Source organism: Adiantum capillus-veneris, chromosome 8, assembly GCF_014529385.1.
Source record: "Adiantum capillus-veneris isolate H3 chromosome 8, ASM1452938v2, whole genome shotgun sequence".
Taxonomy (NCBI): domain Eukaryota; kingdom Viridiplantae; phylum Streptophyta; class Polypodiopsida; order Polypodiales; family Pteridaceae; genus Adiantum; species Adiantum capillus-veneris.
In genome coordinates, this window is record NC_140938.1 from 37,026,478 (window position 1) to 37,163,046 (window position 136,569).

General features: G+C 42.8%; 1 protein-coding gene across 3 annotated transcripts; it reads right to left on the minus strand.

The window, feature by feature from the left end:
• Positions 1-31,409: 31,409 nt before the first annotated feature.
• Positions 31,410-121,298, minus strand: LOC147451971 (RNA-binding motif protein 25-like). 3 transcript variants are annotated; one of them, XM_086517818.1, is made up of 8 exons: positions 120,910-121,298; positions 120,558-120,794; positions 68,372-68,643; positions 68,126-68,278; positions 67,636-67,886; positions 66,980-67,464; positions 66,377-66,894; positions 31,410-32,286 (listed from the first exon to the last, which is right to left on the minus strand). In XM_086517818.1, exons 1-8 carry the CDS (start codon positions 120,953-120,955, stop codon positions 32,029-32,031), a joined length of 2,220 nt encoding a protein of 739 aa, XP_086373944.1. In that variant the 5' UTR covers positions 120,956-121,298; the 3' UTR covers positions 31,410-32,028. The 3 variants fall into 3 exon arrangements, with proteins under 3 accessions (XP_086373944.1, XP_086373946.1, XP_086373945.1); XM_086517820.1 differs by having other exon boundaries at positions 120,558-120,841; XM_086517819.1 differs by having other exon boundaries at positions 31,410-32,265; positions 120,910-121,296.
• Positions 121,299-136,569: the final 15,271 nt, after the last annotated feature.

Genomic DNA, 136,569 nt, shown 5'->3' on the forward strand with positions numbered 1-136,569 from the left:
GTATAGCATGTGGCCATGGTAAAGCTTGTTCTTTGCAAATGACACGTCCATCTACCAGCAAGAAACCCACCAGAGCAGCAATCCGCGAAGGCGTTTGATGTGACCTATGACCCCCAATTGGGAATCAAAAAGAAAAGCATTGTGCATAGACCATATGTGTGAAAGACCTTTCTCTCTCTTTCTCTCTCTCTCTCTCTCTCTCTCTCTCTCTCTCTCTCTCTCATGCTTTGAGCTCTTCACAAGCCCTCTTCTCTCTACTCTGATCATTGTCGCTCTAATTCTTTGTACATAACATTAATTTACACAAGCCTTAGTTTGCCGAATAGAGGGAGCTCACGAGGATGCAATAAGGAGAAAAGCCACTATCACCATAGCTCTCATACCAGGTGTGAGCGCGTGCAAAGCACGCACATGATAAGTGAAAAGGAGAAGAAACACAGTGTGTGGTGGAGCAGTGTGAAAAGGGGTAGACACATTGTGTGGTGGAGCACCGTATGAGAAGAATACTCATCCACTCCATTAATTGTTCTTTTAAACCAATAAATGAATTATATTAGTAATGAGTTAGTGGGTGTCCAACCAACATCAGCTCCATGTACTTCAAACAACCCAATGCGTGCGTAGGTCAAATGGACAATAGTGTTAGGTCATACAAAATAGTAAACAGCATTGGTTATGGTAATCAAGGCTTCACAACACTCAGCTTCTCTACCCTAGGCAAAGCTAGACAAAAAACATTCTAGTCATATAAGGAATGCAACAAAACGACGGACAACAAATTAAAAAACACATCTAACTGCCTCCCACCTCCATTAATGTGATGCACACATGGACCCAACAGGATGCAAGCACAACACGATCAAAATGTTTTTATAAAAAAAAAAAAGTAAAAATGCGTCAAATTTATCAAATTTTGTCTTTGAAACGGCACATAGAAGATTTGTGAACCCTCTTGTTGACCAATGACGCCTTGTCTCAAAGCTAGCATGCAAGGCTTCCCATGCCCAAATGCTTTGAACCCTATCCACGGTGCAGTACTTTCTTTGGGACACTCACTCTTCAATTACCAGTCAGAGGTTTGTTGCAGAGCTTTTTCTGCCAAAGTTCTCGGGTCCCATTCTTAACACATGAATCTTTGCTAACAAAGCTTGGGATCCCTGCTTACCCAAACAAAATTCTGAAGTGATATATTTACACATTTGTAACATACAAAAGGGTACCAATGATGGAGTAGATACACAGATTGCAATAGTAAATTGTGTGTTATATTGATGAAATAGTAGAATGTGTGTTATATCGATGAAAAATGTAGAGATTTGGGGTTTTTAAATTAGGCCTTGAACCCATGTAACATTGACGGTTTACATGTAGTGAACACCCTGAGAGAAAAACTTGTAGAAGAGAATAGTGGAAAGTGAGACATATATCTCCGCTCATTCCATGCTAGCAACCTGACTTCATCTTTCATGTGGGAAGTTGGTACATGAATGAGGCATATCAAGTACAAGTCTATAACATTGCAGAACTGGAACAAGATATAGCAACACAAAATACGAAAACATCGACTTGTTTTACATCCTTGCAAGACTACATGAATCAGAATGAGTTGTTTATAGATTGACGTCTTCCTTTTGCAAGACTTCACAATTGTTCACCATAACAAAAACCTTCTGCTGGAGCACGTGCATGCACACACAAATGCCTACTCACTACTGTATAGCAATACTCTATTGGATGCAACTGTCTAAAGAGTAAAAAGGTCCAGCCTTATATCTTGACACTCCCACACCAATAGGCACCCTGAACATATATATAAAACAAGCTTCTCCACTCAAAGCCATACTCTGGATTTGAAGCAAGGCATGCAACATGAGTGGCCCTCGTGAATTTTGACCTAGAAAGGATCCCTAATACATATTAGAACAAGGAAATAAAAATATTAATTTGCCTGCAGAAACCTCATCTCATAAGCGCTTTGCGCTCATATTTTCATCATCATCAATAAAGCATAAATAAGAGAAGTGCTTCCATCAAGCAAGTTTGCATGAACGTCGTGCAAAAACCTCATCTCAGAAGCAAGAAGACTAAGGAATTTAAAGGGGATGGACAATCAATAAAAGTTGAATCTTTTCTGGATTCCAAGATGCTCCGAGGGCTTTGGCCTTCAGTCAGTAGTTTGACATAGCCTTCTCTGGAGGGCATTACTTAGAGCACTCCAAGATCAGGAGGGCTGCATCTTTTCTAAACAAAAATGCTTGAACATGGTGGCCCACTCTTCTTCTGAGGAAAGAAGCTCCATTCAAGTGGTTGAAATTCAAATTGCTGGCTTTATTTCTTCTTGGCTGATCAGAGAGTATGAATGGGATGTAAGAATCTCTTGGAACCATCTTCGGATGACCAAGGGAGATTCTTTGGATGCTTATTGCGACAGGTTTTGGGACTCTTTTCTATCGACCTCTTCATTTAAGAAGGTCACCTTTAAGGAACAAATTGAGTGGTTTTGTTGTGGACTCCCTATAGGGATCCAAGATTATTGCCTTGAACAAAAGTCGAACTCTTTTCAAGAAATAATGGGTCATGCAAAATGGGGTTTCTTGATGCATTCATGGAATTTGACTTACCCCACTGATGAAATCTTAACTCAAAGGACCAGACAAACCTCCAACAATGAAAGTACAAAGAAAAAGAGTCCCCGGGAAAATAAAGATACACTACCCCGACTAACTCTTAGAGAAGGGGCTAACTATCTCAAAGAGGGGAAGTGTTTTGGTTGCGGGGAACAAGGGCACATCTCTGCAAAGTGCCCCAAAAAGGCACAATAAGAACAGAATGAAGATAGACCAGAGAGTTCTATAGCAGCAAAGGAAAGTGGCACAAAAGGCAAGATGAAAGCAGGGCTGGTACCGGATTGCATGGGAACCGGTGACTCAAGCCAGATAGATGAAAGTACAGAACTTTGTCGAGCTTGGTGCAAAGTGAAAGATTAGGAAGCCCTTATCTTTTTTGATGGAGGATCCAAGGCCAACGAGCCACCAGTAAAGGTAGTTCTAGCGGCGCCCGGACAGGATATAACCATTACGCCTCTCATTGGCAAACTTTGTTTGCATTGTCAAGGGTATTTAGGGCATGAGGACTTTTACATTGTGCCTTTGGAAGGGTCTGACATGCTCCTAGGAGTCCCTTCATACCATAACAACAACACTGGTACAGCTGAGTTATGTCGGTCCAGAATAATGGCTATAGCCTCGATATGGAATCATGCACATACAGGTCAATGCGGGGGAGTCGGTGCCAGATGCGGATAGCCGCAAGCTTGATCATGATGTGTATGCCAGATGTGGCAATTAGCAGGTCAAGTATCGATTTTTGGTCGCTAATGGTCCAAGCGCTTGCAGATGCATGAACATGGTCTTCAGCTCCTCTATGGTTCGACCATTGGCTTGTCACTTGAAGGTTTTTGCAGATCCATTTCACGATTAAATCTAGGACGAGTCCATCTACCATGATTACATTGAGGGTCGAGCTTCCTAGCAAGTTTGAAGCGGCACGGCCATGACGTTCACCATTTTTTGGCAGAAATATCCTCGGCCGAGAATCATTGCGGTGGTTGGCTTTTGCTAGGGACGGAATCATGACCATGCACGAGCCTGTGGTTTGGGCAAGGGAATGCCGAGCTTGACATGACATCAATTTCTTCGCATGGGAATGCTTGCCAAGTTGGAGAGTTTTTTTTTTTTAAGGAAAAAAAAAAAGCTTTTTCTCAAATTTTGGTGGGCATGCAGTAACGAGCAAGGGCAGGACTCAGGAGGAAAGTCACCAGGACTGCATGGGGTTGAGGTCGCTATCTGGAGTAGCCGAGGGAGAAAGTAACGCCATCTGGGTGCCATCAGCTTGCATGAACAAGGGGGAGCGGCCACTTGCAGAAAAGGGAGGAGCTCCTGAGGAGGAAAAGGGACGGGCTGCATGGCACGTAAAAGGAGGGCCGCCATTGCATGCATCGGGTGCAGATCCATGAGGCCATAAGGTTGAGAGGCCGTGACCAAGGGAGGCTAGGACCGGCTCGGGACCAAAAAAAAGGTCGCCTTCCAGAGGTGGCAGGCTGGCAGAAGCCGAGAGGCTGTGCAGGGAGAAGGAGGGGCAGCAGCCCATTGGAGGGCGCTGTTGCAGTCAAGCCAGGTCGTGATCAAGAGGGGCCGCCATCTGTGAAGGGCGGGGAAGCATCCAGTCGGAGGAGGAGGTATAGGACAGGAAGGGCCGCCAGGGGCTGGTCTTGGAAGGCGAAGAGGTGCCACAGCCAGAAGTGGCGCCACTCGAAAAGGCCGTCAATTGCAGGGCAAGGGTAGCCAGGAGGGTGAACGTGGAGAGTTGCAGAAGGAGGGGCCGAGGAGTGGCACCAATTGCATGGCAAGGTGGGTTCGGCCCTGAGCGAGAGGAAGGCAGCCAGGGGCTGAGGGAAACCGGATGCAGTTCATGAAGAAGGGGACACTATCTGCAGGGGGTGAGGAAAGGCCTGAGGGCGGCAGTCTTTGGAGAGCTTGAGGAAGGGCCGCCATTGCAGGAGAAGAGGGTCGGGGGCTGGTCATATGATGAGGATGGCCGAGGGATGCCAAGCACGTGTATGGATTGAAGGCTATGAGCAAAGGTTATCGTCGAGCATGGTGGATCGTGAACAGAGGTTGTGTGCGGTGCCTGAAAGAGGTAATTCACAAGTGAAGGCTTCAAGATATCATGCCTCAGCACTAGAGGATGTTCAACACCGTTCCATCATTGCATGTGTTCCTCTGAAGGATCTGAACATGACATGGTTTTTTTGTTTGCTCTGCTCAAAAATATGTATCTAGAGTCTCTTCGACTTGAGTGTCCAATGGTGTTTCATGAATGTGAATGGCAGATGTGCGACAACATTATGTGTGCAAGAGGATATCCACTAGCTTGTAGCCAAACGTATCATATGTGTCAATAATCTTAGGGTGCTCAAGGTTATTGAGATTGCTCTCCTTTCAATAAGGGTGCTCCCAAGAGGGTGATGTCATGTGGACATTCTTGGTGGTTGATTGAATGCGGGCTAGGTTGTCTGAGTCTGGGAGTATGCAGTAGTCGTTTGCAGATTGTGCGATTCTGTGTGGGTAGGGGTGCAGACTATTACTTTGGGCTATAGAGAGGCAGTGTATTGTGTGCAGGGTGTTGTTCCCTTTTCCCCCATCCCAACGCCATGGTCGACTATCAGGCCAAGAAAATGTCTTTGACAAATGAAAAGGGGGGGAAAATTGTACTAGATGTAAAATTGAAGGGCAAGTCCATCCCTATTGAATCGGCTTTTTCCATTTCAAAATTAATGAAATCCACTGTTTTTGTTTACTCAATCTATTTGAAAGAGTTGAATGACGAACACAACAAAGACATGTTTGAACTTGACAAAGAATACCAAGATTTTCTCCACACATGTTGATTGTTTCTCTAAAGGCCTTCCAAGCAAGTTATCCCCATCTCTTCTTGAGAATCATACTATTGATTTGATTCCTGGAAGCACACCACCGAAGCGGCCACCTTATCGTGTTAACTGAGCCCACAATGAAGAAATCATGAATCAAGTGAAAGACCTTCTTGAAAAGGGTCTTATCCAATAAATTATTTCACCCTACTGCTCTCCGGTTTTGTTGGTATTAAATAAATATGGATCTTGGAGAATGTGCATTAATGATTATAGATCTCTCAATAAAATCACTATCAAGAATAGATTTCCGATTCCAAGGATTGATGATATTCTTGACCGACTTCAGGGATCCTCTTGTTTCAACAGGATTGATTTGAAAAGCGGATATCATCACATTAGAATTTCTCTGGGAGGTGTTTACAAGACAACCTTTCAAACAAGCTTTGGTTCATAAGAATTTTTGGTGATGCCTTTTGGACTTATTAATGCTCTAACGAATTTCAACCGAATGATGGATATGATTTTTGGAGAGCATCGATCTTTTGTTGGTACTTTGTTTGATGATATTATAGTTTTCTCCAGGGATGAAGTAGAACATTGACAACATTTGCTACAGGTCTTTCAGGCATTGCGTGATCACATATTAGTTATCAATGCCAAAAAAAAGTGAATTTTTCTTGTCGGAAATACACTTTCTAGGACACATCGTCTCAGCAGCAGGAGTACAGATGGACCTGGCCAAGATTGAGACTATCCGCGATTGGTGAGATTTGGAAGTTTGCAGAGGTAGCTTCCCCTTTGCACATTTTGACTCAGAAAGGAGTCCCTTTCTCGTGGGGATCGACAAAGGTGACTGCCTTCAGACACTTAAGGAAAAACTGACTACTGGACCAGTGTTGGCTTTGCCAGACTTGCAAAAGCCATTCGAAGTTTATTGTGATTGAGTGCCATTGACCACCTTTTACGGGTCACCCCGGCATTGACACCACCTTGAAAGGTGTGGAGCGTTATTTATTTTGGTCAAAACTCAAGAAGGGTGTGGACGAGTTTGTTCGCAATTTTCTAGTATGTCAAAAGGTGAAGTTTGACAGGCATAAGCCACAGGGATTACTACAAGCCTTTACCCATTCCCACCCGCCCTGGGAAAGTATTGCAATGGATTTCATCTTTGATCTCTCGAAGACACATAGTGGGCACGATGGCATTGGGATTGTCATTAACAAATTTAAAAAGCACTAAGGACAAGATTTTTGAAGCAGTACACGAGGGACTTAAACATTGCTTTTGCCAAGGTTCGAGAGGCTTTAGCAAAATCTCAATAACGACATAAGAAGGTAGTAGATCCACATCGACGAGATTTGAAATTAAAGGAAGACGATTGGGTGCTCTTATGTTTTGAGAAATCACGCCTAAGAAAACAAAACGGAAAGGAGTGGCTTTTTCCAAAGCTCAACTTGAGGTATTATGGCCCTTTCAAGATTAAACAAAATATAAATGATGTCTCCTTTTGACTCAAGCTACCCGATACTTGGAAGTTTCACAATGCATACATGTGAGTCTCTTGAAGCCTTTTTAAGGTGATGTGCCAATTGATGGGGAGCCTAATGAGCAAATTGAAGTGGAGAGGAAAGCAAGAAGATACTCATTCTAGAGAAGATCTTGGCACACAAGGAAAGAAAGACGAAAGGTAAAGTGATTCGGTGGTTCTTGGTTAAATTCAAGAACTTGATGTGGCACCTGTACGGAACCCCGTGATTTGCATTGGCCTACTGACATGGCAGAATGTATGGAACTCCACCTTTTGTGTTGGTGCTGAGGTGGCATGGCTGTACAAATTTTTGCAATTGGCGTTGATTGCTAGTCCTGGCAGATTTTAGCCAAAGATGCTTTTGAGCCAAATTGCTTTAAGTTTAATGCTAGTCCTACTGACATGGCAGAATGTATGGAACTCCACCTTTTGTGTTGGTGCTGAGATGGCATGGCTGTACAAATTTTTGCAATTGGCGCTGATTGCTAGTCCTGGCAGATTTTAGTCAAAGATGCTTTTGAGCCAAACTGCTTTAAGTTTAATGCTAGTCCTACTGACATGGCAGAATGTATGGAACTTTGTGTTGGTGCTGAGGTGGCATGGTTGTACAAATTTTTGCAATTGGCGTTGATTGCTAGTCTTGGCAGATTTTAGCCAAAGATGCTTTTGAGCCAAACTGCTTTAAGTTTAATGCTTTTGGGGCTCTGCTTTTAGCATCCCTTGTAACCTTTAAATTAAACCCAAGGGGGCTCACTCTGCAGAGCATCTAGACGCAGAGTTTGAGAGCGAGCACCTACAGGCCGGTTGTACTTTGCTCAAAGATTAATATAAAAAGAAATGTCAAAAGGGGCACCAGTCTCTGGGGCCAATATCTCTTGACACGAACTATGACGGGCCGTGTCGACTCTCTCTTAAATTTGTGAAGTTTTTTGAAGCGAATCTCTGTTGTGTCGCGGTAGAATCCTCACTTGGGGTGTCCAAGTTTGTTACACTCAATGAGAAACAATTTCATATGAGACAGTCCCAGAAAGATTCGGAGCAATTTGGGAGATACGTGCCAATGAAAATGGCCAAAATTTTAGGACTAAAAAGGTTCTCTAATTTTTATTGGGAGATAATTTTTAGTACCTTTTTTGTGTTCATGTAAATAAGGTCTCTTTTCGGGTCTATTTTTTTCCACTTTGTTAAAGACAGAAGTTCGGTGATAAAAATAGCCTAATAAGGTCTCTTTTTGGGTCTTTTTTTTTTCACTTTGCTAAAGACAGAAGTTCGGTGATAAAAAAAGCCTATTTTCAGCTACCTATTCTAAGAGATGATCTCTATAATCGGAGAGGCTACATGATTGTGATTGTGATTGATATTGTGAGCATGATTGTGACTGAGAGTGTGATTATGATTGTGATTGTGATTGTGATTGTGATTGAAATTGCAAGAGTGATTGGATTGTGATTGAGAGTGCAATAGTTCAAGGATGGTCAAGAGGTTATGAGACGAGCTAATCATTATCTTACATTAATACAGACTCTCTATTTAGTCTGTGATTGTGATTGAGAGTGAGATAGCTCGAGAGTGGTCAAGAGGTTATGAAACGAGCTATGCTCTTTCTGTAATCATTATCTTACACCAATACAAATTCTCTATTTCATTTGTCTATTTTTCTTACTCCATATTTTCTATTTATCAATCTATTTCTCTCTCCCATGTTGTGTCATAATTTTATTTAGAACTGTCTTCATGGTCTTAATTATTTCTTTTAGTCCAACCATTACATTTAGAATAATAAGTTGTTCACTTGTGATGCTTTATGAAAATTATTTTTACCAAAATAAATAGTTTCATTGATGAAGTAACTTCCCTAATCTAGAACTATTTCAAGAGGACAACTATATAAACAAATGATATATTCATAAATGAACCAAGTTGTGGATTTTGTTGTGTTATTTGAAAGTTGTTTGGCTTCAATCCACCTGCTCATATATAGCATGTTGCCATTATTATGTACTTATTCTTATTGGGTATTATCTTCTTGAAGGGTCCATGAAGTCTAATCTCCACTTTATGAATACTTCAAAGGGTTGGATGGTAGTTAAGTGTGTCATATCTACTGCAAGAGGTCTACCCATCCTTCGAAAAATATCACACTGCTTGGACAATTTTTCAAGCTTTTTGTTCCAAGTCCCTTTCTTATTTTCTGTGAGTTGTCCTTCAACTCTAGAGCTCTTAGTTTCTTATGAATTAGAAGTTGATGGTGTTGCTTCTAAAGAACTTGTATTGAAATTGGAGCCAGATTTGGCTCTTTAGAGCTTTTCTTTCTTTGCATGTGGTTTTCAAAGATTTTTGAACCAAATCATTGAACTATTATTAACATATATATAGTAGTGATATGTGTCAACACACTTAGGACCGTCAAAGCATTTTTTCTCTCACTAGGAGGTTTTCTTACTCGTGCATTTTAAATACGTTTATCTTTCTAGTGCTAGCTTATCTTTCTATTGTGCACTAAAAAGCAATACATTCTCTGTTGTGTGCCTTGAGCTTCTTTATATTCTTCAAGCTATGTGTATTTCCTTGCAACCCTATTGCCAACAATTGGTATAAGAGCAAGTTGCATCCTCCTGGGCATAGTCATTAGTGTCACCAATACCCGTCTGCTCACTTTTTCTTATGTGAGATTCAGTGAGCATCAGCATGTCAATTTAATATTGTGAGAGAGCTATAAGAGCTTGGTTTTCTTAAAATTTTGATTCAAATTCATTTTACCCTTCATTTTCAGTACAATTTCATCCTTTTGTGAAAAATTTCTGTCAGTGCAATTTTTTTGCAGAACAGGTTTCTTACAGTCCTCTCATGTTTTTGCTATATAGCACATGTTAGTCCTATCATTCTATCTTGTTTCTAGGTTTGTGCAATCCCGTGCCTCATGTAGGATCTCCTTTGTAAGCTTTACTTTTCTAGAAAGTTCCACAACATTTGGCCACAGCTTACCATCATCATTACTCATAGAATCATTGGAGTGCTCGATCTTTGCTCCATAAGTAGAAGCCTCAATTGCAGATATAGCATGGTTAGAAGCCATATCCTCTACTAAATTTTGTATTCCTCTCTTCCCATAGTTAGTTCTCAAGGGTAGACCTATCTTTTTTGAGTGGATCGTACCATCCTTAAAGAACACTAGCTTTAATTCTGGCATGCCTTTTAGAATCTCATCTACCACAAATTCATCAACTTTTGGAGCTATAGTAGAAGATTTTATCATCTTTTCGACAGCCAAGGAGATCAGAGTAGAAGTGTTGACTATCACTTGTCTCTTCTTCTTTATCGCTTTACAAGCAGTGGGATAACATCTTCAACATCATTCCAATTAGTCTTTAGTCCTTTCTTAGCATCTTTGTCCTCAAGTAGCAGTTCCAAGTTTTCTTGAAGTTCTTTTCTTGCTGCTTGTACTGTGTCTAATTTGAGTCCAATGTGACCTTCTCTATCCTTGTTAGTTGAGTATATCATTGCTTAAATTCCCTAAACAACTCTGATGGAGAGAATCCCTATTTTGGCTTGGCTATCCATTTCAAAAGTGTTTTTTTTTTCACTCACTCTGAAACTTCCATAATCTATGAGAAGGTGATGTGTTAATTGCACACGGGGAGAGGAATTTCAAAAACATTTGCAAGGACTATTGAAGTTAAACAAGAATATCCGTTGTTGCTTACTCTCTTTGGTCTATAAATCAATCAATTGGAACAAATGGTACTTGAATTTATGCACGAAGAAGGCGTTGAAGAGGTCACTATTTGCAATGCAATAATCATGCTTTTGTTATATGCGGATGATGTAGTACTTCTAGCATACACTTTAGAGGATGCACAAAAGTTTATGGTTGTCCTTGAGAACTTTTGCTTGCATAGTGGACTAATTGTTAATGAATCCAAAACAAAGGTTATGCTTGTGAAAATCAACCATAAGGAGAAGCCATGCCAAAGCGTTTTCTTACAAACTTTCTTCAAGTTAATCACCATATATGCTCCTACTTCTTGAGTCAGGATCTCTTCAATTGAGGTTATGGGCATGGAAAGGATTGTGGATTACATGATAAAAATGCATCAAAACCCCTTAGATAGACTTCTTACAATTGCATGGGAAGCAAGCCAAAAAGTTCAAAAGATGTATAAAAGCAAGATCTTAAGGATGGGATGGATGCAAGACATACATAAGTGGTTTGGAAGATGGGATGCATTACACTTGCTACATGATGCCTCAAGTTACCCCGGGGGATTCACTATATAGTTTTGTATGATATCACATGTGAGTGTAAGGAAGGGGGGTTTTAAATAGAGGTGCCATAAACGTATACAATAGGGGTAACCCCTACTTATTTATTGATGCCTATTGTAGGTAGAGACAGAGGGGGGAAAGGAGGAAGAGGAGAAATCTGAAAATCTCAAAACTTTTTTGAATACCTCTTAAATTTAGAAAATTTTAATCCAAAATTTCAAAAAGCCCTAAATTATTTTAAAAACTTTTAAAACTTTTGAGTAGACTCAAATCTCAAGGGGGCTTCATTTGTATTAATCATATATAAAAGCATGTCAAGAAGAAATTTTGAAAGAGTTCTTACTTGAAGAAGCAAATTTTACAAGATTATTATTGCAGGAGAATATCTCAATAGTAAGTGTCATCATTTACAAAGGAATTCTTGTTGTGCATATATTAAAATTTTCCAAAGCTTCCTGGTGTTGCGTACCCTTGTTGGGTTTCCTACAATCAGAGTATTTGACGAGCTGATATCTAGACCACACATAGCACATCAAAGGCTACATTTACTTTTGAAAGTATGTGAACTATTCCTTCTAACAAAGGAGGAGACAAAGTGCTTCAAAGAAATGCTTTCAAAACATGGTAAGGATTTTGCATTTTAGCCACATGAGATAGGATGTGTTAATCCTTTTATTATAAGTACTATGGTAATTTTTGTGATACCTCATGTACCTTAGACTCTACGGCCTATTCCAATTCCAAAGGTTCATTTTTCAAAGCTAGTAGAATTGTTAAATGAGAAAACTAAAATGAGGATTTTGAAGTCTTCTTATGCTCCATACTCAAATAGGTAATTCACAATCCCAAAGAAGAATGGTGCTTTGCGTTTTATCCAAGACATACAACATGTAAACAAGGTCACAATCAAGAATGTGGGTATAGAATCAATTGTTGATGAGTTTGTAGAGGCATTTGTATGAAAGGCCATCTATTTATTGGGGAATCTCTACTTAGGGTATGATCAATTCTAACTAGCTATTAAAAGTAGGGACTTAACAAGCATGAGGACACCTTTGGGCTTGGTAAGAATGTGTACCTTATCGCATAGAACAACCAACTCGTTTGCATATATGATCAATGATGTGAATAAGGTCTTACAAGACTTTATTCCTCAAACCAAAATGTCTTTCATTCATGATTTGCTTATCAAAGGATGTGAAGAAGATGAAGCTTTGGATTTTGGGAGGTGCCGCAAGTTTGTGAAAAATCACATGAATGATTGTGATAAAATTTTGTATAGGCTAAAAGAAGTGAATCTTAATTTGTCAATGAAAAATTATATGTTTGGTGTCAATGAAGGGCTTATTCTGAGGTACATGTGCGGGCCATATAGTAGTAAACCTTGTCTAACAAAGATAGATGTCATCCAAAGAATGACGGAAACATGGACTAGCATCACTAAGATTAAAAAGTTTTTGAGAGCATGTGTATTTATGTTATTTGGATTCCACATTATGAACATATAGCTAATATATTGGAAGCTACTTGATACACTAACAAAACAAAATGATTGGTGTGAACAAGAGTTCAAGAAAATATGCAAGAAAGCATATGGATACTTTCTGAGGGATGGTTACTTATGGAGGCATTCTAAACAAAAGGGTGCTACACCACAAAGGGTTATATGTAATAAAAAGATACAAGAAAAGCTCATGCAAGAGTTTCATGAGAGTCTATGGGTTGGACACAGAGATATGTGGGAAACCTTCTCTAAGTTGAAAGAAAAATATTGGTGGAAGGGTATGTATAAAGATGTATCTCAATATGTAGAGTCATGTATAACTTGTCAAATGTATTCAAATATACAATATCGTGATGGCTTGCACCCTATATATCTACTATCCATGTCTATAAAAGGGTTGTGGATATAGTCACAATGACCTTAGGACTCTAGCAGATGAGATACTTAGTTCTTGCACGAGAGGACCTAACGAACCAGGTTGAAGGACCGACGTTAAGGACAAAAACCATAGAAGCTGTATGCAAATTCCTTCTTGATAATGTGGTTTTTTGTTATGGTTATGTGGAAAAAATTAATGTAGGCAGAGGTGAGCTAGATGTCGAGAAAGCAAAGGAATTTTTTTCCATATAAGGAATCAAGATTTGCCTTACTACACCTTACAACTCTGAAGGCAATGAAAAAGTGAAAGAGGCCGGGCATCCTCCAATCATCAAAGATTTACTAAGGCTTGCAAGGGAAAACTTGGTTAGTGGCCAAGATTGTTTCCATATGCTTTATGGGCTGATCGTACAACACATACCTCTGTAACTAGTTATATGGCTACGGAGTTTATATATGGTCAAAAATTTGTCATACCAATAGAAGATGCTGTGGAAAGGGTAACAATGATTCAAATTTTTGGGTGGAAAGGGTAACAGTGATTCAAATTTTGTTTGGGTGGAAAGGGTAACAGTGATTCAATTTTATTTTTTTTTAAAAAAATTTACTTTTTATGTTATTTTTATGTTTTAGTGCTTTTTGATTTTTTTGAAAAGCAACGTGCATTTTAGAATGACCTAATATAAAAATAATATTTTTAGCCACCGTTGGGTATAAAAACGATCATCCCATGAAACGGGATTAAATGAAATTTTTACAAAAATTATTTTTATGAAAAGCGGTACTGTAAATACGTTGAAATAGTAGGAGAGTCATAATTATGTCGGGACATCACAGTGCAGCATAGTTTAGTCACGGTCACATTAGTTGCCAGGATATTGTCCAATTAATCAATTTGGCTATAAAAATTGAAAAAAAAAAGAGGTGAGGATTGACCACCAAAAGCAAAGGCTTCTTTTTAGCAAAGTTCCAAAAGCTGGGAAACTATTCCATGCAAAGAGGGGGTGCTAGCTACTACCTTGGGATACACTCCAACAGAATACCTATAAATTCACCTACAATTCTTAGTTTTTAGTGTTGATAGTTGCGCCACTACCACACGACTATACGTACATATTATACGGAGTGGTGCATTTGCCATGCATCACTAATGCGCTTTTCTCTAGGTGAGAGAAAAATGGAAATCACATCACATGTAGTAGAAGAAGAAGAAGAATGCTCTCTCTGTATTTACTTAATATCTTTTCTTCTCTTTTCACAATGTGCGCATTCTTCAACAACTTTGTGGGTCATCATTGCTCTCTTATGACAAATAAAGAAGCATTTTGACATCCAATAATAACTTCTCAAGTACGGTAAGAAGCCTACACTCAAAAAAGGGGCAAGGAAAAAAAGGGGCAAGGAAAAATGGAGAGCTAGGGAGAGCAATTATACTTATGAAATAGAGGTTGGGAGGCGACCCATGTGCGGCACACATCTTTGAACAAGTAGTCGAGGAGACTCCACAGAATGTAACCCTCTCAAGAAAGCCCGGGATCGCATAGAGCCTCTCTCTCTCTCTCTCTCTCTCTCTCTCTCTCTCTCTCTCTCTCTCTCTCTCTCTCTCTCTCTCTCTCTCTCTCTCTCTCTCTCTCTCTGTAGAAGAACTCGAATCTGTTTGAGAAGATTGCACGCCCACACACAGACATACATACACAAGACCCATCAAGACTGACTAACTCTCTCTCTCTCTCTCTCTCTCTCTCTCTCTCTCTCTCTCTCTCTCTCTCTCTCTCTCTCTCTCTCTCTCTCTCTCTCTCTCTCTCTCTCTCTCTCTCTCTCTCTCGCTCCACAACCATGCACGCATACATGCAGACCAAGGGAGAGGTGGGCTTGACAGTGATGTTGATGAGCCTGACCTGTTACATGCGAAGAGCGGAGGCGAGGAGTGGAGCATTCCACGCGAGAGGAGGCGACATAGGGCTGGGCTTGCTGGCAGCCATCGTCTTCGTCTTAGCTGTGGTGGTCATGTGCATCTGTATCTTCTGCATCAAGCGCTCATGAGCCCTTGTAATGATACTCTCCACATTTTTTTACATTCACCTAAATAAGTAAACGACGCGCTCCACATGTCCAAAAAGAGTACCAAAAAGAATCTTCTACGATGCTCATCGGGAGTATGTATATATCCCACAAAAGCAAAGAGCCCTAAATTCTTCCAACTGCACTCAAATCGCTGACCTTGTCTCTCTCTTTACCTTTTGATTTTCTCTCTGGAGGTGCCAACTATGCTAGCCGTTTTTTGGGAAGAGAGCAAAAGGTGGTGGGGGATTTCTATTCACAGAGCAATCAAGGATTGTGGCGTTCGACATGTGGAAGCAATTATAGATTTAGCCCATTGTGTGTGAAGATAAACCATGTGTAAAGCATACCTTTTGAATTTTGATTGGGCAACCACATGCATGCCTTATGTATATAGAGGCACATTTATGCTTAATGAATCAAGCTTATTTTGTGTAAAGCTTAACCTTTGAATTGTGCATGGGTAGTCGCATGCATGCCTTATGGTCAATAGGTTGCCTCTTCGTCTATGCCTATATAGAGGCACTTTATTCTTATTGAATCGCGCTTATTTTGCATACATGTACAAGTTTAAGTCTATTCTAATTACGATCAATCAATGTGTGGCTCATTAATTTGCTCACCATAGCTATCAAGGGGACGATGATGAAATGGTTATGTTTCAATGTGCATGATAATTGCATGACTCTATTTTTAGTTTTGAGATGGCATGCTCAAGAAATTATCATGGCTTTGTTCTCTACATTGTTAAGCATGTTGTGTTTGTTGTTTCATGAAATTGACATAAGTTTTTGCTAAAATTTTATTGCACCCCACTAGACATTTGTGCAATGTTGTCATTGCATCCATAACCTTCGAGCTATACACAATCTATGGAGTGCCCTTATTTCTTTTAAGATAGAGTGTAAGGGCTACCTTGCTACTATAGCTACTTTAATTGGTACCTTGTGAAAGCAGTAAAATGCTCATTCTAAGTTTCCTAAGGGGATGATCCTATGTGGGCTACTCACAAGGTATAGTTTGTCCATAGTGTCTGGTCCAATGCATTCTTCCTCTTTTGGGAACCATTTGTACTTCATGGACAAGAATTGGTTGGTTTCCATGACACACACAAGTGTCCGTTGGTTGTCTTTTTTTTTGTGCTTGATATCTCATGTATACCTAGGTTGATCAAGAAGCTACCTTCAACGGCCAGTTTAGTTGTGAGGTTGACTAGAGGATAGCTTTCACAGCTATGGTTTAGTGTATTTGGCTCATATGCCTTATGACTAAGTTGAGTGCTAGGTAGCCTTTTTCCACCACTGTTTTCAGTGATAGTCAATGCACATTAGTAGTTGCAAGAATTTAGCTAACATTCCATGGCCAAAGCCACATTAAGGTGCTTTATCATCATGTCTGAGAGTGAGCTCTATGAAGGAGAGGTTTGCTTGGCATGTGTAAACCATCCAAATCTTTTCACAAAGACTTTATCTTGTGAGAAGTTTGAAGCTTTTTACAAATCTTTGGGTACTCCCCTTTGTGGATTGATCGCATTATGTTTACACCCCTCTGTGGATTGATCACATTAGGATCAAACACTTTCCTATACAAGAGCGCTAGGTCATGTTCATGGCATCACTCTCAAGGGGGATTTGCTACTATATTACGATAGTGATTCATGTGAGCATACTTAGGAGTGTGGAGGTACTTTGTCGCCTCAATAGGAAAGTATTTTCCCCCACGTTGTACACAATCCCATCATTCTAGGAGAATTATTCAGATTAGCACATTTAGTGTTAATACTCTAGTATTATGTGCCCTTGAACTTCTCTATTATCTTTTCCATCTTTGTGTGCATTCATGAAACCCTATTTCAAGTAATTTGTTGCCCCCGTTGTGTCAAGCTAGTCGCTACCTTCACATAGCAGTTTTAGCAATACCATCGATAAAACTCATCTTTAGTACATCAAGTGTGCACCTATTTTGGTAGAAGAGACATTATGTGTTGCCTTGGAAGTGAATAGTACTGATAAGTGTAAGATCCCCAATTTTTTGGTCTCTTTTAAAAGTAAAAAATAAATCCCAATGTCCACTTCATGAATTTTTAGTTCAGAACGCTCGTTTGACAATGTTGTAATGTTTTGAAATGAAAAGCAAGGCCGTTTTCATATTCCAGTAGGTCAAATGGACTTTTGGTTCAATTTTGATTTTTTTTTGGTTTTCTTAGCTTTTTTACAGCTGGATCCTTAATCTATGAGTCTCAAGAATGCTATGGTCCAATTTTGTTAAAATCTGCTTTTCACACTATTTTTAGCCTTTTATGATTTATGTTGTTTTTTAGTGAAAAGCAAGTTTGATTTCTTGTTTGGGTGGAAAGGGTAACAGTGATTCAAATTTTTTTTAAAAAAATTACTTTTTATGTTATTTTTAGCTTTTAGTGCTTTTTGATTTTTTTGAAAAGCAACGTGCATTTTAGAATGACCTAATATAAAAATAATATTTTTAGCCACCGTTGGGTATAAAAACGATCATCCCATGAAACGGGATTAAATGAAATTTTTACAAAAATTATTTTTATGAAAAGCGGTACTGTAAATACGTTGAAATAGTAGGAGAGAGTCATAATTATGTCGGGACATCACGGTGTAGCATAGTTTAGTCACGGTCACATTAGTTGCCAGGATATTGTCCAATTAATCAATTTGGCTATAAATATTGAAAAAAAAAAGAGGTGAGGATTGACCACCAAAAGCAAAGGCTTCCTTTTAGCAAAGTTCCAAAAGCTGGGAAACTATTCCATGCAAAGAGGGGGTGCTAGCTACTACCTTGGGATACACTCCGATAGAATACCTATAAATTCACCTACAATTCTTAGTTTTTAGTGTTGATAGTTGCGCTACTACCACACGACTATACGTACGTATTATACGGAGTGGTGCATTTGCCATGCATCACTAATGCGCTTTTCTCTAGGTGAGAGAAAAATTGAAATCACATCACATGTAGTAGAAGAAGAAGAAGAATGCTCTCTCTGTACTTACTTAATATCTTTTCTTCTCTTTTCACAATGTGCGCATTCTTCAACAACTTTGTGGGTCATCATTGCTCTCTTATGACAAATAAAGAAGCATTTTGACATCCAATAATAACTTCTCAAGTACGGTAAGAAGCTCTACACTCCATAGCCATCATCTCTTTCTCTCTCTACTTGGTTTCTGAGTAACTATCCTCTCGATGGTTTCCTTTTTGTATATGAGGACATGTACGGGCTTATTGAATATGTACAAGGATGCTCCATGCTTGTTTCATCATGTTTAGTGCGTTGATTTATACACACGATGTATTTGGTGCTTTTCATTTCACATTATGTATACAATAAGAGCATTATTTTGATCGTATCTCCCAAACCACTATGAATCAGGTCAAACCCTTTGAACCAAATATTAAACACATCATTTAGAGAATTTCCTCTCTCATGTGTCGTGTGAAAATTTTGCATGAGCAAAGATTTATGGTCAAAATACAGCTTGCTCTCCACTGCACTAGTCAATATTTTGGACCCTAGGCTCCTTGGAATACCACTTCATGAGAGTGAGTTGTTAATCGTTCCTTGTACGGGGTTACCCATATGTGTAGGGGTGCTACCGAGGGGGAGTACCATATAGTGTCATGAGTTTCAAGAGTGGGTTACATATGTTTTATGGCTTTTTTTAGTAATTTGAATTCAAGTGTTTGATGACCATAAACTTATATGGGGGTGTATAGTTAGACAAGATGGACCGTACAGACAAATATGAAGAAGGTGGTTTTCTTTTTTTGTTACGATTGTTTGCATAAATCTCATATAGACAAAGTGAGGTAATAAGGTGTTATTCCATGTTATGGGGATGAGATTGATGCACTGATTTGAGGTTGAATACTTTCATTTGCATGTTATGCATGCACCCAAAAATAGCAATAAATTGTTTTTGGCATATACATGAAGTTATGGCATGTGCTTGACCAAAGTGGTGGGGTGTTTTGGATTAGGGATGTGTTGATGGGTTGATGTCATATGATGTATAGATCCTCATGAAAGATGTGGATGCCTCATGTGCATGTGTATATTGCTTTTCACCCTTCTAGGTTAGAACTAGCTCTATGTGCTAAGGGGGTGAGATGTGGTCATGGTGCATCATTTATGCATGGTAAAACATTCTCAAAATGGGATTTTTAAGTCATGTTTAGTCACTTGTCAGAATTCTTTTACGCATTAGAAGTTCACTTCTTAAAGATCATGTGTGTTTCAATTTTATTACTGTGAGTATGGTCAAAGTCCAAGTGTGGGAGTTGGTTCATAAAGAATTTGGTTTATGGTAAAGGGGTGAGATACCTCATGGATGGGTCTGATTTTGATTGCGGAAGGCGATGTGGCTTTTGCGTCATTTTTTTGGGATATGGTTGCACTGCTGAAATATTGTCGAAATTGCAGAATGATTGGTTGTGCATCACCCTAAGTTGGGTGGAGTTCTCACCTATGTGATGGGATTGGATTATGGATTATGGTCTTGGATTGAATTATGAAGTGATCTTGATGGTTTACGGTGGATGTGTAAGAGTCTCTACAATCTGATTATTTGAAAATATTGCTTGTGCATATGGAAGATGCTATTATGATAAGACTCGTGTGTTATGTTTTTCATAATAGTGTCGCTACAAGATAAGGATCACCTAGATTGTTTAGCCTTAGATGAAAGGTTCAAGGATTTGGGCTTTGCTGGATCACGGGTGTTTCTTAGATCTTCTTATTTTGTGTTAGGCTCATTTACACGGTTAGTGTCTTAGAGGTTAGATGACCTACACAACTAACATTTCAAGTCTCTTACCTTGGCTTTGCCTAAATCCGATGTTGGGAATTGAAGAGGTGTGGTGCCTAAACTCGTGTGGTTGCTGTTGATTTCCTACCACTTAATTGTATTTGGGATCCTTTCAGAGCTTGGGTTCATGGAGGGAGACGAAGCGGTCTCAGCTTATGTCCGTCTCAGGTAAGTTGGAGGTGTTTTGTTTTGTTCCCTACTAATTGAAATTCTCTCTACCCGTAGTAGAGCGGAAGTGGATGGGTGGACCAGTCAATCCCTACATAGGGTCTGGTGCTCTTCTCGTCATTTATATTTTGATGTTACGATATACCCAAATTTTGTTATTGTATTAATTCATAGTTGCCTGTTTCACTTAGATGGGGTATTTTAAGATTCTCTTTTTTCATTCTCATGTGTCTCTATGCACTCTATTTTGCCCTCCACTCTCTCTCTCTCTCTCTCTCTCCCTCTCTCTCTCTCTCTCTCTCTCTCTCTCTCTCTCTATATATATATATATATATATATATATATATATATATATATATATATATATATATATATATATATATATATATGTGTGTGTGTGTGTGTGTGTGTGTGTGTGTAGGGTGAATATATGTGTACATCGTATTCCTGCAATACGATGTACACGTATATTCACCCTCCACCTTTGTTATTTTTCTTGAGTACGCTTTCATTCATATCACCCATTTAGAGGTAGAGCTAGTTGCTAGGTGCCTGTAGATGCAGTCGGCTCATGGCTTAAACTCCATGCTAGGTCCGGCACTGAGAAACTCTCCCCCTATGCAAATGGTTTTGCAACTCTGATATATATTGAAATTGTATAAAAGTGCAAATTGTGTATTTTTTTGCATAGACCCCTAGTGAGGGATATCTATCACCTGGTATCAAAGCCTAAGGTTATAGGGATGGCCTGAAACCTAATGCTAGTAGGGTTAGTTACACATCATGCATGCATTCATGCATGTTGATTGAGAAAGGATATTGTATTCACAATGAATTTATGAGTAACATTGATTGGTCACACTTGCTTGAATTGTCTTCTTGTGTGGATTTATGTGGTATTGGGTTATGATAAATTGATTGGAGTGATATACAATTGTGTTAAGGTCTTCTTTGAATGTTTCTTTTGTAGTTAACAATGGTTTCTAAGGTGACATCTGAAAGCTTTAGCAAAGGAACAAATTTTTGGTCGTAGTGTTCAACAATATGACAATGTTCAACAAGGGATTCACGGGAACTCTTTTATCTTGAGATTGTAACCAAATTCTTTGTTACACCGGGAATCATGATTAACTAGAAGAGTGTTGACTATAGTTATCTCTCGAAACCAAGAAACCTTTCTCCAATTCTTTATCTACATTGATGATAGCCCAAAGGATTGGTTTGCCAACCTCAGAGTACTCCAACTTAGAATGTGGCCTAGGGTTTATATACTTTTACTTGGCAATTCACTCATATATGCTTGGAATTGTCAAAGTTGCCAAGAAATTTAAAGCACTTGCAGCCATTATAGGAAAAGAAAGAGTAGAGGATAATTATACACCACATTATCATATGAGAGGTCTAAGAGAATTTTCAGTAATGAGAGTTAAGTGATATTTAGAGAGTTAGCTTCAAAACATACATAATGTTGTAAGAAACCATAAAAATCAAATTTTGATGAATGAAGAGAGTATACTTAATTTTGATATTCATGTGTAGTAAGTCTTCCCTCTCCTTGTCTTGTTTTTAGATGAACTCCCAAGTGACTTTGCAAGAAATGTCTTTTTCAACTACGTTGTTGGATTTGAAGTGGTTCAAAATTTGAAAGGGATTAGAGATTATCTTGTTCCAAACTCCTATGTAGAGAGGGAATTATATGTTGATGCTTAACTTGAACATCGAACCCAAGTACCTCCTAGGTACATGGTCGACCCATAGCTTTGGATCAAGGAAAAGCTTTAGAAAGGTGACATCCAAGTGCAAGGGTATGTTCTTTACCTTAACATTAGGAGAAATATGAACCCTCTAGGAACCCTTTGGGATTAAGGTTAATTAGAGGCTAGCCAATAGAAAGAGGGTGGTGGACACGCTCTGTACCCTCAAAAATGTAGGGGGACAAGGTAGACTTACACCTCTTAATGGCCTCTTACCTAGTGAGAAGGTAAGGGAGGTGGCTAAGAGAAGAGGGGGGGGGGGGGGGGGGGGGGGGGGACTTTGACCTCTTTTCCCTCACTTTTTGGCGTGGATTCAAAAACACAATTATAATTTAAATTTTTCAAAAAAATCAAAACTCATATTTTCCCTCCTTAAAGGCCCCTCAAACCTATTTTATGATTAAAAAATCACTTTTTTATCATGACATAATGTACTCATGGTAACCTATTACATAAAACTATCTCTTGTGGGGGTGTTCCTTGTTAGGAAAGAATGTCTTGCTCAGGGAAAGCTTTTTTATTTCCCTACTAAGGATCCCTAAATGTTAGCATAATGGTTGTTGTGGTGGGAGCTGCATTAAATTATACAATGAAATTGCTTGAGGAGAGTTTTGTGCCGCCAAAAGTGATTCACGTTATGCCAGTAGCTTGAGCCACTATCACAAAGACCACCACTCAACTAACATAGTAAGAGGTCACTTGACAGTTTAGAGACCTGCTCAAATAAAAAACACATGAGTTCTACATTTGCAAGTTGTATAACAAACACACATTCTAAGTGTATGCTATACAAATTTGTAGGTATTTTCATCTAACTTGGACTAAACAATGCTAAAATATACATTATAATGAGACTACCCACCATGAATAAGCATGGATTTGAAGAACCTACCTACAAGATGATATAACAAAGAAGGTTGTTTTAGAAAAAAATGGTGTTTAATCTTTATTAGGTCAAAGATAAGAAGGTCATACAAACTTTACAATGAAATCCAAGGAGGTGAGTGAGGAGTGTGTGTGTGTGTGTGTGTGTGTGTGTGTGTGTGTGTGTGTGTGTGTGTGTGTGTGTGTGTGTGTGTGTGTGTGTGTGCGCGCGCGCACGCGCACACGCGCTAGGTATACACACATACACACAAGAGATTTTGATGAGAAATGGTTCAAAATTTGAATTGAACATTTTAAAAGGAAGAAAAGCAACAGAAAACAAATTAGAGTGTATACGCTATCACTTACATTATCCCAATAGGCATGCCTTCCCTCTCCCAACATATTGAAGAAACATCAAGAGACTTTTTAAAGTAGGGTGGGAGTGGCGGTCGCATGGGTACAAATGTTATCCATTCAACGGTTGACATTGGTGTCAACCTATAGCACGGCATTGTTGTCATGACCTTTGATCACCCACTTGTGACAATTTTGATGCAAACTCTATGGGCAAAGAAATATACACACTTGTGGTGTGCAAGGTACATGGTTTGTGATATTGTTGAGCACTATAGATACTAAAATTCAGGATGCAATGGAGGAAGGAAATGGAAGGGAGAAGAGGGACATAGGGGAGAGGGAGGGCAAGAGGAGAGAGAGAGAGAGAGGGGGGGGGGGGGGGGGGGGGGGGGGGAGTAAGGGAGAGAGAAAGGAGAGGAGAGGGAAAGGGAGAGGTAGGAGAGAGGAAAGGGAGAGAGTTACTTTTTTGGAGGGAAAAGAAAAATACAAAAATTGGCCTTTTAGTGAGTGTAAGTAAAAAAAATGGTCAAAAAATACTTTTTTCGATATGTATAAAGGTTGAGAGAAAATTGTAAGTCGAAAATATGTGAAAATGGGATTTTTGAACAAAAATCATTTTGTAGCTTGGGTTTATGCACGTTTTTAAGGATGTGGCATGGGAAAGAGATGTAAGTAGGTAGTGAATGCTACAACACCTTCTTTCCTTTACTTTTAAAGAGCTAGAGAGAGAAAGAGACCTATATAAGGACCACAATCTATATGGCCCTAAAAAAAAAGCTAAAGAATCCTAGTCAAAATTAGCCTTTCGAATGCACTTGTCCCTCAAAGTCTACACAAAATTAAACTTAATCCCTTAAAATTAGGGATTCTTACAAGACCCATGCAAAGTTCATATTTTTCCTAATGGCATATGCTCACCATTAGAAGTACCGAACCATGACATCATTCTTGGAAAAAAAGCACTCATGCCCAACCAAAGATATGGGTTTTGTGAGAAGGGCGTAATCAGTGTTTGGAAGAAGTCAAGTAGCGGGAATCGATTCTATTATGTACCCCAAGACTAGCTTAGTAAAGCCTAAAAACCCTACCCTTAAGTACAATCTTCACAATCTCACCATCACTTTTGATGAATATGAGAAGCAAAGATGTATTTGGGACTTTACTCAAGCATATCCTATGGTGATGAACCCAAGTGAATATTTTTATAGGGAGGATGTTGATGAATGACATGCTCATGTAAACTGCATTCATGCTTTACCATCGACAGATATCTCTCATGGGAAAAAGTGGTATAAGAAAGAAGCTGTAAATTTAAGTGCCCAAGTAGAAGTTTTAAACTTTTAAACCCAAGGTGTAAGTAAATATAAGGATAGAACCTCAATTATAGTAACCAAGAATTGATTTATTGGACCTTTACATGTTTATGTACCTTCACCAAAGTAGCATATAACCTTTTATAATTTATAATTGAATTTTTTTTATTCTTAATATGATTTGAATTGTTTTAAGGTAGTAATCTTCGAGTTGTAACTTATGTTTTGTCATACTTTCGTAGTTGATAGTCGAAGAGCGTCTTCAAATGGGAGTTAAGGTGTGGTGGCTTGTTTCAACCAGGAAGAGATGAGACAGAGAAGCAGTGAGTATTATCGATAGATTATGTTATACCAAATACCTTTCGAGCATGGTATCACTATGTTGCATAGAACCCAGAGTTCAACCCTTTGAGACACAAAGCTACACCTGTGGGAAGCAATCAGTGGGTACAATTCATGATAGGGCAAGAGATCATTTCGATGCCCATGAGCTTATCCTAAGACTGATAAAGGAGAGGTGGTTATCTATATTTCCTCTAGTAATGGCATCAAGGTGCTTTGGCATTGTTATGTTTAATGTGTGGGGTCGGAAATGTTTACACAATGACACACATTCCTTTACCCCAATGCCTTGGAACTTATTCTTTGACATGTTTGGGAAGCCCACTATACACAACTTTCACACAACATAAAGATCCACAGTAGACCCCAGTGATTAGCAAATTGTGCTATTGTACATTTCGTACCAATGGATGGGAGACACGTAATGAGTTTTCCTAGAATTTTTCTTACTTTGATTATTAATTCAGCTATAAGAATGCGATGATCCATAGCGGCATGGGAGTGCCTGTGACAAACTGCTCACTCTTACAAGAGTGGTACGATTCATACGCAACTGAGATGATTTTTGCATGTACAATTTGAGAGACCAGTGGAATAGCACACTAGACATACTTTCAGAATGGGACCACTATGATCCACTAGTTGAAGGATGTCATGATGGTTATCATAGAGTACACTATGTTAGGACCACTAGAGATATTGAAGGATGGCATAACGGTCATCATAGAGTACACTATATTAAGACCATTAGAGATTATTGATAGCCTTTACAAAAATTTGAACCACAAGAAAAAAAAATACAATGTACAATTGGTTTAATTTATTCATTATTTCTCTCTCTTACCATATTCTCAATTGCCAACCTTATTTTTATTAAGAGATACATTGAGATGGAATAGGATGTATTAACAATAAAAGAATCCAAACAATATTAGACTCCAAGTCTACTTTCTTCAAACTTGGTAGAAGTTTCTTTGATTGAAGAATTTGCATTCCTTTGACACTCATGTGTCCAAGCCGATAGTACCATACCACACCATTAACTCATGTAGATGCTATACAAATGAAAGATTGCGCGCTAGTCATACATAAGTAGAGTGTTGCAACCAAGAATTTGAAAGCTTTTGTGTTAGCAATGGCATTGGAACACAGAAGATAGCACCAAGGACACCTCAACAAAATGTAGTTTTAGACATGATGAACAGAACAATCATGGAGCGTGTATAAAGCATGAGAATACATACAAGTTTAATGCTTAATCTTTGGGTAGAAGCAGTCAGTACATATATCTTCTTGATAAATCGGACACCCTCAACAACATTGGATGGAGGAATTTCAAAACAGGCGTGGACAGGTAAAAATGTAAACTATGCATGTCTCAAAGTATTTGGATGTGAGTCCTTCATACACATAGACAGAAGTCTAAGGTCTAAGTTAAATGCAAAGTCCAAGGAATGGTTTTTCATTGGCTATGGAGAAGCGGACTTTGGGTATTGCCTATGTGATCCTAAAGATGGTAAAATCTTTAAGAGTACATATGTTTTTATCAATGAGCATAGTATGTATAGAGATTAATTGGAAAGAAAGGATACTAGATCATGGATTTAAACAATGCAAGTCAAATTACTATGTATAAACGAAGAATTTAGAAGATGAAAAATATATCATCCTACTGTTTGATATTAATGACATGCTCATTGCAAGTGCTAACATGGAAGATATAAAGGATCTAAAAGGAGAGTTGTCTAACTCTCTTTCAATGAAAGATTTAGGTGCTGCAAAATGATTACTTGGTATGAAAATATCAAGAGACAGATTGAAGAAGACATTAACACTATCTCAAGAGGATTACATCAAGAAGGTACTAGAAAGGTTTCCAATACAAAATGCAAAATCACTTTCTAGAAGTTTCTAAATCTTTGACTAGTCACTTTAAAACAAACAAAAATATGCATTCAAAGATACAAGAGGAGATATTCTATATGTCTATATGCCATACCGATAGCTTCTCTAATGTATGCTAGAGTCTAGACAAGGTCAGATATTGCACATATAGTGGGAAATCTGAGTAGATTCTTGGAGAATCCAGGTAAAGAACATTGACGAGTTGTGAAATAGATACTTAAGTATCTAAAAGGGGAAACCACAAATGCTTTATGTTTTGGAGCCACTTACATTTGTTTGCAAGGATATGTTGATGCAAATATGGTAGGTGACAAAGATACTCGTAGAAGCACTACAAGCTTTCACCATTGGAGGCACAACAGTAAGTTGGGTTTTAAAGTTATAGAAAGTGGTCTCACAATCTACCATGAAAGTAGAATATATAGCCCTTACAAAGACTAGTGAAAAGATTTTGTGGCTTCACAAATTTTTGGAGGAGCTTGGATATAAACAAGAGAATTGTAGTTTGTACAGTGATAAAGCATATAGACAAAATAATTATATTATGTATAGTTTGTACAGTGATAAAGCATATAGAAGTGATTAAGCATATAAACAAAATAATTATATTATGTACAATAACAAAGCATATAGAAGTGAGGTATCACTTCAAATGTACTCTTTTGAAAGAGCAACAACTAAAGCTTAGAAAGCTGCACACATCACACTTCTACAAACATGTTGACAAAAGCGGTTAACAAGGAGAAATTAAGATTTTGTTCCTCTTCAATTCGTAATTAAGGATAAGAAGCTAGAATAGAAAGCAATCACAGGTTTTCTCGAGATTAGTCTCCAAGAGGAAGATTGTTAAGTATAGAGCTTGATTTATCCTTGGAATTCTCATTTAAAAAGCACACATTTGTAAGACCCTCGTTATGAGGAGAAGCATCATGTGTGAGAAAAAAAAATCAGTCGTTGAAAAGCAAAAAATATATACCTATCAAAACATTTCTTTTCACCAAATTATTTTGACTAGATGATAGCCGAAAAATGGCCGATAGAGGTAGACACATCGCCGATGGCCGATTTTGGGTGGATGCTCAACACATGGACAACTGCTTCTCATGTGAGAGAGCAATCTATAGAGGCTTCCTTGCATCTATAAAAAGAGGCTTCTCCTATACATGATAATTAGAAGTGAGAAGAAGCAATAAGTGTAAAGTAGAGAGAGAATGATGCAATACAACCATTAAAGGTTTCTAAGCTCTTTGTAAATTACTTCAAGTTTGAAGTGTAAAGCCATTGAGTGCCTACTTTTGTGTGGATGTAGCCCACACTTGGGTGAACCACACATCTCTCTCTCTCTCTCTCTCTCTCTCTCTCTCTCTCTCTCTCATTCTCTCATGTATGTTTTATCTCTCTCCATTCAATACACCACTCTAATTGCTACTTATTGATCCTTTAGTCGTAGCAATAATCACCACTAACCATATATGCATATCTATGTCCACTAGAATCAAGAGATTGATGCCGTATCTCTTTGGTGAGTAAAGTGCTAGTACACTAAATGCATATTTTCAGCTATCTGTAGAGTTACTTATGGCTGTGTTAAATATTACTAGCAAAGATCATAGCAAAAAGCTAGCTTTTGTATTTTCATCATAATTGAGTCCCTTCAATGTGAGCAATATAAACAAACTGTTGAACTCATTCAAATGTGAACTGACACGGCTAGTCTCTTTCATGTTTAAACACAACTTTTTTCATAAGAAACGCTTTTTTAAAGCACTTCTATTATCCCATGCTAAGAATAAAGACTCTCATAAATCCTTCGCATTGGTCTTGTCCATAATAGTGAGAAACAAGGATTCGCCAAGATGCAAACAAATAGTCGCTCTAGCATGAGCATCAAGCTCCTCTCATTGATCATCAACGTATGCATTCTCTTTGTCCTCTTTCATGGCACTGCAATACCCTTATTAATCAACACGTTTAACATGCATTGTTTCCAAATCGTGAAGTTTATAGCATTAGAACTCTTCATGTAATATCCATCTCTCTCAAAAATACTATCTATAACTACAAAGACCAAATACAAGAGAATCAAACTTTGGATTTATGGCAAATTTTTTTACGAAAATTTCTAGTCTTCTTTACACAGAGAATGCACTTAAGAGTGCCATTGAGCTTAAGTGCATAATGCAATTGCTGTCAATAGTGTATGGGAAACATTGTATCTATATTCAGAGAACATGTAATCCATGTGCCCAAAATGGCTAACAATCTAGAGGAAATTAAGATCTATGATCTCTCAATGAGAACCCAAAAGTGTACATGAGTACCAACAAATGTATATCATAATACAAACCGCTCTCAACATACATAGAGAGCAAAACACTTTTGTATGCAAAAGCAGCTATCCCTTGTAAATAAACTGCATCTATAAAGCTGTTGCTAAAATCTACGCTTTGATCGAAATGAAGACCTCGGTCAGAACCCCAACACTAACACCATCTATGATGCCAATGCAAAAAACTCACCTCCAAGCAATGTATTCGAGAAAGCAATCTCTTGAGAGCCTCTATGATAACAAAAAGTACACTTCAAATGCAAGACTACACCGTGGTAGCCATCATCAAACACACCTTGGCACTCTCTCGTCAACAACAGAGTGTGTTTGTATGCCAAAAGAAGACATAGAGATGTCTATATGAAAAATACTTGGAAGTGATGCCGATGGCATATGATGATTGTTGGAGATAGATAATTGAGATACATAAGATCAACAAGATGCGAAGAGGTCGATTTTTAAAAATGGAGTCGATGGTGTAGCCGAAAAATCTCGAGTCAAATCCGATACCAAAATGCCGACTGAAAACTACCTTCTTCTATGTTACTCAATCGAAGATCCTGAGGGCGAAGACGGCTTTGAAAGGGGGGTAAAATCGCAAGACTCATACAGGAAATACTCCCGACACGATGAGGAAGCTGCAAAACCAACCGAAACCAAATTCCTACCTAAAACTACACGCGACAGATGAATAATTCAACTCTCTTTCTCTCTCTCTCTCTCTCTCTCTCTCTCTCTCTCTCTCATGCTTTGAGCTCTTCACAAGCCCTCTTCTCTCTACTCTGATCATTGTGTGTTGTCGAGCTCACTTAGAGCTCTAATTCTTTGTACATAACATTAATTTACACAAGCCTTAGTTTGCCGAATAGAGGGAGCTCACAAGGATGCAATAAGGAGAAAAGCCACTCTCACCATAGCTCTCATACCAGGTGTGAGCGTGTGCAAAGCACGCACATGATAAGTGAAAAGGAGAAGAAACACAGTGTGTGGTGGAGCAGTGTGAAAAGGGGTAGACACTGTGTGGTTGAGCACCATATGAGAAGAATACTCATCCACTCCATTAATTGTTCTTTTAAACCAATAAATGAATTATATTAGTAATGAGTTAGTGGGTGTCCAACCAACATCAGCTCCATGTACTTCAAACAACCCAATGCGTGCATAGGTCAAATGGACAATAGTGTTAGGTCATACAAAATAGTAAACAGCATTGGTTATGGTAATCAAGGCTTCACAACACTCAACTTCTCTACCCTAGGCAAAGCTAGACAAAAAACATTCTAGTCATATAAGGAATGCAACAAAACGACGGACAACAAATTAAAAAACACATCTAACTGCCTCCCACCTCCATTAATGTGATGCACACATGGACCCAACAAGATGCAAGCACAACACGATCAAAATGTTTTTATTAAAAAAAAAAAGTAAAAATGTGTCAAATTTATCAAATTTTGTCTTTGAAAAGGCACATAGAAGATTTGTGAACCCTCTTGTTGACCAATGACGCCTTGTCTCAAAGCTAGCATGCAAGGCTTCCCATGCCCAAATGCTTTGAACCCTATCCACGGTGCAGTACTTTCTTTGGGACACTCACTCTTCAATTACCAATCAGAGGTTTGTTGCAGAGCTTTTTCTGCCAAAGTTCTCGGGTCCCATTCTTAACACATGAATCTTTGCTAACAAAGCTTGGGATCCCTGCTTACCCATACAAAATTCTGAAGTGATATATTTACACATTTGTAACATACAAAAGGGTACCAATGATGGAGTAGATACACAGATTGCAATAGTAAATTGTGTGTTATATTGATGAAATAGTAGAATGTGTGTTATATCGATGAAAAACGTATAGATTTGGGGTTTTTAAATTAGGCCTTGAACCCATGTAACATTGACGGTTTACATGTAGTGAACACCCTGAGAGAAAACCTTGTAGAAGAGAATAGTGGAAAGTGAGACATCTCCGCTCATTCCATGCTAGCAACCTGACTTCATCTTTCATGTGGGAACTTGGTACATGAATGAGGCATATCAAGTACAAGTCTATAACATTGCAGAACTGGAACAAGATATAGCAACACAAAATACGAAAACATAGACTTGTTTTACATCCTTGCAAGACTACATGAATCAAAATGAGTTGTTTATAGATCGACGTCTTCCTTTTGCAAGACTTCACAATTGTTCACCATAACAAAAACCTTCTGCTGGAGCACGTGCGTGCACACACAAATGCCTACTCACTACTGTATAGCAATACTCTATTGGATGCAACTGTCTAAAGAGTAAAAAGGTCCAGCCTTATATCTTGACACTCCCACACCAATAGGCACCCTGAACATATATATAAAACAAGCTTCTCCACTCAAAGCCATACTCTGGATTTGAAGCAAGGCATGCAACATGAATGGCCCTCCTGAATTTTGACCTAGAAAGGATCCCTAATACATATTAGAAGAAGGAAATAAAAATATTAATTTGCCTGTAGAAACCTCATCTCATAAGCGCTTTGCGCTCATATTTTCATCATTATCAATAAAGCATAAATAAGAGAACTGCTTCCATCAAGCAAGTTTGCATGAACGTCGTGCAAAAACCTCATCTCAGAAGCAGTCTGTGCTCGTATTTTCATCATCATCAACATTGCATGAACTCTCAGAGAATTGCCTCCATGCAAAGTTGGCAACCTTGTGCTGATAGTCCCCCATTTCCAAAACCAAAATGCCAACCACCTGTTTGCACCAGATTGAGAATACAAAACTGCTCCATTTATAGAGCTCACTTAATTGCCGCCTCGGAATTTATGTTGATGAAGTGCTGGTCAAAGACTCAACATTCTGTGGGCGCGAGAAACATTAAGGCCTCGATCCGGATCTACCTCCGGATCCTCTTTGTGAAGGATACATCTCTACGAGCTTCAGCAGCTTATAAGAGCAGATCCAGACAAAACAGATGGAAGCTTCAATCAAGCCATGTTAACCTTTTTAAGTTAGACCACACTCCACTTTACTTATTTCATAAATAACCACTCGCCAGAACTTGACAACAAAGAGTTCTGCCTCATCTACAAATATATTCTCCAAAAGCTTCAGCAGATGGGTGGGAGTCATGTGCTTTTTTGCACTGGTAATGATGAAATCGACGAGGGTGGCCTCCTCTTCTCCTAAGAACTCAAAAATCTTCTTTGAAACCCAAGGTCTTATTCGTTCATGCAGGCCATGCTGCACAATGTAATGAATTAACTAAAAATCTCTCAATCAATCAATCAATCTCTCTCTCTCTCTCTCTCTCTCTCTCTCTCTCTCTCTCTCTCTCTCTCTCTCTCTCTCTCTCTGAGTGTGTGTGTGTGTGTGTGGAAAGGAGGCTGATTTTATTGCTTGAAAATCTTCCAGAACCCCCAAATGGTGCCTATTCTGACAGCAAGTACGTCACCGTTTACGTAGCAGGCCTGTAGACACGGAAAACTGTAAAACAAGATACAACTAGGCGCATGGCCAAACAGAAAAGACTGAAGGTCAAGATGAGGAGTACACCAACTACGGGAGATATCTGATGGAAATGGGGGCCTCACATGGATTGGCCATACTTGCCATACAACAATTTCCTGCAGCAGCTGGTTTTACTTGCTTCCCAACTGAGCGCCATCCCTTGCATTCACGATTTCACAGTAGGACCCAGACCAGTGGGTGTAGCAGTGGATCATGCTCTCTTGACATTTTCAGTTTCCTTTCAGTACAGTACAGCTCAGATGTCAGGCGGGAGAACACATACCCACTATACGTTTACACTAGAGATTGACTCCGTTTACACAGAGGAGATCTATGGTCGTCTATGTCCAGCAGCCAGGCCAAGACTCTCAGTGGAGGTAATCACCACTTTGCTGACTGAGACACTGCATGCTGCAGCAGCAGAGGCATACCCACACACTCAGCCTTAGCAGAGATGCCATCTTGGGAGCATGCCTCATAACACTTGGTATGACGAGGAATGCAAAGAGACGATAGCATAGTTTCAGAGGGATCTTCTCCTAGGGGTCATCGATCACAGACAGTCTCGGATAGCCTTCCGGCACCTGTGCGACAGAAGAAGCGAGCGTTCCTAGCTCAAATGGAGAGAGATTTATACCAGTTGTTCTTGAGTAGAGACTCAGAAGAGGCATGACGTCTCTTTCATGAGCACTCTCCTCCTCCAGTGACTCTCCCCTGATGTGTGGGGTCAGTGCAACATCCTTATATACGGTCCCTAGACAGACATCCCTTCCAGATCCTCCTTAGCCATGCCCATCTACGAGTACTTTCTTTACAACTGAGATGGTAAAGACGGCCATTAATAGGATGAAAACAAGGAGGGAATATAATCATGATGGTCTAGTAGCAAAGCACTTTATATATGCTAGAGATATGCTGACAAAGGTTCTTGCAGTTCGGTTCAATAGGGTCATGTGCGAGGGTCTACTTGAGACTTGGAGATTGTCTACTATTGTGCCTATCTTCAAGGCAAGGGATCCTAAGGTGCCTAGAAACTACCATACTATTATGATTCGACACACATTGGCACCGTTGTATGAATCTATCCTTGAGCAATAGTTGCGGGCAGAGAGTGAGGGCATACAGGCAGCCAGACAAGCCGGTTTCAGAGGAGGCTTCTCCACTCTTGATTATATTCTGACAGTCAGAGCCATCATTGAGGAGGGCAAGGCACATGGGAGATGGATCTATTGTAGCTTTGTAGATTTTCGCAAAGTATTTGAAATGGTGCCCAGAGCCCGATTGATGCGCAAACTACAAGAGATGGGAGTGCCCCATAAGTTGATTTGGGGGATCATGACCCTTTACAGATCAGTGATGAGACATGTACGTACTCCAGAGGAGATATCTGACTTAGTTCACTCCACTATTGGAGTGAAACAAGGCTGTCCATTGTCTCCTACTCTGTTTGGTATGTATAAAGATGAGTTTTCGGATTACATTGACAGAGAAGGTGACAGAGGTGCCCAGCTAGCAGGGACATGGATTCCATTGTTGTTATGTGTTGATGACATTGTGTTGATCTCTCACTCACCCGAGGGTATGCAACAAAATTTGGATGCATTACATAGGTTTGCAGAGGATAGCGGATTGTTTGTAAACCTTGGTAAAACCAAGGTTAGGGTGTTTAACACCGCATTGCAGTGGATGAGGAGATCAACACCTACATTCACTTATGGTCAGGAGGTCGTGGAGTACACAGATCCATACACCTATCTTACTGGGCCAAGGTTTTCTTTCAGGAGAGCAGTAGAGACTAGATTGACCAGAGCATATAGCCTTGAGAGGATGTGTTCGAAGGTTCAATTCCAGGAACCCGGCAAGCAGGATTCAGGAGAGGTTTCTCCACTCTTGACCAGATTCTGACACTCAGAGCTATTATTGAGGAGGGTAGACACCATGGCAAGAGGATCTATTGTAGCTTTGTGGATTTCCGCAAAGCTTTTGACACAATGCCGAGAGCCAGACTTATACGTAGACTACAGGACAAGGGTGTGCCTATAGAGCTGATATGGGGTATTTTGGCTTTATACAGGACAGTGATGGGGTGGGTACGCACTACTGAGGGAATGTCTGACATGGTCCACTACACTATTGGAGTGAAGCAGGGATGCCCCCTATCTCCGACTCTTTTTGGGATGTATGTGGATGAGTTTTCAGACTATGTAGAGCGTCAGGGAGACAAAGGGGCTCAGCTAGCAGGGACATGAATTCTGTTGTTACTATATGCTGCTGATATTGTGTTGATTTCTGACTCTCCACAGGGGGTGCAACGTCATTTAGATGCTTTGCATACATTTGTTCGTGATAGTGGATTGTCTGTCAACCTTGGGAAAACCAAGGTTATGGTGTTCAACACCACACCATAGTGGGTCAGGAGGTCAGCACCCACATTTACGTATGGCTAGGAGACTGTGGAGTACACAGATGCATATACCTATCTTGGGGTAGTTTTCGGTGGACCGGTATTTTAAATGGGGAGAGCATCAGAGAACAGACTGACCAGAGCATGGGTAGCCTTGGGAGGACTGGAGAGGATGTGTTCGCAGGTTCAGTTTCAGGAACCGCGAACAAAGCTCTGGCTTTTTGACACTCTAGTGACTTCAGGTATGCTCTACGGAGTTCAGGTACGGGGACCCTCAGTAGACCATCATGGGAGATCTGGCAACACAGATGGATGGAGATATATGGAGAGGCCTTTGGTCTCTATGATCGCTCGGATGATTCGAGCTAAGGCCTCAGTGCCGCATGAGATTATCCGACCCGAGCTAGTCCCCCCCCCCCCCCCCCCCCCCCCCCACCCCCCCTCGTGGTTGAGGCATTGACTAGATCAGTATCCTTTATACACAGTTTATGGGATCTCCCCACGGACAGATATGCTCGGCTTGCCCAGGAATCATCGCGACAACTAGCGCTACAAGGCAATACAAGTATGGACAGATGACTGCATGGTTTCAGTCACATGGTTTCACCATGGATAGATTGCCTCCATTTCAATACTTCCTGGATGCACCCTCCATGTCTCTCACACAGACAGAGATCACCAAACCCATACGCCAGGATCTTATTCGGCTAGATACCAGGAGCACATGGATACAACCGACACAGGAGTTGGGCACGAAGATGGCCTTCTACAGAGAGTATCTTCTCCAACTCACGGAGGATGGTTTTGTGACTAGGCCTGCATACATGGATACGCACTTATCTCATGGGATACGATGCGCTATTGGGCAGATACGCACATCCTCACATCAGCTCCAGATCGAGACTAGCCAATTTCGAGGGTACCAGGAGGGGCCAGGATATGTCACTTAGAGCTAGAGACAGAGTTGCACTACACATGTCATTGCCCAGCGTACTTTGAGATACGCGGCAACTTCCACTGTCTGTTCAGAGAGGGTTTCGGACCATTTTCTAGAGTCATGAGATACGAGGATCAGAGATGTCTCGGATTGTTCCTACTAGAGCTGCGCAGACTACTGACCACAGAGGAGATTGATGAGATCCGCCAGAGATCGATGCTGGATCTCCTGTGATTTAGCTATTTAGCTATCCCAGCCAACTGCTTACTTTGCTTAGTTCACATCCAGCAGCTTAGGATTCCATAGTATTTTTGTTTTGTTATGTTGTTATTTTGTTACTCTGACGTTGTATCAGATCCACCACATTGTAACTTGCTGGTCTCATAGGTCACTTTGGCCTTTTGAAGACGTTAATATAACATTTCATTTCATTTTCATTTCTCTCTCTCTCTCTCTCTCTCTCTCTCTCTCTCTCTCTCTCTCTCTCTCTCTCTCTCTCTCTCTCTCTCTCTCTCTCGCTCGCCAAAATGCTGATTTCTCTGAGGGCAAATACATGACTGATATACAAAGAAGGCCCAAGGGCAACATCTATCAAACCATATACAACTAGCTACAAGGGCATACACAAAAACTCCATGAAATGAAAGGCCAAGGGGAAAACCTCTCCTAAACAGAGTAAAAAGTGCTCTAGCCATCTAAGGAAGAGAGAGCATGACAGCTGCCTCTGAAACATGGGCACTTCCCACCGATAGTGCTCTCAGCAACTATACTCCAAAATCCCAAAAACGACAAAGCCATCAGCGAACGCCCACCAACTAGGACCATCTGCAACCATGGTCTGAGGAGACACAGAAGAGTGGTAACAGTCGATGACGAAGATGACAGATAAGAAGCAACTAGCATCACCAAAAAATCTACCCAGGGGAGTCGGGGAAATCAAGAGGGAAAACCATCAGGAGCACTAAACTCAAGCTACTGAGGTCTCTGCCACTGTAGAGGACAGTCCACTTGCTGAAGGTGGCTCCTGTAATCCAAAATTGGGGAGACTTGGGGCCCGCCAAAAGACGTCAATCAGCAGAAAACCTGGTAGAGAGGGACGAGCCAGCAAGCTCAAGCACACCCTAACAGCCCACCGCACAACACCAAAAGAAAACAAGTGGGTAAAAACCAAACGCAGCAGAAACAAAGAAAAGATCAAAAACCAGAAATCCAAAAAGAAGACCAAAACATGCATTCAAACCAAGCTTCACACACCCATCCCAAACACACACACACACCCAGAAGCAACATCCAAAGCATGAAAACTAAAAGAAACTAAACAAACAGTGCAAATCAACAAGTCCCATGCACCCACACACCACGCGCACAAGAGCAAGGTTGAAAGCATAGAATATACAAAAATATACGCCAAAACCAAGCCAACAAGGAAAAGAAAACCAAAATAAACCAAAAACAGATCGAGCATAAAAAGAAGAAATGCAAGCAAGCACCATAGCAAAAGCTAGCAGCCACAAAGGCAGCACAGTCGAGGGCATCAGCAAAAGCGCAAGACACCTTGTCCGCAGTCAGTTACTGCAGCTGGCGTCAGTGACAACAGCAAAGTGAATGTGGCGAAGTGAATGCGGCTAAAACTACGGAAAGCTTGCGCCCATGCTTATCTGTCTAGCACTCGTTTTGGACTGCCATGTGCAAGGCCTTACATTTTGAACCAAAACTAGTTAATCTAGTGGCGGCTTGTGATTGGTATTCCAATATCTTGAAAATAATCCTTATTAGATATTTTCCAAAGATGGACTATTGGGCTTTCTAACTTGGTTTTGGTTTAATGAGCACACCTCTCTCTCTCTCTCTCTCTCTCTCTCTCTCTCTCTCTCTCTCTCTCTCTCTCTCTCTCTCTCTCTCTCTCTCTCTCTCTCTCTCTCTCTCTCTCTAAAATATAGGTTTAAATAAAAGACAAGGAATTGTTGATATAAGGAGGACCCCTCATAGACCCACTAATGGCGCTTTGGAGGGCCTTCTAGCTGCCATAACTGTGCCCCATACACTACACATCAGAGCACTTAACTGTCACAAAGGAGCATGATGGCAGCATTACCGACACAGAGCAACAATTTTTGCACTGGGGAGTGCTTCAACCACCCCCCACACTATTGAAACGCTTTTATGACTACTTGTAGGCAGTTCCACTACCTGCTGTCTGTAGGTGCTGGTTCTGGGTTTCCAAAGGGCCCTCTCATCTCTCTTGAATAACTGATTCATTGGCATATATGGACTACTGGGCTTTCTATTTTGAAGCTTGATCAGTGAGTGCCTTTCTTTCTCTCCGTCTCTCAACAACTTGCACAGGGAGTCACAAACAAAATACAAGTCTTTTTCTTCCGTAATGATTAATTGATTAAATCAAATCAAAGAAAAAAGAAAAGTAGGTAGTTTGGCCTACTTTGAGACATCTACCCTTTCAACTATCAAACACATTCAAGACATGTAAGTTGTACGTATAGCATGTGGCCATGGTAAAGCTTGTTCTTTGCAAATGACACGTCCATCTACCAGCAAGAAACCCACCAGAGCAGCAATCCGCGAAGGCGTTTGATGTGACCTATGACCCCCAATTGGGAATCAAAAAGAAAAGCATTGTGCATAGACCATATGTGTGAAAGACCCAACCATCGGAAAAAAGTAAAGATGACATGATATGCTGGAGGTGTTGAGAGTAACCACTGCTCAGACTTCTTAAGACTCCCCCGCAAATAACCACAAGGGTCCGGGCCATGAGTATGAACAAGCATTCACAAACATCATTTCTCACTACTCCACCCGGGAGTTAAAAAAAATCACCATGCATTGAAACCACTATTAAACCAGAGTCATGAAGTGCTAGAGGAGCTGGCGATGGGTGTAGAAGAGCCCACGAGCACACAGAGAGAGAACTCGAACGCTGTTGCAGAGAGAGCGAGAGAGCGTACGATTTGTTAGTGTGTTTCTTGGGCACACAACTAAAAGCCCTATGTTTTATTATTAAGGGTACAAACTTGTGACCATTTAAATGGCCTTTGGGTGTGAACACACCCGAGTATAAAAGAATGAATAAATGAGTAAAAGAGGCTATAAGAGGGCCTTTAGACCCAACAACCTCCCACTTAAAGGCCCGATGTGGTACCTTTAAGTAACTCCCACTAAGTGTAAGCAATGCTGATGTTGTGTCTTAGCAAGACACTTAGTGAGAACATCTGCAGGGTTATCCTGTGTCTTGACCTTTGTCAATGTGACAAGGCCATCATCCAATACCTGTCGTATAAAATGGTAACGCACATCAATGTGTTTGGTACGAGCATGGAACATGGCATTCTTGTCAGGCATACAACACTCTGACTATCACAACCAAGCACTGGAGCATATGCAGGAAGACCAAAGTCTCTGACCAACCTGCCAAGCCAAATAGCTTCCTTAGAAGCCTCTGTGGCTGAAATATATTCAGCCTCTGTAGTGCTCAGTGCCACTGTAACCGGCCCGTAGGGCGGTAGGCGTTGGCTTTCACCCGAAATTCTTTACTTTATACACACGCACAGAGCACTTTGCAAAGAGAACATGCAATGGGAATTAACACTTAATCACACACACAGCTCGGAAGCTAGAATGCTCCGAGCAGACGCCGACAACCTGTAGGCCCCAAAATTGGCGCCCCTTTCGGTATTTCTTTATTCTTTAGGAGGGTAAATTACAAGGTAAATTACAAGGTAAGGTCCTGGGAATCCTTCACGTGTATCCACCTAGATACCATTTGATTTGGCCAAATTTCGGCAGCATAACAACCCCAAAACTTGCGCGAAACCAATTCCCCTGCTGGAACTCGCTTGCACTGTCGTATACCCTCTGATTCCTGTCCAAAAACAGTAAATTCAGCACGCTGTATTTACTGGTTTTTGCCCTGTTTTCAGCCCCAAACAGTCCCCTAACTGTCCTTTGCCAATGGGGCACGATTCCCAATGATCCTGGCGTCCGTACGGCTGAAAAACAGTGAATTTACAGCGCATACACAGCGCTGATTTTGCACCTGTACGGTGAGGTTATGACCCTCTCCAGTGCCTGCTTTGGAGCAGCAGTTAGCTACCCCTGTTCCTGCTCAAGGAGGCTCTTGCCTCAGCACAAAAGCATGAACCCACACAACTGTACATCAGTCAAATGAGTAGCCCTCTTGTGGGGCATCACATAACTGCACGTAGGGGGGAGAGAGAGCAGTGTGTAGTGTGCAGGGCATCACTCCTAGCACCACACTGTACATGAGAGGGAAAGAAAGCACTCCATAGCTCTTAACCTGTGACAAAAGCTGAAATGAGGCCTCTCCCAGCATAAAAATCAGCGCCCATTTTTTTGCAAGAGGAAAGTTCACCAAAATGTGACACTTGGCGCATTTTCAAGCATTTTCCCGTTTCGGGTTCGCCGCTTAAAAATATCCCAACTGACGCGTCGGTTGACTTCGCGGCAGAGTTATAAAGTGTTCCCCTAGTCATACCGGAGGTAATGACGCGAACACATTTCACGGCCCAAAATAGCAGTTCCCTAAATTTTAGGAGATGCTTCCGTTGGGCTCCCACTGGTCTTCTGACCATCTATCCTCATTGGAGCCACATCCAAAAGTGCAATGTGGCCCAACTATCGGATACTTTTTGTTGGTAGTCCCACCTTGACTTTACGCCTTAATTGAGTTCACTTCCTAGTATCCACCAACTTGCTAAGTGCGACGGGGGGACCTATATGATCTTGCTCTGAGCCTAGACATCCTCTTACCATACGAATTCCAGTGCCGACCACTTCCCGTCTGCGGGTGAATCTACCGTTCACATTGGCCATACAATGTCCGACCGTTTGCTACTTCAAGAAGAGGGTCTCAAAACAAATAAAATAAACCCCATTGGAAAGAAACCAACAACCAAGGTTAGCAGTTGCCACATCTCTGTGACATGGTTAATAACTGCCACGTCCTCGTGACAGCCACAATCTTCTGTAACCTTGAACACCATGAAATAGCACCTCCAGCAAGTGTGAATACATACCCACTGGTAGACTTTTTAGTGTCAAGATCACCTGCCATGTCCGAATCACAAAATCCCCGCAATGATAGTGTACCCTTGCCATAACATATACATGTGTCCAGTGTACCTTTTAAGTACCTGAATATGCTCTTCACTGCCTCCCAATGTGGTTTGCCAGGATTAGACATGAACCTGCTAACAACTCCCACTGCATAAGCAATGTCTGGTCGTGTAGCAACCATGGCATATATCAATGAACCACAAGCTGAAGCATAAGGAATGCCTTTCATAGCATGAGCAGCTATATCATCTTTTGGGCAATCAAGCTTGCTAAGCTTTGTGTGCGTAGGTAAGGGCACACCAAGAGGCTTAGCATCAGCCATATTAAATCTCTCAAGTACTTTCTTGGTGTACTTGTCTTGAGAAAGGAATAAAAGACGCTTCTTTCTATCCCTCCTAATACGCATACCCAAAATATGTTCAGCTGCACCCAAATCTTTCATCGATTCAGCTCCTTTTTCAAAGCATTCAAAGTCTCCTTATGCTTGCCAGCAATCAACATGTCATCCACATATAGGACTAGCACAATAAGACTACCATCAGGAGCCTTTTTAGTGTAAAGACAGTGATCTGCTTGACTACGTTTGAAACCATGATTGAGCATAAAAGTATCAAACTTTTTGTACCACTTTCTAGGAGCTTGTTTCAGCCCATACAAGCTGCGTTTTAGTTTGCATACCAAATGCTCTTTCCCTGGAATGACAAAGCCCTCAGGCTGCAGCATATACAGCTCCTCATCCAAGTCACCATGTAAGAAAGCAGTGATCACATCCATTTGATCAAGCTCCAAATCCAAGATAGCACATAGAGCAAACAACACACGGAGAGTAGACATCTTCACTACAGGTGAGAAGATTTCCTGGAAGTCAATGCCTTCCTTCTGTGCATAACCCTTGGCAACTAAACGCGCTTTGTATTTGGGTTTGTCATCAACACATTTGATCTTATAAACCCACTTGTTAGGAATAGCGTTCCTATCTTTGGGCAAATGCACAAGCTCCCAAGTATTATTTGCATACAGTGATTGCATCTCAGATTTCATAGCAAGCTCCCACTTACTTTTGTCGTCACAAGACTGGGCCTCTTTGTATGTAAGAGGCTCTCCCTCTTCAGTCAACAAAACACAATCCAAAGATGGTTGAAACCTCTCTGGTTGACGTCTCTGACGTGTAGATCTCCTCACCCAATGATCTACATTTGCCGGTAAAGGGTCCACATCCTCAAGAATGATTCTGTTATCATTTAGCGGCTGATTTTCAGCATTTATACCCTGCTGTAAATCATTTTCAGCCTGCTGGTCATTGTGTTCTACCCCATTTTGTGCATCTATTTGTTGTCCATTCTCTTTTGGCTGTTGCACAAATGGTTGCTGCTCATTTTCAGCATCAATAGGCACCATATTTTCAGCCAAGGAAGGCTTTATGGCTGGCTGGTCATTATGAAATTTGACCCTCTTTTTATCATGGTCTACATGTGTAGCATTTTGGAGCAATTTAGCCTCATTAAATACTACATCTCGGCTGCGTACAACCTTCCTGTAATCAGGTAGCCATACTCTGTAACCCATCTCACCCTCATCTCCATAACCCATCATTAGGAAAAAAATGGACTCTCCATGGGCCTTGTAAGAATCCCTAATTTAAAGGAAGCCTGCCAAGATTAAGGGAGACAAAGGCTTTGAATGGGGCTATTTTGGTAGGGTCTCCTCCACCTTTGACCCCTAAAAAGGTAGGGGGAAGGGGGGGGGGGGGGGGGGGCGGGGCGGGGCGGGGCGGGGGGGGGGGGGGGGGGGGGGGGTAACCATTTAAAAAGTAGGGAAAGGGGGGGTAAACCATTTGAAAAGTAGGGGGGTAGGGGGTCTTCTCTCTCTAACTTTTTGGCCAACTTGTAAGTGGCCTCTTAACTCTCCCATGCCACCTAAGCAAATCCGTGGGTCAAAGAGGTCAAAAAAATGACTTTTTTCAAAAACTTTCAAAAAAACCCTATTCCCCCCTAAAAAGTATCCCCAACATATACACATAATAAAAAAACGATTTTTAAGTTAAATTACTCAAAATTCAACATTTTTTTACTCCCTCCAAACTTTTAGGAAATTCCCCCCAAAATTGAAAACTTTCCCTCCTAATCTAAGCTCCTCTCCTACACCCATCCCCCTTGCACCTGCACCTGCACCTACACACCCATCTCTCCATCCTTCAAGCTCCATCTCTCCATCCTACAAGCTCTATCTCTCCATCTTTCAAGCTCCATCTCTCCATCCTACAATGCCTCTTGACGACGTGACCAATGTCCCAGCAAGCTCTTCACGCGGTAGGTCTCTAGGGCTTTTCCTACGCCTACCTCAAGAGTATGTTCCGACAAAGAAAACATGCTTGGGTACATTACCTTCAGCCAACGAACACCGCGCTCAAGGGGAGAAGAATGTGGATCTCTGGACAGACGGATGCTTGTATCCAAAGGATCCTTCTCTCAATGTTCATCCGTCTTTTACAAACATTCCATCACTGTTGCAATACGTTGGAAATGGAGAGCAAGGTTTGTTGGGCTACTGCAAGAGACTCAACAAACACGAGATTGCGCGGTCCGAGATCTACTTGCGTCATTGGCAGTTTCTCAATGGGAGTTTCCACAATCTTCAAGATCAGATGCAAACAGCTACTAGTGCGCTTGAGGAGACAAAGAGCACCATCACAACCAAGGAAAATGTAATTAAAAAGCTTGAGGATACTCTTTCACACATGAAGAGTACTGCCATGGGAGGTAGGGTGAGGAAACGAGAGTTGTCCAAAATTCAGACTCTTGCACCACGTGGAGGTGCAAGAAAACGAAGGGTGACAGCTATGAGGTAACATGTTCTGTCCCTCATGTTGTTTAAGTCTTATACGGCTCATCATTGTTGTTTTGGGCAATAGGAACTTCGTCCAAGAAACGTGCGGCGGCGAGAATGCGGAAGCTAGGGCTACTTTACTTCGTTCTTGTTTCAACAAAGAGGATTTTATTGGGATGTTTGATGCTCCAGAGGCAAAACACTTGAAAGACGCAATCACTAAGAGAGTTCTTAGTGATTTTTCTAATATTGTCACTGATCTAGATGTTCAGGATATTTGTGATGCTGTTGGGATTAGTACCAAGGGCTATCAAGCAATACATCAAGTATTAAAAGATGCATTAAGAAGTCGAGGAGTCACGGAAAACCTATTCCCACTTCCTCACAGAGTGCAGATTGCCAAGAAGGTGTCAAATGAAGATGTTGTTCACCGATTAGGGGACTACTTGTATATTGAAGACATGATGCCTCTTCAACCGCTCCGTAGCAAATCACAAGGAAGGAAGGGCCGCGGGAAGGAAAGCGGTGTTGTTTCTAACAGTGTGTTGCGGACCGAAGGGTTTGTTTACACCAAATTCAACAATATCTTTGTGGACTTGATACGATTGCAGCAATCCATGGCGTTGAAGAGAATGAGCGTCACGCTTATGAATGAAGCCCTAGCTTATGCCAAGCAATCTTGCAGTTCGAGTGAAGCGACAAAGCCCTCTTTTAGTGTGCAATCAGAGAAGGATATATGGTGGCTTGGTGCAATTGAAGTTCCGAAAGAGACACATGAAGTCCTTGCATGGATTTTCAGTAGAATCCCATGGGTCACAAAGGTCATTAAAGCTCAAATAAACGGTGAGAAGCTCATGGTTCCAGGACCTGGGGAGTTTGATGTTGAATGGCATTTAGGTGGTGATCTAAAGACCATAAAGTGCATGCTTGGATGCAAACAAGGTGCAAATTCTTTACTACCCTGTCCATTCTGTACGAAAGGGCACAAGACAAGTCGAGCAACTCAAGTGGAAGGTCAGGACGAAGATAATGATAACCATATAAATAGGGAGTGGCAAACTTCGGTTCTTTCATGTGATATGCTGCAGGTGCCCAATAGGGATAGCAAAGATCCTGGGTGGAACCCCATAATTCCCTTCTCTCTCAACAATGTTCACTTTTGTACATTGCATGCGTTTATGCGAATATTTGATAGGATCCTAAAGCATCACATTGATTATGCTTTCACAATGAAGCCCCTTCAACGGTCAAAAGACTCCTTGCAAGGGGTGGAGACGCTCCTTAATGAGATTGGATGTCACCGATCAAGGGTGAACATTGTAGCAGAGACTTGTAGGGAGAAGACATAGGAGGTGGCACAGAAGGTTTCCATGAATGGAGCCAAGGCACGTCGATTTTTCAAGAAGATGTCAAAGTCTCCAATGCAAGTATCCAAGGCAAGTGTCGATCTAGCAAGTGAGAAGTGGTGGGAGTTGTGGAAAGATTTGTGTTCATGCACGACGGACAAAGATCCCAATGTGGAGGTTGCTAACCAACGCAAGCTAGTATGGTCATCCTTTCAAAAGGTTGTGCAACTGATGAATCTTTCAAGCACCACCGTTGAGCAGCAAGAGGAGTTCAAGAAGGTGCTTTATGAATTCACAAAGGCCGCTAAGGACGGATGGTCTGAAAGCAAGATTACACACTACATGGTTTGTTTTAACGGACTTAATACATATGCAATGTTTGAAAATGCAACTTTTCTATTCGCTTATCTCCTTTTTGGTTGTTTTAGCACATTCTCTATGCGCATGGTGCATACTTCATGGACCGCTATGGTTCGCTTGATATATGGAGTACACAAGGCATGGAGAAGTCCCACTATCGAGCAAAAGGAGTCTACTTCAAGAATACTCGGCATGGTGGTGGTAGTTCACACTCCAACTACCTCCAAGAGATGTTTAACTGGTTTTTTAGCCACACCTTTGGGAGAACTCGTACTATTGAGAAAGCAAGAGAATCGATGTTAGCAAAGCAGTTACGCAACGCTTCCCGTACTGCAGCATCCGAGAAGTGGAAACACTCGCGAGCGTCCCTAGGCCATGAAGCTTGGCGTGCAACTAATATCGAAAAGGCAGCGTTTGGACGTCACGTCAGCCGTCCGCATGATCCAGGTTTAGTTGTTAAATTCAATTGCTTTATTTGAGTTTCACTCAATTGGCCGCATAGTGTGAAAGGGCCCAAATCTCAAAAAAACCTATTTAAAGGTTGAAGGGGCTCATTTTGTAATTTTCCCTACTAGGTGCTACCATGGCAAGAACAAAACAAACAGCTAGGATTGCATATCCAGAGGGGCCGGATGGCCAACGACTCAAAGGTACAGCAACCATAGTAACAGGGAATGGCCGTTTTCAGGTCTCCGTTCCCCGTTCCCATTTCAAGTTCCCGTTCCAAATCCCCGTTCCGTGTTTCAAATGTGAGTACTCATAACACGGAATGGCATTTTGTTTCACGTCCTCGTTCCGCGTTCCCGTTCCGGTTTCCCGTTCCTGGTAACTATGACAGCAACAGAAGATGGAACTTCACAAGCTCAAGGTGAAGTCCACACAGAAGAAGCTGGAGCTTCAAATCAGCATGGCCAGTCCTCTACAGCAGCAAAAGAGAGACGGAAGCATCACGTTGTTGTCTATTCATCGGACTCCAACGATTTTGATGGCAACAGGGAGGATGAGAGCGACCAGGGCAAAGAAACAAACAACCAAAAGCAACCATCAGAAGGCTCCGAAGAGACGCAAACGGATCAAGATGCCCCATGGGTTGGCGTCCAAATACAAACTTATCAGACTCACATGTCTATTGGGGGTAAGACACTTCCTAAAGGGAGTGGACCTACACCATCACATCCGGTCAATAGTGAAGAGCACGAATCAGATGGAGAGTGGGTGGAATCAGATTATGAGGTGTTGGAAGTGTCTGTGCAGAAAAAAAAGAGAAAGAGCATTGTCTACAAGAAGAGGAAGCAAGCTGCCCCGACTCGTGCCAAAAATGCACCTCCACGTCGACCTCAGAAGGTACGAAAGCGCAGCCGTGCTTTTGCGGAGATTCGACACTATCAAAAGAGCACCGAGCTCTTGATTCGGAGGGCCCCTTTTGCAAGGCTATGCAGGGAGGTTTTGCAATTGTACAACACTCCATTTCGGATGGGCGCTGTGGCCATAGAGGCAGTCCAAGAGGCAGCAGAGCAATATTTAACTGGCATATTCGAGGATTCTAACCTCTGTGCCATCCATGCAAAGCGTGTAACCATTATGCCCAAGGATATGCAGCTTGCTCGCCGTTTGCGCCATGAGGAGTAGCTTGTAATTAGGCATCAACCTTTTTCGATTTACGGAACTCCAAGATTGGAAAGAATTTGAATACAAGCGTCTTTTGATTGTATATCCCACTCTGTCAGGGTGGTCTCGTACGGTCTTGTACGTTTTGTACACGTACGACGATGTGCGGTACTAAACGAACTAAAAAAAATTATGATGTACGTTGACGTTATGTACGTTCAAAATTTAAAAAAACAAATAATTCTTAAGCCTAAGGCTTAGGCCTTAAAGAAACTTGACATTTAGACAGATTACAATTATGAGAGCTTGAGAGGGAGAGACGATGGAGAGCTTGTCACTTGAGACTCGAGAGCTTCAATGGGAGCTTGAGGGGGAGAAACCCAAGGGAGAGAAGGAGAGCTTGAGCCTTGTCACTTGAGAGCTTCAATGGGAGCACATGGATGATGAGAGCATTGAGAGGCTAGAGCTTGTAGCTTGTAAGTTGTGTTGAGAACAAGGTGGAGGAGTTGCTTACATAGATTATAGGAAGAGGAAGAGCATGGGAGAGGGAGAGCATGGGGCATTATGGATGTGAAAGGGAGAGCATGGCAATAGGCATTGGTACATGCCACATGATTGCAAGCATGCTCCAAAACGGCTCCCTAAACGCCCACTAACGCGTGCAAAAACTGCCACCAACGGTCATAAACGGCTACATTTTTCAATCGTACAGAACGTACTAAACGTACGGAACGGAACGCGTCCGACCGAACGGTACTAGACGTCCCGTACGTTGAACGAAAACTACCCTGCACTCTGTGCATTGTATTGGGAAGAATTTGAATATAATCGTCTTTTATTGTATACCCCACTGCGCATTGTATTGTTTTAATTATGTACCATGCAATGTAGCACTGGTTCAAGTTTTGTCTACCTTCTATTATATGTATGTAGCCATTAGCTTGTTATTGTGAAAAATTGCCTACGTTTAGCACCTTGGCTAAGTGGGGCATGCACTTCCTGATGTATCCATGCTATGTGACTGACTATTGCATGGCAAAGACATATACAAAGTGTTGAAAATGGCTTGAAATGCCCCCAAATTGGCTGCCACAAGGGCGCACATTTGGGGCTTCCAGAGGCCTATGGATGGACATAATGCGCGCCCTTGTGGCAGCCTTTCCTAGTGCTTTCCAGACACTTTCCAGTGGTTTCCAGACAATTTTGACAAGCAATAAGTATATTTTGTTTGCTTCAATGCTTCAATTAGCATAGATGCTGCTGGCAATCATCCCCCCTTAGTCCATGTTAGTCCTATACTCCAAAAAGGGCTTAGATATTGCCACAAAGTTTACTCTTGTGGTTTGTTAATACAACTTTAGGTATCTGGGGCAAGATGGGCTTAAGGTTACCTGGTCACTCTGTTTTGTAACTGGGTATGCTCCTATACTCCAAAAAGGGCTTTAGATATTGCCACAGTTTACTCTTGTGGTTTGTTGATACAACTTTAGGTATCTGGGGCAAGATGGGCTTAAGGTTACCTGGGTATCCATGTCTTTCTCTTTTGCAACTGGGTATTAATGTCTTGTCACTCTGTTTTGTACCTCGGTATGCTCTTAGATGTGTCCAATTTCATCTGCCACAAGGGCGCGCATTTGCATAGTTCATCAGCTGATGGAAAGCCCCAATGCGCGCCCTTGTGGCAACATATTTTAGGGACTTCCAAGCCCTTTACTAGGCACATACATAACTTTGGAAGCCTAGATATAACAAAGTATGCATTTTTTTAATTTTAATGCCTGTCAAACCCTTTAGTAGTCATAGGAGAAATTATGGTGCTTCTCATACACAATGGAAGCCCAACATATAAGAAATTCAAAACCTTGCAAGAAAGAGAGTCATAGACAGCAAAAAGTAGTTTCATTAAAGAAATCAATGCTTTACATGATATCCGGCTTTTGCTTTAGGATCTTTCTAATTACAATTTTCTGGCGTTTGGCCTTTTGGGGTGGCTCCATGTTAAGTAAAGTGGTTGTGATTTCTTGGGTGTCATTAACCCCTATAGCTTGGTTCATGCCGACATGGGCAATAAGGCGCCCGCGAAAGTTTACACCGAAAGTGGATATTGCAAAATCTTTCTTTACAAGCACTACAAGGTTGGCCGTTTGGGCAAGTCTTGTTAAACACAACGCCTTGGAGAGTGAACGGAGAGCAAAAATGTTGTAGCGACCATTGGGAGAGTAGTCGGCATGGACAAACACCACGACACCAGTGGGAAGTGTGCCGAGGTAGTGAGCAAGTGCCGCTTGAGGTCCGAACGGCGTCCTCCTCCCCCCTGACCGTTGCGCCCAGGCGTCAACCTCCAGAACATCCTGCAGAACATAGGTTTTCTGAGATATGGCACAGAATTATCATATAACATTAACAAAATCATTTGTAACAATCAAATGTAAGTGAGCATCTATACCTCTTGTCTACGATCCTCCTCATCGGCATCCGGGTGCAAGTAAAGATCCACGCTTGACTTCCCTTTTGGATCAAGCAAAACAAGTGTTGCAGCAGGTGGTGGTGAATCCACTCTTGCGCGTTTAGCCAAACACGTGGCTTGCACGGCCACAAACTCCTCCTCAGAGAACTTGGCCTGCTCGGCCGCTACCACCTCGGCTTGTGCGATCGCCATTGTGTCCGCCAAAGTATTCCCCATGGGCAGTAGGAGATCATCGTCATGGGAGGTGGTGGTATCAAGATCAAACTTGCCATGGGCATCGAGGATGGCGAAACACTCATCCATGCGAAGCTCAAAGGATTTCTCCAGATCGTGCATAAACACAAACTCCTCCCCACCCACCACAATGGAGAAGAAGCGGGTAATCTCTACCTCAGGGATGGCATCCCGAGTGGTGGTTCCTTCTGGCGGTCCGGAGGATGAACCGACTGATGGAGAGGCCTCCAAGAGGCCTTGAATCCCTACAGGGTAGGTCAAGGCAAGCGTCCTCTCCTCTGCGGATGAGTCAATGGCCGCGGGCTTGGGGTCCTTCACATCAGCCAATACCCCGCCGATCTGCAAGTGAGGTAGCACTACGTCAGGGCCTGATGGGCACTCGTGAAGGAGGAAGATCATTATGGCCTGAACAGAGAAAAAAGTGTTTCTGATCCTTCCCTTACGCATTGCTCGCACATCGTCAGCTTCAAGCCGCACATATTGTCCGGCGGGTTGTGCTATGGTGACAAAGCATGCAAGCCGCTGATGAAATGGCCTGTCCCCTTGGTAGATGTGGTGGAGAAGGCCTTCAGGGACCCATTGCCCTGGCCGGTCTGGTAACTCAACAATGAATCTCCCCATGCACGTGGAAATGTATGAAGTAATGTGCTTAAGAGATTGAGAGTGGAGGGTCAAGGTGGTTTCCAAATCGGGTTGGGTTGTGAAAAATGCTTGAAGCTCAGGGCGATTTGCATGCCCAACCTCAGTAAGGAATGCATCTAAAGCACTAGTAGCAACCATTTCTTCTCTTTGCGTGATTGGGTATGCTAGGTCTCTCTGCAATGCTGGGATGAAAATGGTGAAATGAGGAGGTGGTCCTCCTTATATAGACATATTCCATCTCGAAAAAAATAAAAAATATGCATTTAAAAAATAAATTTACACCACCTTAAAACTCCAGTACAAAATCAAGTACAACACCTTAAAACTTTTCAAAATCTTTAATAAAATATCCAATATATAAACGATTAAAGTTACAAGCCAATTCACTTAGACAAGATGATTTCGTCTGTAGCCCAATCTTTGTAAACAAGCATAGTGGCCTCCATCCGCCTTCCAATCTATACAACCAAAAATGGCCAATCAAAATACAAAAACCCACAAAAAATAAGAAAAGGTAGCTAAGCAAGCACAAAGCAGACCTTGCGTTGTTCTAGTTTGAAACTTGCATTACCGACATCCTCGAATCCCATTATGACAAAGTGTTCCCGAAGATTGGCAAGAGTCCAATGCGGATTCACTGCAACCACCTCCACCTCGTTATTGGGCATGCGGACACGAATTTCAAAGGATTGAATCTCTTCGGCTGTCAGCTGCAAGGGTATCCATTTGCCACGTTTGTGCATCTACCTCTCATAGCTAAACCGTGCATACAAGGTACACCTTGCTTTCAAATACAGAAGGCAAAGCTGTGTGGGGGACACATTGCACTTACAACGGTCACCATCATGCAAACCGTCAACATAGCCCCAATTGACACCTAGAATGGTGTCCATTGCATCTATGTCAACTTCTTTGCAAACAAACATTGTTGGTGTTTCTACAATCGGCAGAGAGCGGAATGCATGCACAAACAAATGAATGGGACAATGCCAACTGAGACCCACCGATCTGGTTGCCTTACCAAACTTTAGGGACCCTTGGAAATCTTGCAGCACCTTGCGCTTGAAAGAAAGCAAAGCCAAATGGTCTGGAGTTGGCCATTCTGCACTCTGTAATGAGGGTGTCTCCACGGCTTCTAACCTACCATAGCTTTGGCTTGACTTCGGCACCACGTACTTGTGGGAGTACATGAATATTCGCTGCTCGGTAAGTTTTTTCGATGAAACATTAGGAAACATAAGCTCCCCCCAATGTGAGCATGCACAACCATGAACGTGCCTGAGAGGCACTCAAGCGGCTGCTCCTCAACTAAGCTGAATGGAAAAACATCTTTACAAATGTCCTTAGTTAAACATAATGATCACATAAACGTAAACATGACATATGCATGGGATAGCTAAACCATGAAAACTTACAATGAGGTGCAAATTGAGTTGAAGCTCTCTTGAGGTGGAGCTCAGCTGCAGTGTAGACGTGTTGTACGATGGCCACCATTCCGGACTTTGTTTCTTTGAATGCCAATAGCCGGCCCTTCCAATGACGTTCCAATACGCCTCGACACCGTACGCGATGAGGTCCAGCACGTGACGGTTGCATGTAGATCCATGCACCCTTCTTGAATACTTGTGGGATCCATACCCCCTCTGAGTCTTTTGTGTTGTGCAACACAATCTCCTCTATCTCTAGTTTGGGCCGTCTATGCGTGGACATGCTTGGGAAGTTGGGCTTAGGAAGGGATTTGAAAGAGTTGAGTACTGAGGGGAGGGTGAGGTGAGCTGCCTATGGTGGCTATGGTGGCTTTGACAGTGGAGATAGAGAAAGAGGGGAGGAGTGAGAGGTAGAGAGGATAGTGGAGCTGTGGGCTATGGAGTGTGGGACTGTAGAGGGTTGATGGAGGTGTGAGAGAAGGGGGAGCTATGGAGAGAAGGGAAGAGAGTGGTGGAAAGCTTTTGGCTATGGCTGCCTTGACTGTAGAGAGAGAATGGGAGGAGGGAGAAGAGGGAGAGTGTGGGAGAGAAAAGTAATGAGGGAGAGAGAGAAAAGTGGATTTTGGGAGGAAAATTTGACTTTTTTTAGTTAGTTTATGTTTTGGGACAGTTTTGGAGGCAAATGGGTCAACTTTTGAACTTTTAAAAAATTTTCAATTTTTAGGGTTTTTAAGCATGCGCGTTTTTTTTTTGGGGGTCCCTCCCTCTTTTATGACATCTCTCTCCTCCTATTTACCCCCCCCCCCCCCCCCTAGCCTACCTCCCACCTCTCTCTAAGAACCAAGCATTGAAGAGGGAGACAGTTAGGCTGCACCCCTACCATTCCTCCCCCTCTAGGTGATATCCCAAGAGCCTTCTCATTGGTTCTCCCTTAAGCCTTCACTAATCAAAAAGACCCAAGGAGAGTCCATATTTTTCCTAATGTGAAGATGCCTCTGATGGATTTCATGTCTAGCTTAGTCCTCTGATCTACAGGCACATGTACAAATGCCTCATAGCCAAAAACACGCAAATGGTCATATGAAGCAGGTTTGCCAGACCAAACCTCTTTGGGGATGCCATTGTCCAAAGCACGATTTGGAGAACGGTTGCATACATGAACTGCAGTATTCAAAGCCTCCCCACAAAATTCTTGCGGAAGATTAGCTGTGGACAACATGCAACGTATCCTCTCACAAATTGTGCGGTTATATCTCTCAGCCATGCCATTAGATGATGGATTATAAGGGGCTGTTAACTCCCTTTTAATACCATGCATCTCACAAAAACCATTAAATTCACGTGATACATACTCTCTCCCATTATCTGTTCTTATGGCCTTTAACTTGAGACCCTTTTGTGTGGTCACAAAAGCATGAAATCTTTTAAAAGCGTCAAAAACATCACTCTTGTTTTTAAGTACATACACCTAAGTCTTTCTACTGAAATCATCAATGAAAGATACAAAATAGCGTGCACCACCATGTGAGCTCATAGGCATAGTGCAAACATCTGAATGTACTAAATCAAGAGCATGCAACTTTTTAGAGACACCAGACGAATAAGAGAACTTCACTGGTTTACCATAGATACAGTCTTTACAAAATTCAAGGCAAGGACCTTTTACATCAAATCTCCCAAGAGAGGAGAGGACCTGTAGTCCTTTCTCACTCATATGGCCAAGTCTCTTATGCCAAAGTTCCATTGGACAATGAACTTCAACCATAGCAACAAACTTGCCAGGTAAGGCCTTGCAATGCAAATAGTATAAAGTTCCCCTTTTGCTACCCTTCACAATCAACATAGAACCCTTTTGTATTTTCCAAGAGCCACCACCAAAAGTAGTGAAGTAGCCCTTTACATCCAGCTGCCCAACTGATAGCAGACTCTTCTGAATGCCAGGCACATACCTAACATCATGCAAAACAAGTTCTTGGTCATTTTCCAAAGCCAAGTAAATGGTGTCAGCACCCTCAATGTCACATGCATAGTTATTACCCAAGTAAACTTTATCTAGGTTACCTGCAGTGTATGTAGCAAAAGACTCCAAAGGAGGAGTTACATGAAATGAGGCACCACTATCTACTATCCAAGACTGGGACAACCCATCATGTGTTGAAAGCAAAGCGTCAATAAGATCTGGCTTCGTGATATACATATCACTTGCCATAGCCACAACATCATCAAAGACACTCGAAGCTACGACAAGTGCTTCGTCCACATCAACAATTTCCTCTATGACCACACTAGAGGCCACATTTGCCTTGCCAACATCCTTGGAAGAAGAGGAGGTGTCATCATCACCTTTAGCATCTTCTACATCCTTCTTCTTACCCTGCTATTTCTTCTTCCTCTCAAGCTCTTGCTTGTAAAATCTGCAGTCACAATAAAATCTGTTTTTTAGGCCCTTTGCGTCCACATTGATAGAAAGTTATGTCTTGAGATTTTCCCTTGCTCTTACTTCTACTCTTGCCCCTATTAGCTACATTGTTCCTTTTCTCTGACCTGCCCCTTACATGATAAGTTGTGCCACTGCCTTCACCATTGGCTTTCCTTCTAATCTCCTCATTGAGAATGGAGCCTCTTACACCATCATAGGTTAAAGAAGCATTGTTTGACAATGACACGACAAGCGCTTCCCAACTGTCGGGCAAAGTCATCAAAAGAAAGATAGCTTTCAACTTGTCATCAAATGGTTGCAGCCCTGAATCCTGAAGTTGACTCAAAACACTTGTAAACGCATTCAAATGCTCAGATGCAAGCTTTGCCTCATCCAATTCCATGTTCACAAGTTTCCGCATGAGATGAACTTGATTCACAGGAGTTTTATTCTCATACGTACTAGTCAACTTCTGCCAAATAGCATGTGCAGTGTCAAGACGCTTAATATCAGTAAGCACATCATCTGACACAGCCATTTTGATATAAGCAATAGCCTTTTTGTTCAGCTTTTCCCAATCTGCATCTAACAAGTTTTCAGGTTTTGCTGCGAGCAATGCATCTTCGCAATCTTTAAGGAATAGAATGCCTTGCATTCTTTCCTTCCACAAATCAAAGACAGTGCCATCAAATCTTCTGGTTTCCATCAAAGACTTTGACTCACTGCTACTTGTAGATGCATTGGAAGCCATTTCGATGCAAAATTCACTGCTGTAATTTTATAACAGCAGGCTGCAAGTTGCAATTTTAGCCTCTTGCAGGCTCAGAGAACACTATAGAAGTGCAAGGAAACGTAACACTGGGTTACAAACACTTTATCCAAAGTGTACAGTAGTAAAAGAGATAAATTTCAGTAGTAAATACTGAAATTTCAGCACACACATGAAGCATACATCCTGTGCATGAATGCTCCCACTTCAGCAATAAAACCAAAGTGCATTTGCAACAACCTCAAACCTGCAACTGAGGTAAAAGCTGCTGCAAAATGTATTTTCAGCAATACATAGACTCAATGGGAAGCATCCACAAGTAAATACATGTGTTTATTGTCACATAAACCTCCTGTATATGTGAGAGAGGTCTCAAACTCTGCTCAATTGTACCACAAATTGCAATACATGACATAAAATGTCCAGAATTGCATCACATTTGCAAAAGCCCCAAAAGTTACTACACAATTTGCTGAAATTTTTGAAAAATCAGTAAAAGCCCTCAATTTCTCAACTCGAATCCTCGAGAATTTCTCCTATAATTACACCTGTAGGCGTAGACTTGAATAATTTTGCACTAATGTGCAAAACCCCAAGTTTAAAGTGACAATTTGCTGAAATTTACTGAAATTTCAGCAAATAGGGCAAAATCCCCAATTCTCCGGGTGGATTGGTGTTGCCCAAAGTGTCCCAAATGTACCTGTAACACTTGTGCTTGCTGTAATTAACAGAAAAAACCTGTTTTTGAAGAGAAACAGCCCGAAATGACCTGTTTTCAACCTGTTTTCAGCATATAAGCACTTATGGGCTGAGGTATTGTCTTCCCTGAGCCCGGGGAGGAGAGAGAAAACACCTGCGCTTGCTGTTTTTAGAGAGAGAAAACTGCGCAGGAGAGAAAATGAACATTTCTCACGAGGGAATGCGCGCGGAAGTAGGGAACTTGGCTCTGATACCAGTTTGAAATGCTAGAGGAGCTGGCGATGGGTGTAGAAGAGCCCACGAGCACACAGAGAGAGAACTCGAGCGCTGTTGCAGAGAGAGGGAGAGAGCGTACGATTTGTTAGTGTGTTTCTTGCGCACACAACTAAAAGCCCTATGTTTTATTATTAAGGGTACAAACTTGTGACCATTTAAATGGCCTTTGGGTGTGAACACACCCAAGTATAAAAGAATGAATAAATGAGTAAGAGAGGCTATAAGAGGGCCTTTAGACCCAACAAGTCAAACAATTCAAATCGGTACCAAGACAGGTTTAGAACAGATACCATCCATTTGAAACAAATTCCAAACAAGTTCTCAAACAAAACTCAAACTTCAAAAGGATCTCGACATCAGTCGAGCTCAAAAAGACAGCTGGCTTTCCATACTGAAACCTTCACGAAGATTAGGGTTAATTTTCTTCCATAAGCTTGGTCCATAAGCTCTCAAATAGTCGAAACAAGCCTCGACAGACACTATTCTTGTAGCGGTGATGGTAGTCCCATAGCAATCACACCGGACCTCCAAGGTTATCAACTCGAGAAGAGATACCTCTTGCGAGGTGTCCAATAATTTCAAGTTGTATTCTGCTAGGGTTTCCGTACCAAGCATTTCAAGATACTCCTCTCTGCCAAAAGCTGCCAGAAACCATAAAATTTCGGGCAAAAAAATTCTTGAAAGCTTGCCAAGTCCTTGGAGTGTGCGGCTTGGTAGCTATAGACATCAACCACTACATGGCACTGCCTCTGAGAAAATTGGTAGCTCAAAAAAAAAAAAAGATCCTTCTCTGCAAGTGATCTTTATGGCTTATGCCCTGTAAGACAGAGCGATAAGGACAGAAGCGCGCCCAATGCGCGATGAAGTAAGGGTGGGAATTGCTAATACATCCAAGGTTGAGACATAAAGATACTTCAATACAATTCCAGTACACTTTGGAAGCGCCGGTTTGCTATGTCTGCTCTTTGGTGGGACCGGTATGCTTTCAAAAAAGCACATGTCTGAAGCTTTGATACCACTGTCACGAGACGGGCACTACGTGCCAACGGAAAAGAACAAACTAAACAGACTTTTAACACTTCAATAACAACTGAACTGAAAGAGAGAGAGCACACACACGACATGGAGTGGCAGAGTTCCACCCCAAAGAGCACTGGCCCCAAACCTTGGTTCCCCTTTTGGTATTTCTTTATATTGCTTGAACTCAGTACATCGCCGGTACTCCATCCTCTGCACCTCACGCGGAGCATGCCAGAGAATGAGCCCTTGGCTCATATTTAAAGGCCCTTGGCCTATGAAAAGCAGTTTACATAAAAAGCTATAAACTCCAACGCATCTGGTCGAAAAGCAGATGCCCAAAAGCTGCAAGCGCAAAAGCAAAAATCCATGCAACTGTGCCACGTCAACAGTCAGCGTAAAATGCGAAAATCCATACAAGTCTGCCACGTCCGCATGTTAACGTAAAATCCGAAAATCCGTATAGCTCCGTCAGCGCAAAATCCGGGACTCCATGTTGCTGCCACATCATCAACTCGCCACGCAATTGTGTGTGTGTGTGTGTGTGTGTGTGTGTGTGTGTGTGTGTGTGTGTGTGTGTGTGTGTGGGCTTGCTTTACTTTAATGTCTTTGGGTCGCTTGGGCCCCATCGAATGGGGTCCTATAAGTTGGCGGAAACTTCTCTTTAAAAATAGGCGTCTCAGCAAGACTTTGCAAGTCGGTATGACTTCTTATGCTGCTTCTGCTTCCTCACTAGGTTTAGGCCCCTTGGTCGGGATCTGAAGGTTGGCTCCGTTCTTCAGTGACTTGACGAGTCAGCAGTTTGTGACAAGATGCCAAAGGTAAGCCTCCTATCAGAACTCGTCGAAGAAACACTTTTCCTTGAAAAGGAAGTTGGGAATGCCAAGCACTAAGAAGAATCTTCTTCCACCAAGATGCTCTCTCTCTCTCTCTCTCTCTCTCTCTCTCTCTCTCTCTCTCTCGTCTCATCATTTATGGTGCAAGCGTCCGCATCAAGTGAACATGGGCCCTTGGGTGGCAAGAAGAAGGACGAAGCATTATGGTGGGACGAAGTGCATTCCCGAGTGTTGGGAAAGTCCGGTGATGCACGTGCATGAAAGTGCAAACTATGCGGCTTTGAAAGGCATTCCAGCAAAACCAAAGTCCAGGTGAACGCCATCAAAGCCAGCAAGCAAGAGAAAGAAGTGGCCAATCCAAAGCGCCCCGCAATAGACCCCAACGACTTGGTTTTTCCCTCTTCTATACCTTCTGCATCTATTGGTAGTGATAGTAATGCGGCGACGGTGGAGTCGGTGGCGACATCATTCCGATCGGCATTTGCAACACCTAATACTACTCCGGTCTCCACTTCCAAACCTCACCAACACACCCTGGGATCCAAAAAGGGAGGATGTGGATGCCCACTCCCACGATGCTACGGAAGCAAGAAAATTAGCGGATGTCCTTGCAAGAGAGTGGGCCTCCACCATAGAGACCATTGGGAAAGATCTTATGATAGGGCTAGTCACCGATGGAGAGGCATCAAACAGTGCAACCGGAGCTATTCTAGAAGGCATTTATCCTCACATCACAGTGTCCTTTTGCATGGAACATTGCCTTAACAATCTCCTGAAGGATTTCGGCAACCTTGGACAGAGTCTCTCATTGTATCTACGTCCTAAGTGGTTACTTCTATCAACAACCACAACGTGCTTCGAGCCGAGTTATTGAAGTTGTCAGGGGGCGAAGTGCTTCTAAAGTACTCTGAGACCTGCTTTGCCTACAACTATCTTATGGTGATCCACTTTGTAGAGTGTCAAAGTGCAGTGCGGCAACTCTTCATCAGTACAAAGTTTGTTGAGACTTCCCATGCATCTACAGCCACAGGGATCATTTGTACAGGGAAGGTAGAGGATCCTGAGTTCTAGGAGTCTCTCAAGAGTCTTGACAAAATGGTGAAACCAGTGATCCACTTGCTTAGAGTGATGGATGGTATGCAACCTTGCATTGGCAAGGTCTATGAAGCAATGAATCGCATGGTGGAGGTGCTTGAAGATCTTGAGAAGGACCCAGATAGGCTCAAAGAAATCAAATCCCTTTGCAACAGCTAGTAGAATGCCTATAGTTCACCTCTTCATGATGCAGCTTTTGTGTTAGATCCAAAGTTCCACGGTGCAGGATAGGAACATGATTCGAAGGTAAATACACATTGGAACACTATCTTGAAGAAGCTTCACCCCGATCGTGACATGCAGCACAAAATCAAGGATTAGCTTGCATTTTACAGGGATATGTGAGGATCATTTGGGACAGCCGATGCCCAAATTGATTGCACAAAGATTTCCTCTGTCGTGTGGTGGCAAGACAACGGTTCACATGGTCCAGATCTTCAGCGACTTGCCATCCGCATTCTCAGCCAAGCCATTAGCTCCTCTTGCTTGGAGCAATTGTGGAGTCTGTATAGCCACATTGCATCTAGAAAGAGCAACCGACTTGGAGTGGAGAAGGAAAATGACCTTGTTTTTGTCAATGTAAACTTAAGAATGCTTTGCAAGTCAGCATCCAAGTAACTGACCCTTTTCTGTAGTGCGAGATGGAGGCGGAGGCAGAGGTAGAGGCAGAGGTGCCTGGAGAGACGAGGATCTACGCATGAGAATGAGCCTATGCAGGAGGATTGGGATGATATTCATGACAACCAAGACACCACTACAGGTTGGGAGGTAGGAAGCACTTCTGCCCCTACCCACGGGTGAACATCAGGCATGAGTCATGACTCATTGCTCATTGCTTTTTTGACATTTGTTTACTTTGCGGCCGCCAGCTTTGCCCCCTTTTTGTATTGCACCACCACATGAGTGATTGAGTCTTGACATGTCGCCTAGTGACTCTTACAATTGTTATTTTGCACTATAGCCTCTACATATCTTTTTGTAGTGCCTTGGCTGGCCTTGTAAGCCATCTTTATAATCTATCATCTTTTTGCTCCAAGATTTTGTGTGGAGTCTAGACTCTATTCAACTTTAGTTCATGTTCTTGCTATGAAGAATCAAGATGCTTTTGTGAAGGATGATCCGAGTTAATGTGTTGTGTGCACTGTGTAGTGCGTTTGCAACCGGATATTGCGTCGGTGCGTGGCACAATTGCGTGTAAGGCTTAAGCTTTAAGACTGAAGCATCATTGGAAAGCAATAAGCATGCCTAAATAGGATTCTACTTGGACTAATGGGTGTGAGTGGCTCTCTACTAGTAAACATATAGGTTCAATCCAACCTAATTTAAGCATATTTTAAGCTTACTGTTCCGGCCCCCGTTCCCGTTCCCGTTCCGCTTGTCCAAGGCCCTCCCGTTCCAAAAGCATTCCAAATGCCCCTGTTCTCGTTACGTGTAACTTTGACGGGAAGACTATGAGCCCAGAATGTGTGTAACAGGCTTGGACACTCCAAGCAAGAGATCAATTGCAACACACGAACAGAAACTTCAAAATCATTAAACTTTAAGAGAGGAAGAGAGAGAGAGAGAGAGAGAGAGAGAGAGAGAGAGTCGACACGACACGACGGAGTTCCACGCCCAGAAGCATTGGCCCCAAAGACTGGCGCACATTTCGGTATTTCTTTATTTATTGATCTCAACAAGGTACAACTCCTGAGGGTCCTCTGCTCTCAGACTTTGCGTCTAGATGATCTGCAGAGTGAGGCCCCGAGGGCTCTTATAAAGAGTACAAGGGATACCCAAAAGCAATCAGTTCAAAAGCACTTCCCGCCAAAAGCCTTTGCTCTCAAAAGCTAGCAATGGAGATTCCCAAAAGCAGCCACCGTAATTTGCGAAAATCCGTACAGCCTGCCACGTGGCATTTGCAACGGAAATCGCGAAAATTCCGTACTTCCTTTCCACGTCAGCATGTCAACGCATTTTACGGATATCCCTTTCAAGGTTCAAGCTTTTGTCTTTTAGGGTTTCGAGCCCCATGGCCGGTGCTTCATAACTTCTTCAAGTTAGTCTGTTCAGGTTCTCTTGTCCACTCGGCCATTTCTCTGCCAGTTGGTCATGCCACATCATCACTTTGTGACAATGTGAGCACAAGAAGCCTTCTACATGGTCCAAAGAGTGATGTGGTAATTGTAATGAAAGTTGTGTCATGTTGGTAGAAGTCTAACTAGTGACCTGTACCTAGAATCATGTGTAAAGTGCCTGGTCTATATTGTGACAGACTTGGACACTCCAAGTCGAGATTCTACCGCGACACCACAAGACTTCACTTCAAACAGTTCACAGTTCACAATTGATTGGACTCTGGCCCAGCGGAGTTCCGTGCCTAGAGATATTGGCCCCAAAGACTGGTGCCCCTTTCAATATTTCTTTTTGTATTAATCTGCAATTCAAAGTACAAGCGAGTAGTCGGGACTCACTCTCAGACTCTGCGTCCAGATGCTCCGAGAAGTGAGAGCCCAAACTACCAATATATAGATTTACAAGGGATGCTAAAAGCAGAGCCCAAAAGCTTCAAAATCAAAAGCATGTTCTTTCTCTCTCAAGCTCTCTTGAGCCAAAATAAAGCAAAAGCAAAAGAACTCTCTCTCTCAAATTTGCGTAGCCTAAAACTGACCCAAAAGCTACCGTAAAACTGTCCGCTAGTTTCCGTGAAAAACGCCGCAAAAAGCGGGTGTTCGTACAGCCTGCCATGTGTCAACAGCGCGTTTTTCGGAGGCTGTCGTACAGCCTTGCCACGTCAGCATTTCAATGTGCAGCCGTGATATCCAGACAAGCATGCCACGTCATTGCCTGCAAGGGTTTTGCTCGCGGAGACTGTCCATGCTTAGGGGTAGTGTGTGTGTACAAAGGCCACGTCATCACTTTGTGACATACCCCCCTCTTGAAAGCATTGTAATCGCCCTCGATTATGCCTGCAAAACAGACATAAGCCATAAACTGTCTTAGCAGACACTGACTGTTAGTACCGACGCACTAGGAACACACATCTAGCACATGTACCAAATTGACAGTCACATCACAGGACATCACATGACAAATCACATTCAACATTCGTTCGGATCTCAGACCATGATTTATCGGCAATGCAATTAGCAATCGCATCTAGATCCACTCAGGACCTCGTAGATGCCCGATTGACTAATCCCTATTGCAACCATGTCTATCGAGATCATTCAGACCAAAATGCTGCAGTCATTTCGTCTATCAGTTCCTGCACTAAAACAAGTCAAGAACAAATGAGTTTCATATTATCCGGAATTCCATTTTATGAAGTCATTACAGCAGAATACTGTCAGCTCTCAGTATCCTTGAAGCTCAAAGAAACATCAGTGACTCTAGGATCAAAAATCGAGGCATCTGTTGACAAAGGAGCGGAGTAACTCCCCTCTTGTGCATACCCACTGCACCAGATTTCCGGCCAAGCTGAATTCGCGGTTCCAATTGGAATAGACTATGCTAAACCAAAAGCTTCAAGGTAAAGTTTCACAATCTGAGGAGTATTTGCTAGGTCCTCCTCCTCCATCTACTTCGCATTCAATGCAGGATAGTTCTTGAATTTAACCAAGAACCGCCTTATCACTTAACCCTTAATCTTTCTGTCTTTATGTGCCAATATCTGTTCTGGAACAAGGATCTCCTCATTTTCTTCCACTTCGGGTTGCTGATCAGGCTCCCCATCTTCGGACACATCGCCTTTAAAAGGCCTCAAGAGACTCACATGAAAAGCATTGTGAACCCCAAGTTTCGGGCAGCTTTAGTCGGAAGGAGACATCATTTATCTTTTCGGAGATCTGGAAAGGTCCGTAGTATCGCATACTAAGCTTTGGAAAAAGCCTCTACTTTCCCTTTTTCTTTCTCAGGCGTGCCTTCTCAAAACGAAAGAGCACCCAATCGTTCTCCTTCAATTTCAAATCGCAACGATGGCGATCTGTTGCCTTTTTCTTTCTTTCTTGAGATTTCTGCAAAGCCTCGTGGACCTTGGCAAAAGCCGTGTCCAAGTCGCGCGTGTACTCATCAGCTTTAAAAATCTTATCTTTCGTGCTTAGGAAGGGTGGAACCTTCGTAGCACCTTCAATAATCTCAAATGGCGCCTTCCCAGTCGAAGAGTGTATCATGTTATTGTAGGCAAATTCCACCAAAGGTAAATACTTTTCCTATTGAGTCTTCTCATCCGAGATGTAAGACTTCAATAAATCTAGTACCACTGAATTGGCAATCTCAGATTGCCTGTCAGTCTGTGGGTGAAAAGATGACGAGAACTGCAACCGCGTGCCAATGTTCTTCCAAATAGCCTTCCAAAACAAGCTCGTAAATCTGGGGTCCCTGTCGGAGACAATCGTCTCGAGCATGCCATGTAATCTGAAGATCTGGGCCACAAACAGTCTCGCTAAGTCATCCGGCTTGATTGTTTTCTTCACTGGAATCAAATGAGCATGCTTGCTAAATCTGTCAATAACAGTCCAAATACCATCGTGGCCACTCTGTATTCTCGGAAGATCAAAAATAAAATCCATCGCAGTACTTTCCCAAGGGCGGGTGGGTATGGGCAAAGGCTGTAACAATCCTTGTGCTTTATGCCTATCAAACTTGACCTTCTGGCATACCAAGCAACTGCGCACAAACTCGTCCACATCCTTCTTGAGTGTCGGCCAAAAGAAGTATCTCTCTACCTCTTTCAAGGTGGTAGCAATGCCGCGGTGACCCGTAAAAGGTCGACAGTGGCATTCAGTCATAACCTTTTCCCTCAACGGCTGTGTAACGCACAACATGGTTTTCCTCATCAAGTAGCCATCTCGAATGGAATATCCCGCTACTGTCTCCCCATCCCGTACTCGTGTGAAAATGTCTGCAGAATCTGTATCTGTGGCATACTAATCGACCATATCCTCGAAGCTCCTATGATGTGTCGCGGAAATAGCCAGAACCAATGGCTCCCGAGACAAGGCATCTGCCACCAAATTCTTATGTCCCTGAACAAGGACAATCTTGAAGTGAAACTGTGACAAGATGTTCGCCCACCGCATCTGCTTTTCCAATAGCTGCTTTTGTGACAAGAAGTAGCGTAAACTCTAATGGTCTGTAAAGACAGTAAAATCCGCTCCGAGTAGGTAGTGCGGCCACTGAGTAACAGCATGGATAACCGCCAAAAGCTCTCTCATAAATCTGTGCTATCAATACCGGCCTTGAGAACAATCGTCTCTCGTAAGCAATGACATGGCCTTCTTGCATTAAGACCGCACCCAGACTACGACCACAAGCATCACAATATACTTCAAATGGACATCTGCAAGTCCGGCAAAGTCAAAATCAATTTCTCTTTCAAAGTCTGAAGGAAGTCACCTCTGTGGGTCCCCACGAGAAAGGTACTCCTTTCTGTGTCAAGATATGCAAAGAAGAAGCAACCTCTGCAAACTTTCTAATGAACCGCCTGTAGTACGAACACTGCACTCCTGTTGCTGACACAATGTGTCCCAAAAAGTGTATCTCTGGTAGGAAAATTTCACTTTTCTTCGCATTAATCACCAACTTGTGATCTCGTAATGCCTGGCAGATATTCTCTATGTTCTGACTCACCCTTGGAGAAAACAATAAAGTCGTCAAAGAAAGTGCCAACAAATAGTCTGTACTCTCGAAAAATCTTATCAATCGTCCGGTTAAATGTTGCATGAGCATCAGTTAAGCCAAAAGGCATCACCAAAAACTCAAATAACCCAAAAGTCGTCCGAAAGGCTGTCTTGTAGACGTCTCCGCTGCGATTCGGATCTGATGATATCCGAGCGCTTCAAATTGATCCTGCTAAAGCACAAGGATTCCTGTAGTCTGTCTAGTATATCATCGATCCTAGGAATCGGAAATCTGGGTTGATGGTGATTTTGTTAAGAGCTCTATAATCGATGCACATTCTCCAAGATCCGTCTTTCTTCAAAACCAACAACACTGGAGAGCAATACGGTGAAGTACTAGGCTGGACAAGACCCTTTTCCAAGAGGTCTTTCACTTGGTTCATAATTTCTTCATTCTGCGCTCGGTTCACACGGTAAGGTGGTCGGTTCGATGGTGTGCTTCCAGGTATCAGACAATGGTATGGTCCTCATGACGAGCGGGTGGTAACTCGCCTGGCAGGCCCTCTGAAAAGCAATCAGCATGAGTGTGGAGAAAATCTTTGCGTTCTTTAATCAAGTTCAGACATATTTGTCCTATTCTCATCATTCATCTCTCTCAAGAAGATCGAATAAACAAACATACTGGATTTTATTAATTTTGAAATACCCGAAGCCGATACAATAGGGAGAGACTCGCCCTTAAGTTTTACATCAAGTACAATGGTTCTACCCTTCTCTGTGGTCAAAGTCGCTTTTCTCGCCCGATAGTCGACCACGGCGTTGTTCTTGTGGTACCAAGGAATTCCTCAGAGGACATCACAACCTTCCAAAGGCATTATGTAGAAGTCCTCGTGCCCCAAATACCCCTGACAATGCAACCGAAGTTTGTCAATGACAGGTGTAATGGCTACGTCCCTGCCGGGTGCCGCTAGAACTGTTTCTGCTAGTGGTCCCATCCGATTGGGTGTGATCTCGAGCCGCGCCGCCAATTCAGGTGAAATGAAGTTGGCCTTGGCTCCTCCATCAAAGAGAATCACGGCTCCTCCATCTTCCACTTTGCCCCTAGCTCGGCAAAGTTATGTACTCTCATCAATCATGCTTGGGTCAATACCCATGCAATCTGGAACCAGTCCTGCTTTCATCTTGCCTTTTCGTCCACGTTCCTCAGCTGCTCTCGAACCTTCAGGCCTATCTTCATCCTTGTCGTTCTATTCTTTCGGTGCCTTTTTAGGGCACTTCCGGAGATATGCCCAGTTTCCCCGCATCCGAAGCACTTCCCCTCTTTGATGTAAAGAGCTCTCTAGGAAAGAGTAAGCTTGGATCGTGCAATCTGGATTAGGAGGAACTCATCTTGTTGGAGATACAGCCATTTTTAATACCTTTCTGAAGTCAGAAACACTCTCACTAAAACTCCCGAATGTCTTGCTTCCAAATATGAAACTTGGAATCGCCATTCCTGACCAAGTCATTACGTAGCTTGGGTGTAACAAATAACTGAAGAGAGTTTCTCCCTAATTGGGGATACAAAGATCGAGCTTATGAATCACTCCAAAACAAATGACACTTTTATCAACAAACTATCCCCGCCAAGATGCCACTCTAGTATAGGAGACCAAAGGAAATATTTAGACGATTTTTGCAAAGATGAGGCAGATATATGCACAGTCTCTCTTGGGCAACCTGCACATCTTCCTAGCTAGAAAGGCCAATAGAAGCAAACAATTGGTGATGCTGTGGAAACAGCTTTACCTTATCAAATGTCTCCCAATTCATACAAAACGAAAAGATTTCATCTTTTGTCCTTGGAATTTTGTCAATCAGCTCTTTGGCATTTACTGGTTTACACCTCTCAGGGATGATTGGTGCTGAATCTGAGACCTTGTCGACAGACTCCTTGGCACCATCAACTATTGCGACAGGCAGTTGCTCTTCAGGAGTGGTCTCTCTGTCCCATGTGAAAGTTGGATTTCTGTAACTTCTTCTGACCACTGTATGTCGTTGCTGCTTATGGTCATCACCTGTAGGCTTTTCTTGCAGCCCAAAACTGTCATTGCCAATTGCGGACATAAGATCAAATTGACTCTCCATTTGCTTTGTCTCTTTGTATGCCTCACCAGTATTTTCATTTTCTTCCCAAAGGCCGTTATGTCCAGCAGCAGACATGTGTGTTTGGTCTGATTGCTTCAACTTTGATGAGCTCTTGAAACAAAATGCTACCTTAGCCCGAGTAGACAAATCAAGAAACTTGCTTCCCATTAAAGCTTCCCCTGCACGAAGACAAACTCGACATAAACTTTGCATCGCAGAAGTCAAGATCGAAGAGTATAAAAAAGAAAAAACAACAATTCTAACCTTTTGTGGAATGTGTGCTGTCCATTATTTTAAACCCAGAAGCTGCTACAGCCACATAACTTTGGTGCTCTGACCTACAGTCCTTACCTTTCTCTTTCTCTGTCACTTTTCTTTTATGCCTCTCATCAGAGCACAACCCTTCCCAACCTGTTCGGCTCTCTTCCTGTTCTTTGATCAGCCTCTTTCTCATCTTCTTTATTACTTGATCTCTTTCTCTTTCAGACTTTCGTTGAGTCTCTTTTGCTCTTTCACGCTCCTCCCATAACTTCTCATACTCCAAATAGAAAGAGTCCGAATATCGGAGTCCCTCTGATTCTTGACCCCTTAATTTACACTTTTCTAGATCATACTCAAACTCTTTCCAGTCAATTGATTGGACTCTCGTCAAGTCTGCTTCTGCAATACAGTCTCGTCTACTATCATCATCGTTGTCAATACCAGAATCAGCCATGCTTGAAGGTACTTCAAGTCTTTTGATCTGATTTCTGAGGCCACAACAGAGAAAATATAAGCCAAAATTACAAAGGTCACTGTGTTGAAGCATGAAACATGAAAATGCAAGATGCATGTATGCCAAAATTACTTTCAGATCTTTAACGACATGAAATATCAGCCAAACCATTCATTTTGTGGCTACAGGGTCTAGATCTGTTTACCTCTGTTCCAAGAGGTTCACAAGATTTTCGCACACCTCCTTGTCAATCTCGTTCTCTTTATCAAAAACCCATCCAATCCTTTCTTCAACAGGAACCTCTCTCGGAATATCCGGAGTTTGTTGTTTTATTGCATGTGCAGCTTCTAAACCTGGAACACTTTCAGCCTCTGCATTCTCCTGAGGCTTAAGACTCTGGATCTTTTTGTCAACATATCGTTCCAGGTAGTCAAGGGTACTTTTGTCCACCTTGAGCTATCACAAAAATAAAAAGGCAAGATGTGTACAAACGTTTTACTCTTGCTAAGAAAATGTTAGGGCTCCTATTCTCTTCTTTGCAAAAAGTGAGCTTGCCAGGTTTATTCATTCTGAAACAAAAAATCTAATTTCTCTGACGTGCATCATGGGCATGAAGAGCAATGTGTGTGTGTGCGTGTGTGCAGTGCATGTGCATATGAGATGCACTATCCAATATAATCTGCAAATTGAATTACCACGAGTTCTTGTCCTTTCAATTTAAGTCTCTGTAAAAGCCTCAGAGCACGCAAGAGACTTTCAGGTGATTCATACTCGCAAAAACCGAATCCCTTTCGACTACCGGTAACAGGGTCTTTGGCACGGCTCCAACTCTTTACAGGGCCACAAAGCTGCAGTATTAAAAAACAGAAACTCTTTGGGCATTTTTTCAGAGTTCAGTCTCTCCTGCCAAGCTCCAAAGAAGACTTGAATGTCCCCCATACCTTCAAAATGGACATCACAATATCATCATCTAAAGATGGTAAGATTTTTCCTACAAATATAGACAACTTTTGTTCATCGGGCATGGACAACTTTCGGGCTGCATCAACAATAATGGTTTCCTCTAGCAACCCCAACCTTGGCCCATTGAATGGAGGCCCTGAAGGCGTAAGAGATTTGTGTGGAGCTGGTGGTGGCACTGGCAATGGCATTGGTATGTGTGGTGGCAGGGGAGGGTGAGGAAAAGAGCCATACAGCATACTCGATGACATCCCTGCATGATAAGAAGACACATTGGAACTCCAGTACATTGACATTTTAATGTGGTTACAGAATGCATGAGCACAGCATCTTTACTGCATTTCCACAATTGAATAAGTTCAATTGTTCAAAGAGAATAATGAGCCTATAACAAGGCTCTGAAGACACATCATGAGCACTTCCAGATACCAAGGATCTTTTCTGAAACATGTGCCCATGACTATATACTCAGATAATGTTTCCCCAGTACCATTCACAACAGTTCAATCCCTCAGGAAAAAAACTCCTTAAATTTTCATAGTATCAAATTGTTAAGTTTTTAAACAAGGGAGAGTCTCTAGTCACTGAAAATAACTTTCCCAAGAAGCAACAAGGGCTCTACCAGCCAAGACAAATGCAAGGAAGACCAATGGAAGTCTATCCTCTAGGTAGCCAAGTGAAATTATCATGCGCACCCCACTAACAATCCTCATCAACTCCTACAAGAAAACCAAAAGACTTGTGCCAATTGATGAGAGCACCGTTGGCCAAGCAAAAGGTAGCAAGCGAGAGCATCCTGTAGACTATCCAAGGTCAGTGTGTCATTGCCTAAAGTGGTAGTGTCATCTGCATACTCCTGATCCAACAAATCTGGCAAGCCATCCAAAGGCATAGCAAGACCTCTCTAGCTGTGGTGTCCTGCAACGTAAGAAGAGATACATGGCCTGCCAGCGGACATCCCTGTCGGACAACAAAATAGAGCAACACATCGTCCAATGTCAAAGCGCTAGAAGCAATATGATATAGTACAAATACACCTTAGATCCACTGCAAGGGGAAACCCATCCTCTATATAGTGCCCCCGATCTACTCTATCATACGCCTTCTAAAAATTGAGAAGCACAAAAGCTATCGGTTTTCCTGTCTGACAAGCCCACTCCATTGCCTCATAGAATGGGAAGATGTTATCCAAAATACATTAATCCTGCACAAAACATGTATGTGAAGCATGGATGAGATCACGCATAAAGGGTTCCAAGCGCATACTAATCATGCAAGCAAAGATCTTATACACGGAGGAAGTCATGAGATTGATCGGTCTCTACTATCAGAGGGACGATGTATCCCTGTCTTTTGGTATAAGAGAAATAAGTCCTGACCACAGAGAATGGCATCTCTGTGTCAAACATGTGTTGTGAGCCAAAAAGCATAAGAGGCAGAGTACATTAATAAACTACAAGAAAGACTATCGAGTCAACCCATTCTCTCGAGGACAAGATGCACCGTCTAGGCCAACCACTGCATCATGCATCTCTTGCATAGTGTGTCGCACATAAACCTCTGAAACTACAGGCTGAAACCACACGCTGAACATGAGACCAAACATCTTCTTTGCCATCCAAAATATCATCAATTAAATTGATCTACAGTAAACAAATGCTCAAGATAATCTAAAGCTCATCGTTGATGATGCGGTATCTTGTGGCCTTCCATACTTAAGACACTGTATTGAACCGTTCTTGCTTGTTCCTTCCACCAGCCCACACCCAGACTTGAACCAGTTAGTTTCCTTTCTTGATACGTAGAAATGCTCTTTCTGTTGAGCTACATAAACCAAAATAACCACTTCCACCTCTATTACTGAAAAAGGAAATTGGAGAAAGGAAAGGTTCCTAGGGCCCAGCCCTTGTTTTTGGCTCTTGGTAAGATCTCCTAGGCATTCCCCTGTTTCTAAGAACAGCATAATATCAAACATATTGTCATTTCCTTGAAACAAAGGTAGTTGTAGTTTAATGGCGCCCACTATAACATCTTAAAGTTGCTTATTAGCAAGAGCATCTGCTTCTTGGTTTTCTACTCTAGGGACATGAAGCAATTGTACTTTAAACTGACTTAATAGAGCTTTTACATGACGTGACTCAGAAGACACTGATTTTCGCAAGCCCAAGTACACTAATAGCATTGATCGCCAAAAACATTGAGACATTGAATACCATTTGTGCACACCACTCAAGCCCAAGAGTTAAGATCGCATATTCGGCCTTGTTGTTAGAGTGGATAGCTTCCAACACTTATCCTTTAGATAAAAATTTTGTCCCCATGAGTATCAAAGATAATGAAGCCTACTGCAGCCTTGTCTACCGTTTGTAGGCTCCGTCAAAGTAGAGAGAGTGAGCTCCCTCTATTCTTGGAAGTTCCAATACAAGTGTTACTTCCTTATCAACTGACTTATTTTTCATCCTTTTTTCAAGGTGGCAATGAGTGAGAATGCCGCCTACTAGTAGAGCTCTCTACTTGCATCTTGTAATCAAACTCCTGCAATCTGATGAGCCATTTGGAAAAATTCTAGAAGAAACATCCATGTGTCGTAGAACATAGGGAAACGCCTCTTCATTGTTAAAATTACAAATGGTCTAGGCAGTAGATAAGAGCGAAACTCAAGAGTCAATAGTAGCAAACATTAATGCAAGCACTGTCACAAACTGATGACTTGGCATGACCATCTATGACCGGACAGAAGTGTTCACAAGCTGACTATGCGGACAGTCCCGAAAAACGCGTGGAAAATCGCACTGACAGGCTGACACATGGCAGCTGTATGAACGCCACAATTTCCGTTGATTGCTTACGTGGCAGAATGTACAGAATTCCGTAATTTGTGCTTGCTGCTTTACGCTGGCTGATTTTTGGCTGATTTTGAAACCAAGCTTTTGGGGATAATTGCTTTTGAGTTAGTAAGCTTTTGAGTTAGAGATTTTTGGGGCTTTAGTTTTGGGCATCCGTTGTATCAATAAATAATTTGGTTGGGCCTCATTACTCAGGGCATCTAGATGCAGAGTCTGAGAGTGAGCGCATGCCGACTCGCTTGTACTTTCAACACAGAATAATATAAAAAAGAAATACCGAAAGGGGCGCTAGTCTTTGGGGCCAATACCTCTGGGCACGGAAAAATGGTCGGGCCGTGTCATCTTTGTGAACTGTTTTGAAGTGAATCTCTGTTGTTTCGCGGTAAAATCTTGACTTGGGGTAATGTCACAAACGGGAGCGCATAACAATATAAAAATATACTCCGATAAATAGAATTTATCACTTAATACTGAAGCCAAAGGATATAGAGAGAAATAAATAGAGAGAGAGAGAGAGAGAGTGAGAAGATCGACACAGTACTGGGGACCAGAAGATGGGCTGGTCCCCCCCTTAAAGAGAATTCTTTATTAGGGAGAATCTTTTTACAAGCACAAGAACCGGAGAAAACCCCTCCGTTCTAAATCTCTGACTCGATGGTCGTTCCTTCCCGTAAGGGAAATCCGAGAGACAAGCTCTCAATCCTTTTTCCGTCTGTACTCGGAGTTGAGACTCTGCAGACAATTTCCGAATTCCGTTTCCGGAATTCCCAAGCGTAGGCCAAAGCCTTCTCGCTTCTCCTTCGCGATGAAGTACCTACAAACACACACGCAAACACACGACAACAATTCGTATGGCGAATCCACAATAGATACCTGTCGCTCTTGCGCGGGAAAAGCGACTTCCGTGCTTCGTAGTCTCACGATCTCTCGCGTCTTCTCTTGCTCGCGTTGGTAACCTCCCTTCAGTGAGGGCATGTGGTGCTTTTATAGCTCCTTCACCACGGCACCAATAGCTGCTCGCGAAGAGATCGCGGCCGTTTTTTTTTTTTTCTGTTCTACCCAAAATAGGGAGAGAGAATTCGCTAGCTGGTTTTGTTGCTTTATTTTCTAAGTGGCTGCCCACTTATTAAGTGGACGGCCAGCATATTTTTAAAATTGATCTGAACTTGCCCAAAAACTCAATAAAACCTTATAAGTTAAAAACAATGCTTTCACAGAACTTCCCAGGCGTCCCTGGATGCAACCACATACACGAATGCAATGCAAGCATAGATTCCTCGCGGGAAAGCCTATGCTCTTCCCGAAAAACTTGTTAAAATATTCCGCTTTTTAAGAAAAGCTTCTCAGAGCCCATCTTTATTCTTGTGCTTGCATCTTTACGCGTATTCCTCTTTTCAAGTTCGGATTTCCTCTCGACTATGGATATCCCCTTTCCGATGCACCCGTCACCCACCCTGTGACGCATCAGGAATACCCATCACCTAGTCCTTTCCTACCGAACTTACGGTACAATCCCCTTCACGGTGCTCTATGCCACCCATCCTATGACGCATCAGAGATATCCGTTCCTGGATGGTCGGATACTTCTTTCCGATGCTCCCTGTCACCCATCCGATGTGATGCATCAGAAGTATCCGTTCCTGGTGGCCTTACAGATATTCCCGTTCTCAGTGCTCCCGTCATTACTTTGAATGACACACTAGGAATACTCTGTACTCGGATGTCTCTAGTGAGAAAAACCCTCTCACTTAAAATTCCAATAATTCATTTAGAATTATTTTCTTGGTGTTCCAAGCGAGAAAACCCTCTCACTTATAAATCCAATAATTCATTTAGAATTATTTTTTTGTCAGATAAAGCCAATTTAGCAACATCTCTCTCACTTATAGACAGTTGTCCTCAACTGTAGAGGTCCAACTGAACTGCCGGGGAGAAACCGGAAAGATTCCAAATCTTGCTCAATGGTGAGTTGAGTTAGTCCTTTCTCAAAAGAGAACTTAAAAATTAAATTAAACAAAAAATCAAAAATTCAATAATCAATACTTAGCTTACCGGTTCATGTCCTTCCTCTAGTACCTCGAGGATATCCTTCACCAATCATCAAACTTACGAGCCGTGGAAGAACTCGTCATTCGCGTCTTTCCAACAGATTGGAAGTTTCCTCATCCGAGAATCTGTTAACTCAATTCCACCTTCTCAATTCCGAGAAGAATAAACCTCTGGAAATCTAGGTCTATATCCTTGCGCTATTAGCCTTGAGGATATTAAACCTCTTGTGTCCTCCCGCATAGGGCATGTCGAGAGCATTAAGCTCATGTGAATCTTCCTATGGCAGAACAAGTGTGTCATCTTACCAAGGTAAGTTCTTATTCCGGGCCTTTGCTTTGGGTAGGCCAATTGTTCTGATCCAAAGTTTCCTTATCTAAGACTATGTTAACTTGATTCTGTCTTCTCAAATTCGAGAAGAATAATCTTCCTAGAAATCAATCTAGGTATTTGTCCTTGCGCATAATCCTGCGCTGTTAGTTTAGAGGGTATTAAACCTCTTGTGTCCTCCAACATAGGGAATGCTCAAGTCATAGAGCATTAAGCTCGATGTCTTTCTTGCACAAACAAAGTTTGCGATCACCTTAAAGAAGGTTCTTGTTTCAGATTCTTTGTGCACGGCGGCACTTTCTTCCGATCTTTTCCTCCTGCAAGTTATTACCACCAGCAGTGTTTTCCCGACGCCCATTAGAGTCTCTTTCTTACATAATCATAAAAAATGATTCATCTTGCAAGCATCAATGACGCCTTGCAAAATCTCAGGTAGATAGGATTCTAGCCATAGCATTGTCTGAACGTACATTCAAATCCGATTCACAATAGAGCGAACCTTCTTTGATTCTCAGGGATGTTCTCCCATATGTAATTCTTAGCATTTTGAAACGGTTGGCGAGCTATATTCTTACGAACATAATAGTTCGAATTTATTCCAACATCAGCGTGTAAATGCTACTTGACCTGCTCATGGAGAAACATATACCGCAACCAAAAGTTGCTTCTGTAATGGTAAAAGCACATAGCGTACTCAATGATCAACGATCATCAGAAAACCTCTTCTCCGTAGAGAAACTCAAATTCTTCTACCGAACACATCTCAAATAGAGATTCTCGTGTCGAAATATCCTTGCGCGCAAAAAGGCGCTCAAGAGAGTATAACAAACTCTCGTCCACTTCCTGGCATAGGTCTGCATCTTCGTGTGTTATCCATGTACTCAAAAGTGTACATAATTCTTAAGCTGTGTTAGAGTTTCGATGAACCTGGGAAATTTCCTTCCCTTCGTAAGATCCTTAGAGCGAAGACACTCAACTTGACGATCCCTTGGCTCGATCTTAGAGCAAAACCCGCTCATCAATAATTCTTGGATTCCTCGAGCACAGGCCGTAGTCGTCGCTGATTCCTTCCCTCGTAAAGAGAGTGTTCATTCACTTGTGCAAAAAGCACTACCATATCTTCCCTTATCGGGTAGGGGGTGTGGGCTTAAAGAGTACTCAAGCTTCATGAAAGCTTTTCTTTGCTTGAAAGCTCAGAATGGTTCCTTCATAATTTCCTACCCGCAGTAGCAGGTAATCTATTGGAGAACTACCGGATACCAGATCAATCATGGACCTTCTGGATGGTTAAGCAAAGCAGTTCATCGTATAAAACAATGTTCTGACTCAACCTTACTCTCATAAACACTCCAGAGTGATTGTCCTGGTTAGACACGTGCATATCTCGTGCATAAAAGCAATACGCAATTGATGAGTTCCTCAAAGATTTAACTTTGATCAAAGACCTGCCCTCTCACTTAAAGTTTGAGGGTCTTCTACTCAAAAAACTTAGGAGTTAGATTTAATTCCCTTACTCCAAACTTTCTCCGGATAGCAATGTATCCTTCGAGGAGAGGTAACAAAAATTCATTGTTTCTGTGTTCAATGGTTCTTGTCCCACTACGGGGATTGTATTCTATGTACACTAAGGTGTACACTTTCAGCTTTTATTGTTGACTCCACTATCTCTGCAAAGTATCTTGCAGATGTGTTTACAAAATTCGGGTAAGAGTCCTTCATTAAATTTGTTCACTTTCCTTCCTCAGAGAGGATCAAGAATGGAGCTACCTTGGCAAGAGTGAACCACTACTTGCTTTGACTCGCTCGTGTTCCTATTGGGCAAACCAATCCCAATCTTCTTGAATGCCTTTCTCAAAGCGTAGCGGAAAAAAATTTGTCGAAAAATTCAGCTTTGAGCTATTGTTGTAAGTTCCTTGCAGAGCTTTGGTACACCACCAAGTACTTGCAATCCCCCTTGAGGTGTTTGGTCACATGCCTCACCTTCAAAACTTCTCAAAAATTGCCGTTTGCAAAGGCAACTTCAAATAATCGAATGAAAGCAGTAGCTTTCAGGACATCTTCCCTTCCATCAAAAGTATCAAACTTGACTGGAGTGTTCCTAGGTCTACAGACCTTCTTCACACCCTTCCCGAGATGATGGGATTTCTTGGCTATGGTTCTGGATTGATGTTCATGGATATCTTCTAGGTTCTGAACGATCTTGAGAATTCCGCTCCTTGGATTCTCTTCGTTCTTGAGCATCATGCTCTTGTCGCCTTCTCAAAGAATCCCAAGTCTTGTGTCGACTTCTTGCAAAGAGAAGAAAGAAAAAAAAAATTCCAACTCTGCGAGCTTTTTCCTGCAGGACTTAGGTTTCCGCCTGCTTACTTCTCTCTTGGCTTGTCATTGCTTCTTCCCGTATCTTCCCAGAGTCGTCCTACTTTACAAAGAAAGAGACGAGACCATGCTCTGATACCACTGTCACAAACGGGAGCGCATAACAATATAAAATATACTCCGATAAATAGAATTTATCACTTAATACTGAAGCCAAAGGATATAGAGAGAAATAAATAGAGAGAGAGAAGATCGACACAGTACTGGGGACCAGAAGATGGGCTGGTCCCCCTTAGAGAGAATTCTTTATTAGGGAGAATCTTTTTACAAGCACAAGAACTGGAGAAAACCCCTCCGTTCTAAATCTCTGACTCGATGGTCGTTCCTTCCCGTAAGGGAAATCTGAGAGACAAGCTCTCAATCCTTTTTCCGTCTGTACTCGGAGTTGAGACTCCGAAGACAATTTCCGAATTCCGTTTCTGGAATTCCCAAGCGTAGGCCGAAGCCTTCTCGCTTCTCCTTCGCGATGAAATACTTGCAAACACACACGCAAACACACGACAACAATTCGTATGGCGAATCCACAATAGATACATGTCGCTCTTGCGCGGGAAAAGCGACTTCTGTGCTTCGTAGTCTCGCGATCTCTCGCGTCTCTTCTGGCGGCAGAGTCTTCTCTTGCTCGCGTTGATAACCTCCCTTCAATGAGGGCATGTGGTGCTTTTATAGCTCCTTCACCACGGCATGAATAGCTGCTCGAGTAGAGATCGCGGCCGGTTTTTTTTTTTTTTTTCAAAATTTTTTTTCGTTTTTTTTTTTTTTTTTCTGTTCTACCCGAAGTAGGGATAGCTGGCTGGTTTTGTTGCTTTATTTTCTAAGTGGCTGCCCACTTATTAAGTGGACGGCCGGCATATTTTTAAAATTGGTCTCAACCTGCTCAAAAACTCAATAAAACCTTATAAGTTAAAAACAATGCTTTCAAAGCACTTTCCAGGCGTCCCTGGATGCAACCACATACACGAATGCAATGCAAACATAGATTCCTCGCGGGAAAGCGTATGCTCTTCCCGAAAAACTTGTTAAAATATTCCGCTTTTTAAGAAAAGCTTCTCAGAACCCATCTTTATTCTTGTGCTTGCGTCTTTACGCGTATTCCTCTTTTCCAATTCGGATTTCCTCTCGACTATGGATATCCCCTTTCCGATGCACCCGTCACCCACTTTGTGACGCATCAGGAATACCCATCACCTAGTCCTTTCCTACCGAACTTACGGTACAATCCCCTTCACGATGCTCTATGTCACCCATCCTATGATGCATCAGAGGTGTCCGTTCCTGGATGGTCGGATACTTCTTTCTGATGCTCCCTGTCACCCATCCAATGTGACGCTGTCACAAAGTGATGACGTGGCGGACAGCAGAAACCCTAATATCTGCCAGAAACCCTAAAATTACTGCAAACCCTAATTTTTGCCAAAAACCCTAAATTCCGGAAATCGCGGAGGCAGATTATTAAAAATAAAATTTTAAAAAAAAAATTTGGAAAATGATGAGCGACGCGAATTTTGCTTTTGCTTTTTTTTAATTAAAAAAAGAGAAAAGACTCTCTAAGAGAGAGAGAGAACTGATGCTTTTGATTTTAAAAGCTTTTGGGGCTCTCCTTTTGGGCATCCCTTGTAACCTTTAAATTAGTGGTGAGGGCCTCACTTCTCAGAGCATCTGGATGCAGAGTCTGAGAGTGAAACCCTACCGCTCTCTTGTACTTTGATGATTGATTAATATAAAAAGAAATACCGAAAGGGGCGCCAGTCTTTGGGGCCAATATCTCTAGGCACGGAACTCCGCCGGGCCAGTGCAAATCTATTGTGATCTGTGAATTGTTTTGAAGTGGTTATTTGGTGCTGTCGCGGTTGATTCTTGACTTGGAGTGTCCAAGTCTGTTACAGACGCATCAGAGCACGGCCGATTTCTCTTCTACGGGAAATCCGATCCCCGAAATTTTTTTCCGCGGCACCTATGGCTTAAGGCAATGATCAGTCGACTCCCTCTGCATCTGGAGATGCGGGCTGGGATCACAACGAAGATTCAGACAGAGAGTATGGCCCGCCTCGGCCTACTCAGGCGGAGCAAAGAGAGATGGAGCGTCGTCAATTGATTGGCGATGCAACAAAGATGCTCAATTTTGCCAAGGACCCGAAGATGGCAAAATATATGAACCAGACCTCTTTGAAAGAGGTACAGATGGAGTGGCAGAGAACCACAACACCACTCCCGAAACCCGCTCTCAAGAAACCTTCTGCCTCCAAGAAATATACGGAGAAGGAACTGGAGAACGTGGTTGATGCACGGATTGCTCAGCTTTTTGACGTGCAAAAGAAAGCCACAAAGCACAGCAAAAAGCAGAAGAAAAGCACTGACTTCCCGGGATATTTGGGTCGTCGGTTGACATTTGACAAGGCAAAGAAACGGAAGAAGCGTGTTCGATTTGAAGGAGTACCCAGTTCTTCTTCTTCTTCTTCTGACAGTTCTTCTAGCTCCTCGGATTAGAGCGAAGAAGACAGAAAAAGCAAAAAGTGAAGCAAGACACAAAGCTTCGGAAAGGGCAAGAAAAAGGCAAAGAAGGCTACATCTCGCCCAGAGACTGACAGTTCTACTGAGGACTCGTCCACAGACAGCTCAGATTCCGATGACGGAAATTTTTATGCGAACAAGAAGAATTTTTTTTACAAAGCCAACCAGTATGACTTTCTCGAAGATAAAAGCAAGAAAGTCCGAGAGTTTAAGGAAGGTGGCCACTCGATCAAGTTTGATACTTTTGAGGATACTCAGATGCTTCGAAGGCTTTGTCTTTTATACAGCAGTTTGACATCGCTTTCGCGGGAGGACGCTGTTCAGAGCACTCCAAGATTCGGAGAGCTGCCTCTTACTTTAAGGGGAATGCTCGTACTTGGTGGTCCACGCTTCTATTAAGCAAGACTGTGCCAGTTACATGGCTGAAATTCAAGAGGCTTTTTATTTCTTCTTGGTTGACTCAAGAGTTTGAGCGAGATATACGAGCTGCTTGGAACCATCTCCGGATGACCAAGAGCGATACAGTGAATTCTTATTGTGAAAGATTCTGGAGCTCTTTTCTACCCGCCTCTTCATTCAAGAAGATCTCGTTCAGAGAACAGATTGAGCAGTTTACCTTGGGTCTACCTACAGAGATCCGAAATCACTACTTGGAACAGAAGTCAGCTTCTATTCAGGAGTTGATGAGTCATGCGAAGCGGGGCTTTGCCATTCACTCTGGCAGTCTGACCTACCCCACAGATGAGGCCATGACACAACGAGCCGAACAGACTTCTGGAAATGAAAGTAGAATGAAAAAGAGAAATCCAGAGAAAAAAAAAAGGATGCACGACCCAAGCTTACTCCTGAGGAGAGAGCTCGCTTCATCAGAGAGGGGAAGTGCTTTGGATGCGGGGAACATGGACATATTTCCGCAAAGTGCCCTGATAAGGCACAGAAAGAACAGAATGATAAAGACGACGACAGGTCTGAGAGTTCAAGAGCAGCTGAGGAATGTGGCAGAAAAGGCAGATAGAAAAGCAGAACTGGTACCACATGGCGTGGGACCTGCACCGAATCTAATGAATGAAAGTACAAACTTTGCCGCTTTCGAGTCATAGCGAAGGATCAGGAAGCTCTTTTGAAGGAGCCAAGGCCAACTTCTTTTCACTTGGAATTGGCGGCTCGATTTGGAACTACGCCCAACAGACTGACGCCACAGGCAGAGGTAGTTCGACTGGCACCCGGATGGGATGTTGCCATTACACCGAGCATTGGCAAACTTCGTTTGCAATGACAGGGGTGTTCAGGGCACGCGAGTGACGTTCTACTCAGGATCCTTTGGTACCACAAGAACTACGCCGTGGTTGACTACCGGGCCGAGAAAGCGACTTTGATAAATGAAGGGCTTAGAGATTGTACTTGAAGAACTTCAGTTTTCTTACTCATTCTTTTGGGAGAACTGAACGATGGATAAAAGTTGAATATGTTTTGACCTGAAGAAAAGAACGCCAAGATTTTTTTTCTCCACGCTCATGCCGATTGCTTTTGAGAGGGCCTGAAGATCATACCATTGATCTGATATCTGGAAGCACGCCACCGAATTGGCCACCTTATCGTGTGAGCCGAGTACAGAATCAAAAGATTATGAACTCAGTGAAAGACCTCTTGGAAAAGGGTCTTGTCCAGCCTAGTACTTCACCGTATTTCTCTCCAGTATTGTTGGCTTTGAAGAAAGACGGATCTTGGAGAATGTGCATCGATTATAGAGCTCTCAACAAAATCACCATCAAGAACAGATTTTCGATTCCTAGGATCGATGATATACTCGACAGGTTACAAGGATCCTCGTGCTTTAGCAGGATTGACTTGAAGAGTGGATATCATCAGATCAGGATAGCGCCAGGAGATGTCTACAAGACAGCTTTTCGGACGACTTTTGGGTTATTTGAGTTTTTGGTGATGCCTTTTGGCTTAACCAATGCTCCTGCGACATTTAATCAGATGATGGATAGGATTTTTCGAGAGTACAGGCTATTTGTTGGCACTTTCTTTGACGACATCATTGTTTTCTCCAAGAATGAGGCAGAACACAGAGATCATCTGCTTCAAGTCTTTCATGCATTACGAGATCACACATTAATGATTAATGCGAAGAAAAGTGAATTTTTCCTACCAGAGATACATTTTTTGGGACACATTGTGTCAACAGCAGGAGTGCAAATGAACCCGGCCAAGATAGAGACTATCCATGATTGGCCCGATTTGAGGAATGTCCATGAAGTTAGAAGCTTCTTGGGACTGTGTTCGTACTACAGGCGGTTCATACGAAAGTTTGCAGAGGTTGCTTCCCCTTTGCCTACCTTGACACAGAAAGGAGTACCTTTTTCGTGGGGACCCACAGAGGTGACTGCCTTTCGGACATTGAAAGAAAATTGACTACGGGACCTATTTTGACTTTGCCGGACTTGCAGAAGTCATTTGAAGTATATTGTGATGCTTGTGCTCGTAGTCTGGGTGCGGTCTTGATGCAAGAAGGCCATGTCATAGCTTACGAGAGCCGTTTGTTCTCTAGGCCGGAGATGACAGCACAGATCTATGGGAAAGAGCTTTTGGCGGTTATCCATGCTCTTACTCAGTGGCGGCATTACCTACTCGGAGCGGATTTTACTATCTTTACAGACCATCAGAGTTTGCGCTACTTCTTGTCACAGAAGCAGCTTTCGGAAAAGCAGATGCGGTGGGTGAACATCTTGTCACAGTTCCACTTCCAGATTGTCCATGTGCAGGGACAGAAGAATATGGTGGCAAATGCTTTGTCTCGAAAACCGTTGGTTCTGGCTATTTCCGCGATACATCATAGGAGCTTCGACGATATGGTCGATCAGTGTGCCACAGATACAGATTTTGCAGATATTTTCACACGGATACGGGATGGGGAGACAGTAGCTGGATACTCCCTTCGGGAAGGCTACTTGATGAAAAAGACTATGTTGTGCGTTACACAGCCGTTGAGGGAAAAGGTTATGACTGATTGCCACTGTCCACCTTTTACGGGTCACCGCGGCATTGCTACCACCATGAAAGGGGTAGAGAGAGAGATTTCTTTTGGCGGAGACTGAAGAAGGATGTGGAAGCGTTTGTGCGCAGTTGCTTGGTATGCCAGAAGGTCAAGTTTGACAGGCATAAGGCACAGGGATTGTTACAGCCTTTACCCATACCCACCCGCCCCTGGGAAAATATTGAAATGGATTTCATTTTTTTGATCTCCCAAGAATACAGAATGATCACGATGATTTTCCGATTACATGGCACGCCTGAGACGATTGTCTCCGACAGAGACCCCAGATTTATGAGTTTGTTTTGGAAGGCAATTTGGGAGAACATTGGCACGCGGTTGCAGTTCTCGTCATCGTTCCACTTGCAGACTGACGGGCAATCTGAGATTGCCAATTCAGTGATTTTAGATTTATTGAAGTCTTGTATCTCGCATCAGAAGACTCAATGGGAAAAGAACTTACCTTTGGTGGAATTTGCCTACAATAACACGATACACTCTTCGACAGGGAAGACGCCATGAGAGATTGTTGAAACTGCTGCTAAGGTTCCATCCTTCCTGAGCACGAAAGATTAGAAATTTGAAGCGGATGAATATTCGCGAGATTTGGATACGGCTTTTGCCAAGGTTCGCGAGACTTTGCAGGAGTCTCAAGAACGACAGAAAAAGGCAACGGATCGCCATCGTCGTGACTGGAAACTGAAGGAGGATGATTGGGTGCTCTTACTTTTGAGAAGGCACGCCTAAGAAAGAAACAGGGAAAGGAGAGGCTTTTTCCAAAGCTTAGTATGTGATACTACGGACCTTTCCAGATTAATGACAAGATAAATGATGTCTCCTTCCGATTGGAACTGCCAGATACTTGGAGGATTCATAATGCATTGCATGTGAGTCTCTTGAACCCTGTTAAGGGTGATGTGCCTGATGATGGGGAGCCTGATGAGCAACCCGAAGTGGAAGAAAACGAGGAGATCCTTGTTCCTGAACAGATTTTGGCACATAACGATACGAAGAAAGGTAAAGTCCGAAGGCGGTTCTTGGTTTAGTTCAAGAACTTTCCTGCATTTGATGCGAAGTGGATGGAGGAGGAGGACCTAGCAGATACTCCTCGGATTGTGAAACTTTACCTCGATGTTTTGGTTTAGCATAGTCTACTCCAAACGGAACCCAGAAACTCAGCTTGGCCGAAGATCTGGTGCAGTGGGATGCACAAGAGGGGAGTCACTCCACTCCTTTGTCAACAGATGCCTCGATTTTGATACTAAAGTCACTGATGTCTCTTTGAGCTTTAGGGATACTGAGAGCTGACAGTATTCTGCTGGATGACTTTATGAAATGGAATTCCTGATTATGATACTGATTTGTTCTTGACTTCTTGTGAGTGCAGGAACTGATGCCGAAATGACTGCAGCATTTTGGTCTGATTGATCTCGAATAGACATGGTTGCAATAGGGGTTAGTCAATCGGACATCGATGAGGTCCCGTTTGGACCTAGATGTGATTGCTAGCTACATTGTCGATAAATCATGGTCTAAGATCCGAATGAATGTTGAATATCATGTGATGTCCTGTGATGTCTGGTGATGTCCTGTGATGTCGTGTGATGTGACTGTCGATTTTGTACATGTGCTAGATGTGCGTTCCTAGTACGTAGGTACTAACAGTCAGTGTCTGCTAAGACGGTTTATGGCTTTTGTCGGTTTTGCAGGCGTAATCGCGGTCGATTACAATGCTTTCAAGAGGGGGTTATGTCACAAAGTGATGACGTGGCAGACAGCAGAAACCCTAATTTTTGCCAGAAACCCTAAAATTCCTGCAAACCCTAATTTTTGCCAAAAACCCTAAATTCCGGAAATCGCGGAGGCAGATTATTAAAAATAAAATTTAAAAAAAAAAATTGGAAAATGATGAGCGACGCGAATTTTGCTTTTGCTTTTTTTTTATTAAAAAAAGAGAAAAGACTCTCTAAGAGAGAGAGAGAACTGATGCTTTTGATTTTAAAAGCTTTTGGGGCTCTGCTTTTGGGCATCCCTTGTAACCTTTAAATTAGTGGTGAGGGCCTCACTTCTCAGAGCATCTGGACGCAGAGTCTGAGAGTGAAACCCTACCGCTCTCTTGTACTTTGATGATTGATTAATATAAAAAGAAATACCGAAAGGGGCGCCAGTCTTTGGGGCCAATATCTCTAGGCACGGAACTCCGCCGGGCCAATGCAAATCTATTGTGATCTGTGAATTGTTTTGAAGTGGTTATTTGGTGCTGTCGCGGTTGATTCTTGACTTGGAGTGTCCAAGTCTGTTACAGACGCATCAGAAGTACCCGTTCCTAGTGGCCTTACAGATATTCCCGTTCTCAGTGCTCCCGTCATTACTTTGAATGACGCACTAGGAATACTCTGTACTCGGATGTCTCCAATGAGAAAAACCCTCTCACTTAAAATTCCAATAATTCATTTAGAATTATTTTCTTGGTGTTCCAAGCGAGAAAACCCTCTCACTTATAAATCCAATAATTCATTTAGAATTATTTTTCTGTCAGATAAAGCCAATTTAGCAACAGGTAACCAAGTTTGTTACAAGCACCTGTGCTTTACTACCATGTATCCTTTCTTTGATGTAGTCATCATGCGACTAGAGAAGTAAATAGCAGTGTACGGGAGCTATATATACAAAAATCATCAATAAATACACTTATGGACTTGCCAAAGAAAGGTTGAAACACATATGGTACTGCCATGTGCAAATCTAACGCTTTGAGGTTCTTTTTTCAAGACTTGACCAACTTGCTACAATTCCTTTAGAAGATTTTTCGTCACGAGTTAACTTAGGGATTTCCTGAGATTTAGCCTTTCCTTGATTATCACTGTTAGGCAAAGAGTTTTGTGCTTTAAGTGTAGAGGAAGACTAAGAGGAAGAATTTATGTTGTTCTTACCATTTTGTTTGTTTTGTGAGGTACTTGAAGGTACTTGGTTCTTCTCTTTGAGTTTTCCTTTGTTGTGCTTCGTTTCATGCTCAAGAGCAACTCAGACAGCGTCATTGTAGACAATAGGGCGGAATACCTTCACATCGTATTTTATGTACTCGTATAAACCAAAGAGGAAAGCCTCCATACACTTCTCGTCTAACTTACGCATTTGAACACCAATCTGCAAGACATGATTAGAAAAAGACATAATGGGAGTCCCATTTTGCTTGAGATTCCGCCATTCCTCTTTCAACCAATCAAGGTACTGTGGTGGCATAAAGCGATCCTTAAGCTTAGCCTGGAGGTTGGCCCAACTCTACGAAAATGGGATATCATCCTCGGCACGTGCAAGGTGCTCGGCCAATTGTACCTCTTGCCACGCTTGATACCAATTAATGGCATCACCCAACAAATACATGGCGGCTGTCAAAACTTTATTGTTACTATTTTTCTTGTTAGTAGCAAAGTAAGCGTTAATCACAGATGCATCCATGTTACCATCATACTTGTTGAAAGTCAACTTTTTACTGATTGGATTGTTGGAGTCGTCACAAAGTATCCATTCCGCTTCGAGTGATGGCCATGCACTGAGTATTGGGGGACTTGGGGTTCTTAGTTAATCACAGATGCATCCATGTTACCATCATACTTATTGAAAGTCAAATTTTCACTGATTGGATTGTTGGAGTCGTCGCACAGTATCTATTCCGCTTAGAGTGATGGCCATAAACTAAGTATAGGGGGTACTTGGGGTACTTGGGGTTCTTAGGTACTTGGGATACTCAGGGTTCTTGGGTACTTGGGATTCTTGGGTACGAAGTACTTGGGATTCTTGGGTACTTGGGGTTCTTGGTACTTGGTATTGTTTGCAATCTAGGTTTAAGAAGGCTTTTCTCTGTACCCCTTGGCAGCCTTGGGCTCACACCAAGGTTTCTTTTTTCCACCTCACATCAATTGGCCTGCCGTAATGTGCAAGGCGCGCTCTCAATGAGCGGAAAAGAGGAACGAGGGGTGTCACGAGAGACGGGCACCACGTGCCAACGAAAAAGAACATACTAAATACTTTTAGCACTTCAAATAACACTGAAGTGAGAGAGAAAGAGAGTGCACGACACACGAGACATGGAGTAGCGGAATTCCACCCCAAAACCTTGGCACCCCTTTCGGTATTTCTTTATATTACTTGAACTCGATACAATGCCGGTACTCACGCTTTGCACCTTCACTCAGAAGAGTGCCTGAGACTGAGCCCTTTGCACATATTTGAAGGCCCTTGGCCTATGAAAAGCACTTTACATAAAAAGCTTCAAACTCAAAATCATCTGGCCCCAAAAGCACTAACGCCCAAAAGCTGCAAGCACGTTTTGCGAAAATCCGTCCATGTGCCCACATCAGCACAGCCAACGTAAAATGCGGAATTCCATACTTGTTGCCACTTCAGCACAACCAGTGTGAATTGCCGAAATCTATCTGTCATCAGCTCACCACGCAAGAGATTGTGAGTGTGTGTGTGTGTGTGTGTGTGTGTGCGCGCACGAGGTTCTGCTTTATTTGAATGCCTTTAGATCCCTTGGGCCGCATCGAACGGGGTCCCATAAATTGGTGGGAACTCTTCTTTGAAACTAGGACACTCCGCAAGACTTTGCAAGTGGGTAAAACTTCTTCTGCTGCTTTTGCTTCTGCGCTTAGGGTTTAGGCCCCTCGATCGGGATATGGAGGTTGGCTCCGTTCTTTAGTGGTTTGACACGTCAGCAGTTTGTGACATCCCCCCTTCTTGAAAGAAAGTAATCGTCCGCGATTACAGCATATCTGCAAAACAACTCAAGTTAGCTCAAAAATTTCCAAGGGTCATTCCAAGGAACATTCCGGGGGACAATCAGTTGTCTCATTCCAAATCGAAGCTCTTGATTTCCGGGGTCCTTGGCTTCCCAGAAGAATCTCATCCAATAAGGAGTCTCATTCCAGATTGGAGCTCTTGATTTCTTGGGTCGTTGGCTTCCCAGAAAAATCTTATCCAATAAGGAATCTCATTCCAGATCGGAACTCTTGATATCCTCGATCGTTGACTTCCTAGAAGTATCTCATCCAGTAAGGAATATTCAGTGGTTGGCACATCACAATGCAACACAAATGCTCACATATACATGTTACAAGATATAGAAACATAAAGCCACCGATGAACACTCCCACCGTAAATAACCATCCAGATCCGGGCCATGACCTATTCAACGACTCTCTCATCACTCCTCCCACATAACCTAAAAAGGTCCGGGCCGGGAGATATAGAGGCCTTTTACAACCAAACGCCCCCCATACCGCAGCCTGTCGTTTGGAGGTGATGAGTGTAACCACTACTCAGACTTCTTAATACTTCCCCCGTAGATAACCAAAAGGATCCGGACCGTGAGTAAAAACAACACTTTTCAAACATTCAATACTCCACCCATGTAAGGTGCAGCAGAATGAATGTTGAACTTTGCTCAAGATGAGTGCTACGAACTGTGCTCAAGGGTTCCTTTTACTTACGGAAGGGAGAGCCTTTCGTTCCTTTAGTGATAGAGTGCAATGGACACAAACAAAGTGAATGAACACTATGAATGAAAGTGCTGAGACAGAGATAGAGAGAGAAGAGAATACGACACCAGAGATGTCAAAACCCTTCTCCAAGGGCCCCACTCTCTATGGCGAGAGCGGTCTACTATTGATTGCACAAATCTCTACAATGCTTGGACTTGCCGACGATGTCGACGACCAGACTGAAATCTAAAACTGCTAAGGGCTGAAATCTGCAAATCTTTATCTGCTGAATTCTGACTCTATGTCGATGACGACGGTACGACGATGACGCCCTGAAAACGCAGATGCTGAAATCTGCGTTTTCCGGCTTGAAGCTGCAACTACGCGGGATCTGACCGTGCGGCGAGGATCTGCTGCGGGAAGGTGAGATCTGCGAGGTTCGGGACTTGTTCTGTCGTGTCTAAAGGCTGAAAACTGAAAATGTTGGTCCTAGGGCTGATTTCGTCGCAAAGATCTGCAACAATGCTGAGGTTGATCTGCAAACCAAAAACGCTAGGGCTGAATTCTACTCTACTGCTGCCCGTTGTTTTGCAAATGCAAAACACTAGGCTTCTTGATTTGTCTTGCTGCTGCCGGGGCTGATCTGTCGTTTCGGGGAAATTTGCTAACGCTAGGGCTTATCTGTTGTCTACTGTCACCGGGAATCTGCAAGTGCAAAAACGCTGGCTGATCTGGTGCAAAAATGCTAGGCCTTTTTGTGAGAGAAAACGCCAGAGTTGTCGCAGGGGTTGGTCTTGCTGAGAAGTTGCCTGTTGAGCAAGGTGCTCCTGCTGCCTCTTCTGCCAGAAAGTGCTAGCGCTAGGTTTTCTTATATACAACTTAGTAAATTTGTCCTACCTACTTTCCAACAGAAGTCACTTAAAAATAATAAGTGAAAAATGTTAAAAATAGGGAAAATAGGTCTATGCACTATAAAAATGCTCCTGATGGGTTCTGACGGAAATCTGATGATCATGCTGTGTGCAACCAGAGGATATGCATCTAATCTAAGTGACTGGTCATGCACGATCTGCGAACAGACTCACAAAAGTGCCAAATCACTTCCTATTCTAGACTTGACTTGACTGACTGAACCCTGGTCATGCTGTAGCTTGTCCACGAACACATAGGGTTGGATGTGTCACGTGACATCCCCTCCTTTTCAAAGTGAGATATTGGTACCGAACTGTATGGCGTCGTGGGAGATCGCCAATTGCATACGGAATCCTCGAAGGGACTCTTTGCCGGCCCACTCTGATGTGCGGGTTGTGCGGTACTTGAACTTCATAAAGGTCTGCAACGCTTGCTTCTTTGGGCCGCGCCAAAAGCGACAAAGTCTTCTGTGGCTCCTTCGATACTTCAACTTCGTCTAGAGTCATGCTTCTTTCTTCTTCAAGAATCTCCATGGCTGAAAATTCCTGAAACCACTTCCAACAAAAAAACCTATTCCATGTAAAGTGACTGGAAAAAATCTTGTCTTTTCTAAAGACTGTACATGCAATATAGATGAACATAGAGACGGAGTGCCAAACGGTTCACCACACACACACAAACAATGAGATCCAATCTTGTCTTTCTGATCTAAATCATTCAACTTTGGCAATTCACAACGGAAATGCCCATCCTTGGTGCTCAATCCTTCTTGTGCTCTTTCTACAACTGTGTCATGCCAAGAAAGAGACATGGAATGTGACGTCCTTGAATGCATACTTTTCAGCTTTTCATGAGAAATCCGCATGTATCCGTGCTCATCCATGAGCGAAACGTGCTCAACGTACAATATGTCATGCCTGGGAAAAGGGGTCACATAAAGACGCTGACTAAAATATAGGAAACGATCACAAATGAAACACGTGTACAATGCATGCTGACTAATCATGCGAACACATAATACTTCATGTAAGGGTTCTTTGGACCTAGGCTCGAGAGCCAAGATCGGTTCTTCCTGTTTGATCGAATCTTCCTGTGGGGGTTCTGTGGACCTCGACTCGAGAGCCAAGATCGGTTCGTCGTGATTGATCAAATCTGCAATGATGTTAGCTTCACTAGAGAAAGTATCAACTAACACATCATTCTTGTGAACAATCACATCATCTTTATCGTGCAAATCATCATGCTCGTGAGAAATCACATCTTGATCATGCAAATCATCATGCTTGTGAGAAATCACATCTTGATCATCATGAAAATCATCATGCTTGTCATTGTCATCCAAATCATCATGCTTATCATTATCATGTAATTCATCATGTTTATCATCATGCAAATCCTGTGTGTCTTGCTTTGAAGAAGAAGAGACTGAGAGAGTCTCCTTTTCCCGAATCTCTTGCATTTGTGCCTGCACTTGAGAAAAGAATCGGAACAAAGCGGCTTTCCTTTCGTTGTGCTCATCCTCTATGGGTGCCATTCTTTCTTCGTGTTCACGCTGTATTTCTGCTTTTCTTTCTGCGGCCTCCAAGCGTGCTTGCTTGCGCTCACGCTCAAAGTCGGCCTTTCTTTTTGGTTTTCTTGCTTCTCGTTCTAACTTCCTGTCCATCATCATCTTGTCGAAAGCTGCCATAGGATCTAGTGCAATCTTTGGCGTAGATGGGGAAGGGTCGGAAAAACCTCCTGGTGAGGAAAACTCTTCTTCGCCACGCCCATGCTCACCACCTCCAAGCGAAGTATCCATTCCGCTTAGAGTGATGACCATCCACAGAAGTCTTGGGTTCTTAAGTTCACGAGGAACTTGGGTTCTTGGGGGTCTTGGTTCTTGGGGTTCTTGAGTTCTTGAGGTTCTTGCGGGTCTTGAGGTTCTTGGGGGTCTTGAGGGTCTTGGATTGTTGAGGTTCTTGAGTTCTTGAGATTTGTGAGTTCTTTTGCTTGCAATCTGTGTTAGAGAAGGATCTTCTCTTCACCCGAGTTCTGCTCTTTTCCGCGGGCGCACCCCTTAGCGGCCTTGCGCTCACACCAAGGTTGTTTTTTCCAACCTCACGTCAATTGGCCGGCCGCTAAGTGCACGGTCCGCTCTCAATGAGTGAAAAGAAGCACAAGGGGAGGCTCGACAAGCCCTTCTGTCTTGGGATTCCTGTCACTTCAAAAACACGATTAGGAATCGACACATCCAAGTGGACTTGGGTTACGTGCGACCGCAACAAGCAAAAAAAAATTATGGGGTTCTTTCCTTGAGTGATACAGAACACTACCAAAGCTCTGATACCAATGTAAGGTGCAGCGGAATGAATGTTGAACTTTGCTCAAGATGAGTGCTCCGAACTGTGCTCAAGGGTTCCTTTACTTACGGAAGGGAGAGCCGTCCGTTCCTTTAGTGATAGAGTGCAATGGACACAAACAAAGTGAATGAACACTGTAAATGGAAGTGCTGAGACTGAGAGATAGAGAGAAAAGAGAATACAACACCAAAGATGTTGTCAAACCCTCCTCCAAGGGCCCCACTCTCTATGGCGAGAGCGGTCTACTATTCATTGCACAAATCTCTACAATGCTTGGACTTGCCGATGAGGACGACGACGAGACGGGCTGAAATCTGAAACTGCTAAGGGCTGAAATCAGCAAATCTTTATCTGCTAAATTCTGACTCTATGTCGGTGATGATGTCGATGACGACGGTACGACGACTACGCGCTGAAAATGCAGATGCTGAAATCTGCGTTTTCCGGGCTGAATCTGCAAACTACGCGAGATCTGATCGTGCAGCGAGGATCTGCTGCGGGAAGGTGAGATCTACGAGGTTCGGGACTTGTTCTGCTGTGTCTAAAGGCTGAAAACTGAAAACGCTGGTCCTAGGGCTGATTCCGTCGCGAAGATCTGCAACAACACTGAGGTTGATCTGCAAACCAAAAACGCTAGGGCTGAATTCTGCTCTGCTACTGCCGGTTGTCCTGCAAATGCAAAACGCTAGGCTTCTTGATTTGTCTTGCTGTTGTCGGGGCTGATCTGCCGTTTCGGGGAAATCTGCTAACGCTAGGGCTGCTCTGCTGTCTACTGTCGCCGGTAATCTGCAAGTGCAAAAACGCTAGCTGATCAAGTGCAAAACGCTAGGCCTTCTGGTGAGAGAAAACGCCAGAGTTGTCGCAGGGGTTGGTCTTGCTGAGAAGTTGCCTGTTGAGCAAGGTGCTCCTACTGCCCCTTCTGCCAGAAAGTGCTAGCGCTAGGTTTTCTTATATACAGCTTAGTAAATTTGCCCCACCTACTTTCCAACAAAGTCACTTAAAAATAATAAGTGAAATATGTCAAAAATAGGGAAAATAGGTCTATGCACTGTAAAAATGCTCCTGATGGGTTATGATGGAAATTTGATGATCATGTTGTGTGCAACCAGAGGATATGCATCTAATCTAAGTGACCGGTCATGCACGGTCTGCGAACACACTCACAAAAGTGCCAGATCACTTCCTATTCTAGACTTGACTTGATTGACTGAACCCTGGTCATGCTGTAGCTTGTCCACGAACACATAGGGTTGCAAGTGTCACGTGACAACCTAGGAGTAAATCACCAATCATTGAAACCCGTATTAAAACTAGAGTCAAACAATTCAAATCAGCACCAAGACAAGTTCAAAACACATACCATCCATTCCAAACAAGTTCACCAAACAGAACTCAAACTAAAAAAGCAATCTTAACATCAATCGAGCTCCAAAAGAAGACTCGCTTTCCATCCTGAAACCTGCACCAAGATTAGGGTTAGATTTCTTCCATAAAATTGTAGCCGTCTGGAGCATGGTCCATAAACTCTTGAACAGTCGAAACAAGCCTCGACAAGCAATGTTCCTGTGGCAATGATGGTAGTCCCAAGACCTGGCAATCATACTGGACCTCCAAGGTTTTTAGCTCGAGAAGAGACACCTTATGAGAGATGTCGAGAAATTTCAAGAAGTAATTTGCAAGAGTTTCTGTGGAGAAGCATTTCACGATACCCCACTCTGCCTGAAGCTGCTAGAAACCAGATAACTTCACGCGAAAGTTTTCTTGAAAGCTTGCCAAGTCCTTGGAGTGTGCATCTTGGTAGCTATAGACATCCCCTACTGCATGGCAGTGCCTCTGAGATGAACAGCAGCTTGAAAAAAATCCTTGATCCATCTCTTGCAAGTGAACTTTATAGCTTATGTCCTTTAAGACAGAGCGATGAAGACAGGAGCGCGCCCGATGTGCGATGAAGTAAGGGTGGGAGTGGCTAGTAAGTCCAAGGTCGGGACACGAAGATACTTTAGTAAACTCCCTGTAAAACTTAGAAGCGCCATCTTGCTCCGTCTGCTCTTTGGTAGGATCGGTATGCTTTCAGAAAAGCACACACCTGAATCTCTGATACCACTGTCACGAGAGACAGGCACCACGTGCCAACTAAAAAGAACATACTCAACACTTTTAGCACTTCAAATAACACTGAACTGAAAGAGAGAGAGAGAGAGAGTGCACGACACGAGATGTGGAGTGGCGGAATTCCACCCCAAGAAAGCACTTGCCCCAAACCTTGGCACCCCTTTCGGTATTTCTTTATATTACTTGAACTCAGTATAATGCCGGTATTCACACTCTGCATCTTCACCCAGAAGAGTGCCAGAGAATGAGCCCTCTACACATATTTGAAGGCCCTTGGCTTATGAAAAGCAGTTTACATTACAAGCTTCAAACTCAAAATCATCTGGCCCCAAAAGCACTAGCGCCCAAAAGCTGCCAGCACGTTTTGCGGAAATCCATACAGATGCCACGTCACCACAGCCAACTTAAAACACGGAATTGAGTACTTGTCACGTCAGCACGGCCAGCTCAAATTGCAGAAATTTGTACGTACAACTGCCACATCATCAGCTTGCCACGCAAGAGATTGTGAGTGTGTGTGTGTGTATGGAATTGTGCTTTATTTTAATGCCTTTAGGTCCCCTGGGTCCCATCGGATGGGGTCCCATAAATTGGTGGGAACTCTTCTTTAAAAATAGGAAACTCTGCAAGACTTTGCATGTGAGTAAAACTCCTTCTATTGCTTCTGCTTCTTCAGTTAGGGTTTAGGCCCCTCGGCCAGGATCTGGAGGTTGACTCCGTTCTTCAGTGGTTTGACACGTTAGCAGTTTGTGACAAGGGGAGGCTGGACAAGCCCTTGTTCTCTGGGTTACCTGTTACCCTTCAAAAACACAGATTAGAGAGACCGACACATCCAAGTGGTCTTGGGTTACATGAAATCTCAAACAAGCAAAACATTTTCAGTAGTTCTTTATGGATTAATCGTTCGTAAGATAGAAAGATTAAGATGGGAGTGCAGCCGATGTGCAATGGACTAAGGGTGGGAGTGGCTAATAAGTCCACGGCAAGGACACGATGATTCTTTGATAAAAAGAATTTAAGAGAAGTTCTTTAGGATCTTCTCTTGAGTAATGATACAGAATATTGTCAAAGAGCTCTGATACCAATGTAATGTGCAGCGGAAGTGATTTATGGTGAATCCTCACAATGAGTGCGTACTCTCAAGGTTCCCTTTTTATTGCATGAGAGAGTTTCTTTTTACTTCATGAAAAAGATGTGCAATAGACTAGAGAGAGAGAAGAGAATGATACTGTGAGTTAAGGTTCTATGAGTGATAGAGAGAGAAGAACACCAACATTGGATGGGGTCCCAAACCCCCCTCCAAGGGCCCCTCTCTCTATCCTTAGAAAATATGTGCTTTAGATTACACAAATGCTGATACAATGGTCCTAGATGCTCAAATGCTGAAGGGATCTTGCGGTAGATCTTGGGATCCGCGAGATTAAGGGCTGAAATCTGAAAATGCTAGGGCTGATTTGGCTTGGATTTTCAAACTGACGATGAGGCTATGGCTGAAATCTGCAATCGATGATGAGGAATGGCGGAAAACTGAAAGCGTTAGGCTGGTCTGCTCTTGCGGGGAAGATCTGCAAGCATTAGTGGTGTTGGTGTAAAAACGCTGATGGGCTGAAATGAAGAAGCAAAAACGCCAGGTGGTCCTTGTACTATAGGTATTGCTCCTTTGCCGAGAGAGAGAGAGAGAGAGAGAGAGAGAGAGAGAGAGAGAGAGAGAGAGAGAAGACCCCTAGGGTCTCCTATATAGCTGATAAAGCCTGGGTCGAGCAGTGTCAGATTGAGCCCCCGCGACTTTATAAAATGATGCTAGTATGTCACTTATTAATAAATTGACGAACTAATAAGAGGTGCTTCGTATGCAATTATTACCTAGGCTTGGTCCTAATTGTGCTTTTTGGGAGCACTCCCCAATGCCTGCACCTAGCAGACACTGGTTATGCTCATGTGCAATCAAAGGGTATGCAACTACTCTAAAGTGCCTGGGCATGCACGTCCTGTGTACAGGCTCACAAGGGTGCCATAACACTTCCTAGGCTGTCCTAAACCCTAGAGATAGGAGTTACAGCTTGTCCACATGCAGGGTCACATGAGAAGAGATTGTCATAAGGAATTACCTAAGAAATAACCCACATCTTTCGTTAGTATCATGCTTGAGCCAAGTAGTGTGGCCCAAGGTTCTAATGATCATCCTCATGAGTCTCTCATTAAGTGTTATGGTCATATGAATGGCCAGTGTCTTGTAACCTTGTTTGATCTTGGCAGTGTGCATGATGTGATTAGTGATTCTCTTGTGAAAAGGGCACGCTTAGAAGCTACTCCAGCAACTCCCATTGAGGTGTCTGGATTCGCTCTTGGCATGAACTCTTCGATCACGCATGAATGTCCTGGTGTGCTAGTCTCTATCCAGCGAGCATCTTTTCGCCGCAAGTTTGTTGTGTCTCCTCTAGTTGGATGTGACATAATTTTAGGCATTAAATGGTTTTGTGAGCATAAGAGATGACAGCACACTCACTATCTCTCAAGGGGTGCCTCCCCATGGTCATTCACGGTGAGCAGGGCATCCATTCTTTGCCTCTAATCTCTCATGTGCAAGCTAAGTGCGAGCTAAGTCAAGGAGCTCAAGCGGCATTCATTTATGCCACTCCAATGGCTGAACTTTATTTGCACCACCCGTTCTCTTGTACGGGCATAGCTTGCATGTCCATGGTCTTGCACCGCCACCTTGACCACGCGCGGTAGAGTTGACTTCATCCCACCACGACCATGTTTGCACGGCGGGCCTCCTTCGAGAAGAGCCGGCTTGAGAAGTGAAATTAGCTTGAGATGACATGATGGTGGAGAGAGAGTAGAGCTAAGAGGAGAGCTTGTGTGGAGAGAGTAGAGGAGAGCTTCAAAGTTGAGAGGTAGATGTAACAGACTTGGACACTCCAAGTCAAGAATCCACCACGACAGCACCAAAAAACCACTTCAAAACAGTTCACAGTTCACAATATATTCGACACTCGCCCGGCGGAGTTCCGTGCCTAGAGATATTGGCCCCAAAGACTGGCGCCCCTTTCGGTATTCCTTTTTGTATTAACCTGAGTTCAAAGTACAAGAGTGCGGGCAGGCGCTCACACTCAGACTCTGCGTCCAGATGCTCTGAGTTGTGAGAGGCCTGCTCACATATTTAAAGTTACAAGGGATGCCAAAAGCAGAGCCCCAAAAGCTGAAAATCAAAATTCCCAACAAGCTTCTAAATTTAAAAGCTTTCAAAATAAAGCAAAAGCTCTTTCTCTCTCTTTCTCTTGCTTAATGTGGAAAGAAAGCAATCCAAAAAGCTCCAGCTTTCTCTCTCTCTTTAATAAAGTAAAGCAGAAGACTTTCTCTTGCGTAAAATAAAGCAGCAAAAAGCTGCGCCAGATTTTTGCCCAAAAGCTGCGCCGTAAATCACGAATTCCGTATTGCTTTCCACGTGGCAACCTTCCCGTGTTTTACGCTGCAGTCAGTCAACATTTCAAGGTTAGGGTTTCAACAAAATTAGGGTTTCTGATTTTAGGGTTAGGATTTCAACAAATGAGGGTTTTTTATTTTAGGGTTAGGGTTTCCTGCAGAGCGAGCAGCCACGTCATCACTTTGTGACATACCCCCCTCTTGAAAGCATTGTAATCGCCCTCGATTACGCCTGCAAAACAGACAGAGGCCATAAACCGTCTTAGCAGACACTGACTGTTAGTACCTACGTACTAGGAACACACATCTAGCACATATACCAATCGACAGTCACATCACACGACATCACAGGACATCACTCGACATCACAAGACATCACATGACATTCAACATTCATTAAGATCTTAGACCATGATTTATCGGCAATGTAGCTAGCAATTGCATCTAGATCCAGTCGGAACCTCATAGATACCCAATTGACTAACCCCTATTGCAACCATGTCTATTCGAGATCATTTAGACCGAAATGCTGCAGTCATTTTGTCTATCAGTTCCTGCACTTAAAAACAAGTCAAGAACAAATCAGTTCATATTCAAGAATTCCATTGCATAAAGTCATCCAGCAGAATACTGTCAGCTCTCAGTATCCCTGAAGCTCAAAGAGACATCAGTGACTCTAGTATTCAAAAATCGAGGCATCTGTTGACAAAGGTGCCGAGTAACTCCCCTCTTGTGCAAACCCACTGCACCAAATCTCCGGCCAAGCTGCATTCGAGGTTTCTTTTGAAGTAGACTATGCTAAACCAAAAGCTTCAAGGTAAAGATTCACATTCCGAGGAATATCTGCTAGGTCTTCCTCCTCCATTCGCTTCGCATCCAATCCGAAGTAGATCTTGAATTTAACCAAGAACCGTCAGTTCGCTTTACCTTCTTTCTTTCTTTCTGTGCCAATTTCCGTTCTAGAACGAGTATCAGCTCGTTTTCGTCCAATTCGAGTTGTTCATCATCAGGCACATCGCCTTGAAAAGGCTTCAAGAGACTCACATGAAAAACATTGTGAATCCTCCAAGTATTCTGGCAGCTTCAGTCGAAAGGAGATATCATTCATCTTTTCAGAAAATCTGGAAAGGTCCACACCATTTCATGTTAAGCTTTCAAAGAAGCCGCTCCTTTCCCTTTTTTTTCTTTCTCGGGCGTGCCTTCCCATAATGTAAGAGCACCCAATCCTTCTCCTTCAATTTCAAATCACGACAATGGCGATCTGCTGTCTTTTTTTGTCTTTCCAGAAATTTCTGCAAAGCCTTCCGGCCCAAGTCCCTCATGATTTGTTAGGTGCAGCGGAATGATTGTTTCCGCTTTGCTCAAGATGAGTGCTCCAAATTGTGCTCAAGGTTCTTTTTGTTCTTATGGAAGGTAGAGCCTTCCGTTCTTAATGAGAGAGTGCTATGATCACAAACAAAGTGAATGGACACTATGTGTGCAAGTGTATGAGACTGAGAGATAGAGAGAGAAGAGAGATACGACACCAGAGACGTAAAACCCTCCTCCGAAGGCCCCACTCTCGTCGACGAAAGTGGTCTACTTATGATTGCACAATCTGGTACAAACTGAATGCATGTGACTGATGCAAGTCTAGGCTATGTCGACGATGACGACGGGGATGGCGACACCGACCTAAGGGCTGAAATCTGCAATCTTTTATCTTCTGTCCAAAAACGCTATGGGCTGAAATCTGCGGCAAGTCCAAAAACGCTGATTTTGGGGCTGTTTTCTGATGATCTTTGTCGCTGAAAATCCGCACGTCTTAGGCTGAAAACTGAGGTTTCTTGGGGCGGAATCTGATGGTCTTTCTACTACTGAAAATCGCCAGGGCTGGAAACTGTAAAAGCTGAAATCTGCAAACGCCAGGATCTCCAAAACGCTAGGGGTGCAATCTGGAAAACGCTAGGTGTGCAGGGACTTCTTGCTGTAAAGATCTGCTGCTGATGCTCTGTATCGGAGATGCTAGGCGATGATGCAAAACGCTAGGTGCAAGGGAGCAATGGCAATCTTGGGTTGCTGAAAAACGCCAAGAGAAAGGGGAGGCTGGCGATGAGGAAAAACGCTAGGACTGAGTCTTGCTTGGAGGGAAGTCCACCAAGGGTTCTTGCTGAGAAGTTGTCTGTTGAGCTTGGCTCCTGTTGCCTCTTCTGCCATTTAGTGCTAGTTTAGGTTTGCTTATATACAAACTTACTCAATTTGCCCTACCTACTTTCCAACAAAAGTCACTTAAAAATAATAAGTGAAAAATGTCAAAAATAGGTAAAATAGGCTAAATGCACTGGAAAATTCCCCTGAAGGATTCTGATGGATTCTGATGGGAATTCTTATGATCATGCTGTGTGCAACCAGAGGATATGCATCTACACTAAGTGACTGGGCATGCACGGTCTACGAATAGACTCACAAAAGTGCCAAAACACTTCTAAATCTAGACTGACTTGACTAAACTGAACCCTGATCATGTTGTAGCTTGTCCACGGACACATAGGGTTGGATGTGTCACATGACATTCCCTTCTTTTCAAAGTGAGGTATCGATACCGAACTGTATGGCGTCGAGAGAGATCGCCAATAACATCCGGAATCCTCGAAAGGACTCTTCGTCGGCCCACTCTGAGGTGTGGCTCGTGTGATACTTGAACTTCATAAAGGTCTGTAACGCTTGCTTCTTTGGGCCACGCCGAAAGCGACAAAGTCTCCTGTGGCTCCTTCGATGCTTCAACTTCGTCGAGTGTCATGCTTCTTTCGTCTTCAAGAATCTCCATGGCTGAAAATTCCTGAAACCATTTCCAACACAAAACCATGAACATACCCATTCCATGTAAAGTGAATGGAAAAAATCTTGTCTTCTCTAAAGATTGTGTATGCGATGTAGATAAACATAGAGACGGAGTGACAAAGCGTTCATCAAACACATGCAAACAATGAGATCGAATCTTTCTCTTATAATCTACATCAATCAACTGTGGCAATTCACAATGGAAATGACCATGCTTGGTGCTCATATTTTCATGTGCTCGTTTTAGTACTGTGTCATGCCAAGGAAGAGACATGGAATGTGACTTCCTTGAATGCATACTTTGCAGCTTTTCATGAAAAATCCGCATACATTTGTGCTCATTCATGAGTGAAACGTGCTCAACATACACTATGTCATGCCTAGGAAAAGGGATCACATAAAGACGCTGACTAAAATACAGGAAACGATCACGAATGAAACACTCGTACAATGCGTTCGTATCAATCATGCAAACACATAATACTTCCTGTAATGGTTCTTAAGACCTAGGCTCGAGAGCCAAGATCGGTTCTTCCTGAGGGGGTTCTTGGGACCTAGGCTCGAGAGCCAAGATCAATCCTTCCTGATTGATAGAATCTGCAACGAGGTTAGCTTCACTAGAAAAAACATCCACTAACACATCATCCTTGTGAACAATCACATCATCTTCATGCAACTCATCATGCTTGTGAGAAATCACATCTTGATCATGCAAATCATCATGCTCATCATTATCATCCAAATCATCATGCTTATCATTGTCATTCAAATCATCATCATGCTTCTCATAATCATGCAAATCCTGTGTGTCATGCTTTGGAGAAGGAGAGATTGAGAGTCTCCTTCTCATGAATCCTTTCAATCTTGTCCTGCATATTAGCAATGAGAGAGGGAGAATGAACAATGTCCTCTCCACGAATGACAATGGGAGAATCACTTTTGGCATAGAGAGTGAAAGTGTTAGCCTCCCAATCAATGAGAGGGTTAAGATCACGAAACCATCGAATGCCCAAAATCATATCACATCCTGAGAGAGGAAAGACAAAAAATCTTCTACTGAAGGCAGCTTGTTGAATTGTAAACAACACACCAAGACACTCCTGCGTGATGAAAGAGTCCATACCGGGAACAAAGTCAGAGACCTCGAGAGGAGATTTCTGACTAACTTCTAGGCAGGCTCTCTCCACAAGAGAGGGACTGATCACATCATGCATACTACCTGGGTCAAACAATATGACAAAACGCTGCCCCGACACCTGACCATAACAATTAATGAGAGAATCATCAATGGGAGGGTCAAGAGAAACTTGGGACACACTCGTGTGTAGCGCGGATAATGTGTCGTGCTCTCTACAGTGTGGGTGTCCCCCAGTGCAATGTGCGTGACAATCTCACTCAACAAACAGAAACTCTCTCAACAGAATGAAATACACGAAACAATGGATAATAACAGAGACACAGCAGTAGACCAGAACATGTGGACTCGACTAACTCAAAGGACCATGTACAAACTCTGGAGTGGCAGCACACTCAGCTCCAGCCCAAGACTCACAGGTACAAAATAGGGTGTCGAGGCTCAGATGTGCATGGATGGTGTAGCAGTGCTCTGTGTAAAACTCTCTAGACGACTACGTGCAAGATAAGATAGAACTGTCCCAAAACGACTACTGATATGTACAACCATAGGAGCCACCAACGGCCCATAAATGTCCAGCCAGCTAAGTCTATCTCCAAACAGAGTGGTGGTGGTGACCTGTCCACGACGTCCACTAGACCACCGTCGGTACCCTGCCACGTGTCACTCCTAGGCCAGAGGGTCCAGAGGGTCCGTCCAGTGTGAACCAGCCTGGACCAACTGTACTAACTGTGTCCTGTGAAAGTGACACTGTAGCCCGGCTACAGGTTGCCCGCCACAAGACCACTCACCGTCTCGGTGAGGAATACTGAAAAAACTGTGAAGGAAAACCACTAGGTACTGCATCTGTACATCCTTCTGAAGCAGGTGTTAGGCCCATGACCTTACAGACTTCAAAAGTGGAGTTAAAAACACTGCACTGCTTGCAATCGCCTTAAGCCTCTAACTAGGCTTTAGGGTTTAGGGGCGAGTGGGGTGGGTAGGGGGAGGGTAGGGGCGAGAGGGGGAGGGTAGGGGCGAGTGGGGTGGATAGGGGCGAGAGGGGTGAGGGGGAGGGTAGGGGCGAGAGGGGTGGGTAGGGGGAGGGTAGGGGCGAGAGGGAGAGAGGGGGAGGGTAGGGGCGAGAGGGGGTGAGGGGGAGGGTAGGGGCGAGTGGAAGAGGGTATGGGCGAGAGGTAGAGAGGAGGAGGGTAGGGGCGAGAGGGGGAGGGAGAGGGTGGGTAGTGGTGAGAGGGGAAGTGAGGGGGTATGGGCGAGGGGAACTGGGTAGGGGCGAGAGGGGTAGGTTGCTAGATAGGGACGAGAGGGAATGAGGGGGTGGGTAGGGGCGAGAGGGGGAGGGTAGGGGCGAGAGGGGTGGGTAGGGGGAGGGTAGGGGCGAGTGGGGTGGGTAGGGGCGAGAGGGGTGAGGGGAAGGGTAGGGGCGAGAGGGGTGGGTAGGGGGAGGGTAGGGGCGAGAGGGAGAGAGGGGGAGGGTAGGGGCGAGAGGGGGTGAGGGGGAGGGTAGGGGCGAGTGGAAGAGGGTATGGGCGAGAGGTAGAGAGGGGAAGGGTAGGGGCGAGAGGGGGAGGGAGAGGGTGGGTAGGGGCGAGAGGGGTGAGGGGGAGGGTAGGGGCGAGAGGGGGTGAGGGGGAGGGTAGGGGCGAGTGGAAGAGGGTATGGGCGAGAGGTAGAGAGGGGGAGGGTAGGGGCAAGAGGGGGAGGGTAGAGGCGAGTAGGGTTAGGGTAGGGGCGAGGATATGTGAGGGGGTGGGTAGGGACGAGGGTGTGTTGGTGAGGAAGGTCAGAGCATTATGAAAGTGCAGGTTGAGGACAGAACCAACTATTCTCAGCAAGACTACGAGCAGGAGCAGGGAATTCCTCCAGCACATCAAGCATGACCTGCTCTGTGAAGGGAGTTGGCTAGACACAGAGGTTAGCTTCGTTCTGGTTGGAGAAGCAGACACCAATGGGGCTGATGTTTGAAGGGGGTTGAACTCCTGTAGGGGAGATTTCTTTTTGCTTATATACTTTTTCCTCGGCTTTCCAAATTCAACGGCTTTTATCAAGAGGGCTTTCACTGAGAGCGCATCAGGAGTATCTTCTGTGACCTTCAACTCTTGAGCTGGTTCATGTGGCTCATAAGGTTTAGTTACCTTGGAAACATTGGAAGAGGGTGTACCTTCAAGCAAAGAGTGAATTGAAACTCCAAAACAGGGCATAGATTTGGTAGCATCCAACCATTCCAACAGATCCTCATCTGACCCGTCAGGTGGAGTAGGTTGTTCCAATTCGAGGCTGGTTGCTAAGGACAAAGAACTATGTTGCAGCACGGGATCCATACCACCTTCTAAGAGAATGGGTTGCATCGAGGAGCCAGAATTATGTATCCACATTGCATCATTTCCCCAATCATGGAGTGCTTTATTGTGTCGCAGCCATGGTCTTCCAATAAGCAAGGGAAATCCGCCCTCAACCTGGGGAAGACGAACCACCACAAAATCCAAGTTAAAAGTAAAGTCTTGTACCTGCAGAGGCACATTATCCACTATGCCCACTGGGTAGACTGTCCGCTGGTCGGCCAATGTAACTGTGAAGGGAGCAGGGCAAGTAGGCTGTAGACCTAGAGCTAGCATAGTGAACTCGGGCATCAGGTTGATGCCAGATCCACCATCCACTATCACTCCTGAGAATTGCCTACCTAAAACGGACACTGTTAGGCGAGGGCTTCTATAATCAATGAGTGGAGCAGCAGGATTGGATATCATATAGGACTCTGACTGTCGCACTGGGAGGTGCCCGCCACTAGGACCTGCTCCAGGGTAAAGTGACTGAATAACTGCAAGGGTGTCACTTCTGAAACTCGCATCTAGTCGAAGCATGTCATAGAGGGACACTTGTTGGAAAGTGTTCTTCAAGACTGTCTCTGCTGTATGCTTCTCTTTTTCTACCTGTTGTTGTTCCTCTGGTACTTTGATCTTTTGTAAGTCAGCAACTGCTTCTAAGAAAGCCCCATCAATATCGGAGAGCATAGTAAAAGATCCTTTCTTAGCACTAGGGGATGGCATGTCAGCTGGAGGTGTAGGCATTGGGGAGGAAAGGGCTGTACCTGCTGGAAGATTGAGGCCGAGGGCTGCCCTCTGAGCTCGTGTGAGGACACCAGCTGGCTCCTCTACCAGCTGCAACTTGTCTTGAGAGGCAATCATATGGGCAGAAAGGGGTGGCTTGGGGTTGGTACTAGCTGCTATCAAATTGATCTTGGGAAAGGTGAATTCAGGTTGGCTTTGACTTGGGCTCGCAGAGGTAGAGGCGCGTTGTTTTGGACAATCCTTAGTGTAGTGATCCTGAGCCTCAGGGCAAAGTTGGCACGGAGAAGAGCCTTCTGGCAGAGGGCATTTTCTCTGATAATGCCCATACTCTCCGCATCTGTAGCAGAGTATGGGCCGATTGGAAGGACGAAACGGTGGACGAGGTGGTTGCTGCATGGAGTTGGAGGCTGAAGTGTAGAAGCTCTGAGGGGTTGAGGTGGTATTAGCATTATAAAAACTTTGAGTCGGGAAAGTACTTGACATACCTTGGACAGCAGGGGTATTGAGCAAAGGTGGCATGTAGTTGGGATGGCCGTAGTGGGAACCCATGTTGGATGATGGTGCTAACCCTTGTTGGAGAGAAGGACCAAGACTGTGCTGTATTTTGTGCAATCCCTTTAGGTAGTAACAATCCTTGTCCTCATGTCCGGTTTTTATACAGAAGTGGCAGTAAACCCGAAGGGGGCATTCCTGCGGAGGGTGCCCTGGAGAGCGGCATGAGCTACACCAAACCGTAGCCTTAGTCTCTTGCTGACACTTGAGCTCTTCTAGCTCGCGCTTAATCTGTTCCAATGCCTCATGATTTGGAGGCTTCTCTTGTCTAAGAGAGAAGGACCTCTCCTCTTGAAGAGCTCGCGGTAACTTTAGGGCTTCCAATTCCCTGCGTAAAGAAGTTAAAGGATCAGCAGAACTACCTTCCGAGAACATAGAGGGAGTTTCTATGTGAGGAGAGTTGTTGAACAGCTTCCTAGCCCCCTCTATCCTAGTAGCAGCTGCGATGAACTCCTCGAGAGTGGCGTCGGGTCGGAGACTCTCTCGGAGTTTTTGTTGAGAAGTTTTGGGAAGCGCCTTCTCCACCCACTTTTTAACCATGAATTCATCGGGTTGTTGGGGGAGCTTGGCCACCAGCGACTTAGTTTTAGTCATAAGCTCTGCAAAAGTCTCCTCAGGCTTGAGCACCATGTTGGCCAACTCATCCAACACCTTCTCCTGGTAGTCACCCGGCCTGAAAGCTGCACAGAACTGCTGTCTTAAGGCTGCCCAAGTTGCAAAATGGTTCTCTGCAAATTGACTGTACCATTTATCTGCTAGGCCATCCAGGGTGGATGGAAATAGTACCAAATAAGCATCTTCTCTGTTCAGACCACGTCCCCTACAGAGAGATACAAATCTTCTTGCATGGTCGTCAGCATCTTCTGAAGAAAGCCCTTTGAAGGTAAGGAACTTGATGTTTACCTTGGCCAAAACACTAGCTAGTGGCTCCATGATTCCTTGCTGAGCCTGTTGCTCTATAGCTTGCTGTATCAGAATAGGAGAGAGCTTTACTGGAGAAGGTGATCGGGAAGATGGGGAACCTGATGAAGGAATGGGTGATGTGGTATGTGAAGGTATAGGTGATGAGGTTGAAGGATTTCTACAAGGTGTCAAAGGTCGTCTTCTGTGATAGTACTTCAGAGGGCTCAGTAGTGGGCTTTGACGCTCAACTGACCTCCTTGTATGTGTCATACAGTGACCTCCAAACCAACCAAGCTTTGGGCAAGAAAACCTTGAACTGGCTGAAGACTGGTCTAGACTCTACTAGACCATACTAGACCAGACGAGTGTCTAGACCAGCTGGACCAGGGACGAGGAGGACTAGACCAGGGTCTAGACCAGACAAGTGACTAGACCGGCTAGACCAGGGTCGAGGGGGTCTAGACTAGAGAAGTGACTAGACCAGCTAGACCAGGGTCGAGGGGGTCTAGACCAGAGACGAGGGCAAGTTGGACCAGGACGAGAGGGGACCAGACCAGCAAGGCGAGAGACTTAGACTGCACAGGCGAAGCGAAGAAACCAGCTACTCAACAGAGTGAGACTTCAGTTGAGGTCCCACCGTGATCGCCAAAATGAGAGCACCTGTAGCGCGGATAATGTGTCGTGCTCTCTACAGTGTGGGTGTCCCCCAGTGCAATGTGCGTGACAATCTCACTCAACAAACAGAAACTCTCAACAGAATGAAATACACGAAACAATGGATAATAACAGAGACACAGCAGTAGACCAGAACATGTGGACTCGACTAACTCAAAGGACCATGTACAGACTCTGGAGTGGCAGCACACTCAGCTCCAGCCCAAGACTCACAGGTACAAAATAGGGTGTCGAGGCTCAGATGTGCATGGATGGTGTAGCAGTGCTCTGTGTAAAACTCTCTAGACGACTACATGCAAGATAAGATAGAACTGTCCCAAAACGACTACTGATATGTACAACCATAGGAGCCACCAACGGCCCATAAATGTCCAGCCAGCTAAGTCTATCTCCAAACAGAGTGGTGGTGGTGACCTGGCCACGACGTCCACTAGACCACCTTCGGTACCCTGCCACGTGTCACTCCTAGGCCAGAGGGTCCAGAGGGTCCGTCCAGTGTGAACCAGCCTGGACCAACTGTACTAACTGTGTCCTGTGAAAGTGACACTGTAGCCCGGCTACATCGTGTTATCAATAATTGCATTGACAGAGGAAGTGGGTTATGTGGATTCTTTAGATTCATTCGACTCAAGCTTAGGACATGTTCTTTTTATGTGACCCTTAATGTGACAATGAAAACAACGACCTTCCTTAGAATAAGTGCTTTGCTCTTCCAACATGATGTATCCTCCTACAATTCCTTGTGCTACCTTTTCATCTGGAGTAAGCTTAGGTTTAGCAATTGTGTTAGCCTTACCCTTAGGTTCATTGGAAGAATTTTTTTCTGAGAGACTGTTGGAAGATTGGTTAGAAGAGTTACCGTTCTTACCATTCTGAGAAGTCTGCGAGGTACTTGTGGAAGTCTAGTTCTCCGAAGACTTCTACATTAAACTTGATATAGTCGTCTAACCCAAAAAGGAATGCCTCTTTGTGTTCATCATCCAACTTGCGTAATTGGGTACCTAGCTGCAAAACACGATTAGAAAAAGACATGACTGGCATACCATGTTGCTTGAGATTGCGTCAATCTTCCTTCAATCGTGCTAGGTATTGAGGTGGCATAAACCGCGCCTTGAGCTTGTCTTGGAAATCAGCCCAATTGAAGGAAACGGGCGTGAATTCGTCAGCTTCCTCTAGGTGCGCGGGTAACTGTGCCTCTTGCCATACGTGGTAGCAATTGATGGCATCACCGGCAAGGTACATGGTTGACGTCAAAACTTTGCTATTTCCTGTCTTCTTAGTTGTCGCAAAATAAGCATTAAATTGATGCAACCAAGAATGAATAATTGTAGCATCTATCTTACCATCGTACTTACTGAAAACCAATTTTTATGTGACTCGGTTGTTGGAATCCGCATCGTGGCTTGCGCCACTTGAGGAACTCCCACGATCTTTGGTTGGTTCGGACTTCGAGGCAAGTACTTGTCGAACCAATTCTTGAGTGTGTAGTTCTCTTTGAGCCTCACGCTCGACCTCCAAGGCCACTCTTTGAGCTTCACGCTCGGCCTCCAAGGCCGCGCGTCGTGTTGCCGCTTCCTCCTTTCTTTGTTCTTTTCTTTCTTTTTGTTCGTCGCGTTCACGTTCCAAGGCAATGCGAGTCTCTTCTTGTTTGGCCATCATGTCCATCATCGACTTGACCATTGCCTCCATAGGATTTGGTACACTTTGTGGCGTAGATGGTGAAGGGGGAGGGTCGGAAAAATCTCTTGGTGGGGAGAACTCTTCGTTGCCTCTCTCATGCTCACCACCTGTATGCGAAGTATCCATTCCGCTTCGGGTGATGACTATGCACTATCATCTTTGGTTCTTAAGTCCACGAGGGACTTGGGGTTCTTGAGGATCTTGGGTTCTTGGGTGCTTCAAGGTCTTGAGGTTCTTGAGGTTTTCTTTCGCTTGCAATCTGTGTTTTGAGAAGGATCTTCTCTTCACCCAAGTTCTACTCCTTTCCGCGGACGCACCCCTTGGCGGCCTTGCGCTCACACCAAGGTTGCTTCTTCCCAACCCACGTCGAGTGGCCAGCCGCTAAGTGCACAGTCCGCTCTCAATGAGTGAAAAGAGGCACAAGGGGAGGCTTGACAAGTCCTTCTTTCCTGGGATCCCTGTCACTCTTCAAAAAACACGATTAGGAATCGACACGCCCAAGCGAACTTGGGTTCGTGCGATCTCAACAAGCAAAAAAAAATTATGTGGTTCTTGTGGTCCTTTCCTTGAGTGATACAGAACACTGCCAAAGCTCTCATACCAATGTTAGGTGCACTGGAATGAATGTTTGCGCTTTGCTCAAGATGAGTCCTCTGAACTGTGCTCAAGCTTCCTTTTGTTCTTATGGAAGGTAGAGCCTTCCGTTCTTAATGAGAGAGTGCTATGATCACAAACAAAGTGAATGGACACTATGGCGTGCAAGTGTATGAGACTAAGAGAGAGAGAGAAGAGAGATACGACACCAGAGACGTTGTAAAACCCTCCTCCGAAGGCCCCACTCTCGTCGACAAGAGTGGTCTACTTATGATTGCACAATTTGGTACAAACTGAATGCATGTGACTGATGCAAGTCTAGGTTATGTCGACGATGACGACGAGGATGACGATACCGACCTAAGGGCTGAAATCTGCAATCTTTTATCTGCTGTCCAAAAACGCTATGGGCTGAAATCTGCGGCAAGTCCAAAAACGCTGATTTTGGGGCTGTTTTCTGATGATTTTTGTAGCTGAAAATCTGCAGGTCTTAGGCTGAAAACTGAGCTTTCTTGGGGCGGAATCTGATGGTCTTTTTACTGCTGAAAATCGCCAGGGCTGGAAACTGTAAAGGCTTAAATTTGCAAACGCCAAGATCTCCAAAACGCTAGGAGTGCAATCTGGAAAACGCTAGGTGTGCAGGGACTTCTTGCGATAAAGATCTGTTGTTGATGCTCTGTATCTGAGATGCTAGGCGATGATGCAAAACGCTAGGTGCAAGGGAGCAATGGCAATCTTGGGTTGCTGAAAAACGCCAAGAGAAAGGGGGATTGGCGATGAGGAAAAACGCTAGGACTGAGTCTTGCTTGGAGGGAAGTCCACCAAGGGGTCTTGCTGAGAAGTTGCCTATTGAGCTTGGCTCCTGTTGCCTCTTCTGCCATTTAGTGCTAGTCTAGGTTTGCTTATATACAAACTTACTCAATTTGCCCTACCTACTTTCCGACAAAAGTCACTTAAAAATAATAAGTGAAAAATGTCAAAAATAGGTAAAATAGGCTAAATGCACAGGAAAATTCCCCTGAAGGATTCTGATGGATTCTGATGGGAATTCTTATGATCATGCTGTGTGCAACCAGAGGATATGCATCTACACTAAGTGACTGGGCATACACAGTCTACGAATAGACTCACAAAAGTGCCAGCACACTTCTAAATCTAGACTAACTTGACTGAACTGAACCCTGATCATGCTGTAGCTTGTCCACGGACACACAGGGTTGGATGTGTCACGTGACATGAATTGGTCGCCTTCAAAGAAAAATCTTATCTTTCGCGCTAAGGAAGGGTAGAACCTTCGTAGCAAATTCAAAAATCTCAAATGGTATCTTCCCCATCAAAGAGTCAAATGTGTTTCACTGAATTAGCAATCTCTGATTGCTCGTCAGTTTGCAGGTGGAACGATGACGAGAACTACAAACGCGTGCCTATGTTCTCCCCAACCGTCCGAAAACAAACTCGTGAACCTGGGTCCCTGTCGGAGACAATCGTCTCAGGCATGCCATGTAATCTAAAGACCTCGGCAATAAATAGTCGTGCCCATGCTGTGTTCTCGGGAGATGAAATCCATTGCAATACTTTCCCGGGGGCAGGTGGGTATGGGTAAAATCTGTAACAATCCCTGTGCTTTATGCCTGTCAAACTGAACCTTCTAGCATACCAAGCAACTACGCACAAACTCGTCCACATCCTTCTTGAGTCTCCCACCAAAAGAAGTATCGCTCTATCCCTTTCAAGGTGGTAGCAATGCCGCGGTGACCCATAAAAGGCGGACAGTGGTATTCGGTCAAAACCTTTTCCCTCAACGGCTGTGTAACGCACAACATGGTTTTCTTCATCAAGTATCCATCCCGAATGGAATAGTCCGCTACTATCTCCTGTTTCTGTATTCAACTGGATACATCTGCAAAATCTGTTCTGTGACGTACTGACGGACCATATCGTCGAAGCTCCTATGATGTATCGTGGAAATAGCCAGAACCAACGGCTTTCGGGACAAAGTATTTGCCACCAATTTCTTATGTCCCTGCACATGGACAATCCGGAAGTAAATCGTGACAAGATGTTTGCCCACCGCATCTGCTTTTTTTGATAGTTGCTTCCGTGACAAGAAGTAGCGTAAACTCGCATCATCTGTGAAAACCGTAAAATCGGCTCCGAGTAGGTAATGTTGCCACTGAATAAGAGCATGGATAGCCGCCAAAAGCTCTTTCTCACAAATCTGTGTTGTCAATTCCGGCCTTGAGAACAATCGGCTCTTGTAAGCAATGACATGGCCTTCTTGCATTAAGACCGCACCCAGACTACGACCACAAGCATCACAATATACTTCAAACGACTTCTGCAAATCTAGCAAAGTCAAAACTGGTCCCGTAGTCAATTTCTCTTTCAAACTCTGAAAGGCAGTCACCTCTGTGGGTCCCCGCGAGAAAGGGACTCCTTTCTGTGTCAAGATATGCAAAGAGGAAGCAACCTTTGCAAACTTTCGAATGAACCGTCTGTAGTACGAACAAATCCCAAGAAGCTTCTTACTTCATGGACATTCTTCAAAGCGGGCCAATCACGAATAGTCTCTATCTTGGCCGGATCCATTTGCACTCCTGCTGCTGACACAATGTGTCCCAAAAAGTGCATCTCTGCTAGGGAAAAAAAAATTCACTTTTCTTCGCATTAATCACTAACTTGTGATCTCGTAATGCCTGAAAGACCTGAAGCAGATGATCTCTATGTTCTGCCTCATCCTTGGAGAAAACAATGATATCGTCAAAGAAAGTGCCAACAAATAGCCTGTACTCTCGAAAAATCCTATCCAATATCCGGTTAAATGTCGCAGGAACATTAGTTAGGCCAAAACGCATCACCAAAAGCTTAAATAACCCAAAAGTCGTCCGAAAGGCTGTCTTGTAGACGTCTCCCGGGGCGATTCAGATCTGATGATATTGTAAGGTGCAGCGGAATGAATGTTTGCGCTTTGCTCAAGATGAGTGCTACAAACTGTGCTCAAGGTTCCTTTTGTTCTTATGGAAGGTAGAGCCTTCCGTTCTTAATGAGAGAATACTATGATCACAAACAAAGTGAATGGACACTGTGCGTGCAAGTGTATGAGACTGAGAGATAGAGAGAGAAGAGAGATACGACACCAGAGACGTTGTAAAACCCTCCTCCGAAGGCCCCACTCTCGTTGGCGAGAGTGGTCTACTTATGATTGCACAATCTGATACAAATGGAATGCATGAGACTGATGCAAGTCTAGCCTATGTCGACGATGACGACGGGGATGACGAAGTCGACCTAAGGGCTGAAATTTGCAATCTTTCTACTGCTATCCAAAAATGCTACGGGCTGAAATCTGCGACTGAGCCAAAAACGCTGATTTGGGGGCTGTTTTCGGTGGGTCCTTGACGCTGAAAATCTGCAGGTTTAGGGCTGAAAAAAGAGATTCTTAAGGGCTGAAAACTGGGGTCTCTTTAGGCTAAAAACTGATGGTCTTTCCGGGCTGAATCTGCTACTTCTTTAGGGCTGATCTTGATGGTCTTCTAATGCTGAAATCGCTGCAAATATGCAAAGGCTGCAATCGTCAAAAACGCTAGGCTGATGTTCTGCAAAAACGCTAGGCTAAGGTTCTGCAAAAACGCTAAGTGAGATCTTCTGCTGGCGAGGATGCTGCTGCAAAACGCTAGGCACTGGGGGGTATGGTGATGATGTGCTGGTGCAAAAACGCCAAGCAATGGCTGATGAAAAAACGCTAGGATGGGGGGAATCTGCTGCTTGGAGGAAATCCACCAAGGCTTGGTCTTGCTGAGAAGTTGCCTGCTGAGCTTGGCTCCTGTTGCCTCTTCTGCCAAATAGTGCTAGCTCTAGTTTGCTTATATACAAACTTAGCAAAATTACCCTACCTACTTTCCAACAAAAGTCACTTAAAAATAATAAGTGAAAATGTCAAAAATAGGTAAAATAGGCTAAATGCACTGGAAAATTCCCCTGATGGAATCTGATGGGAATGCTTATGATCATGCTGTGTGCAACCGGAGGATATGCATCTACACTAAGTGATTGGTCATGCACGGTCTACAAATAGACTCACAAACGTGCCAAATCACTTCTAATCTAGACTGACTTGATTGACTGAACCCTGATCATGTTGTAGCTTGTCCACGGACACATAGGGTTGGATGTGTTACGTGACATCCCCTCCTTTTCAAAGTGAGGTACTGGTACCGAACTGTATGGCGTCGAGGGAGATCGCCAATAGCATCCGGAATCCTGGAAGGGACTCTTCGCCGGCCCACTCTGATGTGTGGGTCGTGCGGTACTTGAACTTCATAAAGGTCTGCAAAGCTTGCTTCTTTGGGCCGCGCCGAAAGCGACACAAAGTCTTCTGTGGCTCCTTCGATGCTTCCACTTCGTCGAGAGTCGTGCTTCTTTCTTCTTCAAGAATCTCCATGGCTGAAAATTCCTGAAACCATTTCCAACACAAAACCATGAACATACCTATTCCATGTAAAGTGAATGGAAAAAATCTTGTCTTCTCTAAAGACTGTGTATGCAATGTAGATGAACATAGAGACGGAGTGACAAACCGTTCATCAAACACATGCAAACACTGAGATCGAATCTTTCTCTTATGATCTAGAGCAATCAACAGTGGCAATTCACAACGGAAATGCCCATGCTTGGTGCTCGTACTTTCATGTGCTCGTTCTACGAATGTGTTATTCCTAGGAAGAGACATGAAATGTGACTTCCTTACATACTTTTCAGCTTTTCATGAAAAATCCGCATACATTCGTGCTCATCCATGAGTAAAACGTGATCAACGTACAATATGTCATGCCTAGGAAAAGGGATCACATAAAGACGTTGACTAAAATACAGGAAACGATCACGAATGAAACACTCGAACAATGCATGCGTATCAATCATGCGAACACATAATACTTCCTGTGGGGGTTCTTTCGACCTAGGCTCGAGAGCCAAGATTGGTTCTTCCTGAATGATCGAATTGTCCTATGGGGAATCTTTGGACCTCGACTCGAAAGCCAAGATTGGTGCTTCGTGATTGATCGAATCTACAACAAGGTTAGCTTCTCTAGAAAAAGCATCAACTAACACATCATCCTTGTGAACAATCACGTCATCTTCATGCAACTCATCATGCTTGTGAGAAATCACATCTTGATCATGCAAATCATCATGCTCATCATTATCATCCAAATCATCATGCTTCTCATTGTCAGTCAAATCATCATGCTTATTATTATCATTCAAATCATCATGCTTCTCATTATCATTCAAATCATCATTCTTCTCACAATCATGCAAATCCAGTGTGTCATGCTTTGGAGAAGAAGAGACTGAAAGAGTCTCCTTTTCCCGAATCTCTTGCATCTGCGCCTAAGCTTGAGAAAAGAGTCGCAAGAACTCTTTCATGTGTTGGTCGCTCTTTCCTTTGACGGCGGCTGCAATTCTTTCTTGGTGTCTGCGTTCCATTTCTGCTTTTCTTTTTGCTCTTCTTTCTGCGTGTCTGCGTTCCATTTCTACCATTCTTTCAGCATGTCTTGCTTCACGTTCTAACCTCCTTTCCAGAAACATCTGGTCGAAAGCCTTCATAGGAGTTAGTGCAATCCTTGACGTAGATGGGGAAGGGTGAGGGTTGGAAAAACCTCCTGGTGGGGAAAATTCTTCTTCGCCTCTCTCATGCTCATCACCTCCAAGCGAAGTAGCCATTCCGCTACGAGTGATGACCATCCACTGAAGTCGTGGGTTCTTGTGGGTTCTTGTGGTCTTGGGTTCTTAAGTTCACGAGGAACTTGGGTTCTTGGGGGTCTTGGTTCTTGGGGTTCTTGAGTTCTTGAGGTTTTCTTTCGCTTTCTAGCTGGAAGCACTACCTCTTAGGTGCTGATTTTGTTGTCCAAACAGATCATCAGACCTTGCGATACTTCTTGACACAGTCAAAGTTATCCAAAAAGCATATGCGATGGGCAAACATTCTTTCCATGTTCCACTTCCAGATTATGCATGTGGAAGGCAAGAAGAATGTTGTGGTTGATGCGTTATCAAGAAAGCCACAAATTTCAGCTGTGTCAATTCCTTATCATCATGAGCTAGATGACATGAAGGAACAGTATACTGCTGATGAAGATTTTGTAAGGATCTTTGAACCGTTACAAGAGGGGCAACATCACGAGCACTACCTCCTCAGAGATGGTTTTATGATGATGCATGGCAGACTTTGTGTCACTAGGCCACTGCGACATAAGGTCATGGAAGAGAGTCATGTCCCACCGTATACAGGGCATCGTGGCATTGATGCAACAGTTAAAGCGGTAGAGACATTCTTCTATTGGCCTACCTTGAGGAGAGATGTGCATGCCTTTGTGCGAGCATGCATAGTTTGCCAAAAGGTCAAGTTTGACAGGCAAAAGGCACCAGGGTTGTTACAACCACTGCCGATACCGGATAAGCCATGGGAAAGCATTGCTATGGACTTTATCTTTGATCTTCCAAGAACGCCAACAAGAAATGATGGTATATGGACCATTATCAGCAGGTTCAACCAGCAGGCCCATTTTATCCCTGTCAGGAAGAAGATAAAATTTGATCAGATGGCACGCTTGTTTATGTACAATGTGTTTAGGTACCATGGTATGCCACAATCGATTATCAGTGATCATGATCCTCGCATGACCAATTTGTTCTGGAGAGGATTGTTTGAGAACATGGACACTACGCTCAAGTTCTCGTCTTCGTTTCATCCACAAACTGATGGACAGTCAGAAGAGGCTAATTCTATTGTCTTACATCTGCTGAAATGCTATGTGTCAGATAATAAGGGCAAGTGGGAACAGTATTTGCCTATGCTTGAGTATGCGTACAATAATACGGTGCATTCGTCTACTGGCAAGCACCTTTTGAGATTGTTGAAGGCGGCAAAAAGGTTCCTCCTATTCTGCATACAAAGGACAAGATCTTTGAGGGAGATTGATATGTTGAGAACATGGATGAGATGTATAAGAAAATTAAAATTGCCTTGGAGAAGACTCAGGCAAAGCAGAAAAAGGCTGCTGATCGTCACCATCGTGAATTGTTGTTATCACCTAGTGATTGGGTTTTGTTAAGGTTTGAAAAGGCAAGGTTAAAGAAGATGAAGGGCAAGGAACGGTTGTTTCCTAAGCTCAGCATGCGTTACTATGGGCCTTTTCAAGTGCTTGACAAGATCAACGATGTGGCTTACAGGCTGAAATTGCCTGATGCATAAAAGATTCATAATGCGTTTCACGTGAGTCTTCTAAGACCCTTCGTGGGTGATGTGCCAGAAGATATGCCAAATGAGGATCGGCCAGAAGTTGAGGAACTTGATGAGATCCTGGTACCTGAGCAAGTTTTGGCACATAAGGACAGAAAAGTTAAAGGACAAGTTGCAAGACGCTATTTGGTGAAGTTCAAGAACTATCCGCCTATGGATGCAAAGTGGATGGAAGAGCATGAACTGTCAGAGTCACCAAATGTATTGCAGCTTTACCTTGAAGCCTTTGGGTTACAGCCTACTTATGCACCAACCCAACGTGTGCAAAGGAGGGGTAATGATAGAGCTAGTACATCAAATGTACATATGAATTCAGTGTAATAGATGGAAATGACAAAAGTATGAAGGTCTCATTAAGTCATTTGTATCTATGTGTTATGACCTTTCTTGCGGATACATGCGATGATAAAAGAGTGTTGTTAGCACAAGATCATCAGTGGCGTGTATTTATGGTATGCAATCGAGGACGTTTGCGATTTCAAGAGGGGGGTATGTCACGGGGACGTGGCAGCAGTTAACTATGTCACAAGGACGTGGCAACTGCTAACTTTAGTTGTTGGTTTCTTTCCAATGGGTTTTGCTTTATTTTTGAGACCCTCTTCTTGAAGTAGCAAACAGTCGGACATTGTATAGCCGATGTGAACGGTAGTTTCACCCGCAGACGGGAAGTGGTCGGCACTGGAATTCGTATAGTAAGAGGATGTCTAGGCTGAGAGCAAGATCATATAGGTCCCCCCGTCGCACTTAGCAAGTTGGTGGATACTAGGGAGTGAACTCAATAAAGGCCTAAAGTCAAGGTGTCACTACCAACGGAAAGTATCCAACAGTTGGGCCACATTGCACTTTTGGATGCGTCCCAATGAGGATAGATGGTCAAATGACCGCAGGGAGCCCAACGGAATCATTTCCTAAAATTTAGCGAACTGCTTTTTGGGCCACGAAATGTGTTCGCGTCATTACCTCCGGTATGACTAGGGGAACACTTTACAACTCTACCGCGAAGTCAATTGGGCAACCAGTCAGGAGATTTTTAGGCGGCAACCCCGAAACGGGAAATGGCTTGTAAACGCGCCGAGTGGCACATTTCTGTGCACTTTCCTCATGCAAGAAGAAGTGGCGCTGAATTTGATGTTGGGAGAGGCCTCATTTGCAAATTGTCACACGTTAAGAGCTATGGAGTGCTTCCTTTCCCCCTTATGTACAGTGCGGTGCCACGAGTGATGCCCTGCATGCTACGCACTGCTCTCTCTCTCTCTCCCCCCTATGAGCAATATGTATGCTCCTCTAGTGGGCTTTTCATTTGACCAATGTACAGTTATGTGGGTTCATGCGCGATTGCCGAGGCAAGAGCCTCTTGCACAGGTGCTGGATCAGCTAGCGGCTAATCCCCCGCAGGTACAAGTGAATTCGGAGAGGTTTCACGTGAGAAATCTTGTCCGATTCAAAGGGCAAGTAGCCCTACAGGTGCGGGAGCTCGAGGTCTTGCTACAGATGCGACCGGCACGTGAAACGGAGCCCAAAACAGGGAATTACAGCCTGCTGTGTATTTTTACAGGTTTAGGGTTTCCGCCCTAAACAGACCCTAATACCCCCAGGAGGTTCGGGGACACGAGGGGACCGCTATACAGGTGATCTGGCACATTTTCGGGGCAGAAAACAGAGAATTCAGCGTGCTGCAGATTCTCGCCAGGTTTTGCAAAGTGTCTATATGCGTCGGGAAAGTCATCTATTGCGTGGGGATACTGACTATGAAGCGTCCTAGTACAGTTATGCTGCCAAAATCGGGCCAGAACAAGTGTTTCTTCACCTGGAATGTGCGGGGCAGCTCGTAGGAGATCACAGGTTTTATTCCCTTCGTTAAAGAATAAAGAAATACCGAAAGGGGAGCCAATTTTGGGGCCTACAGGTTGTCGACGTCTGCTCGGAGCATTCTAGCTTCCGAGCCGTGTGTGTACTTAGGTGTTAATCCCCGTTACAGGTTACCTTTGCAAAGTACTCTGTGTGTGTCTAAAGTACAGAATTTCGGGTGAAATCCAACGCCTACCGCCCCACGGGCCGGTTTCACTTAAACTCTCGGACTTTCTTGCTTTTGTCTTCCAGAAAGTCATATTGGTTGGCTTTGTAAAAATTCTTCTTCTTTGCATAAAAGTTGTCATCAGAGTCCGAACTGTCGATAGACAGTCCTCTGTAGAACTGTCAATCACGGGGCGAGATTTAGACTTCTTTGCCCTTTTCGAAGCGATGCTTCTTGCTTCACTTTTTGCCTTTTCTATCTTCTTCGCTCGAGTCAAATGAGCTAGCAGAACTATCAGAAGAAGAAGAAGAAGAAGAACTGGGTACTCCTTCACATCGAACACGCTTCTTCTGTTTCTTTGCCTTTTCAAATGTCGTCTGACGACCCAAATAGCCCGAAAAGTCAGTGCCTTTCTTCTGCTTTTTGCCGTGCTTTTCAGCTTTGTTTTGCGCGTCAAAAAGCTGAGCAATTCGTGCATCAACCACCTCTTCTAATTCCTTCTCTGTGTACATCCTGGGAGTAGGAGGTTTCATAGGTGGTTTTGTGGTCTACCGCCACTGCGTCTGCACCTCCTCGAAAGAGGTCTCGCTCATATAATTTTGCAAATTTTGGGTCCTTCGCAAAATTGAGCATCGTCTTTGTTGCGTAGCCGATCAATGTTGACGCTCCATCTCTTCGAGCTCCGCCTGAGTAGGCCGAGGCGGGCCATACTCCTTGTGTGAATCTTCATTGCGATCCCTTCCCGCATCTCCGGATGCAGAGGGAGTTGATTGATCTTTGCTTGAAGCCATAGGTGCCACGGAAAAAAAAATTAGGGATCAAATTTCCCGTAGATTAGAAATCGACCGTGCTCTGATACCACTGTAACAGACTTGGACACTCCAAGTCAAGAATCTACCACGACAGCACCAAATAACCACTTCAAAACAGTTCACAATTCACAATTTATTCGACACTGGCCCGGCGGAGTTCCGTGCCTAGAGATATTGGCCCCAAAGACTGGCGCCCCTTTTGGTATTTCTTTTTGTATTAATCTGAGTTCAAAGTACAAGAGTGCGGATAGGCGCTCACACTCAGACTCTGCGTCCAGATGCTCTGAGTTGTGAGAGGCCTGCTCACATATTTAAACTTACAAGGGATGCCAAAAGCAGAGCCCCAAAAGCTGAAAATCAAAATCCCCAAACAGCTTCTAAGTTTAAAAGCTTTCAGAATAAAGCAAAAGCTCTTTCTCTCTCTTTCTCTTGCTTAATGTGGAAATAAAGCAATCCAAAAAGCTCCAACTTTCTCTCTCTCTGTAATAAAATAAAGCAGAAGACTTTCTCTTGCGTAAAATAAAGCAGCAAAAAGCTGCGCCAGAGTTTTGCCCAAAAGTTGCACCGTAAATCACGGATTCCGTACTGCTTTCCACATGGCAGCCTTTTCGCGTTTTACGCTGCAGCCAGTCAGCATTTCAAGATTAGGGTTTCAACAGAATTAGGGTTTTTGATTTTAGGTTAGGGTTTCAACAAAATTAGGGTTTTTTATTTTAGGGTTAGGGTTTCTTGCAGAGCGGGCAGCCACGTCATCACTTTGTGACGATAGAAGAGGGAGAGAGTGGGTAGAGAGACTCCAGGGTAGAGCTTGAGCGCCCGAAGGTAGACTGTAGAGTCTAGACGGTAGAGAGGAGAGGCTTGTCACTTGAGCCTTGATTGAAGTTGAGAGACTCAAAGGCCCAAGGGTGCTTTTATAGCCTCCCAAGTCTCCCGCAAAAAACAAACGTTGGGTGTCAATTATGTCCGTTAAAAACAGTCAAATTTTCAAATTTTGAAAAATCCACCCATTCCTTGCCGCTCCGGTCCGTCCCCCGTACAATTGCCTGCGTTCCCGCCGGTCAGATGAAAAACAGACCGTTCCCTTCCGACCCGACCCGGTTACGGCCGTTCCACATTCCTAAGCCCCATCCTCTCCGTCCCCTGTAAATATGATTCTTGGACGTAGTGTGGTTTACAGTTCAAATTTTCTAAAAGGCAACCGATGCTCAAGATGGCATTTTTCTAAGGTACAAAGTTGAGGGTAGCAAATCCGAGGTGTATCCAGCATGACAGCTGTTGCTGGGGTGTCGATGGTAGCTTCTTCATCGACTTGGTCTCACTATATATGTCCACTATGAGCTGCAAAGAGGGTGTTCAGAGTTTTGACATCTCAAGTGAGCTGCCCAAAGTGATCCCATTATTTATTTTGGCTTTTAGGTATTTATTTTACTTATTTGTCAAAGTCTGGGTAGAGCAATTTACTGAGGTAGGTATATATGTGACCCCCTTGGCTTCATTGTATTATCATACAGTTATTCATTCCCAAGTTTGATTGGTTCAGGTGACACTCTCTCTCTCTCTCTCTCTCTCTCTCTCTCTCTCTCTCCTCTCTCTCTCTCTCTCTCTCTCTCTCTCTCTCTCTCTCTCCCCCCCCGGTCCTACACTTCCGCATCGTCGACTTCGACAAAAAGAACTGCTCAGTGTATGATGAGCAACTTCTCTCTGTCATTCATTCTCTAAAGCATTAGAAGCATACTCATGATCAAGCCCTCAAATGGCTCCAGTCTATGCCTAGTGTACATTGGAGTGACCGCCATGTAAGGTGGTCTCAATTTTTTCATCAATTTGGTGGCTTGATTAAATGTTCCTGGTAAAGATAACCCTGTTGCAAATGCATTAAGTCGCAAAGGACAGATCTTGGCTCTTGAGTCAAGTTCAACAATCTCCATTCAAGGAGTATCTTTTGACACCATGAAAAATCAATATGCAAATTCCGAGTTTGGTAAGCAATGATTGCAGGCTCTTGTAGCCCAAAGGCCAAGAACTATATCATTCACGATGGTCTCTATGTTAGAGTTTTGGCATCTCAAGTGAACTATCCAATGTGATCCCAATATTTAGTTTGGCTTTTAGGTACTTATTTATCAAAGTCTGGGTAGGGCAATTTACTGAGGTTGCTATATTTCTCTACGCTTCCGCATCGTCGACTTTGACATGGTTTCAGAGCAATGTTGGTGAAGAGCCTTGGTGAGGCAGAGCTGTCCCGCAAAGAGGAGAAGACGAAGAGATCCAGTCACTGGCTCCCAACCCTCCCCCCTCTGTTGACGGCATTGCAAAACGCTGCCCAATCAGATGATATCCACTCAGTAGCATTTCAGAATGTTAGTGCGTTTTTGTGCCATCGCTACCTAGCCGACATAGCTAGCTTTTCAAAACTCTATCGTTTGCTAGTGTTAGCAGGTGAAGTCCCATTGGCGGCGCCAATACCACTTCCTTCTGCGTGCAGCAATTTAAAACGCTGCTAGTCGGCAGCCTTGTAGGGAGACGACGCCCGACACAGATGCATTTTGAAACGTTGTGTTCCCTGTCTCCTGTGTTTTGAAACGCATCCGACAACCCTCCCCCCTTGTCTTGGCACAAGCGGCGTGCCCCCCCCCCCCCCCCAGCTTTCAAGTAGTGAGCCTAGCGTTTTAAAACATTGAGGACAAAGTCACCTGAAAACAAAAAGGTCCACAAAGTCAACTACAAGAAAGCAGAGAGGATTTGCTCCACCAGGTGTGGGTGGATGTGCTTTGCCATCACTTGTCATTTCAAATAGCACCTTCTTTGCCCGTTGGCAAGCACTTGCTTATTGTTGCACCCGCCACATAGAAAGCCATACCCTTTGCAATCTACTAATGAATAACAGCCACTGCACATATTTTACTGAACAGTAAGGTAAGACATCACAATTCTAAGTCGTTTTTTTGCATGTCTCTATGGTTTTTTCATTTGTATGGATGATATGGAAAAGGAACGTGCATTGTCTCTGCAAACATAGGATCATTGCCTTGCCATTTCACCATCAGCATGGTGGAAATCACATATGCCAAGTCCCCTTGGCAGCCCCTTGACATGGCTGCCAATTACTAAGAATGATTCCAATGACAGAACTATGATGGGTCAATGACTAAAGTCTTCTTTGATAGTAAAGCAAAGTTCCAGAAACACATACCTTCATGAGGCATCGGCAGCACTGACAAGGTGTGGTTTCCATATTGGAGAGGGAGAGGTGTCACAGAAGTAAAATGAGCAAAGGAATTGGGCACACATTGAGATACATTGATTGAGAAAACCACTGGAACGCCAGGCGGACCCTCCTCCATTGTTGTCGGCATTGATGGCCAAGACATGCATGCAGCTTGGTGAGCAAAAGCCTTCGTCTCTTGCTCAACACCTGGAGGACAGACGTCTGGTAGGGAGGATGCTGCCCTTAGTAGATTATGTGAAATGAGGCTTCTGAAAGCAGAAGTGCATCTCTTACCTTCAAAAGCACCGAAAGGCGCAGTGAGCTTCAAAAGACATACCTTCAAAAGCACCGGGAGGCACAGTGAGCTGTGGCATGAAAGCCATACGTGTGGCAGGTCTTCAGCAGTCAAGAAAGGGTTCTTGCAAGTTAGCGTCCTGGAGCATGCAGCTCACGAGAGACATACGACTGCATGCCTGCATTGAGCCAGAATGATCAAATGTGTCTAGCGAGCTATCCAGCAAGCGTAGTTTCCATCCATAGAAGGTGAAACATCACGATGGCAGGACATATAGGCTGGGTTCAGACGAGCCCCACGGAAAATCGGGAGCTTTTGTCTGCCTCCAGGCTTCTTGTTCACTAGGGACGGAGACTAAGCTTCGGATTGGAGGGGGTTAATGGATGTTAGTGAAGGTAGTGAATATGAAGTAGGAGGAGGAAGCAAGTCGCTCGTGTGGAAGTGCAGGGTGGAGTATTCGAGTTTATCGATGTGGAACATAAATGGAAGATGATATGGATGCTAGTGAAGGTAGTGAATGGAAGTAGGCGGTACCCAGCTGTAAAAAATGAGAAAATCTCCCCTTAAAGAGAATATTCATTTTCGAGCGCAGCGTGAGAGAAGGTCGCGCAGGAGCAGATGGCAGAACCCAATGGCCATGGAGCAGTGCAACCGTGGCAGAAGCTGATGGCCATACTCTGTAGCAGAAGCGTTGAGCGTACGTCGCGAGGCAATTGCATGTCTCAACAAAGGAGGCAAGTGTCGCATGCAAGAGACCAACAGCCCCGTAGCTTTGCAGGGCAATGACAGCGTCGATGCAGATTGCTGCATGCAGACCCCAGGACGTGCAAAAGCGTGATGCAGTCTTTTTTTGAAGTCAACATGCAACCCTCTCGACACATGAAAGCAGTTGTCCTTGTGGTCTACAATGCCTTGGAAATGGTGAATCATTGTTATACGCGCATGTTCGAACCTCAAGTTCCCTTTTAGAGGGTCCTTGTGAAGGGCTATGGGGCGAGGCACAATGCGCTCAATTCCAAGGATTCGGAGGAATCTTGGAACAAATGAATAAAATGAAACTAGAGCCAGTAGTGACTCCAGGTAAGAAAGAAAGACCAGCTACAATATCTATACACTTATAAAAGGGGGAGGGATTCTGGTCCCCCCTTGACATGTGGCGGAAGCACCTTTGAGCCGGTAGTGTTCCCTGCACCTCCGAGAACACAGCGAACAGAGAGAGAGAGAGAGAGAGAGAGAGAGAGAGAGAGAGAGAGAGAGGCGGGCAAAGCCGGCCGGCCATACTAGTTATTATAAACGTAAACCAAGGAAACAGCTTTGTGGATACATTACTGATAGGGATGGAACCGTTATCTGTCGGAGTAATTGTGGGGAGTGCTTAGCTGAAGTGGATAGTAGAGCTCTTTCGTTGTTGCTAATTTGAGGACTTCATAGTTACAATGTCTTTTTATAAATTGTGTTAAATTGATGATATCATGTGGAGGGAGGTTATGGAAGTGGAAGTCAATCTGTTTAAGATATGGAGCTTTGCCAATATGCATATGAACACAAGAAGGTGTCCTTTAGAGCTGCAAGAAAGTAAATAGTTTACCTTTATATGTATCTTCCCAATGTCTTCATTCCACAGAGCGTAGTAAGGACTCCAGAAGTTGTGGTGTTTGTTGTGAGCCACTCACTATCATCAAGTCATGAGGTTTGCTGATCTACATATATTTGTTCATTATGTAGTTTTGGATCTATGTTGGCAAATAGTATTATAGCAGGTGCATTGCTTGATAAAATGGATCGTCCAGTTTCATAAGCGGTGATACTATTTCTTGAAATTCTATAGAATTTCAGGAATTTCATACGCAGCCAAAAATGCTAATGTGATAGTGAATGGTTTAATCAATAAATTCAAATCTACGATGAGGTTGTTAATGCGGCGCAGATAACCAAACAGGAGGACACTCTAAAAAATTACATATGCAAAAAGTGAACAAATGTCCGACAAAGAGTAGAATCAGAAGTTGAAAAATTATCCACAACAAATAGAGTAAACGATTAAGTACTATGGGATGCCCTTTAAATTATTGTACCCCTCGCATCATGAGAAAAAATTAATTGTGTTTCTAGTGCAATAGCAGTGGTCCTATTCTTAGTTCTATGTAAAATCTGGGATTCAAAATTTTGTGTGAACAAGGGGAAGGTTGACACATCTTCTCTCATACATTTTGGAGGATTGTTGATGTGTGCTCTTTTCTTGGCTTCAAAATCAATTGTCAATCGTACCTATTGCCAAATTCATTATTTCTGTATTCTTTGTTTCTATCACTACATTTGTTGATGTATGACTGGAGAAGTTGAGCAGTGCGGAAGCCCTCAATGAATGCACTTGGGGGCTCACTATTGAAAGGTGTAAAGCAAAGTGATGAATAGATAGCATCCAAATTCTATTTACGTTGTCTGTGTCCATGATAACTTATACAAGGTTAGTTGGCCAGTGGAAATATAATCTACATGAAACAAGGTGAGATTATAAGGGCGGCTCAGTAGCTATGCACTTAGTATGTAGATGATATGCAATAAATATGTACAATATAAGGATTATGCATGGAGATATTTTTGACCATGTACAAAATAAGGAATATACTTAAAGTCATGGGGAGAATTCTGACCATGGGGAGCGAATGTTCTTCGTAGTCCAAAACATTTTTGGGGTTGGCATATTGAGTGTTTTGAGGTGGCGTATGTCTGTCACACCATGGGAGAACATGACATATTTCAAGCCTATTGCAAATTCTTGTTTTATGATGAGAATGGCTTTCCTCGATACCATGGCCCCTTGTGACTCGTTTCCAATAATTGTGTACGCTAGTGCTAGAGGAAATGTGCTTTTGTGGTGCCATTTGCTATCAATTGCCCTAGCATGCTTTGTTCTTCAAACAATCAGGGTAGTACTAGTGGTAAGCAATTGTACTTCTATTATAACAATGTGACCAGTATTGTCACGTGATATAGATAGTATTTGGCAAGTTGATCCATTTGTTGCACTTAAAGCCAAGTTAATGTTCTTTGAAATCGTACACTTAGCACCAATCACGGTCTTGTCCAGGTCATTAAAAGCCTTATCTTCTAGCCAATACTTCAACAGTGGCTGGTCAAGGACATTGATCTTAAGTGCAACAATGACCAAATCGGATGTTGGGAAACACTTTTGCAAAATCAAGTTTTTGTACTTATAGGATTCTTCCCTGTGTGTGCATATTATTGTAGTTGAGTCATCAATAGTCCTGAGGAGCCTATGTTCATCATTTATGAACTATGATAGTGTATTTATAATTTGCTGCTATATTGGTTGCTTAACACGGGAGAATCTTTAAGAATTGGACGTAGATTGGTCTGTTGCATGTCGAACCAAGAAATTCATGTCATGTGTGGTCATTGCAGCTATGCATGCCAAATTTTGAATGTTGCATTCATGAGATAGGGGTTACTGGTTGTGGCATATTGGTGGTAGCTATGCAAGATCACCAAAGAATAGGATTGAGCTTCTGGAAAAGTGCATCAAGCAGTGTTCCATTACTTATGTTCAGAACGATCATGTTGAAAATTGTACATGTCAGCATTGATATTACGTCAATGATAATGATGTTGGAATCATTGATGGCTATAAATCTCTCATTGATGGGATGTATTGCTTGTGAAAAATGTTATTTTGATGAAGGAATTTTGATTTGCTAGTGAATTTTTGTCACTAAGGTACTAAGGTGGGTAACTACTACTCCTGTGGATGCACTGAGGATAACATTTTTATTATCTTTAAAAAAAGATAAGGTCAAGTATTTTATAAGGAACGTCTTTCCACACCCTAGCACACCTATTATGATATATAGGCCTTTGTTTAGTCTTGATACCTCTTCAAAGATTCTTTGCTATTGTGAAGTAAGAGATGCATTGTTGGTCTCATGGAATTCTTGAAGGAGTTGAGGCATTCTACCGCGACTTAAGGAGGTTGTTGACGCAAGAGGTTGGTTTGTTGCACATGTGACTATATTTCCATGGCTGAGAATGCTTTTTTGTTTTATTAGATTGAGAGTGTGCCCTACATTTTCAGACATGGTCATGTTGCATTGTGTGTGTTTGTTTATATACATCTGCAAGTCTTCACCACTAACAATCAATTCATGGATCTTGTACTCCATATGTAATGGAAATAGCCTATGAACTTTGAGAATAGCATAATTAAGAGAATTAAAGTGAGCATTTTTGTGAGATCACTTTGAGAACATAGAGGGTGAACTTAATTGATGGTACTAACATAAAAATAGTACTTAATTAACTTGGCATGAACAATACTTTTGCAAGAGAGGGAGTATTAGAGAACATGACAATAGTTGAGGACCGGATTTATTTGGAGCCGCGGTCCCCCCTCCAAAAGGCGTTTGCATTATAGATTCTCCCATCAAGAGAGACTTGGTACAATACAATCTTTGTGTTCCTTATGACCTTGGGGATGCTATGAAGATGGAAAGCTTCATGCATCACGAGCATAACATAAACTTTGCAAAAAGCGTTAACTATCCCAAGCATCAGTCCCAAGGCCTCAAACACCTTTGAAGGTGGAGAGAGCTAGTGAGGAATGAGGGTAGGGAAGAGGAGGAAGAATCATTCATAGGAGAAAGAAATAGTTCCTCACTTATCATTACTCTTCTTGTTGAGCATAGCATAATAGCATAGTAATGAAGATGAAGAAGATGGCAAGCTTAACCATTGAAGCATGGCTCTTGGTTGCATTTGCATTCCATAGCCAAGATTGTTGGTGTAGGCTCTCAACTTCTCAACAAGCTTGGAGAAGGAGATGGAGATCTTGCACTTTGCACTTCACATAATGAGAGAATGTGTATGTGTGAGAGAGAGTATACTCTCTCTCTCTCTCTCTCTCTCTCTCTCTCTCTCTCTCTCTCTCTCTCTCGTATTATTTAATTATATCTTTTGGACATGTGTCCTCTTTTTCCTCTTTGAGAGAAAGAACTTAATTATTTATTTTTATGCATCTAAATTCTCATTGGACCCCTTTAAAGCCTATCTAATAGGATTCAAGCACATCATGAGGGCCACATGTGGAGGATTTTGACATGTGTCTTTTATGCTTCTTAAGTCATTTGGTTTAAATTGAACACTTCAAGCACTTAGTCAATTAAGCATGGAAACTGTTCATGCCTCTTGAGAGTTTATCTTTGAATTGAACACTTCAAGAACCTTAATCATTTAAGCATGAGAATCACCTCAAGCTTGGGCAAGGTTCCCACAAACACTTTAAACACTTTAGTTAGCAAGCCGACAAGCACCTCATGCTTGGATAGGATTCCCACCTCAAGGTCAGCCCTAGCTTGCCTAAGGTCAAAGGACTTTTTTAACACTAACTTTTGGAGGTATTTAGTGAAGCTAACCCTAAGGTCTTTTAAGCTCCATTAGATACATGTTGCTCTTTGATAGACTACCTCCTTTTGGACCCCTATTGAGATGTAACCATCTCTCCTCTTTGTCCCTTGCTAAGGTAAATCTAGAAGCACTTATTGCACATTGCTCTTTGGTAGACTGTCTCCTTTTGGACCCCTATTGAGATGCAACCATTTCTCCTTTTGGTCCCCTATTGAGATAGGTCTAGAAGCACATATCTATATCCTAACTCTTGTTTCCCTTTTATCTTCCCATATTAAATGATCAGTTTAATATGAGAAAATCATTTGGTAAATTTAGATATTATATTTTATGACACCATAAAGTAGGAAGAGGATGTATTACTTGGAGAGAGAAGCTCTGTCTCATTCCTAAAGGGAAATTTTTGTAATAAGTCGTTGTTTGAAAAGTTCCTTTGTTTGATGGCCTAGGTCGTATCCTGTGAACCTCATAAGGTGTTGGGTCACGAGGAAAGTGTTGTTGTATGCATCATGAAAGCCTTGTATAGGGGTATGTTTGCTTGGGTTTAAGATTTTGTATTTCTTATGGTACTCATGGAATGTGATGTTTTCTAAATGCAATGTCCTTGCACAACAGAAATCAATTGGATGCATGACTATAGTCGGCTACGAGATAACAACCTTTGTCGAAGTGATGGTGAGGAGGAGTCGCTCTTTGTAATGTTGTTGATTGTTGCTTCTATTGCAAAGATTGTCTTTGATAATATTGAGGCTACAATCAGGTGGAGCTTGATCTCATCCATGCCATGAAGTCCAATCCTTGTAGCATCATCTATCGAAAGGTTTAGTCTTCCATGGGGCTCAGGTTTAATTGCATACTTGAGAAGGTAGTATGATTTAGATGAATTTGAGACTCTTTGAATGTTCATGTGTGCTTTTCATAAGAGGAGGAAAAATGGGATGATGTGGAATAATATTTTGGTGTTTGTAACCAAGCCGATAGTAAAGCCATCAAAAAGTGCAAGTGTCTATAGTGGGATTTTGTATTGTAGTGTGGTTCAAATGGGAACCCCTATTTACACACTTTTCCTTCTCCCATCACTTTATAAGATTCCCTACACTTCTGTATTTGTTTTGTGAATATGAGTTTCTAGGGCTCAATGAAGAACCCATTTTGTAGTCCTATTGGTATATATGCAGCGATCTCGTTTGTTAATCGAGGAAAAACATCTTTAGAGATCCATAAAACAATGTGCACATTCAATGATCCACAGTCCATCCACAGTCCTATATCTCAAAGCGTAACGAGTGATGCTCTACACGTCTCGGCATATTGCTTCCATTAAGAATGTATCTTCTCAAGAATGTGTGCAAGTGGTGATGAAAGAGGGCCGCACACTCAACAAGACAATCGTTCCACCACCTAAAATTTGGATTGTAACCTTGAGCAAATTTCTCAATTGTAGCGATCTCTTGCCATCTAGTTCAAAAAACCTCATCAAAGTGAATGTCAAGAATAATCGTGGGAGTCCCCATGTGTCCACCATTTTTATGAGGTCTCTCAAGTTTCTTTGGTGCCACGAGAGAGTACCTGGCATTGTCAGTGGTACATTGTATCAAGCAATATGTTTAACTGCATCTTGGATGGAAGCATCCTTTTGAGTCTACTTTAACGTATCGATGTCTCTTTGAAGGAATGTGCTCGATGGTAGTTTGTATCGAGTAATGTGTTTAACTGCATCTTGAATAGATGCATCCTTGTGTATTCGCTTATAGGTATCAATGTGTCTTTGAAGGAATGTGGTGTTGGTGGAATTTACAATCATGATAGCTTGTTTCAATTGGTAGTTGTACTCACTGAAGCCCTTGGCAGTTGCCTTTTCCTATTGAAAAAAGGAAAGGGAATATGCCTGACTCCAGTGTAATGTGTCTAGCTTTAGACTCATCAGCTGGTAGTCCATTAGATCAAAAAGTGCATGCTCAATTGCTTTGATGAGCCGTACAGATTCTACAAAACGTCAATTTCACATTGAGCATCTGCTTACTACATCATCTCATATGGATCATTCTCCCGGTGGTATCTAATGATATTTGCTATAGCAGATGGTGAGAGCACACATATGGATGTCTTTTGTTGGGTTGATCAACGATGGCCTTGTACTTCTTAAGCATTGGATTATTCTTTATATTGTATGTTGGTGTTGCTGCTAGTTGTGTGTCTATAAGGTGCATAGCTAAGCAGCACATAATAAGTTTGTTGAACAGTATATTGGTGGATTTTCAAGTAATGATCTCTTGTCAAGCAAACCTTTTCCAACCACTTTTGATGTGGTGGTGACATTGATTGTGACACCGATGACACTAAGAAGCTGCGCCATAAGTTGGTTTGCATTTAAGATGGTCTGCATGTACTTGGACAACAAGCCCACTTTGTTGTAATATTATGGATTCTAGCTATTTGTAATAAGGTGGCATATGCCAACTTTTTATGTTTTTTATTTACGCTCTTATACCGAACATCGTTTTTGGAAATCATATACACACGGTGGTGATGTTTTGTGCCGTGAGATTACATTTCTCTATCTAGGCTTCATAAACACTATGAACATCGAACCATGAGGAACTAGCAAGGTAGAGCATTTGTTTTTGCCTACCCATAGCTTGATATATTGTGTGTTTCCAACATCTTTTATGATTGGCACGAAATAAACTCGCTATTGTCATTGTGAGAGGATCTGTTTATGTGTAACTGTGGATGTAAAGCATTTAGATCGGTCTTTTTAAACTAGAAAGGACTAATGTATTCAACTATGAGAACCAAAAAATATGAACATACTATCGTAAATTACAATGACACATCCAATCATTAGTGAAGAAAGATATGCCCATTTTGAATACAAGGCATAAGCAAAAAGCCTAAACATAGTATTTCTATAAATCAAAAGCGTAGGTACTGCTTGGGGTGTGTGACAAGAATTTGGAGCTCAAAGTCTAATTTTGCAAGCGTCTTCCTTCGTCAAAATCCAAAAGTGAACTTAGAATTTCTTTACCAATGATGTGAACTTTATGGTTACTGAAAAGGGAAAGAAAATCAAATAAACAGTGTCACCGAACACATTTTGCATATGATGCCAAGGAAAATATAAATCGACATGCATATGATGTCAAACACATTTTTTGCATATGATGTCAAGGAAAATATAAATCAACAAGGAACTCAAGTGCATAACCATGCTTATTAATGACAGTGAGTTTCTTTGTATGACCCATGGAAATGGCCACTTGCACTACCCGACATTACTAGCCGAGTGGAATGGCTAATGCCGAGCATGTGCATGGTAGGTTGGTAATCCAAAAAGGTTTTTGTGTAAGCATGACAACATTTACGGAAGAAATGACGACCACTGTCGAACAATGTATGATGAAATTTAACGTAACTAGTTGATGATATTAAAGTGTGCATGATGTGATATTTGAAAATGAGCTATTAATTTCCCTTGAGATTTTTAGTCGAGTGCATGATTGATCCCGAGCATGTATGCTTTGCTAGGAAAATTGTTTAGCAGTGCTCTATAAATCAACAACGACACTTGCAATTGAGAAGACGACTAACGCCAAGGGGATATATTGCATGTGAATGGGAGGCCATGACATTTGCAATCAAAAAGACGATTGATGGCGAAGCTATAAAAATCAATAATTTAAAAAGGCCTATGTATCAATCCTATAACAAAAGTGAATTCAAATACAAAGTTTAATAATGATGTGCCCCATCATTGAGTGACAAATATAGGCGAGGAAATCCTGATCTTGCAGTGACAAATGCTAAGTAGTTTATAGTTGATGGCCAATTCACGTCACTACTAAACAATGGTAGACTTTGCAATAAAAATATTCTGGATAAAAACAAATGCACAATAAGAGTTTGTTAGATAGAGAGACATTAACTTTTAATGTAGAATTTATGCATTCACATATTTTGCATGCATAGAATGCTCCTGTATTTTGTGAAAAGAGAACCATAGATAGGTAGGGCATGGAGCTGACATGGTTCTCCACATTTTTTATAATACCGTAGTGAATGTGTCCTTTCCCTGTCACTTTTATCCCCTTCAGTGTTGAAAGGGGACAATTTTTATTTTGTAAAATCAAGGTAATGAGAAGACTTTGTTCCAACTGATACAAGGAATACTAAAAGTTGACATGCACCCAATGACATCCTATGCACATCAAAGAGGTACGCGAGCGTTACTATGGACATGCAACATAGAAAAACTCAATGTAAATCTTCTATCCCATAGCTTCTAGCAAAAACAACAAGCAAGTGGATTCCCCTGTGGGTATGTGGACTTCATAATAATGCAATGATGACACTTATGACCAATGTCATGACCAATGTTGAAGTGCATGTGACCTTTTTTCTAGAACTTATAATTGAGTTGATGGCTAGTTTGGCTATTGTTCTTCACACTAGACACATTTCAAAAAGCTAATTGAGAAGCATGGTCCCGTAAAAATATATATTCTCTCTTGCTCTCTTTGTCATTCTCTCTCTCTCTCTCTCTCTCTCTCTCTATAACAACACACACACATACATATATATTTCTTGAGCCTTGCATCATCCCACTGCTGGTGAATTGTGGTAGAGTCGATGGCACAATGGTGGATCTAGGGTAATGAAGGACTCATTTTGCATTGGTTGGACAACAAAGAAAAGTGTTTCCTTCTAGACTCAGCAATGCATGGATAACACCTTGAGACAAACCATGTTTGTCATTTTAGATCAACACTAAGTCAGTCTACTCTATCTCTTTGAGGAGTAGAGGTATCACGAGAGCTTCCTTAGGGATTTTCTAGGGAGCTTTTTTCTTGATTTTTACTTGCAGTAACAAAAATAAAAAAAAGCTCCCTCCAAAGCTCCCTCCATGGAGAGAGCTTTAGAGGGAGCTTTTTCCCTCCTCTCTCTCTCTCTCTCTCTCTCTCTCTCTCTCTCTCTCTCTCTCTCACACACACACACACACACACACACACACACAATATATATGGAACATGGACTACATGTTTTCAAACGCTCTGAGATTATACACACGTCTACACCCACTCAATTCCCACTCCACACACCCATACCTATAAGGGTGACCCCTTGCTCTAGAATCGAGACCTTATTTTTCTAGATCTACTCCTTGATTGCCATACTCGACTTAATGCTAGCAGTATAAACACGTCTTTTGACACACACACACATGCACACACACACAAGCATGCAATATATGGAACACGGGATGCAAGGTGGTAAAAACTTAGTGATATAATGAACACATAACCACACAACACACACGGGCTTACATAGTACCAAAAAGAAAAAAAAGACATAAGTTTTAACAAGTTTTTACTAACCATGACACAGGCAACCACACCATTGGAAGAAGAGTGATACGGATGCCTCCAAAGCAAGACGAGATGATGGATTTCAAAGCCAGAAACACCCCCCCTTCCTATTTGCTTTTCTTCTGGCATAGGCAGGCCCCTTCTTTTGTAACTTGTTCTCCAGATACATGTATGCACTCTTGAAATTATCAGGTCTTCATTGGCATTGATTATCAAACCTCTACAAAACCCAAGTAACTAATTTTTATTCACCTACATAATGAGTACATGGACCCGAAAGTGATACTGGCACAATTACAGTTTACTAGAGGAAAGTATTCGCTCTATGGTAATTGGCTAACTCGCGAAGAATGTTTTACCTTTTGCTACATCAAGTAGAAAAGTTGATAATATCTAAAAGCAAGGTACATTTTCTAAAGGCTTAAAATAATGTGGCATCTAAATAGGCAAATCCTAAAAACAGAAGTCGTTGAGTAGAGGCGCTGCCATATTGGCGTTCAGTAAGCCTTCAAGGCACCCATTAGCCAGGCCTTTAAGGCACCATTGGGGCTATGGCCGATTATAAAAACGTGGCTTCATGAGCATCTGTATAGCGCTGGTCAGTACACACATATACGCTATATTAGCTACTCGCCTGAAGCGTTTCCTCCTTGTAAGCAATAAGCACACGCCTCTACACTCGCTTTAAGCTATGGCTTTTAACGTGCAAGAATGAGCATAGAGGCTCTCCTGTAGCGCTCATCTCTCTCTACACACACACACACACACACACACAGACACACACACACACACACACACACCATAGACGGAAGCAACCAAGGCTCGCAAACGAACGCAACCTCCTACTCTCTCAAACGTCAGAAAAAACACCGGCCTCAAGTGGAGGAGGACATAGCGTCACAAAATCCGCAGCATACAACACACGAGGACCAATCTGGCAAGCTATTACCTGATCATAAGCATACAAGAGGTAATTATGGTTTTTTGAAAAAAAGCATGAATTGATTGATACACATTCAAGCATAGATACATGATTTAGGATTGTCTACATGCATATCTGAGCAATGGGGAATCTCCCATATAGTTGCAAACATAAGGAAGCTAGGCATACATATAAGCAGTATACGACACAAGCCTAAATACCAAAACCAATCTTGGATATTAGCATAATTATACATATTGTTCGGCATTCGTATACAAAAACCTATACACACAAACACAAGTAAGCATCACACTAGCATGCAAACCGATTGTGTAATATGCATAATTTGAAATCAGATCGTACGACTAATGTATATACACAAAATGATTTGACAGCTAAAGGTAATGGTTTCAAGTGGTACATTGCCTTGAACACTAAGTGGGAAAGAAGAGCAATACAGATGTCTACTGCTAGCAATAACCAGGTGAATTGATACAGAAAGCTCCGAATACAATTGTTTTTAAGTATTGTGTTAAAAAAAAGGCTCTTGTTATTTTCCTTACTAGTTTTTTAAGATTACTATCTTGCATAAAACTGTATCAAAAGTTTGAAAGAGGGTATATGACCACCTCCTGTGAGGACAGATATCATTGTGAAAAACGGTTTTTTTTTAAAAAAGGTTTTAGAAACAAAATGCTGCCAAAATTTTCACAAATTAGATATACTTATGCTAACTTATAAACCATAAAGACAAGAATGCCCCTAACACAACATTTGGTAGAATAATGATAAAGATCATATGTGTAGCCATCTGTCTTTTTTACGACTATTGTGTAGCATAAAAATGGATCAAAGATTTGGAAGAGAGTATATGACAACCTCATGTGAGGACAGAGGTCATTGGGTAAGACTGGTTTTTTTGAAAAAAGAAAGGTTTTTCAAACGAAATGCTGCCAAAATTTTCATAAATTAGATGTACATATAAAATTAGGATACTGACTTATAGAACATAGAGATAATGATGCCCTTAGGACAACATCTAGGGATAATATATAGGGGTGCTAAACTCATATGTGTGACCATTGATGAATGAAGGGTATATGACAACCTCTTTTGAGTACAGATATCATTGTGTAAGAATGTTTTTTTGAAAGGTGTTACAAACAAAATACTGCCAAAATTTTCACAAGGTAGATATACTTATAAATTGAATGCAGACTTGTAAACCATAGAGATAAGGCTGCCCCTATGGCAACATCTAGTACAATATCTAAGAATGCTAAACTCATATGTGTAACCATTGTTGACAAACAGGGGTACAGGCAGACAACTAGGATGAGCATCACTCGAGATGTATTTAAGCTACAACAGATTCGGGACAAGCTCCTGGCAGCACATAAAGGGAAACAGAGAACCAATCCAATAGCAATTAGAGACCCCATCTCCAAGCCTTGTAAACCCATAAAAACCTTCATAGACCGTAACCGACCCTACTTGCATAGATGAGCAAAAGAAAACATAACATATGATTAGGAGTAAGGTTGGGGTCCAGGGTGTGACAACGACAACAAGCAGTGGGGATTGCTTGATATACCTGTCACCCATTTAGTGCAAATTAATTGTACTTGTGGTTGGTTGGCAGGTAAAGATCCCCGCTTTGATCTACTAGGAGTTCCGGCTAAAAGCTTCTAGTTTTCCATGTATCGAAGTATCTTGTAATAAGTTTTATATCAAAAAGATTGTACTTTGCTTTGGTATTTACACAACATGGTAAGTGCAAATAGTATTTAAGTTCTCTCAATATATGATTCTAAATGATGGGATTTTTCAATAAAAAACACACATAATTTTCCCAGGATACCTTTGGTCGGGTATCTATCATAGACTGAGGAAACTTAGTACGGTTTGTTTCGTGAAAAAGAATTGTTGGCTTATTATTGTATGGTGATTTATTCAGGCTTTTTGGATTCCATCTCTCACCCGTCTGGGATATGGAATAGAAGAAGGCATTCCTATTCCACCCATTGGTACCCAATGTATAGTTTCTTGTTTCAAAGGTGTGGAATTTCACAAAAAATTGATGGACTTTGAAAAACAATCTTTAAGCACCCACTCTATATCGGTATTAAACACTGCTTCTATAAATGATTGGCTCTCCTTATTGATTCTTTCCAGAAAAGAGAAGGATAAGCTTCTAGAGGCCTTTAATACCTTCTTAGCTAAGCTACCCATTATTGACGCACAAGATAGTTCCGACCTTGACTTTTATTTTGTTTATCTACCCACTATTGTAAACAAGTTATATTTTATCAATAACCTTCCAGCAGTGCCTGTAGAAATCAAGCACTCAAAAAAGGTGATTGATCCCCTTCTTGATCTAGACCTATTGGAGGAAGAAGAGAAGGAAACTCTCAACTTCTTAGCAGATTCAAATAGTGTATCCCCCGAACGAGCAGTTTCTAAACTCTTTTCAGAGGTAATCCCTTTACTACCACCCAGGCAGGTTGAGTTGGATGCTATTCGACTTGAATATAAGCTCTGGGATTATGTAATTTTAAACCATCGGGCACCTTTTACAATTTCCTCTCTAGGGTTACTGTGTAGTATTCCCATGGACATTGTTGAGTAGTGTAAAACTTTAGCCTTACACTCCAAGCACCTTTTGGCACAAGATGTTCTCTTCGAGCTTAAACATGTCAAATTATCCGATGTCGATGGCAAAAAATGCCCAAGCTCTTCAATCATTGCTCGCACCAAGGAACTCTCTCTTATGGACACGGCTAAGGATCAAAAACGATTTCTAAGAAACTGTTGGAATTCATATAGACCCTTCCTTAAATGCCAATGCAAAAGGGTGGATCCAAACTCCAGTTGTTCCGCTTCAATCATTTGGTTTGATCAGTTTTTGTGGTACGTATTCCAGAATTTACCAAGGTTTTTTCAATTTTCATCCGGACCTGCCCAGGTTTATGCCTTTATTGCATGGGTTGCTTTGTTTCCAACTAAATTAAGGCATGCGGTAATCATCTATTATCAGTTTCATGAACACATGCTAGAAGCAGCTAAAGGATTGGTCCTATACACTTGGGATGCCACTTCTTCAAAAGCTATACAACACACCCGTATCCAATACAATCGAAACCCTACTCAAACCTCCCAAAGGCAAGGAGCAACTAAAGAAGATCACACACACACCAAGCAGCATGGCTTCAACAAGCAAGAAGCCAAGGCAATTCAGAGGATCTGAAGATTATGGGGATACTCCCAAAGCACTTGAATACCCAAATTCCGAAGACTAGGTACATCTACTTATCACAAGAAATAATGGATTATTACATTTTGAACGCAATGCTAAGATGCATGGAAGATTTGTTCACATATTGTTATGTAACAAATTTATGGACTTTATTAATCCTCATAAGTTTTTTCAAACATTGATAAATGATTTTCACATTAATAAAGACCTATCTGAGATGAGGATTTGCTTTGGTTGGAAATATACTAAAAACTTGAACCATACTCTATACAAACCATCTTCTGTGTTTGCCCAAGAAATTGATGAAACACAAACATGTGGGTGTTTAACTCATAAAAGGTTTTCCAACTTTTTGGTTGACTTAGAACCTTTTGGAAGACATGTTATCGCCACTAACCCTAGCATAGCTAGACATAAAACTTTCCAAGAGTTTATCAAGAAAGGGTTAAATCACATACCATTAATACCGGTAAACCCTAAGTCAATAATAAAAGAACTTAGCAATGTGTGGAAGACATTATGTAACCTTTTAGGATGTGAGGATAGTAAAACTCATTACAATTATATCCAAGGTTCACTTAATGAAATGTTTTCCCAAAGATTTGCCTTTTATAGGCAAAACCAAACTCCCTGGTACAAGAACACAGACTTGATGGATGAAATAAAATATATTTTACAATTTTTATTTATATGCGGACTTGATAAATTTGCACAAACTCCAGTATTCATATGTAAGA

Coding starts and splice junctions, on each gene's coding strand:
- LOC147451971 (XM_086517818.1), bottom strand. CDS start 120,955: ATGGCTTTCATGCCACAGCTCACTGTGCCTCCCGGTGCTTTTGAAG. Junction 68,644..120,557: donor GCTGCCGATGCCTCATGAAG/GTATGTGTTTCT, acceptor CTTATCATGCAG/GGATGTCATCGAGTATGCTG. Junction 32,287..66,376: donor ATTGGGAGACATTTGATAAG/GTAAAGCTGTTT, acceptor AGAGATTTTTAG/TTAATTCATTACATTGTGCA.